General features: G+C 49.7%; 2 protein-coding genes across 3 annotated transcripts; both read right to left on the bottom strand.

The window, feature by feature from the left end:
- Positions 1 to 21,085: 21,085 nt before the first annotated feature.
- TRIOBP (TRIO and F-actin binding protein) lies at positions 21,086 to 97,621 on the bottom strand. Its single transcript, XM_078147300.1, is given in 25 exon segments — positions 21,086 to 21,778; positions 22,620 to 22,783; positions 25,258 to 25,344; positions 29,000 to 29,113; positions 29,648 to 29,807; positions 31,018 to 31,120; positions 31,847 to 31,994; positions 39,446 to 39,556; positions 39,735 to 40,260; positions 41,943 to 42,052; positions 43,796 to 43,885; positions 44,526 to 44,594; positions 51,970 to 52,026; positions 69,861 to 69,998; positions 72,964 to 73,062; positions 75,236 to 76,483; positions 80,466 to 80,583; positions 82,159 to 82,733; positions 82,735 to 84,403; positions 84,698 to 85,049; positions 85,829 to 85,967; positions 87,890 to 88,109; positions 92,554 to 92,693; positions 97,295 to 97,473; positions 97,558 to 97,621. Coding segments are annotated over 23 exon segments (6,555 nt in total). The 5' UTR covers positions 97,415 to 97,473; positions 97,558 to 97,621; the 3' UTR covers positions 21,086 to 21,778; positions 22,620 to 22,621.
- A 17,821-nt stretch (positions 97,622 to 115,442) lies between these two features.
- On the bottom strand, positions 115,443 to 119,595 carry NOL12 (nucleolar protein 12). Of its 2 annotated transcripts, none has more exons than XM_020982555.2 (6): positions 119,463 to 119,595; positions 117,998 to 118,103; positions 117,823 to 117,871; positions 117,531 to 117,673; positions 117,007 to 117,101; positions 115,443 to 116,219 (listed from the first exon to the last, which is right to left on the bottom strand). In XM_020982555.2, the coding sequence occupies exons 1-6, from the start codon at positions 119,531 to 119,533 to the stop codon at positions 116,042 to 116,044; spliced, it is 642 nt and encodes a 213-aa protein (XP_020838214.1). In that variant the 5' UTR covers positions 119,534 to 119,595; the 3' UTR covers positions 115,443 to 116,041. The 2 variants fall into 2 exon arrangements, with proteins under 2 accessions (XP_020838214.1, XP_078003424.1); XM_078147298.1 differs by lacking the exon at positions 119,463 to 119,595 and adding an exon at positions 118,795 to 118,941.
- Positions 119,596 to 120,965: the final 1,370 nt, after the last annotated feature.

Raw genomic sequence — 120,965 nt, 5'->3', positions numbered from 1 at the left:
TCTATCCACTGGGCCAAGTCCTGAGTGCCTCTGCCAGGGTCTCTTTCATGCTTAGTTCAGGGAGGTCTTGAGTAAAACCGAGAGGAAGGCTCTCTGGTTATTTTCTTTTTTTAGAACCACTCTTACCACCCCCCTTCCCACCCCCCTTTCAGTGCTTAGTCTCCTATGTTCAAAACACTAGCTTTTGTTCCAAACAGTCCTCTGGGGAATGGGGTCCCCCTGTGTCAGTGACATCCTACCAGCCAAGGCCATCAACCCCTGCTGGGTTTGGACGAGGAGATAAGAAGAGGCCTCAGGAGAGCCAGGGTGGTCAGAGGAGAGGAAAGTTACAATGACGAGGTATTCCAGGAAAGGACCCCAGAGTACACAGAGTCCTGACCCTCTTAACTTTTGGAAAACAAAACACTTTCTCCTCCCAAACAACCCCACCTCCTCCAGGAAGCCCTCCTCTGCTGACCTATGGGGCTTGAAAGATGATTTTCCTTCTTCTAACTGGTGGGAGCTCTAAGAGTACTAGATAGGGAGGATGAGCCTCTGAGCTTAGAAACCTGAGTGTCTACTGGAATGAGGCAGGGGCGAGGGGACCTTAGGAAAAAGAAAAGCAATAGAAATGTCCCAGAATGTACTAGAGGCCAAATCTAAGAAAGAAGCAAACAACAAAACCTCATGCCCCATGTGCCCATTCACAAACACACAAGGGATGGGAAACTAGCAGGATGAACTAGGGATCCTAAGCAAGGAGGCCCGTTTGACCCCACAGCTCTCACTGAGGCTCAGTGACGTCGGATCTGTGTCTAGATTAGGTCTCTCTTCTAAAGGAGCAGGACATTGTATATTCACAAACACACATATGCACACATCTATTCTTCAATCCAGCCGTCCATTTATCCATCCACCCACACATTCATCCATCCATTCATCTATCTACATATTTATCCATCCATCCAGCTATTCAACATATTCATCCACCCATCCACCCACATATTCATTCATCTATCCATCCATCCATCCATCCATCCATCCATCCATCCATCCATCCATCCATCTGTCCATCCTCATATCCATTCACTTATCCATCCATACATGTGTTATTGACATCTATTACTTTCATATTAGCTTTAGTTCTAAATATATTCCTTTTCCTTCTCCTCCTTAAAAAGCCAACCTTGCAATAAAGAATGAGAAAGAAAGAGAAAAAAAACCCACCTCAATTCAGCAAAATTAACCAACACAACATCTGAATCTGGTAGTATACAGCTGTCCGAAATGTCTTAGTGCAGTTTTAAACCATTAAAACTTAATAGATTCCATGTCCGTAGTCCTCCACCTCTGCAAAGAACTGCGGAAGGGTACATTTTCTTCTTTCTTCTTCAGGTCCAGGTTTGGTCATTCTAGTCACACAACGTTCAGTTGTGGATGTGTTTGGTTCCTTCCATCTATATGGTTGAAATCATTGTGCAAATTGTTTTCCTGGTTCTGCTGACTTTATTTCATATGAGTTCATCTTAGTTCTTCCCTCTTTCCACCATTTGTAATTTCTAATGGCGTGGTCGTATTCTATCACGTTCCTCTCCTATAATTTGTTTAGCTGTCCCTCAATTGAAGGGCACTTATTTTTATTTTTTAAATTTTTTTTAGTGAAGCAATTGAGGTTAAGTGACTTGCCCAGGGTCACACAGCTAGTAAGTGTCAAGTATCTGGTCTGAGAACGGATTTGAACTCAGGTTCTCCTTGACTCTAGGGCCTTATCCACTGTGCCACCTAGCTGTCCTGAAGGGCACTTATTTTGTTTCCACTTATTTGAACAGTATTGTATATTAAGAACTAATATGTGGGAATCTTGGGGCCCAAAGTGGGTGGTTAGTAGTAGGCAGGAAGCCTTGTGAAGATCAATAAAGGAAAAAGCAAGTGATATTGTTGGGGCAACTAAGTGGTGCAGTGGATAGAGCACTGGCCCTGGAGTCAGGAGGATGTGAATTCAAATATGGTCTCAGACCAGACACTTGACACTTAGTAGCTGTGTGACCCTGGGCAAGTCACTTAACCCCAACTGCCTCACCAAAACAAAACAAAAAGTGATATTGTCATTGCAGTATGCTATAGACCACTTGGACAGAAAGAGGAAGTAGATGAGGAATTCAGGAAAAGGATCACAAGCCTGGAACTTATATTGGGGGTGGAAAACTTCAATTACCCAAATATCTACAAGAATTCTCTCTGCTCAAAGCACAGAAACTGATTCCTTGGCTTCCTAAAATTACTTCATCCTTTAGAAAGTGGAGGAAAACTAGAAACAAGACTTATTTTGGTCCTGATTGTCACCTGCAATAAAAAGCTGATTTTGGGAGTAGAAATGGTAGGAAATAGGGGGCGCAGTGAGACCTGCATCTTAGAATTGGTGACTGAGCAGAGAAAGGCCAGGCATAATCTGATACAATTCTTGTATTGGGGAGAAATCCTGTTTCACAGAAATGATAGAGAAGTAGGAACCCCTGCACTCAGACTCTACAGGGGAAGTCAGTTCAGGAGGTATGGAAAGCTTTCAAGAGTGGAATTCTGAAGACCCAAAGACAAATGATGCAGAAAAAGAGAAGCTAAAGGAACCAACAGACGCACATCGAATGACTTCAATTTTTAAAAAGATGGAAGCAAGAGGAGGTAACAGATGATCAATCCAACAAGATGGATTTATTAAGTGCCTACTGCATGCTAATACATACACACACACACACACACACACACACACACACACACACACAGTGAATCCATACCTACCTCAAGGGGCTTACATTCTATTGAGGAGAGTCAACAGGCACATAAAAACAGTCAACACACATTTATGAAGCACCTACTATATGCCAAGCATAGTCCTTTAAGAATAATATCAGGTGATGAAACTGAAGCTATCTATAGTCATATGAAAAAATGCTCTAAATCACTATTCATTACAGAAATACACGTTAAAACAACTCTGAGGTATCACCTCACATCTATCAGATTGGCTAATGTGACAGAAAAGGAAAATGATAAATGTTGGAGAAATGTAGGAAAATTGGAACACTAATGCATTGTTGGTGGAGTTATCAACTAATCCAACCGTTCTAGAGAGTAATTTGGAACTATACTCAAAGGGCCATAAAACCCTTTGATCAAAGGAGAAAGGACCCACATATCCAAAAATATAGCAGCTCTTTTTGTGGTGGCAAAAAATTGAAAACTGAAGGGGTGCCCGTCAATTGGGGAATAGCTGAACAAGCTGTGGTATAGGAATGTGATGGAATACTATTGTTCTATAAGAGATGATGAACAGGCTGACCTCAGAAAAACCTGGAAAGACTTGTATGGACTGATGCTGGGTGAAGTGAGCAGAACCAGGAGAATGTTGTACTCAGCAACAGCCACATTTTGTGATGATCCATTTTGATAGACTTAGTTCTCAGCAATACAATGATCTAAGACAATTCCAAAAGACTCATGATGGAAAATACTATCCACATCCCGAGAGAGAACAATAGGGTCTGAATGCAGATCGAAGCACACTATTTTCTCTTTCCTTTCTTGTAGTTTTTCCCTTTTGTTCTGATTCTTCTTTCACAACATGACTAATGTGGAGACATGTTTAATAGGATTGTACTTATTAGCCTACATTGGATTACACGCTGTCTTGGGGAGGGGGAAGAAAGGGAGGGAAGGAGGAAGGGAGAAAAAAATTTGGAACTCAAAATCTTATAAAAGTGAATATCGAAAACTGTCTTTACATGTAATTGGAAAAAATAAAATACTATTGAGTTGGGGCTGGGGGGAAGAATAATATCTGGAGGGTTAAAGCACAGAATGAACTGAGCCTGAGGATACAACAAAATTGGTTTAAAACTCCCTATTTTGGGGGGAAAGAAGAGATAAGACCCCCAGCTGGGGTCAGCTCAGTGAAGATAACAGATGACAGGGAAGACAGGGGAAGACCCTTATTTGGCTTCTGTCTTCTTGGGTAGGAAGAATGTCTTTGAACTGGAAACCCAGAACAGAAATGTCTAATAAGGACTTGGTATCTAAGATGAGTAGAGAGACAGTCGGTAGGTGTCTAGCTGCCTCTGAGGAGTTTGTCTCAGTAAACCCATGGTCTTTTTACATTTGAGATTCTTGTCTTTTTCTGTGTCATGGACCCCTTAGCTAGTCTAGTCGAGTGTAGAGACTTCTTAAAATCATGCTTCTAAAGGCATCAATTAAAATCCGTAAGAGGATTGCCAAGGGAACCAATTGCTTTGATTAATACGATAATCAAACTATTAAAAAAACCTAACAAGTCCAGAGACCCTCCAGGTTAAGAACCCTTGGTCTATGTGAGCTCCACTTTCAGGAAGGAAAGAGCTGGCTAATATATACGTGCTGAGCCACAGTCAGTGATAGCCAGGAGAGATATGTCAGCCCTGGAGAGCACCTGATTGCCAAACAGGAAAGAGAGTAGAGTAGAGCAATAAGCCAGTGAACTTGACTTTGATTCTTTGCTTAGAGAAATTGGGCACCCCTTCCCGACCCGCCTCCTCCGGGGAGGTTGCTGTGCAGCCCCCTAGACTAAGTTTTCCTTGGTGCTGATTCAACTGCTTCCAATATGGGCTGCAGACAAAGAAAGACAAGGAGGGTGAGAGGTCCAGTGTCCGGCTGGAATCTTGCCTCCAAGTCCCTCAGCCCCCGTTGCTCAGTCCAGAAATTAAAATGCAAAACATTATTATATAATATTTCATAGATTTCTCACAGTTAGTGAGTATTTTCATTTCTTATTATGATTCTTATCTCCTTTACTTCCCAACCACCACACAACCCAAAAGGAAAACACCCTGGCACCATAGATGAAAAATCATTTATTGGTGACTCATTGAAATTAGAATTTAAAAGATATGGCATTATAACTTCTGAGTTATATCCTTCCACCTCTGGGGAACTCTAGTGCTCCACCTCACTTCATAATTAGGTTTTTTTCCCCCCAAGGAGCAAGGATTCCCAGAGGCCATTTTCAGAGGAGAGTTGTTATGCTTTTCCCATCCCCCTAACTCTGGTAGACACATCTGTCTCTCTTTCTGAGGCCCCTCCCAACTTTGACATTCTGTGTTTGAAAGTCCCTCCCAGCCTTGACATTCCCTGTTCGAAGGGCCCTGTCTGTTCTGAGCTTCCTTGTTCTAAAGCAGGGGTCTCCAAAGTGGGGGCTGAAGCTTGAGGCTGGGGGTGATCAATAATCAGAAGGTTAGAAGAGAGATTGCATCCCATTCTGCCATTTTGTCTCCAGGATAATCACACCTACTCTCAATTCCCAACACTCTACCACTCCCCTCCCTCCCTGTGCTGTGCAAGCTCATCCTACCTCCCCATCCCCTTTCTGAGTCCAATGATGGCCCCTGAATTAATGGTTATTTATAGCAACTGCAGGTGCCCCTGGGAAAATTTGGCTCCACCCCCTGCCAACCCAGATCACCTCTTGAGTCAGAGCCCTGTCTATGCCTTTCCACCCCCTTTGTTTGGGGTGGGACAGAGTGAGTCACTCTGGAAGAGCAGACTTGGATGGGTTGAGATGTGGATTGGGATATCATTACATCACCTTTCTTCCCAGATTCCCTGTGGCTGTTGAGGAAACCTCAGCACCACCCTTCTGGTCTCCCCAGGTTGGCAGCTTCAGTGTCACCCTTGACTGTCCTCCTCCTCCCCCATTGATCTTCAGGTCTTGTCTGTCCTCTCTCTCTGCAGTCCTCTCTCCTTCACTAGCAGCCACCACCATGGTCTAGGTGCTCATTGCCTCTCGCCTGGACTATGGCATCCTCCTCATCTACTTTGCCCTCCTCCCTCAAGGCTCTTCCCACAATAATCCATCCATCACGGGGCTGTCACAGTGACTTTCCTAAAGCACAAGCTGACCACGCCCCTCCCCAATTCCACGAACTTCAGTGGCTGCTTAGCGCCTCTGGGGCTACATATCATTCCATCTTTACCTCGTTGTCTTTTAATGTCTATGTGTCTGAGTTTTATAATATACCAAGCTATCTAAGTGCTGTTCTAAGGCCCTCCCAGCCCTGCCATTCCCTGTTCTAAGCTCCCTCCCAGCCCTGGCATTCCCTGTTCTAAGGGCAGTCCCCACAGCTCATTCTTTCTATGCAGCTTCATTCCAATCCCAAACTCTCCTTTTGGCTCATTGGCATCACAAGCCTCAGGCGAGGTCTGAAGGGAGTCTTTTTCTGGATCACGTGGGGATTTCCCTGCAACCCTGAAATTCTAGTCTATGAATTTAAATCCATCCCTGTTCCTGGTGTCCCACAGACTCCACCCACACAGGCCTGCAGTCCTCTTAATGCCAATTAGCGTGGGACCTGTGGGTGCTCAGGAAATGCCGGTTGACTAAATAAAGGGCCAGGAGGCCAGCAGGGCTGGCTGAGCAAGGGCTGGCTGGTGGTCAAACTGGTTTTTCCGAACTTTTTTGTAAGACTGGAGTTACCAAATCCTAGAACATCAGAGCCAGGAGCCACCTTTGTGATCCTCTTGTCAAAACTCAAATTTTACAGACAGGGGCCAGAGAGGGGAAAGGATTTGATTAAGTATCTATCGTGATTTAAGGGCAGGACTGGGACATGAACCCATAAGACAGGACTCTTAAGCTGGGGCTCTGGGAGGTGTGTACGTACAAAGGGATCCATGCTAATGCAGCTTGGGGGTACAGCACATACTTGGACACCAGGCGTGGTGCCTCTTTCCTTCATGACAGCTTAGAAACAACTTCTGCTGGGGCCTCTCCCTGCGCCCCTTTTCCCTCCCCGCAGCTTCTAGTGCCTTCTTTTATGAGGTCACCTTCCGTTTCCCTGTAGGCGTCTCAAACACATGCTTTTATTTACATAAGTGTAAATAAATAAACCAAAGAAGACAGCATCCTCACTAGAATGTAAGCTGCTTGAAGACAAGAATTGTTTTTGAATTAAAAAAAACTTGAACATAACAGACGAGTGAACATCTCCATATATAAAGTACAACAAAAAAGGAAATTGGGTATGAAACAGAATCTTTGTTATGCGTAGCTCACTTTTCCTTTTAAGTACGCGTCAAAGCTGTTGTATGTGTTTCTTTCTGACCTTCCTTCTGTTCTCTTCAGAGCATTAAAAATGCTCCCTCTCTCCTCTCTTCTTCTTTCTTTCTTTCTTTCTTTCTTTCTTTCTTTCTTCTTCTTCTTCTTCTTCTTCTTCTTCTTCTTCTTCTTCTTCTTCTTCTTCTTCTCCTCCTCTCTCTCTCTCTCTCTCTCTCTCTCTCTCTCTCTCTCTCTCTCTCCCCCCTTACTTTGTATTCCTCTCTCTCTGTGTCTCTCACTCCCTCTGTCTCTCTCTTCTCTTCCTCCATCTCTCTGTATGTTTCTTTCTTCTCTCTCCTCTCTCTTTCCTCTGTCTTTTCTTTCTCCCCCCCCCCAACCCTATGGCTAATCCTTCTCTCTCTCCCCCATCTACCTCCTCCCATTGAAAAAAAAAAAAGGAAAATCTCTGTAACAAATATGCATAGTTGAGCCAAACAAATTCTGATTTTGGCTGTGTCTGGAAATGCAGGTCTGATTTTAGTGCTCTAGTCCATCCTGCCTCTGTCCAGAGGTTGGGCAGCGGGCTTCATCTTTGGTCCTTTGGAGCAGAGTTGATCATTACATTGCCCAGGGTTGTTAAATCTTCCAGCCATTTGTCTTTATAATATTGTTATATAAATAGTTCTCTTGGTTCTGTTTATTTGCTTCTGCATCACTTTATACAAATCTTCCCAGTTTTCTCTGAAATTGTTTTAAAATGTTAAAAATCTTTCAATTATCAAGTATTTTTTCCCTCCCTTCCACAGCCCTCCACTGACTGGAAAAAAAAGGAAGAAGGTAAGCAAGGAAGGAAGGAAAAAACTGAGGAAGAAAGGAACTGAGGAAGAAAGGAAAGAGGTGGGGAGGAAGGGAGGAAAGAAAGAAAAAATGAAAGGACTGAAGAAGAGAGGGAAGAAAGGAAAGAGGGAGGGAGGAAGGAAAAGAGGAAGGAAAGAAAGAAGAAAGGAAAGAAAGAAAGAAGGAAGAGAGGGAGGGAGGAAGGGAAGAAGGCAGTTAGGAGGGAGGGAGGAAGAACTACAAAACCCCATAAGCACAGTGAAGCAAAACATTTCCACATTGGTCCTAACCCCAAATGCTTTTCTTACTCTGCACATTACTCCATACTTTCTCTGCCGTGAGGTGATGAGCACTTTTCTTTGTCAGTCCTTTGAAATCATGATTGATCATTTAGTTGATCAGAGTTCTTAAATCTTTCAAAATGGCTTGGTTTTTTATATTGATTTTACAGTATAAATTCTTCTGGTTCTGCTCATTTCACTTTTCATCAGTTCATACAAGTCCTCCCAGGTTTCTCAGAAACCATCCATTTTGTCATTCTTTATATCTCAGTAGAATTTAGATACCCTCACAATGTGCTCAGCCATTCCCCAATTGCCGGGTACTCTTGTGTGTTCCAGTTTTTGCTGCCACAAAAAAAGCTGCTATAGATAAGCCTGTACCTAGAGAACTTTTTCTGCTTTCTCGGATCTCTTTGGGGTACAGGTCTAGCACTGATATGCCCGGATCAAAGAGTATGCACTGTTCAGAAACTTTCTGTACATAATTTCCAATTCCTTTTCAGAATGACTGGACCTATTCACAGCTCACAAACTCTGCACCAGACAATGTATGTTTTCCTTCTTTCCTCCCTCCCTCCCTCCCTCCCTCCCTAAGCTCCTCCAAAACTTGTCATTTGGGATTTTTGTCATCTTTAGTGGATGTGAGATGGAACCTCAGAATTCCTTTAATTTGCTTTTCTCTCATTATTAGAGATTTGGAGCATTTTTTTAAATATAGCTATAGATAGCCTCTGTTCCCTCCCTTCAGAATTTCCTGTTCATATCCTTAGATTATTTATGAATCAGGAATGGCTTTTATTTTTATGCATTTGAATCAGTTCTTTATGTATCTTGGAAGTGAGATCTTTATCAGAGAAATTTGTTGCAAAGATTTTTTTTTCCCCTAAGTGAATTCTTTCCCTTTTAAGCGTAGCTGCACTGTCAATAAATATTTATGAATTGCCTAGACCTGCCAGGCATTATGCTAAGCAGTAGGGATACAAAATGAGGCAAAAGGCAGAGTCCCTCCCCTCAAGGGGCTCACTAACAGGGGAGACAAGGAGCAAAGAAGTATGTAGAAATAAGTCACATGCAGGAAAAATGGGGAATATTAGCAGAGGGAAGGCTCTAGAATTAAGAGGGCTTGGGAGAAGCTTCCTGAAGAGGATGAGGCTTGAGTTTGAACTGAAGCCACGGAAGCCAATAGATGGAGATGAGAGGGGAGAGTGAGAAGAGCAAGCTTCCAGGTGTGGGGAACAGCTAGAGAAAATGCCTTGAGCTAAGAGAGACAATATTAGATTTGTTTGTACAAAAGCTTTTAAAATTGTGTGTAATCCAAACTTTTCATTTCATGATCCTTTAATACCTGGTTGGTCTCAAACCTATTTAGAGATCAGAGAGGACTTCCTTCCTTGTTTCTCTGATTTATTTATGACATGGCCCTTTTTATTGAGGTCTGCATTGATCTGGAGCTTATCATCTAAGGTGTGAGTGGTTGGTTGAAACGTAATTCTTCCACATACTGTCCAATTCTCCTAGCAGTTTTTTAAAAAAGCAAATGGGGATTCTTTATCCCAATAGCTCTGGGTTCTTTGAGTTTACCGAACCCTGGGTTACAAGGTTTGTTTGCTTCTGCAGATTGTATATCTAATCTGTTCCACTGATTGCCAGCTCCACTTTTGAAACCAATGCCAAATTCTTTTGAGTGCTAATGCTTTGTAGTACAGTTTGAGATTCCGGTACTCAACCCAGGCCCCCTTCCATCCCATTTGTTCCTCTTACGTTCCTTGAGATTCTTGACCCTTTGTTCTTCCAGATGAATTCTGTTATTACTTTTTTTTCCCCTAATTTTTTAAAGTTATCCTTTGGTAGTTTGATGGGTATGGCACTGAATAAATACATTGATTCAGCCTGCCTGTGAGCAGTTAACATTTCTCCAATTATTTAGGTCTGTCTTTATTTCTGTAAGCAGGGGGTTGTAGTTGTACTTATATATCTTTTTCATATATTCGGTAGTTATTTTCAATGGTATTTCTCTCTCTCTCTGTCTCTTGCTGGTTTTTATTGGGATTATATAGCAATGCTGATGATTTATGTAGTTTTATTTCCAATCTTGCGACTTTGCTGAAGTTATTAATTGTTTCAGTTAAATTTTTTGTTGAGTCTCTAGGGTTCTCTACATAAACCATCGAATCATCTGCAAAAAGGGGTAATCTTGCTTCTTTTGTTGCTGGTGCTCATTCCTTCAATCTCTTTTTCTTATCTTTTTATGTACACCCAAACGTGGACATGTGAAGACACAAAAACAGGCAGACACGGGAATCACCGTGGTTAGAACACTGGACTTGAAGCCAAGACCATGGTTGAAATTCTGCCTCTCAGACACTTATGGCAACATGACTCTGGGCAAGTGACTTTACCTTTGTTTGTCTCAGTTTCTTCAAGTATAAAATGGGGGAGTTGGACCACATGGTCTCTGCCGTGTCTTCCAGCTCATCTATGATTCTGGTATCCACAAGTATCCCGTGGCCCACATACTAAAAGGTCAGTTAAAATTCAACTCCCTACTATGTGTCAGGCACTGGAGAAAGGAAGACAAGAGTAAATAGTCCCTGTACTCAGTGAGCTCACATTTTATCAGAGGAATACACACACATACACACACACACACACACACACACACACACACACACACACACACACACACAGGACCACTCTTCATAAAGCAGACAGGAAGGAAGTTTCATGAGATATATATCCTTGCTCTGTACCCATTGACTCCTGGGATTGGGTTCCTTTTGCCCACTGCTGCCATGAGTGGACTCAGCTAGGTCCTAGAAGTCTCTGAACGCTGAGGCAAGATTTGAACCCGTCTTCTTGACGTCAGGTCTAGTGTTCTAACCATCATGACTCCCTCTCATGCCTTTGTTCAGCAGATCCCTATTGCTTTTGAAACTCAAGCTGGGCATGGTAAGCCCCAAAGTAGCACCTCTGGCAGCTATGAGTCATTGAGAGGTATTTGTGAAATGCTTGGCTATCCCAGTCATTATGCCTCCCCCTCCCTCTTATTATTTTGCCTCCACCTCCCTAGTACCTGGGATAGCACACACACACACACACACAACACACACACACACACACACACCCTTCCTTCCTCCCTTTGTGTGGCCTATGGGAGGAAACTAGGACCCAGCCCCCAAGGATTGTAGGGGCTTCCCAAGGTAGTGTCTGGGTTGAAACTCCTGTAAGCCCCGGAACCATAATCAAGCTCTTTCTTTGTCTCTTCTGAGCTTCAGGATCCTTGGGGCAAATTGCCTGTCCAGCTGTCCCCCCACCCATACTAGACTGAGGGACTTGGGATTGTTGATTTAGAGCTGAAGGAAGACCTGAGAGGTCTGAGCCTTCATTTTACAGATGAGGAAACTGAGGTCTAGAGAGGAGAAAATTTGCCCGAGAAGAGGACAGATTGGAGACTTGTTGTGGAGATAATGCTGGAAAGCTGGTAGTTGATTAAATATGGAAAGAACAGGAAAAAGCAAAGGATGACTCTGAGATTGTGAGTCTGGGTGACTGGGAAGGTAGAAGAGCTTTCCAAAGAAATAGGACTTACCACGGATTGAGGCAGAGGGTGACCCCTACTCGCCTTCACTTCCCGCATACCTCCCCACCATGTGGGGTGGGTGGGTGGGTGGGTGGGATTGGGTGAGGGTGAGATTCTAGATTTGCTCATGTGGAAGTCTTCATTTTATTTTATTTAGGGTTGGGGGTGGGGGAAATCTTCATTTTACACAAGAGGAATCTGCTGGACAGAGAGAAATTAGTGTTTTGCTCCTGGTAGGCATCTGAGGTAGGATTTGAACCCAGGTCTTCCTGACTGCCAAGCTAGGGCTCTATCCATTCCACCACGATCGGTCCTTCAATCAGTCAATAAGCAATAAGCCTATTAAGCACCTACTGTGTGCCAGGTGCTAGGTGCTGGGGATATAAAGAAAGGCAAAAGACAGCCCCTGCCCTCAAGGGCTGCACGCCCACCCTGGTGTCCTGGTGTCCCGGTGGATAGTGGGAAGGTATGTAAAACGGGTCTGGGTCTGTGCAGATATAGCTGATGAGATGAGTTTACTTACCTTTTCTCACGCTAAAAGGTCACAGGAACATATACAGGATCATAGATTCAGAGCTGAAAGGGAGATTCAAAGTTGTAGAGTCCAACTCCCTCATTTTACAGATGAGGAAACTGAGGCACGGAGAAGTTGCATACTTTTTCTGGGATCACACAGCTAGGGTCACAAGTGGAATTCGAAGCCAGGTCTTCCTGACTTCAAATCAGATGCCATTTCCTCTGTATCATGAGATCTCCTTTTCTAGTCTAACCTGGAAGTCATCTTGAAAACTGCTTGTCTAACAGTCAGAATACCCTCATCAACATCGTGAAAAGCAGGCCTCCAGCCTCTGCCTGAAGACCTCCAGTGAAGGGGTGTCCACTACTTTGTAACTAGGGGGTACAATGAATGTAGCACAGGGGTCAGGTAGGTGGTGCAGTGGAAAGAGCTCCGGCCTTGGAGTAGGAGGACCTGAGTTCAAATCCAGCCTTAGACACATGACACTTACTAGCTGTGTGACCCTGGTCAAGTCACTTAACCCCATTGCTTAGCAAAAAACCAAGAAACCACTGAATGTAGCACAATGTTTGGAGGAGAGAAGGAGGAGAGAAGACTTGAGTTTGAATCTCGCCTCAGATGTTCACTAGCTTCGTTGTCCTCAGCAAATCTCTGAACTTTTCTCAGGTTCCAGTCTGTCAGTTGTACACCGAGGGGGTTAGACTTGACGGTCCTCTCGAGCTCTAGATCCATGATTCTCTGATGTGAGAAGGCTCCCTGTTCCCTTTGGGCTGAGCCTGGATTGTTAGTTAGGAAGTCTTTCCTTACAATGAACCCAAACTGTTCTCCTTGTGACTCCCATCCATTGCTCCTACTTTGGTCTTATGGGACCGAATAAAGCAAATCTAACCCTTCTTCCCAAATACTTGAAGAATCTACATTTCCCCCAAGAGTCTTCCCTTTAGCACTCCAAACACTCTGGCCCCTCACCATCCTGGTCCTGGACTTTGGGAGGCACCCCAGCTTGTTAAGATCCTTCCTAAAAGATGGTGCTCTGAACTGAACTCAGTCCTTTAGACGTGCCCTACCAAAGCAGACGACAGCTTTCTATCATATCATTTATTCCAAACGTTGACTCTAATAATTCGTTTTTAAAATCTCGCCAGCTTTTTGGCTGCCACATCACAGGATTCACAAACATTGAACTTATGGTCCACTAAGACATACAAATCTTTTTCATATGAACTGCTCCCTGGCTACCACCCACCCATTCGGTAGTGGAGGATTTAAAAAAAAAATCTATGTACATGGGGACTTTTCATTTATTATTTTTATTATTTTTATTTTATTTTATTTTATTATTTTTTATTATATTTATTATATTTATTATTAAGTTTCAACTAGTTTGATTGAATCCTTTGTTCTAGCCTGTTGGAAACATTTTGGGATGTTGACTCTATTCCCCTAAGCTTGCTGTCAGCTCCAGATCTGATAATTATGCTATCTATGCCTTCATAAACATGTCTGACGGCAGCTCCAGGCCAAGGAGAAATACCAAGAATGCTCTGCTAGACATCATCATCCTCCACTTCATCGACCCATTAATGGCTATTCTTTGGGTTCCACTATTTGATCTGTTCTGAAGACACCTAATTATGTGGAATCCAGCCGACATCATTCCAGCTGATCCACAAGGATGACAAAAGAGACTTTGTCATGTGTGTTGCTGAAATCCAGCCATACTATATTTGGCCCATTCTCCTGATGAACCAGTCTAGTAACCCTATCAAGAAAGGAAATGAGGTTAGCCTGGCACAGCTTGTCCTGGATGATGCCATGTGGATCTTAGTGATTGCCACTGCCTTCTTCTGTGGGCCCATAGGCCATCCCTTTAATAGTATGTCCTAGAATTGTTCCTGAAATCAGAGTCGCGGTCACTGGCCTATAGGTTTGAAAAGTCCATCCCCTTCCTTCATGTTTCTTGCTTTTTCAAAGATCACGGGTAGGGGCTCAGCAATTATGTCTGCTCTCCTCTAGGACTCTGAGACACTGTCTCCACTTAGCTCACTGTATCGTACTTTTATGACCGCCTTGCAAATTGTTTCCCTCCCTTGATCTATTACCTCCTTTTGACTTGTTGGCCTGTACCACACTCCAGCAGGGTGGAGATGACCTGACCATCTCTTTGGGACTTAACTCCATGTTAAAGATTTTTATATTGTCTTTCCTTGTTTGAAAATTGTTCTCAGCAGAGAAAAGAGAAACAAAGTGAGCATTGTGTGGTTCTTCCTTCTCTGTCCCTGGGATGCTGCCCTTCCTCTCCTTAGCTTTTTAGAATCCTCAGCTTCCTTCAAAGCCCAGCAAAAATGCCATCTCCTCCCTGAAACCTTTTCTGGTCCCCTTAACTGCTAATTCCTCGACACTCTTAATTTACTTTGTATTTACTTGTATGTGTATATGTTATTTGCTTCAACAGAATATATGCTCCTTGAGGGCAGGGACTTTTTTGTTTCTGGCTTTGTATCTCCAGTGCTTTGTACAGAGACCCCAGCACAAAAGGAGGTACTTAATCAATAATTGTTCATTGATCTACGGCCACATCCTCTTTGAGGGTGGGGGCTCCTGACACCATTCTTACAGGGCCTTGACACTCACATTCATCCTCGGTTACCTGCCCTTACCTATCTACCTCTGATCTTCTGTGCACATGCTTTAGAAAGAAGAGCTGGTCCAGGCGCTCCCTGAGTCTCCATATTTGTCTCTTTTGAGAGATTCTCCTCATCAGAACAATCTGAATGTGTGTCAGTGGTTTCACTTTTCCATCCCTCTTGGACCGACTCATTCTGCAGTCTTATGCCGTGGAAGCCAATCTGAACTCCTTGAAGTTTGTTCTGCCTCAGTCTAACTTTTGGTTCAGATTCTGCCTCGCTTTCCTCTCTTTATTAATCATCAGCTTCTAAGATGGACCAGCCAGGTCTTACGTGGGTTCCGATCGATTCTCCTTCAGTGCTAACTTCTTTATTGGCCACAATCAGATCTAGAATAGATTCCTCTGGTGTCATCCGATTTTGGGGGGTCCTAGATCTATAGCTAGGAAAGTCCTCAGAGGTCATCTAGGCCAAGCCCCTCATTTGACAGAGGAGGAAACTGAGGCTCAGAAAATTCATAGATTCATAGCTCTAGAGTTGAAAGGGGCCAACGAAGCCAATCTTCTCTTGTTACAGATAAAGAAACTGAGGACGTTAGAGGTTAAATGACTTGCCCAAGGTAACACTGTTGATAAGTAACAGAGGCTGGGTTTGAACCCCAGGTCCTCTGACTCCAGAGTCAAGTCTCTTTCTCCTACCATGGATGAAATGGTCATTGAGCCAAGCCAAGCTCTAATTAGCTGCCAGTGTTAATCGGAGAAGTCTCAGAAATCAGATCTGTCTGTCACCGATCAGAATTCTATCATGTCTCTGTGCCAGGTCTGTGACCTGTTTCTCTCCCTTCATCTATTTCTTCCCTCTGGGTCAGTGGTCTGTAGCACACGCCGATGACAATTTTGCTTCTTATTTTTTTCAATCAATCTTCTTTTCCGTGTTTTCCATGGGGCGTTACCCCTCCTCATATTTCCTTGTAGGAGTATATCTCCATAAGATACAATGTCATTCCACAGCCCTCTTATCTGATCTGTTGCTTTCCAATAAGGTTTGCTCCTGTTTTGTGCCAAGTCTCAATGATAGCGATGTAATGTTCACATCACTAATTTTACACTCAAAAGGCCCCTTGAAGGCCTTCGGCAAGTGATCCTGAAATCTTACAACACCCATCAGAAGTGGACTTTACTTAACTCACCCACAGGCAAGGGATGGAAAGAGTGACTCAATCCTTTTTAGCAAAGACAGAGCTGGCCTCAACCTAGGGCCACCTCGTCCCTTAGAAAACCTCACCAGAGGGTGGATCCCAGGCAGCCCCAAGCAAAAAGACCAAGTTCCCTCCAGCTTCCAGATGGGCCCCCTCATTATTGTCATTACAAAACACTAGGACCTCAATTACTCCCCTCAAGAAGGATAATCAAGGCAGGGCCCGGACGCAGGGCCTTTTATATGCTTGGCTCAAAGCTCTGGACCAACATTCATTAATCTTTGTGCCCTCCCAGGGTGGAGGGCCTGGCTTGGTGCTACAAATTTATAGGAAAGATGAGGGGGCGGAGAAGATGAGTCAGTAGCAGGGTGGGGCAGAGCCTCTGGCCCCTGAAAGCCCCATGCCTGGACGTAGCTCAGAATCAAGTCATCTCACCCTTTTGAGTCTCAGTTTCTCTGTCTATAAAATGGAGTAATAATCTCATCTGCTTCACAAGGTCATTGTGAAGATTCAGTGACTGTAACACTTCCAGGGCTCTAGACCCGGGTGCTGTTATCATTATTGCCGTTGTTGTGGTTAATTATCAAATGTGGGAGCTGAGGACTTTAGGGACCAGCTGGTCCCAGACCTTTAGGGTTACAGAGAAGCAAACAGGGTCAGAGAGGGGAACTCACTTATCAGAGAACACCAAGGTAACGCAGACTTGAACCCAGGACCCCTGAACCCCGGCCTATGCATGCGTACATATGCTGTCTCATTTGGTCCTCACAACAACCCTTGAGGTAGGTACTATTATTACTCCATTTTACAGTTGAGGAAACTGAGGCTGAGAGAGGTGAAGGGACATGCCCAAAGTCCCTCAGCTAGTGCCTTTCCTGAAATTCGGGTCTTCCTCTCACGTGCCTAGGGCACTTTGAGGCTCAAGAACAATCCCTCCCCCCAAGCAGCCTCTTTCCCCAAGCTGCCAGAGCTCCCTGACTCCTCAGACCAGCTCTCTGGCCAGGGAAAGGGAGAAATGAGCCAGTTACCTGGAGGATGCACGTTAAACAATTCGCTTTGGCCCAGATCAATTAAGGAAAACGGATGATAGAGGCAGCGGCTGCCCCACCAAGGGCATCTCCTAATTAGTTCCAGCGCAGAACAGGTGAGAGCTGAGAGGACGTCCTCTAGGGCTTCCTAGCCAGGGGCCCTGAAGGATCTCGGTAAAACCAGTCACATCTTTATTGTCACTAACCTCTGGTTTCCTTTGTCCTCCAATGTATCTCAGGGCATGCACTGAAAACATGACCCCAAGAAGGCCCCTTGGGCTTCGCCAGGCAGAAAAGGTTGAGAACTCCTGATATGGCCCAAAGATCCCATTTTAAAGATGGAGAAACTGAGGTACAGAGAGTCTAAGGGGCTTGCCTGAGCTGCTCAGGTAGTAACTGGCAGAGGCGGGACTTTGATTACAAAGTCAACATTCTTTTCCTTGCGATAATATGCCTGGCTTGATGAAGAAAGTGAGGCTTAGAAGGGGAAGAGAATAAATATTTCTGTAGCACAAATATTACCTCATTTGATCCTTATAACAACCCTGGGAGGTAGGTGCTATTACTAGCCCCATTTTACAGTTGAGGAAATCGAGGCAGAGATTAACCCAGGGTCATCGTGCCAGGAAGAGTCTGAGGCTGGATTTGAACTCGGGTCTTCCTAACTCCAGGCCCATTGATCTATCCACTCATTGCTCAACTATCTGCCTCTGGCGAGAAGTGGTTTGCCACATCTGGATAGGAAGCAGCTGAACCAGGATTTGAACCCAGGTCTTCTGACTGCACAATAGCTCAGAGATGTGGGACCCTGCAGCACCTGCAGTTGTACAAAAGGCTGTCTTTTGCCTTTCTTTGCATCCCCAGAGCTCAGCACAGTGCCTGGTATACAGTAAGTGCTCAATAAATGCTTATTGACTGGCAGCAGCTCCATGGGGGACACTGAACAAAGGCAGTTAACTCTGCTTTACAGAAGGAGGAAGGAAGGAGAGGCTGAGACCTCAAGGGACCTGCCCACAGTCACACAGCCAGGGAGCATCAGAGCTTAGACTGGAATCCAGACTTTGTGATTCTGAGCTGAGGCAAGCTCATTTCACCTCCCCAGGACTCAGTTTCCTTCTCAACAAAATGGGGAGGGGAGGGAGGAGGCTCACATGAGATTTGAACTTGATAGGTGCCCTCCCAGTTCTTACATTTTATAGTCTATGTTTCTTAGAAAGGACAGTCCATGTTCTCAGGTCCCTCTTAGCTTTGACATCCCCTGTTCTTAGCCCCCTCCCAGCCCTGACATGCCCTGTTCTCAGCCCCCTCCCAGTTCATTGCTCTTTGCCTTCTTTCGTCATCCCCTGTCTCAGCCCTGGATCTCTCCCTTTCCCCAGGTGGCTTGTGGATTGCTTGATGACTGAGCCAAAGAAATCCCAGCACAGGAGCTGAGAGCACTGGATTTGGAGTCAAAGGCCCTAGGGTCAAACCCTGGCTTGGCCATTTAATGCTCACATGGCCTTGAACAGGCTTCTAAGCCTCAGTTTCCCCTAAGGTCCCTTTGGGCTCTCAGCCTCTGCTCCTCCTGCCCCCCGCCTTCATCGAGAGCACCTGGATAACTAGGACTGCCACATTTGAGGGCGGACACTGACAAACCCGAGCAGTTCCAGAGGAGAGCTATCAGCACAAGGAAGGGACCCCCAATGAGAGGTAGATGACGGCACTGGAGGACTCCTAAGGGAATGAGACAGCTTAGAGCAGTGCAAACCAGGATCAGCCTTGCCTTGCCTGGCTCTGAGGGCAGAACTGGGGGAAGTTCCTAAGATGTTGAATATCAAGGAAAAAGCCTAGCTAACCATGCCCCAAAGGGGGCTGGGCTGCCTCAACAGGTAGTGAGTTGCCTGTTACCGATGGTCTTGGAGTGGAGGCTGGATGGCCATTTGTCACAGAGTGGATCCAAGCTCCGAGAAGGAGAGGCGTTGACCAATGCCAGGATCTCTTCCAACCCCGAGCTTCTACAGTGACGTTCCATGACCTCAGTCTTGGTAACCTGAGACATCTTAAAGTCAGCTCTCGTCCCCACCGGCCTCGAGTGATCACCAAGGCCTGTCAATGCTACCTCAGCAACAACCATCTCTTCTCTCTCGTCCCCCAGTCCCCGCCCTAAGTCACCTGGACCATCATCAGCCTTTCAATCTGCACATCACTCCTTTGGTCTTGAACCTTCCAAAGCTCCCTATTGCCTACCAACTAAGGTCCAGCCTCCTCAGCCCGGCATTCAAGGCTCTCCGTTTCTGGCTCCAGTATTCTCACTTATTGCCCCCATTCACAGGCAGCTAAGTGGCACCATGGACAGAGCACTGGACTTGGGGGTCAGGAAGACGAGTTCAAACCTGACCTCAGATACTAGCCGTGTGACCTTGAGCAAGTCACTTAATCTTAGTTTCCCTGACTGTAATATGGGAATGACAGTACCCGCCTCCCAGGGTTGTTGTGGGCATCAAATGAAATATTTGTAAAGGATTTCTCTTTTTGCGAGGCAAATGAGGTTAAGTGACTTGCCCAAGGTCACACACAGCTAGTGTCATGTGGCTGAGACTGGATTTGAACTCACATCCTCCTGACTCCAAGGCCAGAGCTCTGTCCACTGCGCCTCCTAGCTGCACCTATTTGTAAAGGATTTCGAAACATTAAAGGGCCATATTATTGAACACGATTACCGATATTTTTGGTCTATGTTGTTGCGTTTTGAGTTTCCATGACCCCATTTGGGGTTTCTTGGCAAAGATACTGGAGGGGTTTGCCATTTCCTTCTCCAGCTCATTTTACAGATGAGGAAACTGAGGCAAGCAGAGTGAAGTGACTTGCTCAGGGTCACATGGCTAGGAAAGGTCTGAGGCTAGATTTGAACTCATGAGAACGAGTCTTCCTGATTCAAAGCCCTATCTACTTTGCACCATTTAGCTACCTCTATATCAATAATAACTGATTATTATTTTCTTAGCTCCAGGTAGATTCCCCATTCTCTGAATTAATTTTGGTCCCATTGCCTAGCACACAATAGGTGCTTAATAAATATTTAATGAGTTATTATGGGGCTCATCCAATCCTTTCCCATCTCCACGGGGCAGGAGCTGGATTCCAATCCTGCCTTCCCATTTGACTCTGGTGACCCAGCTCTCTGGGCTTGTTTCTTAGGTATAAATGAAGGAGTTGGATTCCGAGGTCCCTCTGAGCTCCGTAGATATGATCTAGCCCTCATCTATCAGCCCATGACTTTGCTTATACCACCCTCAATCCCAACAGAGGTAATGGCTTCTTTGACATCTGCCCGGCCCAAATGGATCTCTCCCTCCTTTGTGTACTTTTCTGATGAACGGACAGTCCAATGTGCGTTACAGTTCTCCACGGCCCCAGCTTACGAGACTGTAAACTCCACCGTGCGTGGTGCCAGAGGGTTAGTCTGCTTTCTAACCCTCCCGATGTCGGGCCCGGAAATATTTCTTGGGTCAATCGGGGAGAACTGGACTTTTGAGGGGGAACCTGCTGGAGAGGTGGGGGAGTACGGGGCCGTGTGGGACAGCCGCTGCTGTCCGACCCAGCAGACGTCATCAGTTTTGACTGAATTGCTGCACTTACCGGGGAGGTCTGCACCTGGAACTGTGACATAAGAATAAAGCAAAACCAAAATCCCTAGACTCTCTTGACAAAAACTTAAAACATAAATTTTCTAAAACGCCAAATGATACTTTGTGTGATCCATGACCTCTCTGAGGATCAATCTGCCCATCTGAAAAACGGGAGGAGGAAATCCATCACTAAGATCCCATTTCCAATACTAACTAGCTGTGTGATTCTGGCCTCAGTTTCCTCATCTGTCAAACAGGTCAGAAGGCTTCTAAGGTCCCTTCTAGCTCCAAATCTCTGATCCTGTCACCAGAATGCATAGGGGCAGAAAGGCCACTCCCTCTCCCCTCCCAGGGATCAAGGACCCAGAGCTAACTAGGATGTTTTATTAAGTTAAGAGTTTTGCTGTGCAGAGCAGGCACCCCGACTTCACTGTTTGGCTCCCACAGTCCGGCTCAGGACTTGAGAGTGGCAGGTCCCGTGCTCCTCCCTCCCTATGTCCGTCTGTCCATCCACCCATCCACAGGCCCCAGGCAGGAAGGGCAGGCAGCCTCAGCTTGGGAAAGGGCCCAGAGCCAGCAAGCAGTGAAGGAGTGGGGGGCGGGGCAGGGGGAGGGGATGGAAAAGCTACATCCTCCTCTTCCAGACTGAGCCCCAGGACCCCGCTGAGGCTGCTGGCTTGGGGGTGTGGGGGCAGGAGAGCACCCACTCAGTCCTAGGCATTCTTAAAAAACAAAAAAAAAACCGGGCATAAAGTGTTTTTTTTCTTTGGGGGGTGGGGAGGAAAAAAATCTATATAAAAATCTTTTCACATATAAAATCCCAAAGAAGGTGCAAGTTAAGACCCAGTGTGAAGGGCGCGCTCAGATCTGCAGAGGATGTGTGTTTGTGTGCGTGTGTGTGTGTGTGTGTGTGTGTGTGTGTGTGTGTGTGTGTGTGAGAGAGAGAGAGAGCGCTGCCCATGAAGGCGTGGTGAGAAAGCTTGGCTTCTGGTCTCCTCGGGCGTGGGGAGACCACGTCTCCCTTCTGCTGGACAAATCCAACAGGGGATGGAGTGACCAAAACCTAGAAGACAAGAGGCAAGAAATTAGAAGGGACCTGACCCGAGCAGGTGCCTTGAGCGGCGGGGACACTAGTCCACCTTCATTTGGCAAAGAAGGAACCCAAAATGCAGAAAGGGTAAGCAGCTTCCCTAAAGTCACACAGCAAAGGGTAGGCTCAGACTGGGCTCTCCTGTGTTCTAGTTCTCCACTCTTTCCTCTTCTATTAAACAGGCATAATAATTACTCCCCTGCCTGCCTGGAAGGGGTGGTTTGGAGGAATGACATCTTGAAAAACCCTTACAGATCAATCATCTTACAGAAAGGGAAACCGAGGCCCAGAAAGGCAGCAACTTGCTCAGGGCCATAAAGCAGCACATCCATCAATTACTCAATAAACATTTACTAAGTGCCTACTATATGCCAGGAACCGTGCTAAGCACTGGGGATGAGGCAAGACAGTCCCTGCCCTCCAGGTGCTTACAATCTAATGAGTATATTAGAAGCCGTTTGTCATCATCAGTATTGCTATTCCTCACAGCCAGTGCTCCATCTCCACTCTCTGAGCTTTTGTCCAGGCTGTCCCCCATGCCTGGAGCACTTTCTCCCCTCAACTCTGTCTCTTTGAATCCCTAAGACTCCTTTGGAACTCAGCTCCAGTCCCACCTTCTGGAGGACTTTCCCAGCTCCCCTTCCCCACCAAGATTCCCTTCCATCTACTCTATGTCTTGTATGAGTTGTCTCCCCTGCTAGAATGTAAGCGCACTGAGGGCAGGGATTTCTCCCCTGGGAGCTCCTTGTCCGAGGCAGCCTGGAGCCTGTCCCGTGGCACCCTCCTTGTGCTCCCTGCCCAGCCCCCAGCTCACCGCTAGTTGTCCAGATTGTTTCGCATCGACTCCTTTTCCCGAAGGGCAGCCATGGCCAGACGCAGGTGCTCCTTCAGCTGCTCAATCTCCCGCTCTGACCGCGACTTGATGTGGTTTAGCTCCACATAGACATCCTGGTACTTCCCTGAGGCGAAGCGCTTATCCTGCCCAGACAGCAAAGAGAGGGAAAGCCTCCTGAGGGCTCATTTAGGTCTTCCTATAGACCAGGTGTTGAAGAACGGGGCAGAGGCCCAGCGTGGGGTCCATGGGATGGACGTGTCCTGAGGTTAAAGCCTGTGAGAGTGCTTGGCTGGGCCCACAACAGCCTCGCAAGGCAAGTTCTAACTCCTCTGTCTGGCATTCAAAGCCTTCTGCAACCTTGACACCAGTCAATCATCTTAGCCCCTCTCTGGGTAGGACATACTGTTCTTGGCTTGCTTCTCCTACTCCTACAGACAGAAATGGCCCCTCCTTCAACTTCCCTGGCTGAATTCTCAGCCATATCACCTCCTCCAGGCAGCCTCCCTGATTGCTCTAGTCAGGATGACCTTCCCCTTTGAACTTCGTGTTAACACTTTGGTTGTCACTCTCTAACCTCTGATCATTTGAGATTAAATAATGCAGGCTGTCCATGTGCCAGGACAGCAGGGACTGTGGTGTGTCATCTAAACTTGGTAGCTCCTCTAGCTCAAGGCACAGTGAGGGTAGAGTCAGTGTTTGCTGAAAGAATGAATCAGTTAGGGCTGGAAGTCGCCTCAGAACAGGGAATGTGAGAGCTGGGAGAGAGCTTAGAATAGGGAATGTGAGAGCTGGGAGGGAGCTTAGAACAGGGAATGTCAGAGCTGGGAGGGAGCTTAGAACAGGGAATGTCAGAGCTGGGAGGGGCTTTAGAGGACATCTAGTCCAGCCTCCAACTTTTATAGAATAGAAAAATATGGCCCACAGAGATTAAGTGATTTGCCTAAGGTCCCAAAGAAGGTAAGCCCCAGAGTCAAGATCTGAATCCAGGCCCTTCTCCTTCGGGTCTCTAGAAGGCTCTCTCCCCAACCCCAGGCCTCTCTTTGCTGGCCCAGACTCTGGGAGAGACAGGAAGCCTCTTCTTGGGAAGAAGGAAGTAGCTGGTCTCAAACCCTCCCACTGCTGGTGACGTGAGCCTGGATGTGGCCGCAGAAGCAAGGATGCAGGTGAGGGCCACGTCTAAGCCAGCGCCTGCTTTCAGAGGACTGTAGTGGCCTGGAAAGAGCTCTGAGGACCTGGGTTCAAATCCTGCCTAGGTGATCCTGGCCAAGTCACTTCTTGTCTCTGTGCCTTAGTTTCCTCCTCCATAAAGTTAAGGGATTTGGACCAGATGGTTTCGAGGTGTCTTCCAGGTCTAGACTTGTGATTGTTATCATCTTCAGTTGCTTAACTCTCCCCATTCTCCTCCAACACAGCAGTTCTCAAAGGGTGACCTGGGGACCTTGGGAGCCCCCAAGACCAAAACTGTATTCATCCTATAAAGCCAGATTACTTCATAATACAAAGACGTTTTCATTTTGAATACAGCAAATACTGATAGATACAAGATAGATACACCAAAGCTCTCTGGGTTGGGGCAGGGAGGTTCTCAGTAATTTTTTTAAATTTCCTTTTTAAAAAAATTTTGGAGGCAATTGGGGTTAAGTGACTTGCCCAGGGCCACATAGCTAGCTACTAAGTGTCTGAGGCTGGATTTGAACTCAGGTTCTCCTGACTCCAGGGCTGATGCTCTATCCACTGTACCACCTAGCTACCCCAGGGTTCTCAGCAATTTTTAAGAGCTTAGAGTCCTGAGAACAAAATGTTGGCGGACCTCCAGTCTACCACAGGGGATGCTGGTCTAGTGTATTGGGCATGTGGAGCCTGGCTGGCCTCAGACTCAAGGTCTGTGGCCCTGAATCCCTGCAGCCCCACCCTGACCCCTGCCCTCTGCCCCTGAGGATGTTTTGGGACAAGCAAAATGGCTGGGATTTTCCCTGCCCTAGCTGAGGGCTGCTTTCTCTCTTCCGTATAGGTTTGACCCTCCGGAGTTACTCAGGGCACCCCCCACAGCTGCCAGGCCAGGCTGGAAGCAGGCCTGAAGGCACCCAAGGCGGAGGGGAGGGTTCGGGGTACTCTCCCGGTCCCTACCAGCAGATCAAGAAACCTGATCGTCCGCGGTCATTTCCACACCAGACACCGTGAGGAGCCAGGGTGATTGGGGGCTCAGCTCTGAGTGCAGGCCAGCTCCCTGCTGCCCTCCAAGGATGTGGTTGGGGCCCACTGTGCTCTGACATTCTACTAAACACCCCAACACAACACACCCTCCCCATACCCAGTAACACACTCTGCCCGCCCACACCCATACTCACTGACCTCCCACAACACACACACGGAGCACCTCACATCCACACAGATGAAGGGGTATTCACAGGCGTCTCTGGCAGGAAAGGGTGTCTCAAGCAGATGTTCCAAGGATGTCTTTGCCAGACAGGGAGGTGTCTTGTGTACTGGGCCGGGGTGTTGGGGGTGGGACGAAGGATTCCCAGCCCTCCCTCGCCCTGCCCAGCAGTGTCCTCACCCGGGCTGGCTCTGAAGCCCCCCAACCCCAGAGCCCATGGGCTCCTGCCAGAGGCCCCACCTTCTGTATCATCTGCAGCTCGTCCCGGAGACACTGAACTTCCTTCTTCAGGTACTGTAGCTCATTCTCCTTCACCCGGAGCAGCATCTGAAGAGAGAGGGGGCAGCTCTGACCACGTGGCTCTGGGGGACGGCCAAGAGGCTTCCCAGGCTTGGGGAGCAGGGCGATGCCCCTCAGCTAACACACATCTCTGGCAGTGCCCTGCAGCATGGCATGTCTGATCTCTGCCTGGCCTTCGTGGTTCTAAGCACTCTCCCCATACTCTTGCCTCCCCTCCCCATCAGTCCTGTCGTAGGTCTATGAATGCCAAGACACTTTATCACATTTTCAGGTTTGCAAAAAAAAAAACCACACAAAAAAATCACCTAATATTCTCATATTCTCTCTGTTTCTCACTGTCTCTCTCCTCTCCTCCCTCCTCTCTCACTGTTTCTCACTATCTCTCCCCCCTCCTCTCTCTGTTTCTCACTATCTCTCCCCTCTCCTCTCTCTCTGTTTCTCACTATCTCTCTCCTCCTTCCTCTCTCTCTGTTTCTCACTATCTCTCCCCTCTCCTCTCTCTGTTTCTGTCTCTCCTCCGTCCTCTCTCTCTGCTTCTCACTGTCTCTCTGCCCCCTCCTCTCTCTGTTTCTCACTATCTCTCCCCTCTCCTCTCTCTCTGTTACTCACTATCTCTCTCCTCCTTCCTCTCTCTCTGCTTCTCACTGTCTCTCTGACCCCTCCTCTCTCTGTTTCTCACTGTCTCTCCCCCCTCCTCTCTCTGTTTCTCACTATCTCTCCCCCTCCTCTCTGTTTCTCACTATCTCTCCCCCCTCCTCTCTCTGTTTCTCACTCTCTCCCCCCTCCTCTCTCTGTTTCTCACTATCTCTCCCCTCTCCTCTCTCTCTGTTTCTCACTATCTCTCCCCCTCCTCTCTCTGTTTCTCACTATCTCTCTCCTCCTTCCTCTCTCTCTGCTTCTCACTGTCTCCCTGCCCCCTCCTCTCTCTGTTTCTCACTGTCTCTCCTCCCTCCTCTCTTCCGTTCTTCTCTCTCTCCTCCTTTCTCCTTGTCATCTGTTTTAATTTGTAGGTCTGCACGGCCAGAGTTTGAATCGTGCCTCAGATACTAACTAGTGGCGTGGCCCTGTCTATGAATGCCAAGACATTTTAATCACACTTTCAGGTTTGCAAAATGATTTTTCCTTACAACAAACCTGTGAAGTAGATGGTGAAAAGTATTATGATTCCATTTCCCCCAATTGTTTTTTGTTGTTACAAAGGTGAGTTTGACCAGGAGGAGAGAAAGGCTTATCCCCCTGCCCTTCCCTGCCCCCCTCCCCCAAAATGACTGCTGTAAGGACAAAAAATCATGAATAAAATCTATTTCTTAAAAAAAATTGTTATTCTGCCATTTTATAGATTAGAAACTGAGGCTTGAGAGTAAAGGGATTTACCTGAGATCACATAGCTTAAGCAGGATTCAAACCCAGGTCTCTCCATAGTCACTACTACCCCTGGGAGGATGCTCATTCCCATCTCAGTCCTCCTGAAAGCCCACCCAGACGTCTTCAGTGCTTGACCTGACAAAATCCTCGACGCCACCACGGGGAAGGTTGTCACCCCCACCTCCCCCTTCTCTGACTCACAGGACCCCAAGATTTAGAGCTGCAAGAGGCCTCAGAGGCCATCTGGCCCAGTCCCCATCTGATTTTACAGACCAGGAAACTGAGGCCTAGAGAAGGGAGGGATCTGCTAAATGTCACTCAGAGGACAGGGTGGGGACTCTGCCTCCCTTCTGTGCTGTATTTTCTTCTCTGTTTACATACACCCCCCTGCTTACATGCTGTCTCTCCCAGCAGACTCTGAGCCTCACGCATGCCAGTTCAGTAGCTCAAGCCCAGGTTCTCTGACCCCAAAGCCAGGGCTTGAGGCCAGGGCTACTTCCTAGGGATCCACTCAAGGGTGAGGCCCTGTTCTGGCAGACTATGCCGAGTGATTGAAGACCTAATAATATTCTCATATTCTCTCTCACTGTCTCTCTCCCCCTCCTCTCTCTGTCTCTTTCCCCCCTTCCCTCTCTCTCTTTCTCCCCCTCTCCCTCTCTTCTGTCTCTCTCCTCCCTCCTCTCTCTCTGTTTCTCACTGTCTCTCTGTCTCTGCCCTCTCTTCTTTCCTGTCCTTTCTCTCTCTCTCTCTCTCTCTCTCTCTCTCTCTCCTCTCTCTGTCTCTGTCTCTCTCCCCCCTCCCCCCCTCTCTCTTTCTCTCCTCTGTTCTCTCCCTTCTTCCTTGTTATCTGTTTTAATTAATTTGTAGGTCAGCATGGCCAGAGTTTGAATCCTGCCTCAGACACTAACTAGTGGCATGATCCTGGACCAATGTTTTTGCCGCTGCCTCAGTTTCCTACTGTGTAAAATGGAGATAACGAGAGTACCTCTCTTCCAGGGTTGTCGTGAAGATCAAGTGAGATAGTATTTGCAAACCTGAAATCAATCTGTAAATGCTAGCTATCACCATCAGTAATGATGATGGACTAGAGGCACCCCCCACCCCATCCCTTCCAGATCTAGGATCCTGTGACCTCCTCAAGCCTCAGTTTCCTCCTCTGTAAAATGAGGGGCCTCTGTGGGCCCCTCCAGCTCTGGTATGTAATGCAGGTGCTAGAGCAATGTCAGCTGCTCTGAGCATGATGACATCCCGTTTCCCCAAGGTGTTCCTGTAAGCCCTTTGCAGGCCCAGGAACAATTCCCCAGCTGGGGATTCCAGGTGATTTACGAGAGTAGGGACTGTGTTGTTCTGTGGGTCTCCAGCATCTAGCTCAGTGCCTGGCACACAGTAGGTGCCTAATAAATGCTTGTTGATTAATCTTGAAGGCCCCTGGAACTCCAGATCCATGATTTGCTGCTTCTTTTTCCCTTCCTGTGCCTAGCACAAGCCTGGGAACATGGCAGACCTTGACTCCCCCTTTCTTGATTATGTGCGAGCCTGGGCAAGTCACCTCTGTTAAAAATAGGGGTGATAAGGGCAGCTAGGTGGCACAGTGGATAGAGCACCAGCCCTGATGTCAGGAAAACCTGAGTTCAAATCGGCCTCAGACCAAACACTTAACACTTACTAGCTGTGGGCAAGTCACTTAACTCTAATTGCCTTACCAAAAAAAAAAAATAGGGATGATAATAGAACTTAATGCATATAAAGTCCCCAGTGTTCACAGGGCCATCTAAGTTCAAGGAAACTGGGGCCCTGAAAGGAAAAGGTGCCCAAGGCCACAAAGGTAAATTGAGGCAGGAATTCAATCCCATTTAAAGTGCTGGACAAATGCTGGTGGTGATTATTATTTTAACATTCACTACTAATAATTATGATAAGCACATATTGATTGGATTTCTCAATCAATTTCAGGCAACGCTAATAGGACGCTGTCCAGATCCACAAAGGAAGGGCATGAACACATCTGGGAGGTTCCAGGGTCACCCGAGTAGAGAAGTATGTGATTCCCAGGATCCTTGGGTTTAAAGATGGAAGAGCACTCTGCAGTCTTCTAATCCAACCCCCTCTTTTACAGATGAACAAACTGAGGCCAAAGAGGTGAAATTACTTGCCCAAGGTCATCTCGGTATACAGTAGGTGTTTAATAAATGCACATTGAACAAAAGTGCTATTGATTGCCTTTTCTCCAAAACCAGCCTGGGCCCCAGGGCTCTTTCCCCTCACTGTAGCAGCTGGGGGGTGGGGTGAGGGTCGGGGGTAGGGGAACATGTCTCACCTCCAGTTCACAGGAGCTCCTCTCATTGGTGCGTGCTAGGCCTTCACTCGAGGCCTGGGAGGCGATGAAGTTTCTCAGTCGGCCGATCTCTTCTGACAGGCGTGAGTGAAGCTCCTGGCAAGCACAGGATCAGAGCGTTGGAGCCAGAAGGGGCCTCCAGGGTCCTCTAGTCCAACCCCTTCATTTAATAGCAGGGGAAACTGAGGCACAGGGAGGGTGAGTGACTTGCTCAGGGCCACACAGGTAGTAAGGGACAGAGGCAGGTCTGCTCTTTCCCCTGGACCGTGGGGACACAGAGTCTGCAGCGGCTGAGGACGTGGAAAGGATGCCCAGGGAGACACTGGGCAGGGATCTCCTAGGGCTGAGCTCCATCTCCCCCTTGCCTGGGGGATTTTCTCACAAGAGGCCAGGACTTCTGGAGACCTGGTGTGGGGATGGGCTCGATGCTGGGATGCCCCTCTGTGTGCCCGCCCCCTCCTCCGCGCTGGGATGCCCCTCCGTGTGCCCGCCCTCTCCTCTGCGCTGGGACGCCCCACTGTGTGCCCGCCCCCTCCTCCGCGCTGGGACGCCCCTCTGTGTGCCTGCCCCCTCCTCTGTGCTGGGACGCCCCTCCAAGCGTGCATCTACCCCCTGCCCTGGGACTCCTACCTGGTTCTGCCTCAGGAGCCCCTTGCCTTCCTGCTGGCAGTGCCGCAAAATGCGTTCCCGTTCCTCGGCCTGGCGGGTCAGATCTCCGATCTCTAAGCACTTTTGGGAGTACTGCTCGGAGAGGACCTGTAATTCTCGCTTCAGAGAATCCACGTCAGACCTTGTGTCCGGGGAGAAAGGGCAAGGAGGAGACAGAGAGAGACAGAGAGAGAGTGTGCCTGAGTCACATCCCACCTCTGACCAGCCCAGCCCTCTGCCCCAAAGCTCCCGCCTCTCGCAGGTGGTCAGGGCTCAGAGGCCTAGGAGGAAGAGAAGTGTTTCATGAGACTGGGGAGGTGGTCAGGCAGGACACCCGAGGGGCACTTCCTTCCCCAGGCCCAGCTTCCATGAAGTCCAAGGCATTCACAGAACCACAAGCCAGGGGCAGGCGTCAAGAAAGAGAGATAACATAGAAATAACTGGGAAACTGAGGCTCTAACCACATCTAAAAGCAAATCATTGCCCTGCTGAACCCGTTTCCTCCCATGAACCCATTCTTAAAAATATTTTGTTAATTATAGTTCAATAGGATTGGTTTCCTTTGTAAACTCTGTACTTTATTTTATGCTTTTAAAAACATTAATCAGAGAAGAGGTGGATGGATTTCACCAGAGAGAGACGGGGCCAGGATGCACACAAAGGGTTAAGGACCTTTGGATTAGTTCATGTTCTTAGATCCCTCCCAGCTCTGACATCCCCTGTTCTAAGGCCCCTCCCAGCTCTGACATACCCTTTTCTAAGGCCCCTCCCAGCTCTGACATCCCCTGTTCTAAGGCCCCTCCCAGCTCTGACATTCTATGAATCTATGCATCCATGTTGGGTACAGGCATCTACTGGTGAAGTGTGATATTGCAGCTATTTGCCACTGTAAATACCCATATGTAGCAAATTTGGGGAATGTTAAGGTCGGGAGGTTAAAACACACTCAGGGCTGGGCGAAATCCCCAGGGTAAGGGAGAGAAAGGCTGGGATGACGATTCTATGAAGATGGGGAAGGGGATGGCTAGTACTGACTTAGTGCAAGGTTTTGCGTTGGCTCAAAACAGCCAATGGTTAAATTTTCAGGGTACGTGTCTGCACCTCAGAAATCAGCAAATCCTACAAATCAGGGCTGAATTTATCGGTTGATTGCCTACAGCCAAGACTTAAAAAAAGGATGGGGGAAAATTTGAATCATCCAGATTGAACTCAGAAGTGTGTCTTCTGCCTAATTCTCCCTCTCAGAGAGCCGATGTTAAATGTTCACCAGCCCACCCCTGCTTAGCTGACTCAGAAAGGGCAGCCAGTTGGGCCGCCCAATGGACCCCACTTGGGTACGGGCATCCTCTTACTGGTGCTGTTTCCGGAGGCTCTCTGGACCTTGCTGAAGACTCCGTGTTTTTCCCAGTTCCTTGTTTAGCTCTTCCTTAAAGGCTTTCTTCATGGCTTCTATGGCTGTTGGAGAAGAGTGGGGAGGGCAAGCGCAGCTCTTAGGACCACATAGGCCCCAAGCCCACCTTCCTTTGAAAATGTGTCAAACGAATGCTAGAAATTGTTATTATGTGTAATTGGAGGAAAACAAAATACTAAATAATTTTAAAAAAGAATTATATTAAGAAAAAAAATGTGTCAAGCCATTCAGAGGAAGGCTTTTTGGTCACAAGCTTCTTGGGCTTCAGTTTCCTCAAATGGAAAAATAAGAAGGTTGGACTCTACCCTCTGTGGTCCCTTCCAACTCTAACTCTATGATCCTGTAAGTAACTGACCTTCTGCAAGCCTCAGTTTCCTCTGCTGTGATATGAGGGGACTGGACGAGGTAGCCCTAAGGTCCTTTTCCCTATAGATGTATGAACCTGTGATTTCTCCCTCTGGAGAATGAGGGAGCTGGTCTCCATGATAGCTTCATATTCCTTCTAGTTCAATGAGCAGAGAGGGGCAAGATGGGGAACATGAAGTACCCTTGGTTCTGCCCCTCACTGCCTCATCTTAGGCAAAGTCACTTAACTTCTCCGCCTCAGTTTCCCCACCTGTCTAATTAGGGTCTTAGACCAGATGATGTCTCTGAGGTCCCCTCCCCACTCTGATAGTCTATAGATAAGAACTCCCTTCAGTCCCCAAGCTTTCACTAGGTTTCCCATCCAGGGCTGGGAAGGGTAGGAAAGGCTGAGGAGGGGGGCTCACCAGAGGCTGTGGCTGCCGTCTCCTCTGCCAAAAGCCACTCCTTTTCCTGTTGCAGCCGCTCCAATTCCCGCTGGTGATGCCGCTGCAGCTCCTCCATCACCTGCTGGTGGGATGACTCCATCTCTGCTAGGCTTCGCTCACATGCTTCCTGCAGGAACCGGAGCAGAATGGTCATTGAGGGGCAGGGAAGAGACAGCTCTCCTTAGCTGAGGCTGGTAAATGACCCTCTGGGTTTTTTAGAAACAGGTAGATTAGGATTCTGAGAGGGAGAGGTAAGGAGGGTCTGCATTTGTTGTGTAATACATACCTGCAACAAATGCTCAATTTATACAGTTTACTAGTTATATACAGCTTACAATTTACATCAACTGTTATTTTATAAATAGCTCCTCACTGTTTACAATTTAGAAATAGATACAAATTATTCTTAATAAAAACAGTATGAAATCTTGATTTTTACAACATCTTTCTACATAGTTCACATTTTATAAAATATTTTTTATATCTGTCATGTCCCCTTAGAAGCTTATAGAACAGTCTGTGCAAATGGACCAGGATACGGGATGGAATGTTGTACTCAAGGTACAACTGGAGGATGGATTGGCAAGGTGGGTGAAAATGGAAGCTGGAAGCACAAACTAGGAGTCTGTTGCAAGAGTGTGGGCAAGAGATGGTGAAGGAAGAAAAAGGTCATTGGTTCTGATGACAGCGGAGAAGGGATGGATACTACAGATGCTATGAAGGCAGAATGAATAAGATATGGGAATGGATAGGATGGAGTGAGTAAGGGAGAAGAAATGTCTTTCATAGGATGACTCCTGGGTGACTAGAAAGATGGTGCTCTCACAAGGAACAAGGAAGTATGGAGAAATACCAGGTTGGAGTGGTAAGGGGGAAGGAGCTCTATCTTGGACACATTGAATTAGAGATGTCTATATTGTAACAATGATCAACTGTGAAAGACTTAGCTCCTCTAATCAATACAATGATCCAAGACAATTCCAAATCACTCAGGATGGAAAATGCTATTGAAATGCAGAGACAGAACTGATGAACTCTGAGTACAGACTGAAGCATATTTTTTCACTTTCCCCATTTTTTTTAGCAACATGGCTCATACGGAAATACATTCTGCATGACTTCACATGCATAATTGATATCATATTGCTTGCCTTCTCAGTGGGTGGGGCTGGAGAGAGGGAGAGAATCTGGAACCAAAAAATTTTTTAAAATGAATGTTACAAACAAATAATAGTCCTTCCCCCCCAAAAAAAGAATTAGAGATATCCAAATTTTGATTACATGAAATTGAAGGGCTCCCCGCCCCAAGCATAAAGTCCATGCAGCTAGAACAAGATGAGAAACAGTTAACTTGGAAAAATTTTTGTATCAAATATCACTGATAAAGATTTATTATCCAAGATACATAAGAAAATGATACAAGTATAAAAGAAGAAAAATTCTCTAATAGGTAAGCGATCAAAGGATATGAGCCAATACTTCCCAAGAAGCCTCAATAACCATATGAAAGAATGTTCCAAATTACGAATCCTGAGAGATGTTAAAGAACATGTTAAAGAACTCTGAGGTTCAACTCATATCCAGGAAACTGAGCAATTCTGACAACAAAAGAAAATAGCAAATGTTGAAGGGACTTTGAAAAAACAGGAACATTGATGGAATTGTGAAAGGGATCCTACCCTCTAGGAAAGCAATTTTGAATTACACTAAGAAAGTAACTTAAAAATCATGCTCTTTGAGCCACAGAGTTCATTGTTAGACACGTATCACAACGAGAGAAGAGACAGAAACAGAGGTCCCATTTACATCAATATATTCATGGCGGCACTTTTTGTGATGGTGGAGAATTAGTAATAGAATAATTGGTGCATGTCAATTGTGGCTCAGCTAAACGTGATACATGAACATCATGGAATATTACTGTACCACAAGAAATAGCGAAGAGAAAGATTTCAGAAAGGCATGGGGAAATTTCTATGAACTGATACAGAATAAATCAGGAAAGTAATGACTACAGTAATGTACAATTTCTATTACAATAATGTAAACGGAAGGAATGCAAAGCCAAACTGAAGATTGTCTAGTCATAATGACCAAATTTGGATCTGGAAAAGAATTGGGAAAACAACAGTGAATAGAGCATTGTGCTGGGAATCAGAAAGACTCATTCTGCTGAGTTCAAATCTGGCCTCAGACACTGCCTAGCTGTGTCGCCCTGGACAAGTCACTTCACCCTGTTTGCCTCAGTTTCCTCATCTATCAAATGAGCTGGAGAAGGAAATGGCCAACCACTCCAGTATCTCTGCCAAGAAAACCCAAATGGGGTCACGAAGAGTGGGACACAACTGAATAACACCAACAGCAGTCTCCTCCCCTCTTTGTGGCAGTGCAGGGCACATCCACTCATGCCAATACATCGATGTTGGTCTTAATTGAACTTTTTTTGTCTTCCTTTAAAAAAAAATTTGTTCCAAGAGATGGGTCACTGGGTGCAGAAGAGTAGGGGAATATATTCAGAAATGAGGTTGATGTAAAGCAGAAGATATCAATTTTGAAAATGATTATAAGCAAGCAATGGTAGCAGAGGCTCTGTAACCAAGAATGAATATGAAAGAGGGCCAGAGTCTTATCAGGATGGCGCCAGAAGCCCAGGCTGACCCACAGCTTCCACAGATGCCAAAGGGCCTTATTTAAGCTATGTTGGAGGCAAGAGACCAACTGAAGGGTCAAGACCATGGCTCGAGGTACATGGGATGACCAGTAGTGGAAAACAGAGCAAATGACACCCCTCCACTTCCAACTTCTCTCACTGAGGTGAGTGATCCTCAGACCAGAAAGGACTGAATGAAAAGGGGTTAATGAGGGAATTCAACCCAAGATAAGCAGGAGATGGTAAGAGGACACCTGGCCGCCCTCCACCAGGGTGAGTCACCTGGTCCCACTGAACTACATCCCAGGGCATGGAAAGAACAGGCGGATGTGATCGCCAAGTTGCTGTCCAGAATGTCTGAGAACCCAAGAAAGACTTCGGGGTTGGAGGAGGGCAGACGTCACTGGGTAAGGGGAAGAAGGTGGATGCTAAAAAAATATGTGCTGGAGAGCTTGATGTCTCTTTTTGGCAACATACCATGGGAAGGATTAATACTATTAGATATGGTTAAGAGTAAGAAGCAGCACGATGTAGTCAATGGCGCTGGTCTCTAAGATTGGGGATCTGGGTTCAACTCCTGGCTGTATATCCTGGCCAACTAAGATTGTGAGTTCCAGAGACGTGCCAACCCATACTGGTAGAGGGAGCTTCCCCATACCAGTCATATCACAGGTCTAGCCCTCATCCCTTAGTACTATTATTAATTAGACAGATGGCTTGGAATGAAAGGAATATGTAAGCCAGAATGGGTTGATTAAGAATGAGTGATGCTAGACAAACAATTTCCATCTTTGTTGGGATCACCAAGGGAGTATACACCCAGCTATGCCAGAGCCTGCAGCATTTCCCTGATTTTCAGTGAAGCTGCTGATAAAATCCCTCTCTTGTGTACAAGATGGAAGGACGGGGTTTGGAGGATAGTGAGGTTTGATATTGATTGACTCACTGAGCTCAGGGTGGTGACTAATGAGTTGAGGTCAACCCAGAGCAGGAGTTCTTTACCTGGGAACTTATTTTAAAAAATATTCTGGGGGCAGGGGCAGCTAGGTGGCATAGTGGATACAGCTCTGGCCTTGGAGTCAGGAGGACCTGAGTTCAAATCCAGCCTCAGACACTTGACACCACCTATGTGACCCTGAGCAAGTCACTTAACCCCAACTGCCTTGCAAACAGAAAGAAAAGGAAAAAATAATAAATGTACTTAAGCTGATAAAAAATAAATAAAAATATTCTGACAACTGTATTTCAATATAATTGCTTTTAAATTCTATGTATTTTATTTTCTGCATTTAAAAAAAACACAACACTGTTCTGAGAAGGAACCCATAGGTCTTACCAGACTGCAAAAAAGAGAGAGGTCTTTAATCTTGTGTACCAGTGAACAGCATTCAATATTTTTACTGAAGATTAAATGGACGTTAATTAAGCACTTACTATGTGCTAACATTGGGGATACAGAACTAACATGAAGACAAGTCTGATGACCTGGAGGAAGTCACAGGGAGGAATACCTGATAATCTGATAATTATCAAATCTTCGGAAGAGACAGAGATGAAGGGGATAAGTAAAACTGGATAATGGGAGCAGAATTCAAAAAGATCATGCTGGCCATACTCTTGAGTTGAGTCTAATAAGATGATGATAGCTAACACTGAAATAGCCCTTTAAGGGTTGCAAAGCACGTCCCATGGATCATCTCTTCTCCTCCTCACGTCAACCCTGTGAGGGGGATGCTATTATTATCTCCATTTCACAAATGCAGAAACTGAGGCTGAGAGAGAAAAGATGAGATGTCATGCTTAAATGAAAAGTCCTACATTTGGGTTAAAAAAATGAACTACGCAAGTAGTGGGAGGGGGTTATGTGTGCTTAATAAAATGCTTGTTAATTGATGGATTGGAATATAGCTAGAAATTAGTGCCTGAGAAAAAGACCCATGGATCCTCAATGAGTCAACAGTGGGGAATGGAAGAGGAAATAAGCATTTATTAAGTGCCTACTATATTACAGGTCTACTATGTTAAGGGTCTTTTATAGATTATTATCTCATTTGCCCAGTGGGACAACTGCCAAAAAGCCCAAGGCCATCTTGTGCTAACATGCAAGGGGTCCATGACTTTGTCAGTGTGAGGGCCTTCTCCACTGACTCTAATTGTAATCTGCTACCAAGGAGACAGAGAGGTCCTGGGACTTGTCAGAGATACATGGAATACTTGGCTGCAGAGTCTACAAAAGCAAGCGATAGTCTGGCCCAGACCCAGGAGAGTCCGCTACCCTGGCCAGTCCACACCGGGGACAAGAGAGAAACTGCCTGAGCAGGCAGCAGAGCTAGTGAGGGGATGGGAGACGAGGTCGTACAAGGAACAGCTGCAGGAGCCGGGCATACTTAGCCTGGGAAGAGAAATGATCTATATGTAATAGATTCAGAGTTTCACATACAAGCCTCCTCTTCTGTTCTTTGTGTAAGGAAATACTCCCATTTGTTCAATAAAGAAAATCTGGGGGTGGAGGAAGAAGAGAAAATGGGGTGGGGGGGCACGATAACTGTCATAGGAGAAAGATTAGCTTTGGCATTCTTGGCCCCAGAGGTTGGAACAAGGAGCCCCAGGTAGAAGGTACAAGGAGACAGACTTAGGTTCTATGAAAGAAAAAACTTTCCAGCAATGAGAGGTGTCTGAGTGGAGCCGGCTGCGTCAGAAGAGCAGTGAACGTCTTCCATCTGTAGTCAGATAAGCTCTCGCCATTGTAGTACAGTGTAGCAGGGAGGCTTGTTCATTGTGCACTGGGCTGGCCGGCCGGCTGGCTACTGAATCCCCTTCCAAAGCTGACACTCCGTGGCTCCAGCCCACCACCTCCCCTGAGCACCGGCCTCACCATGGCGAGGTAGCTCCCAGCTGAGAGCCACCGGCTCAAAAGGTAAATTCTTGAGCTTTCCCCCAGTCCTGCTCCTGGTTCAGATGTCCTTCTTCCTGCTAATGGTCTCCCCTCCCTATCCCGCAGCCTCCAAACCCCAGTGGTCTCTGGTCCCTTCCTCTCTCTGTTACCAAACCCTGGCCCTCACGCTATCTCACCCAGTCAGGCTTTTTGGCCCATCCCTGCTGGCACCACTCCAGCACAGCGTCTGGTCACCCCACACCTACGCTGTGGCCGCAGCCTCCTCACTGACCTTCCTGACTTCCAGTCTTGTCCCCCCACTTACTCCAATTCAATTCAATTTAATTCAACAAGCATTTATTATAAGGGCCTGCTCCATGCTAGGCACCGTGCTAGCCCTGGCGATACAGACGCAGAAACAAACAGCCCTTGCCCTCAAAGGGCTCCCATTCTACTGGGGGAAGTCAAACACACACATAAATAGGTCGATACAATGTATTAAGGGAATACAAAGTAACTTTCAGTGGGAGAGAGCTCTGATAACTGGGGGTAGAGGGATCGAGCCACTGGCTGAGTTGAACTTTGAAGGAAGCTACTGATTTTGGGAGGCAGTCCTGTGGGAAACCATTTGTACAAAGGCAATGAGGTGGGAAATGGGAATTGCAAGAAGGCCAGGTGGATGGAAGCAGAGAGACATGAGAGAAGGCTGGAAAGGTAGTAGAAATCACACGCTAGCAGGCGAAGGTTTCTGAGTCACAGTGCCATGTCAGATCTGCATTTTAGGTAAATCAATTTTGGGATGCAAAGACAGCTATTTTGTTACTACCCTTGTGAAACTTAATGAACATTTTACAAGGAAGCTGCATGTAACAGAAATTCACCATTCCATATTTTAAAAATAGAAAATCAATCGGACAGTGAGGTGGAGAACGATGTAGAGGAGGGAGACCCTGGATTCAGGGGACACCAATTAGGAAGGAAGCGATGGTGACAACGGGCCAGGGGAAAGGGAATAAGTAGGGTGAAGCAAGGAGTGGGAAGAAGGGGATGGACTGGAAGGATTGCCAAGACCTGATAGCTGTTTGGAGGTGGGGAGGGGAAGGGTGATCGACTGGGAAGGGTCAAGGATGATGACTTGGTTGGAAAGGTGGGTGACGAGGAAGATGGTGGTGACCTCCCAGGAAGAAGAAAATTAGAGGAGGGCTGCCCAAGTAATCTCCCTGCTCTGATAACACCACTCTCCTGTGCTAGGGACCCTTCAACGTCACCCCCTTCACCGGCTCAGATTTAGAGCAGAAGGAACTCTGAAGTTAGCTAGGAAGGCAGTATGGGATAATGGAAAGGGTAATGGATGTGGGAGTCAGGAAGATCTGAATTCAAATGATACAAGCTGGGTGACCCTGGTGAGCTCAGCCTCAGTTTTTTTTTCCATCTGTAAAATGGGGCAATAGGATTCAATCCAGCTCTAAATCTGTGGTTCTATCACTCTAGTTCAACCTCCAAACCTCATTTTACAGATGAGGAAACTGAGGCTCAAGGACATTAAATGAAGGTAGGACTGTGGGTTAGTGTTTGTATTCCCAGTGTGGCAGAGGGCTGGGAGTAGAGTCAGGAGACTAGAGTTCAAATCCCAGCGCTTTACTAGCTATGGGGACTTGGGTGAATCACTTCACCTCAGTTTTATTTATCTGGAAGATGGGGATGATAAGGCCTGAATGACAGGCTATTGTGAGGATCAAATGGGGTGGCATTTGAAAAGTGCTTTTAAAACCCTGAAATGTAATGTTATTGTTATTTCAGAATCTTGTACCAAATGTTGCTTTTTAAATATCTGGTGACTGATCTGTTGTGACTTGGGATGCGATTCAGGGGTAAATGACTGCCCACCTCCCTAGCCCAAATGCTAGGAGGCCCCCACTCCAGCTGGTCCCCCTGGCTCGGCTCCTGTCACTACAGGGATGGGGAAACACCTACGCTCCCTTCTGGGGGCCAGAAAGAGAGGAGCTTGGGCGAGAGGCCATCCACGCCCTGCTCAAGTCCCACTGCCCTTTACCTGGGAGATATAGCCCCGGGGGACATGGCCATCCTCTTGAGGTTTGGGTGTGTCCTGGGAACTGTCCCCTCGGAGACGACAGGACTCCAGCTGAGCCCGCAAGGACTGGACCTGTGTGAAGAGCGGGGTGGTCAGTGCTGGGGGGCCCTTGAGCAGGACAGAAGCAAGCTCCCACTGGCTGACGGGATTCACCATCAAGCACGGTCCATACTCTCCAGCCGCTCTCGGAAGGCCAGGAGACTCAAGCCTCCCTTGGTCCCAAAGAACCAGGCGCCAGAGAGCACCGTACCTCCTTCTCCAGGGCCTCGGTGGGGTCTCCCGAAGGCCCCTTCTGCTCCCCTTTGCTCTGGGTGAGCAGAGCCGCCAGGGGCACCCGCTTGTTCTCCCTCAAAGGCAGCTTCTCCAGCTCCAACCACTTCTTCTCGATCTCGTCACTCAGCCGGCTCTGCTGGTCATCGGTGAGGGGGCCCCCGAGGACCTTGCGGGGCCCCTCGCCCACCATGGGCTCACCAGCCCGGCTGTCGGTGGCCTCGAACCACTTGCGGCGCTCCTCAGAGCGCTGGGCCAGGTCTTTCTCTAGCTCATCCTGCTTTGCCCCGCGGTCAGAGCCGCGGATGCTCGCCACACGGCGCTGTGGGGAGCCCTGGGTCAGCGGGGAGAGCTCCACATAGTCAAAGGACTGGCGCTGCCCATCTGCCTTCCGGTTGGTTCCCTGGCCGAAGAGGTCCACAGCCGGCCGTGGCTCGTCGGACTTCAAGGAGCCCTTCTGGGAAGTGTAACCACGGATGGTGTTCTCCTTGTTGCTGTCCGAGAGTCTGGGGAACAAACAAGGAGCAGAGGGTGTGGTCAGGGGACCCAGCCCGGCGAGGGAAGATTATGACTAAAGAACTCGACTATTTTCTGTTCCCTGAACCTGATGGTCCATCTCCTGCTCCGGGCCTTTGCTCAGGCTGTGTCCCCCGTGCCTGGAATGCGCTCTTCCCCATCTCTACCTCTTAGCATCCTCAACTTCATTCACGGCTCAGCTCAGGGGCCACCTCTTCCAGGAAGCCTTCCCTGATTTCCCCCAGTGTCAGTGCTCTCTCCTTCCTCAGGTTCTATTCTATTTATTTGTATAAACTCTCCCCTAGGAGAATAGCAACTTCTTGAGGGCAGGGGCTGCTTTCTTGTTTTGTCTTTGCATGCTCAGCCTTCCTGATAGCAAGAGCTTAAAAAATGCTCCCGGATCGAATTCTTTCTTATATTTGTGCTATTCTCCACAGATAGAAACATAGAGTCTGAAAGGAGGCAAAGAACGGGAGAGCGGTCAGAGCGCTGGGGTTTGACAGTCTGAATGGCCAGGATTCGAATCCCACTCTGCAAGCTGCAGCCTGTGTGACCCTGGGCAAATCCCTTTCCCTCTCTGAGCCTCAGTTGCCCCATCTTTAAAATGAGGGGGAACATAATATATGATCTCTAAGCTTTCTTCTAGCTTTGGAACCCAGAGAAATGTTGAGATAAGCCACAAGGTAGACGTCATAGGTGGAATGCCTTGGGGTCAGCAAGTCGGGTTCAAATCCTGCTGTGTGACTCTGAGCAAATCATTTTTCTGACACTCAGTTTTCTTGTATGCAAAATGGGGCCATTAGGAACTTAAAACTCTAAAAAACGGTTTTTAAAAATTGTTTCAACATGTAATTGGGGAAAATAATTACATATTTTTAAAAATGGGGCTAATAATTAAACCAGCCTCCTGGGGTTACTGTGAGACTCAGAGGAGGAAGGGTGTTTAGAATGCTTTGCAAACTTTAAGGTGTTTCGTGCTGTTCAGTTTTTTCAATCATGTTTAACCCTTTGTGACCCCATTTGGGGTTTTCTCAGTAGAGATACTGGAGTAGTTTACCATTTCCTTCTCCAGCTCATTTTACAGATGGGGAAACTGAGGCAAACAGGGTGAAGTGACCTGCCCAGGGTCGCACAGCTAGTAAGTGTCTAAGGCTGAATTTGAACTCAGGTCTTCCTCCAGACCTGGAGCTCTGTGCACTATGGCGCCACCTAGCTGCCCTTAGGTGTTATATAGATGTCAGTTATTAATATGGCGGTGATCACTGAAACAGGCAGAGAGCAGCGTGATGTGATGGAGCCAGTTCTGCCTGTGACACAGCCTGGCTGGGTGACCCTGGCTAGCTCATCTCCCCTGCTGCAGGTGATAACTCTCTAAAAGATAAATCCCCCAGAGGCACCAGCAGGCATCAGGTCGAGGGAGCTTCCTCTGGGGTTCCCTACATCAATAACATCACAAGGTCAATCCTTGTCCCTATGAAATGGGGACAATGAATCCTCCCCGCTCCAGCTTGCAGGGTGGTTGTAAGGCAAGATCGCCATGGCCACTGGAGCCTCCCAGCACCAATGGCGTCCCTTTGCTTGGGTGGGCTCAGACTGCGAGGCTGGACTGGAGCCTGCTTTGGGAAGGCGGCCTCCCCGCTCCTCCCACCTGCCCACCTGCCCATGTACATACTTGGTGACATCTGGGGCGTTAGCTGGCCGCACGGTCTTCCTCAGAGCCTCAATCCAGTTCCTCCGGATGCCAGAAGTCATGGCCGACAACGTAAAGACGGCATCCTTCGTCTGCAAGGAGATCCCAGTGAACCGGTTAGCCAAGCCCGGCCCCAGCCCCCTGCCCTGCAACATCTCCTCTGGGCTGCTGCGTGAGCTGTGGGCTGGGGGGATAGCCTACACCAGGCTCCACATCTCCCCTTCTACTTTGGGGGTTCAATACTAGGCAAGCAATGAGCGGGCAGCCGGGCAATGAACATTTGTCAAGTGCCCACTATGGCAAGTAGGTGGCACAATGGACCTGGAGTCAGGAAGACCCAAGTTCAAATCCAGCCTCAGACACTTACTAGCTGGGTGACCCTGGGTGAGTCACTTCACCTCTGTCTGCCTCAGTTTCCTCATATGTAAAATGAGCTGACAAATGAACAACTCCGCTAACTCTGCTGAGAAAACCCCAAATGGGGTCACAAAGAGTCGGACACGGCTGGAATGACTGAACAAAACAAAACTGCATGCCAGGCACTGTGCTGAGCCCTGGGAAGACAAAGCTTAATCCCAGGCAGGGCAGAAAAGCTCCAAGGCACTGATGTCACTTTATTTTACAGATGAGAAAACGAGGGCCAGAGAAGGGATTTACCCAAGGTCACACAGCTGGGAAGTGGAAGTGTGGGATTTGAACCTGGGTCCTCTGCCTCCAAATCCAGCCCTCATGTTCCAAATCCCCATCCATGCCCACCTCTTCTCCCTTGCTACTTCCAACGATCTGCCTCTGGTCTAACAGTCCAGAATGTGTGCGTGTGCTTTCTCCTTGCAAATAACCCTTAGAAACCCTCCTGAGGTCTGAAGCTTGAGGAGACAGGGAAGAGGAAGCAGACACTGGAGTCAGGCATCTGGTTACACGAGGCAACAGCCGAAGGGGAAAAGGGGGAGACAGAGGAGGGGAGGGCTGGGATCTCTTACAGACCCGTTAGTGTCCGTGTAGGAGTCAAGGCTCATGAAAGAGCAGGGAGCCTTGTAACCAGTGAGGTTTCAAAAGGAATCACGGAGAAAGCCTGGGGTCTCAAGGCAAGGTCCCTTGGCTTTCCTAAGACCATGAGGACTAAGGCTGGTCTTCTCACATCTACACCTTCAAGTAGTGAGCTCTCTGTCACCAGAGGTATTCGAGCAGAGGCTAGCTGTCCCTTCCCCCCACTCTTCCAACATGTTGTAGAGGACATGCCAGTCCTAGGTGGGAGGTCACCCTTGATGACTAATGAACTGGAGGTTCATCAGGCTATAGATTTAGAGCTGGGACCTCAGGGGTGGGGAACCTTTGGCCTCGTAGGCACATGTGGCCCTCTAGGTTCTTGACTGTGGCCCTTTGACTGAATCCAAACTTCACAGAACAAATCTCCTTCATAAAAGGATTTGTTCTGCAAAACTTGGACTCAGTAAAGACTGCACCTGAGGACCTAGAAGGCCACATGTGGCCTTCAGGCTATTCCCCACCCCTGATCTAACCCCTTCACTTTACAGGAGAGGAAACTAAAGCCCAGGGGGTCTAAGGTCCTTGTCCAAGGATCAAATAATCACAGATTTAGAGCTAGAAAGGACTTTATAGGTCATATGATCTAGCCTCCTTATTTTACAGAAGGGGAAACTGAGGCCCTGAAAGGTTAAGGGACTTGCCCAAAGGTCACACAAGTAGCAAACACCAGAGGTGAGATTTGAACCCAGGCCCGGGGCCTCCAAAGGCAGTTTCCCTGGATCATAGGGTGTCTCTTCCTGGTTCAAGGTTCCAGGATTCCCTGTGTCTGGTTCCCCTCCAGCACTCACGTGGATCTGGAAGCCATAGTTACGTTGGACAGCGAATTCTGTCACATCCGTACAGGAGCGTAAGTCGATCTCTCCGTCCAGTTCATCGGCCTGAGACAGAACGCAACACGTCAGGGGGTCAGGAGGCTCCCAGCCCACCTTGGCCCTGCCACGCCCCTCCTGTCTTCTCCTTCTTTCTGCTCACTCCCATAAACACATGACTCAGGTCCTGTTTGGCCCAGAGCCCTGGGCGGGGGCACAGATAATCCATCAGCCTCCTTCCTAATAAATACCCACTTTCCCAATTCAGCTCCAATCTGGGCAAGAGGCGTCTAGGCAAGACTTACCCTGGGGGGACAGCCAAACCTGCCAGGCTGCTCTTTTATTATTTTAATCTTTTTTCTCATCATTTAAATGTTTTCATACCTTTTGTTCAAATATATTCAATCTTATGCTAATATTTTAAATATTAAATATATTTAAATATTCATTTCCCTAACATATCCCTCCTCCCTCCCTTCTAGAGTGCCATACTTTATAACAAAGAATGAACAAGATGGGGAAACTGAGTAAATTTAAGGGTCATCAATCTGGCATTACATGCAGTGTCCCACTCCCCCCTCAGCAAAAAGGGGAGGGGGCTGACTGCATTCTTCCTGTTTTCTCAGTGAAAGTTCCAAGAAGACCCCAACCCAAGTGGGGAGGACCGACCAGGGGTTGCTCCCAGCCCAACCTCACCCTGCAACATTACCTCTTCCGCATTGGAGTCCCGGTAATATTTGAGGCTGGAGTCAGTCAGCACAAACCAATGTTTCTTCCACTGTAGAGAGGGAGGGAGAGGCTAGGGGTCAGCAATGGAACCACTTGGGAATGATTGGATCTGCCTAATGGCTGAGTGGGGGATGTGGCCGCCAGGAAGGCTCCATGTGGCTGGGACTGGAGAGTGTGGGGAGGGGGGAAAGAGGAGGAGCTGATCTCCCACGTCTCCACCATCAGGAGAGGCTGGAGGGAATCTGCAGTAAATGAAGGGCCACTACAAATGAATGAATGAAAAAGCATTTTGTTAGTACTTCCTAAGTGCCTACCATTGTGCTGGGTGCTAAGCAGACAGTGTCTAATGCCTGGAGTCCCATTTCTCAGCCCTCAGATTGATGCTTTCAAAGAACCTCAGCCAAGGAGGAAGAGCATAGGTTTTGGAGTCAGGAGAGCTGGTCTACAGGAATCAGAGAATAGGGTCACAGGACAAAAGACCAAGGAGTCATCTAGTTCAGCTTCCTCAATTTACAGCAGAGGAAACTGAGGCACAGAGAGGCCACAGAATCATATATGTAGAATGCAGATGCCCTTAGAGCCCACCTAGGCCTTTCCCGTATCAGATCCCACCTCTGGCAGGCAGTCCAGCGAAACCTAGGGGCCCCATCTCAGAATAATGTTTTAAAATGTATAAAATAAAAATACATAAGATTACAAAAGAAATCAATTTTTAAAAATATAGTTATCAAAGCGTATTAAAAAAAAACAACACAGGTTCACAGACCTCAGGTTAAGAAGCTCTGATTGGGTACGATCCTTCATTTTATAGATGAGGAAACTGAGGCCTGGGCTGGCTGACTTGCCCAAAGATCACAGCAACCTGATTGAGAGTATCAGGGGGAATCTTATAGGGTGGTTGGGGAGAGTTGGTAAGGGGGCAATGGGCAGGGGATGGCTGGATGTTGGGGGCGGCCTTCCGAGGGGCTGAGTGGAGGACCCCAGATGATGGGGGAAACACTGATGTAGAAATTATGGTTAAACCTTCCATGTAGGATTGGAAGATCTCCACTCCTAAGGAGAAGAAATTCTCTTGTTGGGTGGTTTGAGAAGCATCTGCCCAGGATTGCAAGACCCCAGATTCCATGGCTAGTGCTGTGTTTTTAATTGGAGTTAGGTGACTTGCCCAGAGTCACACAGCTAGTAAGTGTCAAGAGTCTGAGGCTGGATTTGAACTCAGGTCCTCCCGATTCCAGGGCCGACGCGTAGTGCTGTCTTTACTGGACCCCTTTCACACAAGACAAACAGCTCCTTCTTACTAAGAGGATGAACATCCCTGGATTTGGACCTCAATTAGCAAACCCTTGTCACTTAGCAGCTGTGTGACCCTGGACAAGTCCTCTGATCTTGCTGTGCCTCAGTTTTCTTTTCAGTAAAAGGAGGGGTTGAATTAGATCAGGGGATCACTCTGAATGCAGCTTTGGATCCTAGACTCTCTAGGCAGTCATGCTGAAGCCCATTTTTTTGAATCCATGTTTTTTGAATGAATATAAAATACCTAGAATTACAGAGGAAACCAATCATAATAAAGTCATCAAAGGATTTTTTAAAATGCCAAGTTCACAGACCTTCCAAGTACTTTCCAGCTTTAAATGTATAATCCTATGATCCTGAGGATTTCCAAGTCTTCTGCAGGGGAATTGGTACGGAAGAAAGTTGGATCAGGGCTCAGAAGGTCTGGGTTCAAATCCTGACTGCTACTTGCTAGCTGCATGACTGTACAAGCCACTTCCTTCTTCTGGGTCTCAGTTTTCTCACCTTGGACAAGTCCCTCATCCTCATGGAGCCTCAGTTGTCTCCTCTGTGAAATGACGGGGCCAGGTGGGATAGCTTCTGGGGTCTCTCCCTTCCAGCTCTGGCTCTATGACTCTCCTGGCCTCAGTTTCTCCATTAGAAAGTGGAACCTGGGGTCTCTTCCTTCCAGATCTCTCACTCTAGAAGCTTCGGTCTAGTCAGCATCGAGCACAAAGACCACCAGGAGCCTCTAGGGGGCGATAGAGGGACGCGGAAGTGGGTCTCCCGCCCAGGGGAGGAAACCGGGGCATGGAGCCTGGCTGAAGATTAAAGCAGCCCCAGCCAGCTTTTGGCACTGCCACCCGCCGCCTCTCCAGGGGCTGAGAAGAGGGGAAGCCAAGAATGTCAGAGCTGACGGCAAAGGCGCCTCTGTGCAGGGCTGGGCCACTCACTCCTTGGCCCTGGCTGGGACCACGTGGATGAAGTCCTAGACTAGTGCTGTGGAGCTAAGGAGTCCTTCAGGACTGGCCTAGAAGAGCCTTATCCAGTCCCCTCTCTCCAGGGAGGAACTGGCCCAAGATACGGAATGGAGTGTGGCATAGGGAAAGGAGCCTTAGACCTTGAATCAGGAAGGAGACCAGAGTTCCGATCCTTCCTGGACTCTTTCTACCTGAGTGACCCCGGGCAAGTCATTTCATTTCTGAGCCTCAGTTTCCCAATATGTCAAACACAGAGGATAAAGATACCGGTACAACAATAATAACAGCTAGCGCTTTAAGTTTGTAAAGCACTTTATAAATATCATCTCATTTGATTTTCACAATAACCCTGGGAGGCTGGTGCTATTATTATCCTATTTTACAGATGGGGAAACTGAGGCAGCCAGGTTAAGCACAGGGTCACACAGTAAGTGGCTGAGGCTGGATCTGAACTCACGAAATTAAACCACATTAGCCAGTGTACCATTTAACTACTAATGTCAAAAGAGGTATTATGTGGAAAACTGGCCCAATTCTCCCGACCCTAAGCTTTGCCTTTTCTGAAGTCCCACACAAGGAAGGGCCTCAATCCCCGACCTTAGCACGTAATTACATGCCTCTGGCTAATTGTTCCAGGTGCAAGGTCTTATCTGGATCCTTCCAGGACAAAGACCCAGGCTCTCACAAAATTCCTTCCCCTTCCCCATATCTCCACATGAAAACACGCAGCTTCCCTGGGCAGTGGCTGTGTAAGGAGAGAAGGGGAGGTGTCCAGGGGACGAAGTTGAGGTAGAAACAAGATTTGACAGTAAGTGGATAGGAGGGGTGAGTGCCAGCGAGGAGTCGAGGGGACACCCAGGTGGAGAGCTTGGCCCACTGGGAGGAAGGGGGTGTCCTCTTCAGTACCAAGGACAGTAGGAAGACAGGATATCTTGCTGTATGTGTCCAAAGGCAGTGTGGGCAACTTGAACCTGGAGCTCAGCTCAGGATGGATCTAGGCTAGATCCATTGATCTGGGAATCACTGAACCTTGGGTGCCCTAAGTTAGAGAGCACAGATGGAAAAGAAGGCTTGGGATAGACCCTCAGGGGACACTTACTGCATGTGGGGTGAAGATCCAGCAAAGGAGACAGAGGCATGGTTATGAGGAGAAAGAGGAGAGAGGAGGGTATCCAAGAGGGAGGGTGATGAACGAGGTCAAAGGCCACAGAAAGGTCCAGAAGGACAAGGACTGAGAAAAAGCCATCACGTTAAATCATCAATACCTAGAGAGAAGGTTTCAGTTGAATGATGACGTCAGAAGCAAGATTTTACAGAGGTTTTAAAAACAAATGAGACAGGGGCAGCTAGGTCATACACTGGATAGAGCACCAGCCCTGGAGTCAGCAGGTGCCAAGTTCAAATCCAGCCTCAGACACTAACCAGTTATGTGACCCTGGGCAAGTCACTTAACTCTGACTCAAAAAGAAAAAAAATGAGAGGACAGGAAATGGAGGAAGCAATTGTAGATGGATTTTTTTGTTCTTAATCACTGTTTAATTTAGTATTTCATTTGTCCCCAATTATATGTAAAAACAATTTTCAGCATTCACTTTAAAACTTAAGTTGTAGATGGAATTATTGGATAAGAAAAGGAGAGAAATGTGGGCCACTGGCTAGCAACGTTGGTCAGGTCAAGTGAGGGTTTTTTAAGGCTGGGGGAGACATGGTTTTTTAGGCAGCAGGGAGGGAGCCAGTGGCCAGGGGGATGATGGCGGGAGGGGAGGGGACCAAGGGCACATGTATGTGGAGGGGTCGGCCTCAGGAGGAGAGGGGCCACATCTTCATGGGAGACTGGGGTGGAAGAGGAGCTCATGAGAGCTGTAGGATGAGGAGACTAGCCTCCGGGTTTTGAATGAGGTAAGAGGCAAGGTCCTCCATTTTGGATCCCAAGGCCCCTCCCAGCTGTACCACGTCGTCTTCTCTGGCCCTCCCTGCTTTGAAGTTCCCCGCTCCTGAGTGATCAAACAGCTATTCCTGCAAAATAAACAGCTGGCCCTGAGGTGTGTCATGGACGTGTACTTGTTTATAGGCACACCCGTGTTTGGTCCCACGAGTGCCAGTAGGAAGAAAGGACACTGGGGTGCAGGTCTGATGGACTGGGGTCAGGTTGGCCTAACTCCACTTTGACATGCTGACAATCCTGACCAAGCTTTGGGGACGCGGTTGCTCAAGACTGAATGCAGCAGCTTCTGGAAGAAGAAGGCCACAGGGGCTGGCAATTACGCCGATTTCATCTAGTCCTAGACCTTGGGGATCATGGGGTCTAAATCCTCCCCCCCTTTTTTTTTGGAGGCAGTTGGCATTAAGTGACTTGCCCAGGGTCACACAGCTAGTAAGTGTCAAGTGTTTGGTCTGAGGCCGGATTTGAACTCAGGTCCTTCTGACTTCAGGGCCGGTGCTCCATCCACTGCACCACCTAGCTGCCCCCCTAACTCCCCTCTATTTACAGATGAGAGAACCAAGACCCAGAGAGTGAAAGGGACGGGACCAAGATCACAGACCTAAGCAGTAAATAGCTGGGTCACATTTGAACCCAGTTCCTCCAGCTAACAATCCAGGCTTATTTTCACTTTGGCTCCCTCCTCCCCAGGCAATTGCTTGAAGTCCTGGAGGCCTTAGGCCAGGGCCACACCTGGTGGTACTGAAAGCCTTCAGGGCTCTGGGCCAAGCCCAGCATGCCAGCAAGGGGAAATAGGGTCAGGACAGAACTATGGGGGAATGTTTCCGTTGGCATGGGGGGGGATAAATAAACTGGGGAACAGCTGGGAAGGAGTCACCGTGCAGGCATCCTTCTGTCCCTGGCCCAGGAGCAAGCAACATGTCAGGAAGACAGCGCCCAGCACAACCCTCTCTAACCTGGTGGACGGCAGAGCTCCCAAGGAAGCCTAGGGTCAGGGTCCTAGAGCTGGCAGGGGCAAGAGGTCACCCCTTCATTTCACACTGGGGAAATTGAGGCCTGGGGAAGCAGAACTAGAGCTGGGACGGGCCTCCGATGTCCCCTAGTTGAACCTTCTCATTTTGTGGATGGGGAAACTGAGACCCGAAGGAAATGACTCGCCCAAGGCCAAAGGAGCCTCGATCTTGAGTTGGAAGGCTCCTGGGAAGCCACATATTCTCCTAAGACCCAGTTTAGGTGACTCAGCCAAGGTCACACAGCCAGGAGGTATCAGAGGTAAGATGTGAATTCAGGTCTCCTGACAGTGGAGAAGAGAACCTAAGATAATGCTGAGTGTCAATTGCACTTCCTGCCCTAGAGAGCTCAGGGCTCCATCTCCCCCAGCTGAGATGGTTTGCTTTTTCTGAAGGGAAAAACCCAGGACATAGTACAGAAGGGGAAGTGGCTCGTTCAGCGGGTATAACCCAGTCTTCTAAGTGGACAGAAAGAGCTGGAGGGAGGGAGACTTGGGGTTCCTGTCTCCCCTCTGCCATTAACTGGCTGTGTGTGCCTTGGGCATTTAGGAACCTCCCCTCATTTCCCCATCAGTAAAAATGAGGTGATTAGAGGTGATGTGGCCCTGTGAGCTCTCTCAGCCTAGGATTTTATGTTAACTGGTCAGTGGGAGAGGGTGGTCAGTCATGTGCTCTCTTCAGGAATGGAGAATGTTACTGAGGCTAGCGGAGATAAGCCTGAGATGGGAGAGGGAGGGACGGGAGGCAAAGAGGAAATGCAACTCAGGCAGTGTTTACTGGCCAGGCAAAGGTCTGGAGGGTTCATCTCCAATGGTCACGGAGGACAAGACAGCCCACCAGGCCCTTGCCTGTCTCTGAAACCCACTATCTTCTCTCTCTGTCTGTCAATCCCCGGCCCCCCCCCAGCATGCTCAGCCCATCCCTCAGGCCCCAAACCCTAGCACGCCCCCCTCCCCCACATTCAAAGGTGGGCTTTGCTTGGGCACCAGGAGCAGGGAACTGCACCCACCCAGAGAGGTAGCCAAGACTACTTCTTGAAGCCTTGTGCTGGGTCTGGCTGGCTGCCAATGCCTTTGAAATGTGATAATGGATCCCTTCAACCCGACCCCCCGCCATCCGGGGCTCGTGAGCCTCCTGCTCCTGCCTTTCAGTGGGGGGAGCCAAGGCCAGGAGAGGAAATGGCTCCCCGATGGGGAGAGCGTCTAGTCCAGGAGCTCTTTACCAGGGCGCTGCAAGCTTGTTGGGGCAGCATTTGTAAAACTGGATTTCCATACAAGTGGCTTTCTTTGTAATCTTGTGTGTTCTCGTGATTCCAAGCAGGGGTCCCCTATGCATGCCAGACCTCCAGGGGGCTCCAGGACCCCCCCCATTTAAGAACCCACGATCCAGTCCAACCTTCTTATTTTACCGTGGAGGAAACTGAGGCCCAGGGAAAGGAAGGACATTGCCCAAGAGCCTCACGCTGGCAAACAGAGAGCCAGGATGTCATCCTGGGTCTCCTGGCCCAAATGCCATTAAACCAAATGGCAGGAAACTAAGCAGATGCCCCCTCCAAGAAGCCAGGGGGGACCAGAATCCTGGCTGAGAGTGATCTGGTGAGCATTTCAGTCATTCCACCCCCACCTTGCCCCAAGCATTGGGAAGGCTGCGGGTCCAGTCCAGAAAGCATTCTAGGCTTCAGCTGCCTAGAATGTTCTCCTCCTACCTGGAATGTTTCTTTAAAGAGTTTATATGAGGAATAATCCTGCTAAAGCACTTTACACGCATGATTTTATCTAGAATCCTGGATCCAGAGCTGGAAGGGACCTCAGAGACCGTCTAGTCCAATGCTCTCATTTTACAGATGGGGAAACTGAGGCAGAGAGCTGGAAAGAAGCTGAGGTTATCTAGTCTGACCCCTCATTTTACAACTGAGGCCCAAGAAGTCAAATGATTAGGTCACAAAATCCTAGATTTCAAACAGCAAGCGACCCAAGAGTCCAACTCCAATATTTTATGCAAGAAGAAACTGGGAACCAGGTGAAGTGACTTATCCAAGGTCACATAAAGGCAGGTACTCTGACCCTAGAATCAATGCTCTTTCCCCTGATATAAGAAAAGGGAAAATGGTGATTGTTTGCCTTTGAGACGGGAGGCCATGGTGAGTGCACAGGAGACTCCAGCCCTGAATCTTGGAGCCATATAAAAGCTACCCCCTCCCCAGCACGATGCTTCTCTTACCTCGCCTAGTTCATCCAGAATGGACATCCATCCCTTCTTAAAGTTGAGGAGATCAGGCTGGGGAGAACAAAATAGGAGAGGTGTCAATAAGGGCAGAATCTCCGGACAGAGAGTGGGTGAAGGACACAAGGTGCAGAAAGACACACACATTTTTTGGCAGGATCAATGTGGAAATCTGTTCTGCTTGTCTGTATGTCATTTTGTTGATTTTTCTTTTTTTGGGGGGGGTAGGTAGGAAAGAGAGAAAATAAATGCTTGTTAATTTAAAATAAAATGAAAACAAAATTGACTGGGCCTGGGAAGGAGAGGGGAGCCAGGGGGCCGTGCCAGCTATCACAGCTCCTTTTCACCCGCAACCCCAGCCCTGGCCCCCGAGGGCTCCCCCAGCCCATCATAAAGAGACCTAGGGGAAACAATAAAGTCACAGCTGTTTTTTGTTCCAGGCTGATGTGGGCACAGCCTTGTGTGAGACCCAGAGACTGAGGCTATCCCATGCTAGGAATGGAGGCCATGATTGATCACTGAGGTGAGAAGCCCCATGATGCTACCCTGTATTTTTCAGGGCTGCAGGTGCCCTCCTCAGCCTCCGTCTTTATTCCCATCCCCTTGGTCAAACAGAAAGGAAGATTGGAATTCCCTTGACAGGGCTAGAAGGGAACTAGCTTAGGGATCATCCAGTGTAACCCATTTTACAGACCAAGAGACTGACACCTCAGAATTTAAATCATTTGCCCCAGATCCACACAAGTAATGAGTAGGCAAGTCAGAATTCAAACTCAGGTCCTCTGAATACATCATTCTTTCTCCCACATGAGTTCTCTGAACCCTGCCCCCAACCCCTCCTGTCGATGGGCTCACCTGGTACAGTACAGCCCCCAATGGGGATGCTCACCTGCCTCTCTCCGTCCAGACCTCCCCCTACTGGTCCCTCACCCCAGAGAGATCTGCCTCTCCTGAGTCTCTGAAGTGTCCTGGGGGAAGGTGCCAGGCACCCAAGTGGAAAGAAGCCAATTCTCTGAGACAGAAGCCCAGAGGAGAGCCGGAGGAGTGGAAGGGGGCCAGGGGAAGAGCGTGAGTGAACTCGATCCCTCAGACAGCCCCAGAGCTGGGGCCAGGGAGAAGACAAAGGCAGCTCGTGTTTGAGAACCATACCTGGCTGTTGCTGCTGGGGGTCAGACCTGCTCGATGGCTGGGGGATCCTGCCTGCCACATCTTCTGACAGGGTGGGACGGCTGGTGGGAGGAGAGGGCTCAGCAGCCCCATGGGGGCTCTGTGCTCCCCAGAGAAGGGGATGCTGGGCTTAGCATCCTGCCCAACATGACCCTGGTACCTTCTCCCTCAGCCCAAGGAAACTCTGCAGGTGAGTCCCAGCCGATAAGTGCTACCCACAGAGCCTGGGGCAGGGTGGCCAGCGGGGCCCTCCCTGTCAGATATGCTGGCGGCCCATTGGCTGTTCCAGGAGAAGAGCCCCAGGATGCAGGGAGGCGGGTGCCAGGTCTGGGGAAGGGCGGGCCACCTGTTGCCATGGCCCTGAGCCTAGCCTATCAGGGCTTGGCATCGCTGGCCTGGGCCAAGGTGTCCAATTGCACACAGGCTGGCTGGCCAGACCTCCGAGGCAGCTGGAAACCTGAGCTGCCTGACCTGGTCTCCCACTCATGCCTCTTTCCCAGAGGCCACCGCTCTGCCTCAGGCAGAGGAAGTCACCCACAAGAGGCATCTGGTCACATCCCAGTGCCCCTAGCTCCTTCATCCAGAGCTTCCTCCCAACATAGCCTGGGAAGGTCAGGAGGCTCTACCTTCTTAAAGCCTGGAAGACAGAACCCCTATTCATGGGATCATCACCACAGAGACAGAATAGACCTCCCAGGCAAACTGAGCCAACCCTCTCCTTTTACAGAGGGGGAAACTGAGGCACAGAAAGTTATACATCCATAGTCAAACCCAGACCCCAAAACCAATGCTCTTCCCCTACATCATGCCAGTGTTCTGGGGAAGCCAAGGAATCCTTTCATCGAGAGCCTTCCCTGCATTTCTCCTAAGTCTCCCCAAAGGAAGCCACAGGATCAGGGCCCCTGCATTCTCACCGAGAGAACCACAGCCCCCAGACCCATCCCACCTGAGAATGAGCCTCTCTTGCTAGAAAGGTTTTGTTTTTTTCAATGCTGGGGAGAGGAAGTGAGAGAGATGGAGAAGAGATTTTTATGAATTTTTAAAAATTAGCTAGCTAGCCTCTTGGTACAGAAGTCTTATTTTGTTTTCAATAGAGAGGAAGTAGGAGAAATAGAGAACAGATTTTTTTTATGAATTGAAAAAAATAAATTAGGGAGCTAGCCTCATCTCATTCTTTTAGAGCTGCAAAGGAACTCGGGAATCATCTGGTACAACCCTTTCATTTTACAGTTGAGAAAACTGAGGTGCAGAGAGGTGTCCAATGCCACTCAGGTGGTCAGTGTCAGAGGAGAGATTTGAATCTTTGAATCTGACGCCCAATCAAACGTGCCCAAAATGGGCACACAGAGGTATTTGAGTTGGTAGGATGAGTGGGCTCATTCCGTCCCCATGGGCCATGAGACATACCTACTACCTACTGCCCCTTCCATAGCCAGGACATAACAATGATGTGCCCCAGGCAAGCTCTCTCTCTGCTTTGACTTTTCCTGTAAACAGAACATCACGTTTGTTACAAAGGCTTTGTTTTTCTTTTTCCCAATGGGGCGGGGAACCAAGGAAGACAAAATAGATTTTTTTATTGATTGAAAAAATTTTATCTTAATTTTTTAAAAATGTCAGAGCCAGTGCCAGCTATGTGGCACAGTGGATAGAGCACTGGCCCTGGATTCAGGAGGACCTGAGTTCAAATCTGGCCTCAGACACATAACACTTACTAGCTGTGTGACCCCTGACAAGTCACTTAACCCCACAGCCTAGGCAAAACAAAACAAAACAAAAAAGTGTCAGAACCAGAGGGGATCACAAGGGCCATCTAGTCCCTTCCCCAAAGCATGGATCCTGTCTATAACAGCTCATTCATTCATTTACACAAGCATGTGTTAATGCCAGGCACCAGGGATGTAAAGACAGAAGACAGACCTGTCACTGCCTTCAAGAGGCTGATATACCCCCTACCACTGCTCAATCACTGTTAGGATATCTACACCCTAGGGAATTGGGCTCTTCTAGCATCCAAACAATATATCAGTCATACACTGTATCCTTGTGGATACCTGGTCCTGGAATGAAGATGAAAATGCTTCTGTGCCTTGGGGGTCAGTTTAAGTTGCTCTGCAAATTAGTTCCCAGAGGCCAGATTCAAATGGCCCCCAGCCCTAGACCAGAAGCCTTTGGGTTGATAAGGCCTTCCGGAGCACACAGCTACCAATGAGGCATGGCTGGTGGTGGTCGGAGGGAAATAAATGGGGATATAAATAAATGTATGGGAATCGATCACAATGTCACAGGATCCCATTCTGCACCCCCTGAGAAGTCAGAACCTGGACAAAAGTCTATCACGTCCACCCTGGATCATCGGCTCAGCCCTTCTGCCCTCTCCCTGGGCCCCTGAGTGGATTAGATACCTCAGCTCTTCCTTCCCCCAGGAGGCCCGATCAGTGCTGGACTGAAAGCTCAGATTCAGATATTCGCCCTTCTCTGCCTCCACCCATCCTTCCTCACCCCAGCCATCCCACTCTAGACTAGCAGATTTTGTATGAATCAATCCCTTGTCTTCATTCACTTATTTATTTATTTCTGGCTGGTGCCGACCCTGGGGGCCTGCCCCTCCCTGCTCTCAACAGGAGAGAGGGCCCAAAGCTAGTCACCACTCAGCAGAAGTGGGAAAACCATGAAATCTGCTGACTGATGCTGACACCCGAGAATGCTTGCCCAGCCTGGTCCCTCCCATCTAATGAGAAAGACCTCAGCTACCTCCTTGGGCAGTCCTGTCATGCCAGGGTGCCGAGCTCCACTGTCTGTCCTCCCCCCTCCCAGGTATTTTGAGAGGGCAGGGCTCCCTTTAAAGATCAGACCAGGCAACTGAGGCCCAGAGGCGACAGTGTGAGTGACTTGCCCAGTCACATGGCCATTAAGTGACAAACCTGGCAATTTTGCTCTTTCCTGATACCGACCTATGTGCCAGGCTGCTTGTGAGAGTCTTAATAAAAAGGAGAAATGGGACCCACCACACCAGGGCCAGAAGATACCACAAGTCACTCCTGCTTTCTCAGCTGTGGTGGACTGTGGGAGTCTGGCATTCCAGGGTGAAAAAGGGCCCTGAAAGTTCATCTCATCCATCCCCTGCCTTCTGTGACCTGTTAGCTCTCAGAAGATCACAGACAGTGCCCAAAGATAGTTGGGGAGACATGGAGTCTTACAAACCAGAGAGGTAACCCAACTTGCTTGAGGTCGAACAGACAGTAAATGTCAGAGGCAGGATTTGAACCCAAGTCTCTTCTGACTCCAAATCTGCCAAACCCTTTGAGAACCCACACTGTCTCTCCGGTCCTTCATGGTGCAGGCTCCAGAATCTCATCCTGTTCCGCCTCCCAGAAAAAATGTGGAAAACAGCTACCTTCTTCCCTCTTGGGCTTCTCTCCCTCCTTGACTGGTTTCAAACCCCTCAGTTTTTCCGAGTCACTGAATCTTCACAGTTTTCCCCCTTCCTTTCCCTTCCTACCAGGGAGAAGACGCCCAAGGCGGACCTGACATCAGACCCAGGACAGGTGGGGGAAGGGAGGCCCTCCAGCTCCGGCCTCCCTCCCAAAGCCAAATCCAGCCTCACTGGCCTCCTTCGGACCGTGGGTCCCTCAGCAAATATTCATCTTATGGCACCTTCCCCTTGGCTGGCCACATGGTCAGAGCAGATTGAGCAGCTGGGGGAGAGGGGGCTGGCAGGATAAAGGGGCCCTTAGAAGGTCACCTAGCCCATTTCCCTCATTTCTCAGATGCAGAGGCAATGGGATTTGACCAGGGTCACACAAGGAATGAAAGAATAAGAATCTGAACTCAGAACTCTCTCACTACCCATGTGGCCACAAGCTTAGGGAGGAGAGAAAATCTTGTCAGAAGTTGGGATGCCAGGCATGGGAGGGGCCCTTCCTAGAAGACGGAAGAAGTCAATCAGAGGATAATTGGATTTAGCCCAGGAAAGATGCTTAGCCGTCATCCAGGCCCCCCTCCCTTCACTTTACAGATGAAGAAACTGAGGCACAGAGAAGGGGAATGCCAAGGTCACTGAGGTTCAGATCCAGGGCCTATGCCCCTGATGCAGTGCTCTGCCCCCTCAATCATGCCCCAAGACATCCGGCCTCAAGCTTTCACTTTAGCAGAGGAGCAGAGATTTGGGGGTAGCAGGGATCTTGGAGGTCATCTTCACCTTGCAGCTAAGAGACTTGCTCAAGATCACGCTCCCCAGGTCCTCCGATTCTCAGCCCTATGCGATGACCACTGACTGGCTTAAGCTGGCCGCTGAGCTGGTGAGGGCTACACCAGGTGAGTATGGGGCAGACATAATGATATAGACCAGGTGGGGAACCTTGGGCCTCGAGGCCAATGTGGCCCCCTAGGTCCTCAAGTTCGGCCCTTTGACTGAATCCAAACTTCACAGAACAAATCCCCTGCATAGAAGGATTTGTTCTGTAAAACTTGGACTCAGTCGAAAGGCTGCACCCGGGACCTTGAGGACCAGACGTGGCCTCGAGGCAGCAGGCTCCTCACCCCGGTATAAGATATCTAATATTTGTATAGCTGTACCTCTAAAACGAGATCTCACAGCCTCCTAAATAATAATAGATAACATTTAAGAGCTTACTATGTGCTGTGGCTTTACAAATATCTCACTTCAGCCTCACATCTACTCTGAGAGGTAGATGGTATTAGGATTCCTATTTTACAAATAAGGAAACCAAGGCAGACAGGTTAAGGGACTTGTCCAGGGTCACACAGCTAGTAAGCATATGAAGCCAGTTTTGAACTTAGGCTTTCCTGGCACCCCTAAGAAATCAGGGATGGCTAGTGAAGCTCTGTGCTGGAAACGACCAGCTGGAGCTAACAGCAACGGAGGAAAGGAGAGGGGGCATTCCCTGCCTAACCTTCGGACTCTGACTCACTGGGCTCCCCATCATCCCTCCACAGCCCCACTCAGTTAGATGGCCAGGGAAGGGGCGTCTCCAAGCCAACAGGAAGGCCCTAGAGGCTGCAGGATGTGAGAAGGCCAGGAGGAAACAGAGGCCCACGGCCCAGGGTCATCCCCACCCCGCCCGGTGTGCCTCTCAGTCTGGCTACGGTTTTCAGTAGGGCCTGCCTCGGCTCCAGCAAGCCGCCCGTCAGCCCGCCTGACAAAAGAGAGGGCTCTAGTCCCTTCTCAGGGTGCAGAAGGTGTGTGTATGTGTAGGGGGGAAGTCGGGAGAAAAGGAACTCGGCCCCTCACACCCCCTCCAACTCCCTCCATCCTCTCCCTTCCCCGGGTCACCCTCCCCGGTGCCCCAGAGGAAGGAAGCCGGGGTGGGGATGGCGGCTGCGGTTTTCCCCCCATCACCTAGAAGGGAACGCTGGTCATTTTGGGGCAGCAGTCTCAGGCAGCTTCCAACAACACGACTGGCCCGGGGCTTGCCGCCTCCTCCCCTCTCCCAGGCCGGCCTCCCCCTTCCCGCAGGAGCCGTATTCAGAAGACAAGCAATGAACTCACCCCTCTTCTCTGCCCAAGACTCGGGATACCCCCCTATTTCCCCGCTGACCACCGGGCAGCTCGTAGCTCCAGGTGTTCAGCTCACTTGCCCTCTCTCATACAAACACAGGCTTCGGTTTGGAGTCAGAGGACCTGGGTTCAAGTCCCGAGACGGCTCACTTCCCCTCCCTGGTCTCAATTTCCCAGTTTGTAAAGTGAGGAGGGGACACTAGCCAGCCTTGTGAAGTACTTTCTAGCTCCAAGTCCTCACCCCGCCGCAGTCGGGGGGACGTCCCGAGGCTCTGCTGGGGGAGAGATCCTGGGGAGAGGCTGGTTTGGGGGGGACCACGCCCATCACACCCGGAGCAAGTTCCAGCGCAGGCTGGGCCCGTTTTCCTGGCCAGGGGTCAGTACAGCCTGACAGCCCGCAGGAGTGAGCACGCCAGCACAGGACTGCGCCGAGCTTCACACCCAAGCTCGGGGGCGGACGGGGAGCCAGGGGGCCTCCAGCAGAGCCCCGGCTCCCCTTCGCGGGTTGCCCCTGCCCCCCTTCTTGCCCAAACTAGATGGCGCACACTCGGCCCCAGTCCTGGGCCACCCCCTTCTCGTCCGGGGCCCTGCGGGGCGGCCACTCCAACCCGCTCCCGCGGATGGAGATCGCCAGGAAGTGGGGGGCTCAGAGGGGCTGCATGGGGCCGGGGAGAGGGGGAAGGGGCGCTCACCGTCATCATGCAGCCGGGCGGCCCCCGGGGCCCCAGGAGGGGCAGCCCGGCCTGGCCCGAAGAAGAGCCGGAGGTCGCAGGGGCCGACCGCAGACTCGCTCGCTCCGGAGCCCCGGTCAGTTGCCCGGGGCCAGCATCCCCGCCCTTCCGCGTCCCTTTGGCTCTCCCTTTTCCAAGGCTCGGCCGCAGCCTCTGCCAGCCGCCCAGAAAACTTTTTTTTTCTTTTCTTTACTCCCTTTTTTTTTTTTTTCAAACTTCCTGGGAGGATCCCGCCGGACCAATGGGCCGGGGGCGGTCCGAGCAGGCAGCGGCCAGGGCGGGCGAAGCGGCCAATGGGAGCCCGGGGGTAGGGGGAGCCCGCGAGGGGGGAGGGGGAGGGGGCCCGGCGCGGGGTGGGCGGAGGGGAGGGGCTGCCGGCCAATGGGAAAGCGGAGGGGCGTGGCGTTGGGGGCGGGACCGAAGACCAGCTGGGGCGGGGGCGGGGCCACGAGCTGAGAAAGGCCGGAAGGCGGCCACAGGTGACTCCCATCCCCGGGGCTGCCAGGGCCCCGAAAGGAGAGGCAGGGACCGAGCGTGCGCGCGCGCTCCCCAGGGTGGTGGTGGGAGAGTAGGGGTGAAGGTGGGTGGGGGTGAGCTGATCCCAAACACACCCCTCGCCCCTCCCTCCACCCGCCCTCTACCTGCTTGACTTTGGGCGACCTTCTTAACGTCCCGGGCCTCAGTTTCCTCTTCTGTAGAATGGCCTCGAGGGACGCTCCCAGCTCTAAACTCTAAGATTTTAAGTGTTTTCCTCCTGGGATCCAGGGTAAGCATCCCTCCCCACGTCCCTGAGGAGACTGAGAATTAGTTTAAAGAATTTGCCTCAGGGCTCAGTGGGAGTAAAGAAATAACTGGGCGTGCGTTTGCATCGGGGTACTGGGGATTATTAAGAGCCCTCTCCTAAAAGGAGACGGAAAAGGAGAAATAAGGGCTTAGACCCAGGAAGAGTTGAGTTCGAATTCAGCCTCCGATAAGCGCTGGCGGTGTGACCCCGGCCAAGTCAAGTAACCAATTTAGACAACGCTACGGGGCAGCTAGGTGGTGAAGCGGATAAAATTCTGATCCTGGAGTCAGGAAGATTTGCGTTCAAATCCAGCCTCAGACACTTACTTAGCAACATGACCCTGGGCAAGTCACTTAACCTCAATTTGCCTCAGTTCTTCATATGTAAAATGGGGACACGTTGGAGAAAGAAATGGCAAACCACTCCAGTATCTTTGCCAAGAAAACCCAAGTACAGTAGGGCTCGACTGAACAGCCGGGTAACTCTGAGACTATAGTTTCAGAGAGGGGCTGACTGCTTTAGTACAAGGAGCTTCCTCATTCCTCTAACAATGAAATCCAGGTCTAGCACCATCATCCCATATGAACACAGCTTGGGACTGGATTTTTATTATTACTATTTTTCCCCTTCCGTCCCAATGTTCCCACCCAGAGTCTTCCTTGCACTCTGTAAATAATCAATAAATGTGTTTTTCTTTAATTTGAATTTATCTAAAGCTCAGTTTCTCCCCTCTCAGTCTCTTGGCTTGGGGTAAGGAGACACCCCCCACCACACACACACACACACACACACACACACACACACACACACACTATAAAGAAGTCAAGTTAGTGAAGAGACTCTAAAATCATCCAGTCACCAACTTGAAAGTGACTTCATGTCTCTGGTCTAACCCCTCCCTAAAGAAGGAATCCTCTTCATGGAAACCCTGGCTGATTGTCACCCAACCTTGTTTTGAATATATTGGGATATGGGGACCTCACTACCTAATAAGCCTTTCATTTAAGGCTGCATCTCACTGTCAAAAGTTCTCCCCAAATACCAAGAAAATCTGCCTTGGAAGCTTGCAACCATTGAGCCTATCCAGCTCTCTATAACAAAATGAATGCTGCTTCCACCACATAGTTTTCAATATTTGAAACAATATTCTGCAAATCCACTAAATGTGTGACTCTGGGTAGGCTGATTAACCTCTCTGGGCCTCAGTTTCTTCAAGTGTAAAATAAGGGTACTGGATTAGATGGCCTTTAAGGGTCCTTCCACTTCAAAACATCTGTGGTCTTTATTACTCTCCCATTCTGAATATGATGTCTCTTTTAATAGATTCTAAATTCTTAGTTCTGATCCATGGCCTTAAATAGCAATACACAAATGTAAGAGGAACTAGAGATTCTAATGCAAAGAGGCAGATTTGAGTACATGACTAGACTACAGAAAGGATGGAGTAATTAAAGATAGAAAAATGTAGCACTTGGTAAATTAAGGGACTATACTCAGAGGAGGAAATCAGGGAATTGGAGAGAGTAGACGATAGAATACATCCGGATAAAGTGAAAGTGACATTGTCATGAGGATATACTACAGACCGCCTGGGCTGAAGGAAGAAATTGATGAAGAGTTCAGAAAAACAAAAAAGATTACAAGCCAAGCAAAGAGGAGTGATATAGACTTAACTGGGGACTTCAAGTATTCAAGCATAGGTCTGTCCCTGGTAAAAATCAGACTAGCTAATAAATTCTTGCCTTGCCTTAATTATAATTTTATCCTTCAAAAGGTGTGGGAAGTAATGAGGGGAAATTGGAATTCGGGCTTGACTCTGAGCCACAAGGAAGGACTGGATGATGAAGTAAAAACAATGGGAACCCTAGGGAGGAGTGACCACTCCCATCATGGAATCTGTAATGAAGGAAAGGGAGCTGGGTATAGTCTGGCAGACACCCCAGATTTTGGATGGCCAGATTCAAAGAAAGGGCATATAGATGAATAGGCCAAGCTAATATAATAAAAATGACAGTTCTACTTAAATTGCTTATTCAGTGCCATACCAATTAAACTACCAAAAAAACCTATTTTATAGAGCTAGAAAAAAACAATAACAAAATTCATCGGGAAGAACAAAAGGTCAAGAATATCAAGGAAATTAGTGAAAAGAAATGCAAGGGGAGGTGGCCTAGCTGTACCAGATCTAAAACTGTTATTGTAAAGCAGCAATCATCAAAACTATTTGGTACTAGCTAAGAAATAGAGTGCTGGATGAGTGGAATAGGTTAGGTACATAAGACATAGTAGTCAAAGACTGTAATAATCTACTTTTTGATAAACGCAAAGACTCCAGCTTCTGGAATAAGAACTCACTGACAAAAACTGGTGGGAAAACTGGAAAATAGTATGGTAGAAAGTAGGCATAGACTAACATCTTACACCGTAAAACCAACATAAGGTCAAAACGGGTACCTGATTTAGACATAAAGGGTGATACCATAAGCAAATTAGGAGAGCAAGGACTATTTTACCTGTCAGGTTTATGGAGAAAGGAAGAATTTATGACCAAACAGGGAACATGATGAAATGCAAAATGGATAATTTTGATTACATCAAATTAAAAAGTTTTTGCACAAAGCCATTACAAGCAAGAATAGAAGGAAATCATAACTCTGGGAAACAATTTTTATAGCCAGTATCTCTGATAAAGGCCTCATTTCTAAAATATATAGAGAACTGAGTCAAATTTATAAGAATACAAGTCATTTCCCAATTGATAAATGGTCAAATGATATGAACAGGCAGTTTTCAGATGAAGAAATTAAAGCCATCTATAGTCATAAAAAATGCTCTAAATCACTATTCATTAGAGAAATGTAAATTAAAACAAGGTACCACCTCACACTTATCAGATTGGCTAATATGACAAAAAAGGCACATTATAAATGTTGGAGAAGATTGGGAAAATTGGAACACTGATTCATTGTTGGTAGAGTTGTGAAATGATCCAACCATTTTGGAGAGCAATTTGGAACTATGCCTAAAGGGCTATGAAAATGTGCCTACCCTATTACCCAACAATAGCACTTCTGGGGCTGTAGCCCAAAGAGATCATACAAATGGGAAAGGGACCCACAAGTACAAAAATATTTATAGCAGCTCTTTTTGTGGTGGCAAAGAATTGGAAATTGAGGAGATGCCCATCCATTGGGGAATGGCTGAACAAGCTGTGGTATATGAATGTGTTGTTCTATAAGAAATGATGAGCAGGCAGATTTCAGAAAGACCTGAAAGGACGTACATAAACTGATGCTGAGTGAAGTGAGCAGAACCGGAACATTGTGCAATGACTAACTTTGACAGACTTAGCTCTTCTCAGCAGTACAATGATCTAAGACAATTCCAAAAGACTCATGATGGAAAATGCTATCCATATCCAGAGAAAGAACTATGGAATCTGAATGCAGATCAAAGCAGACTGTTTTCTCTCATTTTTTTTCTTTCTTGTGGTTTTTCCCTTTTGTTCTGAATCTTTTTTCACAATGTGACAAATGTGGAAATGCTTAATATGATCGTACTGATACAGCCTATATCAGATTGCTTGCTATCTTGGGGAGGGAGTGGGGAGGGAGGGAGAAAAAAATTGGGGACTCAAAATCATATAAAAGTGAATGTTGAAAACTGTCTTTACATGTAATAGGAAAAAGTAAAATACTATTAAGTGGGGAAAAAATAAAAATTTTTGAAAAAGAAAGGGCATGTAGAATTTCAAACTTCTACAAAAGTTATCCCAAGAAGGATGGAAAGCTCTCAAGAATGAGATTCTGAATACACAAAGAAACTATTCTGATAAGGAAGAAGAGGTGGACCTGTTCAAAGAGGAAGATGTGAATGCACAGAGAACTCTCTGGTTAGCTTATGTTTAAAGAAATGCATCCAGAAAATGTAAGCAAGGGAGAGTAATGGAGAGTGGATAGTAAGATGTGACCTAGACCTTTAAGAATAACAGCAGTAGGGGGCGGCTAGGTGGCACAGTGGATAGAGCACCGGTCCTGAAGTCAGGAGGAGCTGAGTTCAAATCCAGCCTCAGACCAAACACTTGACACTTACTAGCTGTGTGACCCTGGGCAAGTCACTTAACCCCAATTGGCTAAAAAAATTAAAAGTAACAGCAGCAAAGTTCAGAAGGACCTGAACTTGGCCAGAGAGCCTCATGGTAAACATACCATTATTAGAGGGGAAGGAAGGATCAAAGAAGTACTTGCACTGGTATTCGAGGTAGATGGATGAGGAAGAGAAGATACAACTCCTAGTTTGCTCCTGGTTTAGGAGCGTAGATTTGGAAGGTACTTCAGGGGTCATCTAGTCCAACACCTTCATTTCATATATGAGAAACTGAGGCCCAGGAAAGTGACGTGATTTGCCCAAGATCACACAAGTCATAGCTACAGAACCAGAATTCGAACTCAAGAACCATGACTCAAAAGCCAGTGCCACTTTTCCATTGCATCCTGATGTCTCTCTAGAAAGGACAGATGAAAAATGGCCAAGTGGGAGATGAAACCTTGAGCTGCCCTGGATGCACTGGGGTTTTTTGGTCCAGGTGAACTCCATCCCAGGCCAAATGGGTTTATCAGTGAGTCTGGAGAAGCCGGGAAGGCCTCTCTCCTCATGACCAGCAGAGAACAGAAGGGACCTTTTCATGTCCAATCATTTTCAGTTCCTAGTATGTGCTACTTTGCCCAACTGTTTTGAGGGATCTTAAGTCTTGTTTTCTTTAAGCAAAATTTGTTAATTTTTTTTATTAAAGAAAAAAGCTCATGAATAAGAGCAGAGGGACCACAGGACTAGGGCAGGACAAATGTTCTGATTTTTAAGAAGAGGGAAAAATGAAGGGTAATGAACTTGACCTTGATTTCACCAGCATTCTGGGACATGTTATTAAAGGGATGGCTTTAAACCAGAGACCATATTATTAAGGTCTATGAACACCGAGAAAAGGTGATTGCTATGGATCAGGGTCAGCGTGGCTCCATCAACAGCAGGATATGCCCAATCAACCTCATTTACTTTTAATTACAGAGATACTGGCCTGGTGGGCCAGAGGAATGGGGCACGCACCCTGGTACCATTTGTTAGAATCTCTCCTGCCATCCTTGTTGGCAAGATAGTGGGTAAGGAGAGAGGACAATTAGGCACATTCAGAGCTGGTTCAATGGCCAGACCCAAAGCGTGGTCATTAGTGTTGGTTGACTTGAAGAAGTCTCCAGTGGAGCATCCGAGGGATCTATCCCCATCACCGTGGTTTTGTTCAGTCATGTGAGTCTCTTGGTGACCCTATTGGGGATTTTCTTGGCAAAGATCCTGGAGTGGTTTACCATTTCCTTCTCCAGCTCATTTTTACAAATGAGGAAACCGAGGCAAATAGGGTAAAGTGACTTGCCCAGAGTCACACAGCTACTAAGTGTCTGAGGGTGGATTTGAACTCAGGAAGATGAGTTTTTCTGAGTCCATGCCCAGGCTCTAGTCACCGAGCTACCTCAAAGCCTTCTTCAACCCAGTACTATTTAGCATTTTTATCTATGATCTGGCATGTTTATCAGATCTACAGGTGACAGAGAGCTGGGAGAGAGAGGCAGAAAGAAATGGAAGGGCCAAGATGTTGAAATGAGGCTAACAAAATGAGATGTAAGAGAAACGTCAAGGTCTTCAAGTGAGTTCAAGAAAATCAGTTATATGATAACTAGGTGTAGCTACACATGGATTGTATCTGTGAAGAAGATCTGGGAGTCTGAGTGGACTGCCAGCTCCATATGAGAATGCTAGGAAAGGCAAAAGAGAAAGTGCATTTTAGCTTGCACTGAGAGGCAAGGCATCCGTGGATAAGGAGGTGGTGATCTGACTCCACACTGCCCTGGGCTGAGGACATCTGGCTCACTAGTGGGCGCCACATTTTAAGGATAACAATACACTCTAGAGCAGCTAGGTGATGCCCTGGATGGAGTACTGGACCTGGAGTCAGGAAGACCTGAGTTCGAATCCTGCCACAGACACTTACTAGCTCTGTGACCCAGGGCAAGTCTTTAAGCTCTGTCTGAGGAGCAAAGTGGCTTTTGGTATCTCTTACCATTCTGAGATTTGGGGACTAATTTCCTTCTTGCCTGGCCTGGAGCTAAGCCAGCCAGTGAGAGAGGGAGATGGGGGAGGGAGAGGCTAAAGCCAGATCCTGGGGCTCCTCATGAATTACGCTGCTGGAAACTTTTCGATTTGCTTGGGAGAACTTGGTGAGAGGCAGGGGAGAACCATGTAGAACTGGGGGGTCACAGGATCATAAGCGAACTCCAAGGCCCCTTAGAGGCCATCCAGTCTAACTCCCTCATTTTACAGAAAAGGAAACTGAGGCCCAGGAAGGGGAAGTGGCCTGTCTATGCCCACATGGGCATATGCATGTGAGTCTGCATGCTTGACACTGGGTGAGGTTTGGGGCCCGTCTGAGCCTGTAGTTACATGCTCTTATCTGGGGCATCTCCTGGGGACACCAGGCCTTTCAGTCTTATCTCGGGCAGATGTTTATAGGAGAATGAGATTTACAAGGTGTTTGGAAGAAGCGGATGGGAGAAGGATGGTGAGGGAGGGGGGGCTCTGAGTCCTGTGTGTCCTGACCACAAGCCCTCCCATGGGGTGGCGAGAGAAGTGGATGTGGACCTGTATGCATGTGTGCAACATGGATAGGACTGACTATAAGATCAGAGATTTAGAGGTGAAAGGAGCTTTGGGAAATGTCGGAGCTGGGAGAGGCCTTAGTATAGCAAATGTCTCTAGAACAGAGAATGTCAGGGCTGGGAGGGAGCTTAGAACAGGAGATGTCAGGGTTAAGAGGGACCTTAGAACAGAGAATGTCTTTAGAATAGGGAATGTCAGGCCTGGGAGGCGCCTTAGAACGTGGAATGTCAGGGCTGGAGGGAGCTTAGAACATGGAATGTCAGAGCAGGGAGGGCCCTTAGAATATGGAATGTCAGCAGGGAGGGACATTAGAACATGGAGTGTCAGAGCAAGGAGGGCCCTTAGAACATGGAATGTCAGAGCAGGGAGGGCCCTTAGAACATGGAATGTCAGCAGGGAGGGACATTAGGTACCATAGTCCAGCTTCCTCATTTGACAGGTGAGAAAGCTGAGGCCCACTGAGGGGAATGATTGCCTTGCCTTCCCAGGTACATCATGGGCTGGGCAGCTCTCTGCCTCAGAAAGTTATGGGGGTGGCTGGGTGGTGCAGTGGATAGAGCACCAGCCCTGGAGTCAGGAGGACCTGAGTTCAAATCCGGCCTCAGACACATAACACTTACTAGCTGTGTGACCCTGGACAAGTCACTTAACCCCATTGCCTAGCCAAAAAAAACCAGTTATGAGACAAACAGGGAAGGGGGCATACCTCACTCTCTTTCACACCTGACCGTGTAAGGGATGTGGAGGTACAATGAAAACACTAGGGCCTTAGAGTAAATGGATCTGGGTTTGAATCCTGCCCATATGGTGGCCTTCGAGGCTCCTTTCAGTTCCTGGAGTGGGAAGGTTCTTGGACCTCCAAGGGGCTGATCCAGTCAGCTGCTGAGCTAAGATCCTCTAGTTGGGGGAGCAAACTCTCGGCACCCCCCAGGACCCTGGCGCCCACCACGACTGGACATGTGTCTGCCTGGGCACCAGGAGGTTCTAGAAGCTAGAACTCAGGGTTCTGGCCCAGCTGCACAGGAGAGGGAGACTGGGAAAGTTCCTTCTCCCTTGGGAAGTTCCCCATCAGCTTGTCTGGGAACTCCCTGAGGTGTGCGGCCATTAGCAGATGGATTCTTGTCCTGCCAGGCTATGCAATGGGCTTCTCGGAAGTCCAACCCAGACCCCTCTGTGAGGCTCCTCTGTGACCTTGGTTAAGTCTCTTCCCTCCCTGGGCCTCAGTTTCCTCCTCTGTAAAATGAGGGGGTCAGACTAAAGGACCTCCAAAGTGCCTTCTAGCACTAAGTCTGGGATCCTATCATCTCCCATTTCACAGATGAGGATATAAAGGCCCATGAAGGAGGAGGTGAGATGGCCTAAGTCTGTGCAGCTAATGAGTGCTTGAGCTGAGACTGGAAAGTAGGCCTGTTCAATCATAGCTCAGGGTTATTTCCTGTTAGGTTAAGAAATAGACTCAACATTCTGGCCTGGAGATCGGAACCCCATGTGGGCCTCAGTTTCCCCATATGTCAATGGGGGAGGAGGTGAAGGCCATGACCTCTCCATTTCCTTCCAGCTCTGGCATCCTTTGACTCTAAGAAGGAGCCTGCTTTGTTTATCCAGTTAGCCAACTTGATCAGCCACCCTCCCAGAGGGAGTTGTAAAGAGAGCTGTTGCCTCTGAAACCCGAAGGTCTGGATTCGGACGGTTACACCCATTCTACGAAGACCTTGGCTTTCCTTTTCCATTCGGATTCAGCCAAAGGGCCACACTTGAGGACCTAGGGGGCCACATGTGGCCTGGAGACCCAGGTTCCTCACCCCTGTCAAGGTGATTAGAAACTCCTCCCTCCTAAGGTTTTTGTCTGATTCTTCCCAGTAACATACTTGCTTATTAAAGGCCTTTAATGCCTTTTCCAAAAAGACTGGGGAGGGGTGGGGGGGCTTTAAATCCAGGCCAATGAAGAAGGGTCTAGGGACACAGAGTTCTGTCATCAACCAATACATAACCGCCCAGGCCTGGCCCAACCAGGGCCAAACATCTGCTCCAAGGCTAGCCTGCCCACGGAAATGGGCTGATTTCATTTTCCCCCCCTCCTTTTTTAATGAGAAAAAGAAAAAAAAACTCCACAAAGCTGACGGGTCCCTCTCCTCCCTCAAGGACACTGGGAACCGTCCATCTTGAGTGTTTACAGCCTTCCCTGAGCAGGAACGGTTACATAAGGCCAGATGTTTATGCAATTGGCCCTGGTCCAGGTTGGAGTCCGCCCCCTCCCCACCCCCATCCCATCAGCTGGCTTTCTTCTGTGTCTTCTCTGCCCTCCCCCCATCTAGACCCTCTCAGCTTGGCCTTCCTTAGCTCGAAGACAGGGGTGGAGAGGTCAGCATGTTTGGTGGGTCACACGCCACACCTCCTTTCCTTCCTTCTCCTCTCTCTGTACCCCTACCTGGGAGGAGAAGAAACCAGACTTTTTTCTGGCCCTAGGGAAAGGCTTGGAACTGGCCATGGCAGAATCTCAGAATTGGAAATATAATATAGGTTCACAGATGCTGATCCGGCCCACCCTCTTCATGTTACAGAGTAGAAAAATGAGGCCCAGAGAGGGAGGTTAAGTCACACGCAGGGAGTAAACACAGCAGGATTTGAACCTAGGTCTTCTGACCCAACAACCTTTCCCCTGTGCACTGCTTTACTACAGCAGAAGCATTAGATTTGGGGCTGAAAGGGGCCTTGGAAATCACCTCCCCAACCCTCTCATTTTATGGATGAGGAAATGGCAGCTCACAGAACTTCAGTGACTCCTTGCCAGGTCACACAGGTAGGTAGTAAATAAGCTGATTTGGGATTGGAGCCCAAGGCCTCTGACTCCAGTTCTGGGTACCTGGCATCTAGTCTGGCGTAGAAGGGGCCCAGGTACCCCCTACTTGTCCTCCTACCTGTTAAAGCTCTGATATCTCCAACCCCTCCCTGTTCCATCCCCCATCCTTCCCAAGCCTACCCTTTGCCACTTGAGAACCCCCAGGGAAATCAGGAACGGGTTGAAGAGCGTCGGCTGGTCTCCGGGCATGCGCCATGAAGTCACCAGTCGGCCCTTGGTGGGGCTCACGGCCTTTTCCTTCCTTTGGACGTTGTCTGCCTGTCAAACAGGATCAAGCTGGTCCAAAGGTGTCTCCGCTGTGGGGCAGGGGCAGGGTAGGCCCTCAGCCCAAACTGGGGATTAAGGGAAATTTCCTTTTCTCAGTCCTTTCCCTGGCCCCTAGCCACTCCCACAAATGCTCAGGACCCTCAGGGGCTTCCTCTCAGTCCACTCAAGCAAATGGAAACTTGCTCTGAGAGGTGCTGGTGAAGCAGAGCACAGTGGATAGAGAATTGGCCTCGAAGTCAGGAAGACCTGACTTCAGGTTCTGACTCTGCCCCATATGGGCTGTGTTACCCTGGCCTAATCCCTCGGTGCTCACTTCTCCGGGGTGTAAGCCTCTGAATTGAAGTAAGAGTGGCAATTTGCAATGGTAGAGTTCCCTTTCCTGGGAGTTTCCTTTAATCCATGAAATCCCAAATCTAGCCCCTATCTCTGTGAATGGTGGAGACCATAGAAGGGCTAAGGCTTAATTAAGCCAAATGACTAAATCTGAATCTCTGGCAGTGGAATTTCAGGCATCAGCAAATGGGTAGGACATATTGGGGAGGGGGGGCAGGGAAGTGATCGCATGGAGTCACAGATCTATAGGACAGTCAGGCTGGATTCTGGGAGAGGAATGGAGGGGCCTCTTGGTGTGGTAGCCAGGGGGTATCTGGAAATGACTGCTGTGGCTCAGTGGTTAGAGGCAGCTCTGGGCTTGCAATCAGGAAGTCCTGAGGTCAATCAATAAACATTTATTAAGCACCTACTATGTGCCAGGCATTGTGGTAATTGCCCTTGGAGGTCCTAGAACTATCTTGTACTAATAGTCTTAGGTGGGCTAGATGTAGGAGTTCCCAAGTTGGTAAAATCACAGATCTCTCTCTCTGTCTCTCTCTCTCTGTCTCTCTCTCTCTCTGTCTCTCTCTCCCTCCCTCCCTCTCTCTCTCTCTGTTCTTGTCTGTCCGTCTCTCTGTCTCTCCTAAAGGCTGGGGCTCCCCATCTCACCCCAGCTGGAGTTGCAGAGGCTCCTCTCCGCCCTGGTCCTCTCATCGGCACAGACGCCTTGGCAGCTTCACTCCTCCAAGGGCAAGCTGGCCCCCTCCCGCCACCCTCAACACATCGGTGCCAGATGTGGGGTGGACCTCCTGCCACCTGGGTCTGCTGAGGTTGAGAACTCTCCAGCTTGGGAGAGCCAGCCTCAGTCTCCCTGAGTGGCAGCGGGGGCTTCAGGTGTGCCATCATAACCGCTATTCCCTTAATCTGCACACCTTCCAGGATGTTAGGAGCAGAGGGGGCCCTTTGTGAACACTAAGGTGCTGTTGCTTTATAAATATTCTCTCATTTGAGCCTTATAAGAGCCCTAGGAGGGAAGAGCTGCTGTTATTCCCATTTCACAGACCAGGAAACTGAGGCAAAAGGCGATCTTATGAGTGACTTGCCCAGGGTCACACAGCTAGTGGATTTGAACTTAGGTCTTCCCGACTGTAAGCCTGGAGCTCTACCCACTCTAAGACGCAGTGGAGGGAAGGGTGATGTTGTTTCCCTTCCATCCACCACATGCTAGAGTGGATAGAGTGGTGACATTGTTTCCCTTTGAGAGGAGTCCTTTGTAGCGAGGACCAGCAGGGCTCTCTTTTGGCAAAGGGTGGGAAGGAAGGAGAGGACTCCCTCTGTCCCTCTGATGCTGTTTTTCCTCTGTTTCAGCCTCTCCCCAGCCCATCTCTGACCCCACAGAGCCTGATTCTGCTGCATAGTGTGCTCAGCCCTTACTGGGCTCTTGCACTGGGGCCTAGGCCCCAGAAAGTGTGAAGCAATAATCATCAAGGACAAAAGAGGATGTTGGGCAGTCCAGGGTAGCAGGATGGAGTGAGAAGCAAAGAAAGTGAGAGCTGGGGGGAAGAATGTTAGGATGAAGAACATCACCACTGGGGCTGGGGAGAGTGGTGGGAGGGAGGCCTTAGAACAGGGGACGTCAGAGCTGAGAGGGCCCTTAGAACAGGGGATGTCGGTCCTAGAAGGGAGCTTAGAACAGGGGATGTCAGAGCTGGGAGGGCCCTTAGAACAGGGAATGTCAATCCTAGAAGGGAGCTTACAGCAAGAAATGTCAGACCTGGGAGGGCCCTCAGGGACCAACTCACTCAAGACACTCACTTTACAGGATGGGGAGATGAAAGGTTGTCCCCAAGGTCCCGCCCAGCTAGTTCTGGAGCCAAGCTGGGGTTGTCCCCTTCCCAGTCCAGTCCTGCTCAGTCCTCGCAATGCAGGTGGTCCCAGCAGGAAGGTTGGGGAGCACTTGTGCATCTCCAACCCTCAGTGAGCTCAAGAAACCTAACAGACCCTCTGAGACTGTAAGCTCCATGAGGGCAGAGAATGGGGTCTTGCCTCAGCTTTGAAGCCCTTCTCTCCCCCGGTGCTGTGTTCTGCACACGTGTAAACAAGTGGTTCACAAGAACTGAAGGGGCCCAGATCTCCAGGTAGAGGGAACCTTAGAGAGTTGTCTGATCCAGGCCTCTCATTTGACAGAGGAGGAAACTGAGGCTCCTAGCAGGGGAGTGAGCTGTCCAATGTCACACCAGGAGTATGTAGCTGAGCTGGGCTTGGAAAACAGGTCCATTGTTTGATCTCAAACCTGGTGTCCTGTACACAATAGTCCCCTACCTCTCTGTAGGATCTGGTGACGTCATGGCCTAGGTGGGGCTGACCTCCTCACCCCATCCATCCAGACCAGGAGTCCTTAACCTTTTGGGCAACAAGGATCCCTTGGGTAGTGTCTGCTGAAGCCTATGGACCCCTTCTCAGAATTGTGGTTTTACCTGTACAAAATACTCAGGAATTCAAAGGAAATAATTATATTGAGAATTATTAAAATATTTTTTTAAGTCGTGGGGCCCTGAGTAAGGACCTCATTCGGAAGGACCTGGTCCTAGCTCCAGCCTATGCCTCTTTTCTGCGGCCCTCCCCCAGCCAGGGCCCCAACTACCGTGGAGGCCTTCTCCTGCTCAGTCATTAAGGACGTCTCTTGGCCCATGACGACTCCTGGATGTCCAGGCTCAGGGAGGGTGCCGCCATCTGGTTCGGGCTACGTGAGGAGAGAAAACCAGTCTCAGGCCAGGGATTTCATACCATTCCCCCCAGCCCTGCTGGGCAGGGGCAAAAACCATCATGGCTGATCCATCCATTGGTAACTCTTACTTACTTCCCTCGAGTTTTTAGTCTATGCCTTCAAAACTCAGTTTCCCTCTCTGTTGAATGACAAGGTTGCATTAGATGACCTTTCTGTTCTAACTCAGTGAACCTGTGATCCTCGCTTTTCTCATCAGTAAAATGGGCCTAAGACCTACTCTCTCTCTCTCTCTCTCTCTGTCTCTCTTTCTCTCTGTCTCTCTCTTTCCCTCCTCTTCTCCTCATATCTCTCTGTCTGTCTGTCTCTGTCTGTCTCTGTCTCTCTCTGTCTGTCTGTCTCTCTCTCTCTCTCTCTCTGTCTCTGTCTCTCTCTCTCTCTCTCTCTCTCTCTCTCACACACACACACACACACACACACACACACACACATTTGCTCATCCCTTCTGAGACTAATCCATCTTGGGCCCCAGTAGGTTCGAGGTAAGAAAACTCTTCCTAACCATGGCAGCTGTGGAATGGCCTGCCTTGGGCTCACCGTAGCTGGAGGATTATGAGCAGAGCCCTAAAAGTTGTTTGCTAGCAATGTCTTAGAGAACATTCCTTTATTTCCCTAGGCGCTCTTGCCTGACGTGCTAACAAAATCTGAAGGCAGCCATATTTCAAAGGATCATAGACTCGATGCTGGAGGGGGTCCTGGTGGTCATTGAATCCTGTGTAACAGGCAAAAGACCACCACTACATCTCTGATAAGTGGTCTATCCAGCCTTCACTTGAAAACCTCCAGTGATGGGCAGCTCACTACCTCGTGAGGAAACCCATTCCTTTCGGGGATGGCTCTGATTGTTGTTTTTTCTAAAATCCAGTCACAATCCTAGTTTCTACAATTCTGCCCTCCCTCTTGCCCTCTGGAGGACAAACAGAACCAAACTACACCCTGGCCCACAGAACAGTCCTTCAAATACTTTAACACTGTGCTGATGTCTCCGCCTTTCTCCAGGTTACACATTCCCTTTATCCTCTTGTGGGTTGACCTTCCCTATCAGGGTATCTACTCATAGCTCCCTTTGAAGCAGCATCCACTTACTGCCTGGGCTCCTCCTGACCACTCCCTCCCCTCCCACTCCCAGTAATGATCGCCCTCTCCAAATTACTCATAATAAACTTCACCTTTCCTCACTCACACATGTTGTATGTCCCTAGCAGAACATAGCTCCTCAAAGGGGGTGGAAGGACGGCTTCCTTTGGGTCTATGTCCCCAGTATCTAGCACACAGTAAGCACGTAATAAATGTTTCTTGGGAAAATGAACCCTGTGTAATTATGATGAAGGGGCTGAGAAAATGCAGCCTTCTTTGTCAAGGTGGGAGCCTATGGGTGTGGAACACTGGGCACATTCAGACTGGGCTGGGCTGGGCTGTTAGTTTTGCTGAATTGTGTTTTGCAGTCTTTATTCCAAGAGATGGCTCCAGGGAGGGGGAGGGGGAGGGATCAATTGGAAAAGAAAGGGAAAGGAGCAAACATTTATTAGCACATGCTCTGTGCGCCAGGTGCTGTGCTAAGCACTTCACAAATATTATCTCATCGGATCCTCACAACAACCCTGGGAGGTAGGTGCCCCTCATCGGATCCTCACAACAACCCTGGGAGGTAGGTGCCCTTCTTATCCCTATTTTGTAGTTGAGGAAACTGAGGCAGATGAGTTAAGTGACTTGCCCAGGGTCAAACAACTAATAGGCTAGTAGTCTGAGGCTGGTCCACTGCGCCACCTAGTGGCCAGCAAATTAAGGGGATGTAAAAAACAAAAGCTATCCGTTATAAATTTTACACATTTAAAAACACATTTTTTGTTGAGTTTAAGGAAACCAAAGTGTCATAGGTATGTTAATTGGGCCCCGGGGAGGGAAGGAGGATGGTGTGTTGAGATCATAAGCTTATAGTGTCCAGAGAGGGAAACTGAGGAAAGGGATGGGATAGTGACTTACTCTAGGCCACCCATTAAATTATTACTCTTGTAGGCATGACCTACGAGTTCTAGAGCTAGAATTCCTAGTTTTAAGAACCACTGGGTGGGAGATGGGTTCAGATGCAGGGGCTGGCACATAGCTCCTACCCTGATGTTCTCAGGCTTACCTCCTCAGATGGGTGGGGGCCAAGTGGTAGGTTGTTGGCCATCTTGTCCTCTTCCTCCTGCGGACCAGCTGCCTCCATGGCCCTGTGACAGCTCTCCAGTTTTGTCTTTGGCCACGGGGCTGAGCTGATTGGCTGTCCCAGGTCAGCCCCATTTTCCTCCACTGAAGGAATCAGGCTCAGTAGGCGCTCCCCAAGACTGTACCCATTCATTTCTGCCTGTCTGTCATGGATGACCAGCCCTGCGGGCTCTGAGGCGCTCTGCCATTCACGCTCTGGGGCCTCCTCGGTGCCCTTGGGGGGTCTGGCCTCCCCATTCTCCAGCCAGGATCCCTCGGTAAACATGGGCTCCCCCCTGGCTCCCCAGTCAATTTCTCCGCATGAGTCCGGGCTCCTAGGTCGGAGCAGCTCCCCTAGGCTCCTCCAGTCAGTCCCCGCAGGCTCGGGGCCATGACGATGAGGAAGCTCTCCCAGGTCCCTCCAGTCCATGTCCAAGGGTCTCTCGGGCCTCCGAGGGAGGGCCGACTCCCCCAGGCCTCCCCAGTCCATCTCATCTGCTCTTTCCAGCTTCCTAGAATGGGGGAGCTCTCCTAGGCTTCCCCAGGACACCTTGGCAGGCCTCTCTGGAACAGGGGGCAGGCTGAGCTCCCCCAGGCCATTACAATCCCACTCAGACCTCCCGGGCTGGGACAGTCCACCCCAGTCTAGCAGCTGTCCACTCTGGCGGAGCCTCTCCAGTCGCCTACAGCACACTTGCTCGGCTAGAGCCCGCCAGCAGCCCACAATCTCTTTGGTGGGCCCTCTCCATTCACTGTCCGGATATATGTCCAGAGCCCTGGTGCAGGAATGCCCTTCCCGACCTCTGAAGTCCCTCTCCATCCCGTCCTCTGAATAGGCCTGGCCCGGGCCACCCCAGTCCCTCTCCAGGTGTCTCTTGGGAGACCTGGGGTTGGAGGATTCCTCTGGCAGCCCCCACTCCTCATCCATTGACTTCCCTAAGTGTCTAAGGCCCAGAGGCTGCCTCTGCCTTTGTCGGTCATTCTCAGGGGGCATGTCTAGGCTCTTGGAGTGCAGGAGCTGCCCCCGGGCTCTGCATTCCCTCTCTGGGAGTTTGACCAGATTCTTGGGGGGTACAGAGCCCCCCTTGCTCTGCCGGTCTCCCGCAGGGTGTCTCTCTGGGTTCTTGGTGTGAGCTGGCTCCACTCGGCCCCTGCAGGCCTGTTCTGAAGGCTGGGGGGGCTTCTTGGTCACCTGAGGATGGGGCGAAAGGGCAGGTGAGACGTGGGTAGCACAGGCAAAGACAAATGGCCCTTCTCCAGGCTGAGGACTCAGAGACTGGCATCTTGGCAAGGCAAGGGATACAAGGAAGCTACCACTCAGCCGGGTTACCCATACTGGCCCAAATCCTTCCTGGGAGTGGCTGGCTGAGTCTAGAGAGCGGTTCTTAACTTGAGCTCTGTAACCTCGTTTAAAAAAATTTTTTTTATAACTGCATTTCAGTATAACTGGTTTCCTTTGCGATCTTATATATTTTATGCATTTAAAGATATGATTCTTTTTTTTTGTAGGCAATTGGGGTCAAGTGACTTGCCTAGGGTCACACAGATAGTAAGTGTCAAGTGTTTGGTCTGAGGCCAGATTTGAACTCAGGTCCTCCTGACTTCAGGGCCGGTGCTCTATCCCTGCACCATCTATCTAGCTGCCCCTAAAGACATGATTCTAAGAAAGGGTCTGTAGGCTTCACCAGACTGCCCAAGGGGTCCATCTCAGGGGGCAAAAAAAGATTAAGAACCCCTGGTCTAAAGAGAAGCCTTGGCTGTAGCCCTATAAGGTGCAGGACACAGGCTGTCAGAGGACCTGGGTTCAAATTCTGATTTCACTCTTTAAAAGCCATGTGACCTCAGGCAGAGGGATGGGATCAGCCCTTGAGGTCGGAGAGACCCAGGTTCAAATTCTACCTCACCTACTTACTAGTCAGGTGATCCTAGACAAGTGACTTTATCCATTTGATCCTCAGTGTCCTCATCTATAAAATGGGTATAATAACACCTGTAATGAAAGGCACACGGTATGATGGACAGAGCCAGGAAGATCTGGGAATACAGGCTCCTTTCAAGCAAGGATTATTTCATTCATTCTATTGCCAACACCTGGGACAGTGTCTGGGACTTCTCAGGGGCTTAATAAATGTTTGTTGATGGATTGATTGATTTGATTAGTTCCAGTGGAGCCTCTGGCTCATTCTGGCTGTGTGACTCTGGGCAAGTCACTTAATATCTCTGAGCCCCAGACAACTCTAAGACTATAAACCACAGAAAAAAGTGCTGATCTGCACTGGAGGAGGGAATTTCCTCACTGAGGAGTTCCCTATGAAGTTTGATGAACAAACTGGCTACAGCACTTGACTCCTGGGCTTGTTTTGGGGCTCAAGCGAGAGAGGGCCCCAAAGGCTTTGCAGATTTCAACTGTATAAAGTTGGTTATCATCATCATCATCACCATCATCATCATCATCATCATCATCATCATCATCACCATCATCATTGTCACCATTGTTGTCATCATCATCATCATCATCATCATCATCATCATTGTCATCATCATCATCATCACCATCATCATCATCATCATCATTGTCATCATCATCGTCATCATCATCATTGTCATCATCACCATCATCATCATCATCATTGTCATCATCATCGTCGTCATCATCATTGTCATCATCATCATCATCATCATCATCATCATTGTCGTCATCATCGTCATCATCATCATCATCACCATCATCATCGTCGTCATCATCATCACCATCATCATCATCGTCATCATCATCATTGTCATCATCACCATCATCATCATCATCATTGTCATCATCATCGTCGTCATCATCATTGTCATCATCATCACCATCATCATCATCATCATTGTCATCATCATCGTCATCATCATCATTGTCATCATCACCATCATCATCATCATCATTGTCATCATCATCGTCGTCATCATCATTGTCATCATCATCATCATCATCATCATTGTCGTCATCATCGTCATCATCACCATCATCACCATCATCATCGTCGTCATCATCATCACCATCATCATCATCACCATCATCACCATCATCATCACCATCATCATCATCGTCATCACCATCATCATCATCTTATTTTTCAATTAAATTCAGATAGCGCGCTGGTCCTGGGATAAGTCATTCTCTTGCTACTATTCTGTGATGTTTAATGTGAGTATTAGACTTAGGGATTGGACTTGTGATTGTCAATGTTATAGGGAACTCCCAAGGGAGGAAAGCCCTTCTCCCAATACAGATAGGCATCCCTTTTTGCAACTTAGAGTCTTAGGGAACTCCTTGGGAGCACTGAGGGGTCGAGTGAATTGTCTAGGGTGACATCATCGAGGTGTGCCAGAAGCCAGGTTGCTCAGGCTTGGAAGCTGGCTCTCCCATCCATCTTGCTGTGTGAATTTTCATTAGTGTCTCATTCTTTTTCAATGAGTTTCACATAGAAGTTATGCTGGGACAAGTTGCTGCCCAGCTAGTATTTTTTAATGCCTAATATTACATGGACGAATGCCCCGGGGATAAAATGGCTGTAATTTGTAACTGCATGAAAGTATTAGAATGTCAGCTTATCCCCTGCAGGCTCACAGGAAGCACATTCAGGATCACTCCTGCTGCAGAGAGGATGACGAGGAAGACATGCACCGCCTCCTGCTCCAGTACAGCTCTGCTTTCTTCTGCTAGGTCTCTGTGTTTTGAAAACTTTTCATTCCATGGAATTTGGAGATTGAGTCTTTGGCAGGGTGACGTCTATTAAAACCACTGTCCTCATATTTTTGTAGATCAATGGTAGATCTGGGCAACTGTCAGCAACCATAGTGTTGGTAGGTCCTGAACTGTTTCTTTGCTGACTTCTGGTGGTAGTTCAAAGCTTGTATTTGTAGCACGGTGATTTGTAGCTTTGCAAGCTTCTGGTGTATCATTCTAGCCTCTAGGTCATTTTCTCAGATATTTGGTGGGAGCTTTCATTTAATTTTTATTTTAATTTAGGATAATGGGAGGGACTGGGTCTGTGATTTTATTAGTATAGGAAACTACCCAGTGAGGAAACTCCATCTCTCCATACAGAGCAACTCTACCTTTCAATAGTAATACAGAGAAGATAGGCCCCCTCTCTGGAACTTTGGTTCTAGAGCAATGGTTCTCAAACTTTTAGGTCTCAGGACCCTTTTCCACTCTTAAAATTAGTGAGGACCTCCCCCCTGAAGAGCTTTCCTTTATATGGGCTATCGATATTTATGCTATTAGAAATTGAAAATTTATGGTTATTATGACAATCATTTTGTCCTTGAGGATCCCCTGAGAGGGTCTCATGGACTCCCAAGGGTCCCCAAACCACACTTTTGAGAACCAGTGCTAAGAGATTAAGTGACCCTACCACAGTCAGGAAACTGGCATGTAGCAGAGGTGAGATTTAAATTCTTGTCTTCCTTACTCCAAGGCTAGCTTTTATATCCACTATCCAATCCTGACTCTAAATCACATTTGATCAAGGCTGGCAGTCTGTAGGGGTTCAATCTGAGGGCTGCTGGGCTGCCCCCACTGAATACTTAAAGTAGCATCATTGGTGATTAGAGCTCATGGCTCTATTTGGGAGCAAACAAGTGATTGTGCCACACATCCCCATCTCTTGATGATTTTTCTTTCTTTCATTATGTTCACCTCATTGTGAGGGACCCCCTGGCCAATGAGAGGGTCTAGACCAGGTAAGAATCTATGGTAGGCAAGTATCACTGGCCAAAGGAGGCTGGGAGAGAGAGGTCATTAGTATAGCCATAGAAGGCTCTCCTCACCTAAAGAGACTTGGTGGTCAAAACCCAGCTAGCTCTGGTTACTCATGGGGAGTGAGGAGGCTCACCAGGGGCCCTATCCCTACCCCAGCTGCCCCAGGGTCTCAAGCTCTGGCCACACTACAAATCATGCCCCACGTGAAGGAAGAGGCCATATGTAGGTATCCCAGCGTGAGAGAGAGAATAGTGACTCCCCTTACCCCCAATACAATCACTAGAAATGTCTCTAGGTCACCCCTTTCCCCTGTATCCCTCATCCCCCAGCCTCAGGAGAGTAGTGAGGAACCTGATTGCCTTGGTGACACTGTGGCTCAAATGAGGGGCAGATGTGGAGAGGAAAGGAGAATCGGCCAAGAGCTCACCTCTCTGCCCAGGGCTGGGCTGGACTGTCTGCGCTGTAGCTGTCCAGATGCTCGCCCACTACCTCTCTGTGACCTCCCAGCTTCCCGGGCCTGGTATGTCTCCAAGGCTTCCGACTTCCTGTAAACCAAGGGGTACCAGAGTCTCTGAGGTCCCCCCAGGGCCCCTTTCCAACACCATCCCTCCCTCCCTCGCCTCCTCTCTACCCCACCGTTCTTAGCTCCCTACTTCTCAGGTACCTCAATCTAGCTTACGTGAGTGGGCAGTCATGGGCTCTCTAGGTTCTAATCCCAGGGCTGTGTGATCAGAACCAAACTGAACCCCTCTCTGGGCTTCTTCTTTCTTCAGTGGAAAATGAAGGCACAGGGCTGGATGAGGTCCCATTCAGCTCTAGCGTAGGATCCTGGGATCTCCTTAATCTCTGTTTTCTCACCTTTAATGGGGAGCTCTAGAGCTGGGATCATAGGCTATCTCTGGGCCTTAGTTTCCTCCTCGGTAAAATGAGGTCCCTTCCAGCTCTAAATCTAGGGTCCTCTAATCCTATGATCTTCCGTTGTTAGGAGGCTTTTCTTCACATCAAGCCAGAATCCCCTTGTCCGTAACTCCCTCCCCCAGTCCGGAGCTCTGCCCTCCAGCAGGCTGCTTGCCTGAAAGCTCTTCAAAAACTTGAAGACAGTGTCTGTCCCTCCCTCAGTGTCTATCTATCCCTCCTTCTTCTGACCAGTCCTCTTATAGTACGTGGTCCTGAGGCCCTTCTCCATGCTGTCCACTTGTCACTGAGCTCCGAGTTACTGAGGTCCCCTTTAAAATGTGGTGCTCTGAGCAGGAGCGTTGGGTCTGCTCTCTAGAGGTGGTATACAGCCTTCAGGGCTGCCTTGTCATAATAGTGACCCATAGGCATCTGGGCCCAGGCTCAAGAAGACCTGAGTTCAAACCCGACCTCACACATTTACAAGCTGGGTGACCCTGGGCAAGTCAATTGACCTCTGCCTGCCTCTGTTTCCTCATCTGTAAAATGAGGATAATAATAGCACCTCCCTCCCAGGGTCGTTGTGAGGATCAAATGAGATAATATTTGTTAAGTGCAGTTAAATGGCACGTAGTAGGTGAAATATAAATGTTAGCTATTACTATCATCATATTGACCATAATTGCCATCCAGTAAAACACCATGATCTCTCTCAACTTGTCTCTATCCCCTCTCTCCTTCCCTCTTCCTCATTCTCCCCCCAGTCTGCCTCACTCTCTTGGTGATTTTTTTTAGAGGCAATCAGGGTTACATGGCTTGCCCAGGATCACGTAGCTAGTAAGTATCCGAGGCTGGATTTGAACACAGGTCCTCCTGATTCCAGGACTGGTGCTCTATCCACTGCACCACCTAGCTGCCCTTCTCTTGCTGATTTTTTGAACCTAAGAGGAGGATTTTGTATTTATATCTATGAAATTTCATCTCCACAGCTTCAGAAGGATGAAGTTTCTGGTACCCTGAGCCTGGGTGCAGGTCCCCCCACTGGCTCCATTCTCTGCACTGAGAATGCAGGCTGCAGCTGTTGTCTTCTGCCCTATGGAGAGAGCTCCCTCCCATAGCATCAACCCTCAAAGGTCAGGTTAGTCCTGGGGCTGTTTGCTTCTATTATGTGGAGGCAGAGAGAGGGCAGACAGATGGCTGCAGACCCTGCCCTCCTGAGGCCTCACCTGCGCTCGTGCCTGAAGATTCGCTCCACCTCGGTGAGGCCGGGGCTGCGGGTGCGGTCACTGGCACTGCCGTTCTGCTTGCCCATGGCCTCTTTCTGGTTCAGCCTCTTGGGTGGGGGAAGATCAGCCAACACTGTGTATTCCTCCCGTTCCAGGTTACGTCTGCCCTCCCCATTGCCAGACCCCTTGGAAGCAGAGGGCCCTGGTGGGGGGGAAGAATACCTAGCAACCCCAGGGGAGTCCCAATGGCGGGGCGGGGAGGAGTTACGTGGGGCATCTCGGTGCCCAATGCACACATGGAGGGTTGGTTGGAGGGGATCGTGCAGGGAGTCCATGGAAGGAGTAAGGCTCTTGGAGCTGGCACCTGGAGGGTTCTGAGTGAGGAGGGAAGGGTCATTGTGGGCCTGGCATGGGGGGGAAGTAAAAAGTGGGGCATCGCGGTGCCCAATGCACACAGGAGATGGCATCTGGGGAGGGTGATGCTGAGAATCTACAGAGAGAGCCAGGCTCTCAGAGCTGGCCCCAGGGGGATCCTGGTAAAGGAGGGAAGGGTCATGCTGAACATGGCGTGGGGGGAGAAGAGAAGGGAGGGGCATCCCGGTGCCCAATGCATACAGGAGGTGGCACATGGGGGGCATCATGCACAGAGCTTGTGGAGGGAGCCAGGCTCTCAGAGCTAGCTCCAGGGGGATCTTGATAGAGGAAGGAAGGCTCTTGCTGGGACTGGCGTGGAGGGGATGAGGCCCGGGGAGCATCCCGGTGCCCAATGCACACAGGAGGTGGCATCTGGGGAGGGTCATGTTGAGGAGATTGGCTCTCTGCAGTGTCTGAGGTATTTGGGAGGAAAGGAAAGGGATCATGTTGGGAGTAGCGAGGAGGCGAAGAGGCCCGAGGGGCATCTCGGTGCCCAATACAGACAGCTGGAGGGATATAGGGGGGTTCATGATGGGCGGATTGGCTCTCATCATCATGGGGTTCAGGAAAGAATGAGAATGGGTCATGCTGAGAAAATCGGGGGGGTGAGGATGCCCGGGGTGCATCTCGGTGTCCAATGCACACAACTGAGGGGGAGTTAGGAGAATCAAGGGAGGTAGAACGTGAGAGAGAAGAGGCCTGGGAGGCAGTATGTGTGGAAGAGAGAGGTGAAGTGGAACTCCAAGGGCCACTGTGGCAACTGGAACCCCGAATTGGGGTATCACGTTGGCTGGTTTTAGAGGAAAGTTGAGATGAGCGTGTGGGAGAAGAGGTCCAGGAATTGTCCCCTTGGACTGGCCGGAGAGGAAAGGAGGCCCAGGGGACCTCACTTCGTTTAGAGCGGGTTGGAGAGGAAGCCCGAGGTCCATCGCTTTGGATTGGGCGGAGGGGGAAGGAGGCCCAAGGAATGTCACGGTTAGTGCGATGGGGAGAGGAGGTCCGCGGGTTGCTCCATTGGCTGGATCGTGTGGGAGAGGAGGACCCAGGATTGTCTCGTTGAATAGAAGAAGATCGAGGATTATCCTGCTGGGTGGAAGAAGCCCGAGGATTATCCTTTGGTGTAGTCCGGGCAGGAGAGGAGGCCTGGGGATTGTCTCGTTGGGCAGAACAGGTTCTAGGGTTGTCCTGTTGTCTGGGAGGAGCCTGAAGATTGCCCCGTTGAATGTATCGAGCAGAATAGGAGGAACCAGGGTTGTCTCGTTGGGTAGAAGAAGCTCGAAGACTATCTCGTTGGCTGGGAGAAGCCTGAGGATTGTCCTTTGGGGTGGGCCGGGCAGGAGAAGAAGCCCAGGGGTTGTCTTGTTGGGTAGAAGAGGTTCTAAGGTTGTCCTGTTGAGTAGAAGAGCGTTGGATGGTGTTCCTGTGGGTAGATGATCGATGTGGAGAAGATGCCTGGGCAGTGTCCCGTTGGGTGGATAGATGGGGAGAAGATGCCCTGGTGGTGTCCCTCTGGGTGGATTGGTGAGGAGATGAGGACCTGGTGGTGTCCCTCTGGGTGGATCGATGAGGAGATGAAGACCTGGTAGTGTCCCATTGGGTGGATCGATGGGGAGAAGAGGATCTGGTGGTGTCCCTCTGGGTGGATCGATGGGGAGAGGAGGATCTGGTGGTGTCCCTCTGGGTGGATCGATGGGGAGATGAAGACCTGGTGGTGTCCCATTGGGTGGATCGATAGGGAGAAGAGGACCTGGTGGTGTCCCTCTGGGTGGATTGGTGAGGAGATGAGGACCTGGTGGTGTCCCTCTGGGTGGATCGATGAGGAGATGAAGACCTGGTAGTGTCTCGTTGGGTGGATCGCTGGGGATATGAAGACCTGGTAGTGTCCCATTGGATGGATCGATGGGGAGAAGAGGACCTAGTGGCATCCCTTTGGGTGGATTGATGGGGAGAGGAGGATCTGGTGGTGTCCCTTTGGGTAGATCGATGGGGAGAGGAAGACCTGGTGGTGTCCCTTTGGGTAGATTGATGGGGAGAGGAAGACCTGGTGGTGTCCCGTTGGGTGGATCGCTGGGGAGATGAGGCCCTGGTATTGTCCCGTTGGGTGGCTCGATGGGGAGAAGAGAACCTGGTGGCATCCCTTTGGGTAGATCGATGGGGAGAAGAGGACCTGGTGGTGTCCCTTTGGGTAGATCGATAGGGAGAGGAAGACCTGGTGGTGTCCCGTTGGGTGGATCGCTGGGGAGATGAGGCCCTGGTAGTGTCCTGTTGGGTGGATCGCTGGGGAGATGAGGCTTGGGGTGTGTCATGGTATGTGGTTTTTGCAGGACCAGGGTTTCGTGATGTACTTCTAAGTCCACTTTGTAGACTTTTGGAGGCCTGGGCTGAATCCAACTTATTCCTTTCCAAGGAGAAGTAACCACTCTCCCCACGACACTTAGACTGGCTCTCCCTAGAATTCTGGTTCCCATGACTAGGATCTGGAAAGAGAAGATGGGGGACTCTGGAACACCAAAGGTACAACAAGGTGAGGCACTGGGCCGTATCATTGATTGGCTAACACCTTTCACCCTGGTGCATTATCAGTGAAGAGCCCCACTAGTTCATTTTGGAGCCACTGGAGACTTTGAGATGATATCTGGGGAGGTTGGAGATTGGAACATGGTTCTTCCATGTTAGCAGGTGAGGGTGACCTGAGCTCACTACCTTCATGTATTATGAACATCTATAAAGAGGTCCCTATGTCAGGATCATACGGTTTAGAGGAGAAAAGGACCTTAGAACAGAAAATGTCAGAGCTGAGAGGACCTTTGGACAGTGACTTTACTGACATTCTCTATTCCAAGGGCCCTCCTACATCTGACATTCCCTGTTCTAAGGCCCCTCCCAGCTCTGACATTCCATGTTCTAGGGCCCCTCCCAGCTCTGACATTTTCTGTCTCTGGTTCTATATGAACTAGTGATTCCTCCTCAAACCCTGTAGAACCCAAAGACGTAGTGATCACTTGTCATGGATGATGTCATGAGATTCCTGCTCAGTCCGGCCTTGTCAGCTTCTGATGTCCTTCCCAGATCCAAGATTCTGTGCCATTGAACCCCCAGATTTCCATTCTTGACCCAGAACCACCCACCCCAGCTGAAATCCTGTAACTTTCCCCTTTCCAGAAAGGCACTTCAGCATCTCCTCCTCCCCAGAAGGATGCACTGAGCCTGATGCAGAAGGAGAATTTACCTTCCTTCCTGAGTCCCAGAGTTTCACCTGTGGCTGACGCCCTGGAAACCGAGGATGGAGCCCTCCGGGGACTGTCGGCCGGTGTGCGTTCCTGACGCTTGGCAAACATCATGATGAGCCCGTCAGAGCCCCAAGGCTTATCGGGCCAGTCCACAGCATCCGAGTCCTGCACAGGCACAAGGGGTAAGGGATTGGGAGGGGAAGCTTGGCTCAAGGGGCCCTGTTTCCAGGTTCTTATGGGGTCAGGGAGCAGTGCCTAAGCTGGAGTGTTAAGAAGGGATCTCAGAACAGTGTAGCACAGTGGATAGAGCACTGGACTTGGAATCGGGAAGACCGAGGTTCAAATCCCATCCCTGTTGTTTAGCTGCGTGACCTTGGACAATTGGCTTAACCTCTCTGTGCCTCAGTTTCCTCATCTGTAAAATGAAGGGTTTGTACTTACAGGCTTTTAAGGTTTCTTCCAGATCTAGACCCTAGGATCCTTCACAGAGGTGGGGGACTTGGGTGGAGATTCAAGTGATATTCTGGTTAGTTTTACTGAAGTGCTTTGAATTTTTTTTTGTTTGTTTTGTTTTTGCTAGGCAATGGGGTTAAATGACTTGCCCAGGGTCACACAGTTATGTGTCTGAGGCTGGATTTGAACTCAGATCCTCCTGACTCCAGGGTCAGTGCTCTATCTACTGTGCCAACTAGCTGCCCCTGAAATTTTTTTTTAACAAGGGATGGTTTGGTGGGTAGTAGATGCAGAAGGGGGTATATTTATAAATAAAGATGATATAAAAACAAGAAATACCAATATAAATTAAAAATCTAAAAAATTAAATTAAAAAATAAAACTGCTTACAAAAAAAGGATGACATTAACAAGTAATGATAAGCTGGAAAGAAATAAATTCCTAGTCTTTTTTTTCTGGGTAATCATTTTATTAATTATGACTAGTGAAGAATTAATAAGAAGGATGGCCATTTGCCTTTCTCTCATAAATCAAATATGAATCATGGAGGCCTCTCACCGCTTATATGCCCTTGGAAGGAAAAAAAAAAGGGACCACCAGGAGGTCAACGCTAGGTGCCCTTTGAAGATTGCATCATGTTGTGTGAAGGAGCTCAGACCCAAGTCAGAGGACCTGGGTTCAAATCCAATCCAACTTCTGACATTTACTAAGTTTGTGACCTTGGGCCTCAGTTTTCCCATCTCTAAAGTGAAGAGGTTGTTCTAGATGGCCTCTGAGGTCCCTTCCCGGCTCCAGATGGATGAGCCCAAGATTCTCTAAGTACCTTCTGTGATTCCCCAGAAGCCCACAGGGCAAAGTTCTGCTAGGGGTTTCAGATCCCTACTGCTCCTGCCCCCAACTCCATCCCTCTCTGTGGAAAAAAGTGTGAGCAGAAAGTCTTGCCTGTGCACTGGAGAGAGCCCCTAATTTGAAGAGCAGGGTTCACAGCCAAAGGGAACCAGACAGCCTAGCCCCGGGAATGAACTTGGCTGGAGGCAGGGGGAACCTGTCAGGCTAGCCCCATTAGCTCTGGGATTCAGCCAAGAGCTCATGTTTCTGGAGCATCTTTCAAAGCAGGTCCACATTTCTCATCTCCTTGTACCTTCACCAGACCCCATAATGTGGTGGTACAAATCCCTTATGCCCAGGTCCTGTGATTCCACCAGGCTAGGGGACTCTCAGTGAGAAAATTCCCTCTTGCAGTGCACATCAGCCCTGCCTTGGGAACTTGAGAAAGTTACCTTTGGGCACTGAGAAGTTACTGCTCATGGTCCCACAGCCGGTGGGCTGTGAAGGGACTTGAGCCTGGGTCTTCCTAACTCCAAGCCCCCATCCTCCCCTCCCCTTTGTCCACTTTCTAAGATGCTTCTTGGTCATCCCCATTTTATAGGTGAGGAAAGAGACTCAGATAGGGTAAGTGATTTGTCTGTGGTCACACAGCTGACAGAGCTCTGATTTCACTCCCCCCCCCCCAGAGTCCCCTGGCTCTAAGCCCAGGGTTCTGTCCACCAGGTCAGGCTGGGCCCGGGTGATCTGATGGGATAAACACAGGAGCAAGCTACTTGCACCCCCAGCTCCTCCCTGCCCCTTCTCACCGCAGCGTCTGGGGTGCTGGTATCATCAGGACAGTGGGTGCCTGTGCTGCGGTCAGGGCTGATGCTGGCAGCGGCTTTGCTGGCCTGGCTGTCCTCTGAGGAGTTTCTCAACTGTGGGCTGATCAGGCTTTCTAGGTAGGGCACCCCACCCCCGATCTCTTGGCCCCCAGGCTGGGCCACGGAACTCTCTGCTGAGTGCCGCTGCACTGGAACCTTGAGACTAAAAAGACAGATACAACAGCTACTGCCAGGACATGAAAGGCACTGTGGCAATGGACTTGGTGTTAGAAAGACCTGAGTTCAGATCCCACCATAGACATTTAATAGCTGTGTGACTCTGAGCAAATCACTTAATTTCTCTGAGTTTCAGTTTTCTCATCTGTAAAATCACTCAGTGGTTCACTACCAGTTCTAAATCAGATCCTGTGGCTCCTCCCCTTCCAAAAAGAAATAGTGAGTTGGGAGAAACGGACAGAAATATGTGTGTTACACAGATATTTATATATAGAACAACTCCTGTCTCTGAACCTCAGTTTTCTCATCTGTAAAATGGGGATGATAATATATCCTCCTTACTAGCCCCATCTGGCAGATGAGTAAATGGAGGCTCCAGGGCTGTGCCATGGCCAAGGAACTAGTAAAGGTCACAGCTGGTATTTGAATGGGGTTTCTAGGCTTGAAGTCCAGTATTCTGTTGCTTCTGGGGGTGAGGGGCAGGTGGCACTATTTAAAAATATAACAATGAAACTTGAAAGGGGTCAGGTAGGTTTGCTGAATCTTTTTTTCCCCCTCTTCCTTCTTAAAAAAAATTCTTCATTCTGGGGGATGGCTGTCTGGGAGAGGGGAGGAAGGAATCAGGGTGTTGTAAGTGCAAAAGATAACAAACTTTTTAAAAAATTCATTACCAGCTAATTTTCTCCCCCAAACAGTTGGGGTTTTTTTTTGAGGCAATCAGGGTTAAATGAGTTGTTCAAGGTCACACAGAGTGAATGTCTGAGGCTGGATTTGAATTCAGCTCCTCCTGACTCCAGGGCCAGTGCTCTATCTTCTGCACCACCTAGCTGCCCCAGTTGAAAATAAATAAAGTTAGTGGGGACTCCCCAGGGCCAGAGAGCTTTGCCTTTAGCACTCCCTCACTTAATAGCCAATCTTTCTGTAAAACTTTAGACTTCCAAAGCACTTTATCTCATCTGCTGGGAGGTAAGTGGTATGAGTACCCTCATTTTACAGATGAGGAAACTGAGGCTAAGGAAGGTGAAAGGACTTGCCCAGGTCCCCAAACTTGTGTCTGAGGCAGGATTTGAACTCAAGTCTTCCTGATTCCAAGTCCCAACCCTCTATCCACTCTGCCACTTTGCTCCTACAAATGTTTATATTTATCCTCCTATATCAATTGTTTTTGACCCATGGTGGACTTTGCCATCCTTCTCCCTCCTGCCTTCTCACTGCTCCTCCTCCATGCCATTCCCCTTCTCCCATTAGTGATTCCCCTAGGGACCTCCATTTTGAGGGACAGGGCCAAGCCAACCCTGCTCCATTCTCTTCCCAGTCAATCTCCTAGCTCTAATACCACCATGCCCTAGTATGGGCACCTTCCCTCTCCCTCCTCCCCTCTTTTCAGTTCCCTTTTCTGTATTGTTGTCCCTTATTAATTATAAGCTCCTTATTAATTATAATTGTAATAATTTCTTATTAATTGTAAGCCCTTAGGGGTAGAGACTTTCTTTTACTTGTATTGGTATTTTCATGCTTGGCATGGTGCCTGGCACAGAGCAGGCATTGGACAAATTTTATTCCCAGGCCTGTCTGCCGGTTTCCTCTGTATAATGGGGAGATTGGACTGGGTGACCTCTGAGGTCCTCCCAGGTCTAAGTCTACGATTTTATAACTTCATCCATATATCTACAGAATTCACAAAATGCCCAAGATTAAGCAAAAGTTTCCAACGGATAAGTGGCCAGAGGATAGCAACAATTTTCCAAAGAAGAATTGCAAGCCATTAATAACCATATGAAAAGATGGACCCGGGAAAAGCTAGTCCTGGGAAATGCAACCTCACTCCTGACAAATCCCCCAAGATGATAAAAGATCGAAACAGTCAACCACAGAGAGACTCCAGGAAGTCAGGCCCCTGATGCGCTGGTGGTGGAGATGCCTATCAGCCCAACGCTTTGCACAACTGGGAATTGTGTGAGAAAAGTCACCGAAGTGTTAATAGGCTCCAACCGAGGGATCTCCCTGCTGGACGCCTACCCTCGAGGGGTCAGAGTTTGAAAGTAAGGTCCCTTACTGAGCCTCCCCCAAGAAGCTGGAAACACCCCCCACCCCAAACTGGAAACCTAGTGGATGCCCATCAGTTGGGAATTGCTGAACAAATTGTGTGAATCACAACGGAATGGAATTCAATGACCTCATAAGAAATAAGGATTGTAAGGAATTCAGAGAGAGAGGAAAACTCAGCAGAATGAAGAGAAGGCTATTGTGGGACCACAATGGGGATGGAAAGCAGTGTTTAACAGCAGCGGATCCCAGATTAAATGCAATAAATGACTTTGTTTCAGATAAAGGCTAATGAGCACACCTCTTGTCTTGGGGGGCAGGGGTGGGGAATGTTGCCTAGACAGGTTGGGGGGCAGGACCCACTTTCTCTGGGAAGGGTCAATAGAAATAAGTGTGGTGTTCAAACAGTCTATCATGAAAACTTTATTTTTTTTAGGAATAACTTACAAAGTCTAGAAAGTGGAATAAAATACGGGAGGGGTCGACTGAGTTGATGAGGGACGGGAGAGGAGACAAAACCCTCCAGTTTTGAGGAAAGGTCAACAGTGGTGTTCCTGGAATCCAAAATGGAAGCAGAGGGTGCCTCCAGAGACTGGACAAGTGGACAGGTCAGTCCGGGGGGCTGCTGAGCAGCAGCAGAGCCCAAAGGAGGGGCCTGCAAGGGCGGGTGGCAAAGGGACCTGGGAGAGACTGTCTGATGCTGTGAACTTGGTAAGGAGAAGTGGAAACGTGATATGGGCTGTGAGACACCTCAGCTGTCTAGAGTTTGCACCTGGAAAAGCCCTCACTCTGGGGGAAGGTCTGGCCATGCCGTGGACTGGCATAATAACCAGAATAAGGGAGACAGGGAGGTATGAGAGAAAGAATTGGACTCTGGACTCAAAGATTTCTGCTTTGACCATTTGCTACATAACCTGTGTGACCCTGAGCAGGTTCCTTCCCCTTCCTGGGCCTCACTTTCTTCTTTTGTTAAATGAGGCAGTTGGATAAGATGGCTTCCGAGGTCCCTGCCAGCTCTGAGATCCTATGACTTCTCTGGGCCTCAGTTTCCCTGTCTATAAGATGAGAGGGTTGGATTGGATGGCCTCTGAGATCCCTTCCAGATCTAAGATCCTATGACTTCTCTGGGCCTCAGTTTCCCCATCTGTAAGATGAGAGGGTTGGACTAGATGGCCTCTGAGATCCCTTCCAGCTCTAAGATCCTATGATTTCTCTGGGCCTCAGTTTCCCCATCTGTAAGATGAGAGGCTCTGAGGTCCCTTCCAGCTCCAGGTCTACAAGCCTCAGCCAAGGCTCATTGTCAGGAGAGGTGACCTTGGACTTTAAATGCCCAAGAGAATACCAGGTTGGAAAGGTCCCACCCAGATGAAAAAACCCAGCATCATCTTGAGACAAACTTATTGTAGGACCATGTCTCTTGAGCCAGAATGGACTGGAGGCCACTGAATCTAATCCCTCTTCCCTCATTTTTCAGTTAAGGAACCTAAGGATAAAAGACTTGGCCTAGGTCACATATCTAGTGTTTGATGCAGGATTTGAACCCAGATTCTTTGGGCTCCAAGTCCAGGGCACTCTCCACTCTATCATGCTGCCTAGATACCTCTAGAGTTTGTCACCAGAGAATGAGTTTTTAAAAAAAATTTTAAAAAATTTTTTATTTTTAGGAAATTGAGGTTAAGTGACTTGCCCAGGGTCACACAGCTAGTAAGTGTTAAGTGCTTGGTCTGAGGTCGGTTTTGAACTCAGGTCCTCCTGACTTCAGGGCCCATGCTTTATCCACTGCACCACCTAGCTGCCCCCAGAGAATGATTTCTTTTGGCCAAAACAACTCCTGAAGAACATCAGTGGAGACAGGGAGGGGTACTGACCTGAATCAGGGAAGGTCCACTCTAAGGAAATCACAGATCTCTAGGTCTGTGAAGCATTACAGAGTCTGCAAAATGTGTGTCCTCATCATGTCTGTGAGTCTGGGCAGACCAAGAGTATTGTCCCCATTCTACAGATAAGGCTGAGGGTTATTAAAGAAATACCAGGATTTGAACCCAGGTCTCTGAACCCCAAGTCTGGGCCTGTGTCCAGTATATCACTGCCTTTCCCAAAGGAGTGGACAAGGAAGAAGAAGTGGGGGAGTGGGGGTGGCAAAGGTGGGGGAGAAGCATGGCATCTTTGATGACAGGAATCTGATCATGGGCTACCTGGTGTCTTTTGGGTGAGGGCATGGGGAAGTGCATCACACGAAGATGAGCACCTCACCAGAGGGCGTGGCTAGAGCAGCCAGCCAGGAGAAGGGTTCAGGTGAAGACTTCTTGGCACCAGCAGCATTCCGTCCCCCCATCCCCTACACACAGACAAGGTGACATACAGGTCTCTGGACCAGGACCTACCTCTCAGGTTTTTGCTCAGGGCCAGTGGCCACCACCAACTCACACCTGGAGGTCAAGATGCAGAGGGTATCCTTGGGGTGGTGGGCACCTTGGTGCAGATCACGGTAAGGAGCCTCAGCCCCCACAGACCTCCCTGTCTCCTGGAAGGGGAGAGGAGAGGAGTAGCCCCTGAGAAATAGAGGGGCAGGTACCCAAATGCGGGGTTTAGCAACTTCTATGGGGCAAACAGTGAGTGAGAGAGAGAGAGAGAGAGAGAGAGAGAGAGAGAGAGAGAGAGAGAGAGAGAGAGAGAGAGAGAGAGAGAGAGAGTGTGTGTGTGTGGTGTGTGAGATACTGGCTGTGTGACATTTGGAAAGTTGCTTTCCCTCTCTGTGAAATGAGAAGGTTGGCCTGGATGGTCTCTATGGTACCTTCTGGCTCTGACTCCTGTTCCTCCAAAGTCAGGGCGCTGTGCTGAGCCAGTGACATACCTGTAATATGCCCGGTAACCTGTACTGTGCTGTATGCATTATGGGTGGAGAGATGTGCTTCTGGGGGGGGGCAAGAGAAGTCAGAAGGTAGACAGGGAATAAGGACAGAAGGAGGGATTAGGGAAAAGAAGGCTCATGGGACTTCAGAATGTCAGAAGAACCTTAGAACAGGGAAGGTTAGTGCTGGGAGAGCCCTTAGAACAGGGAATGTCAGAGCTGGGAGGAACCTTAGAACAGGGGATGTCAGGGCTGGGAGGGGCCTTAGAACAGGGAGTGTCAGAGCTGAGAGGAGACATAGAAAAAGCCATGTCAGAGCTGGGAGGAAGCTTAGAATAGGGAATATCAGGCCTGGGAGGGGCCTTAGAACAGGATGGCAGAGTTGAGAGGACTCCAAAACAAAATTTTAGTACCGTAGAACATCAAAGCTGAAAGAGACCTCAGAATATAGGATGTTAGAATATAGGATGTCAGAACCAGGAAGGCTCTTAGGACTTGGAGTATCAGAATTCAGGCTGGGGAGAGAGAAACCTTAAAATGTTAGAATACAAGATATCAAGACTAAGCAGGACCTTAGAACATAGATGTTAGGGCTGGGAGGGACCTTAGAACATAATAGTACATAGAACATGTGCTAACAAATACTAAAATAATAATTAATACATAGAATATGTAAATAAATCAGAACTGGCAGGGTATCTTAGAACATAAAATATCAGAGCTATGAGGGACTTTAGACACAGAGTGTCAGAGCTGGGGGGGAACGCCAAAACGTAGAGTGTGAGCACTGGAAGAGATTCAAGAACCTAGAATGGGAGGGCTGACAGGGATGTTAAGTCATAGAATGTTAGAACGTAAATTGTGAAAACTGGGAAGGACCTTAAAATAGAGAACAAGGAATCATAGAACATAGACTGAGTGCCTGTAAATCCCTCTGTTCAAACTGGGAGGGATCTTAGCGGGCAGAATGTCAAATCACATTCAGAGCCGAAAGGGGTCTGAGGGACACAGAACGATAGAACCCAGACGAGTTAAGAGCTAGAAAGAATATAGTCCGGGGGTTCTTAACCCTTTCTAGGTCCTAGCCCTTCACAGAACCATGTTTTAAGAGCATTAATTCCGTGGGATGACAAGGAAAATCAGAGACACTGAAATACAGCTCCGAGGAGAGCGTTTGAAAACAAATTCAGAGGGCCCGGGCTCCGAATCCGCGCTCCAGTCTAGCGCAGAGATGCATACCAGGACCCAGTGGTGACCCATGGCCGGCCAAAGGGAACCCCGCGTAGTTGGTAGTAGAGGCAACATTAAAGAACCGGAACTAAGCCAAAAGAGAAAAATGGAAGATGAGAGAAAAGGAGAACTCTGGGATGGGGGGAGGGGGACTGGGCGGTTCGGGGCACCTTATGGAAGCGTAAGGATTAGGGCTGACAGGGCTGGAAGGGCCTGGCCAGAGGGCCTCCTCCGCTCTCCTGTTCAGTCTTCTCCTATCCTCAGGTCCTGGGCAGGGGCATGGCTGAAGTGTGGCCGCTCTGGGCTCAGCCGGGGAGACTCATCGCTCTTCACCTCTAGTTAGTGTGTCCCCCTTCCCCTCCCCAGCTCCCCCATCTCGTCCCAAGCCCTTGAGGAGTGGGGGAAGAGCCGGCCTCCCAGTGCCGCCCAACCCCTGCCCCGCCCCTTCTCTGGTTACCTTGGTGGGGAAGATGGCCTGAGGTCTTCGGGCAGGGCGGCTGTCAGCACCCTTGTGCCCCCGGGGGGCGCGATGCTCAGGCCCCCACACCGAGGCCCGGACTCCCAACCCCAACAGAGGCAGCAGTAACCCTAGAGGGGCTGGCCAGGAGGGAGTGAGGGGCCCTCATTACTCTTTCATAAGCCGGAGCGGGGCCAAGAACAATGCCGCAAATGAAACCGCCGGAACTTGACACCTGCCGAGCTCACCTGAGGGCCCCAGGGAGCAGGGAGAGGGGCCCAGAGACACACACACTGCAGCTCCCCATGGGGACAAAGCCCGGGGCTCAAAGGGCTCCGATCCAACCCTCCCCTCCCCCCGCCCCGGGTGGGAGGAGGGGGCAGTGAGCAGGGCCTGACCCGAACAAGAGGACAGGGCCAAATTGTCCCCTCGGCTCTATCCTTCTGGAGGAGCCTCAGACCCTTCCGCCCCCGCGAACGCCATTCACCAGGGCCCAGGGCAGAGCCAGCTCTCTGGGACCACTATGGGCTCCCCCATCTTGAGCAGAGAGCACTACCATGCAGGCCTTCCCTGTGTGGGAAGGAGGGGACAAGGGCCCAGGCCTGGGGATAGTCTGTCCTGACTACAGCCAGATCAGAATCAGGGGAGGTCACTGGGTGGAGGCTGTCCCCAGAGGCCAGAGGGGAGGTGAGTCAGATGCACAGCTCACCCAGTGCTGGCCGGCCACTTGGCCTTTGTTTCACCACATGGCACTTGCTGCCTCTCCTTTCTTCTCCCTCTGCCCTCCCCTTGGGCATGCCCAACCTGACCTTCAGTTCTCTTTCACTGATTTGGCATGTCAGCCTTCTTGTCTCCTCATTTCCCCTCCCTCCCCTCATATGAACAACCCAAATCCCTTCTTCTAGGGCCATGACCTAGTTTCCCTGAGAGAAGCTGGTTTCTTAGACACCTTCACACATCTCCATCCATCCTCCTACCCAGGGAACCTAAGAATTGCCAGTAACCACCGCCACTGCTACCTGGGCAGCCCCATGATCCAGGTAGACTCAGTTTCCCCTCTGTGCTCTGTCCCCAAATCTCCTTTGTGGTCTAGTGAGTGGCAGCTTAGCCCAGAGGTTAGAGTGGGATTTCTCAAGCTGGTCTTAGGTCCTATAGTTCCGTGGAAGCTTGTTCTCCTTCAGGCCTCACCTCTACCCTCAGCTGCCATGTCCTTCCTTCAAGCATGTGCCCAGGTCATCCCCCTTGGCTGGAGTGAGCCCTCCTCCACAGCTGAGGCTCTCAGAATGCTTATCAGATGTCACCTCCTCTGAGCAGATTTCCTGATCACCACCTCTCCCTTCTGCTGAAATTTCCCTAGAGCCCAGTGGTGGAATCCTTCCATACCCCAAATTTCTCTACCTTCTATCATGTTCATGTATGTCTATGCTGGTAGGGCTGAGTCATTTTTGAATCTCAGCTTCCCTGGTTTGGAGTACAGTGCCTCACACCTCTATAGAGGATGCTTAATAGGTCTGTTGGGTTTAAAGGGCTGAGTGGCTAGAGTCCTACAGACCTGGCCAGGATTCCATGGGAGCTGACTGGGATCCTTGTTCTAAAGCCCCTCCCAGCCCTGACGTTTCCTGTTCTAAGCTCCCTCCCAGCCCTGACATTCCCTGTTCTAAGATCCCTCCCAGCTCTGACATTCTCTGTTCTAAGCTCCTACCCAGCTCACTGGGATCTCCCCCCAGAACCATCTGAGCATTCTCTGGATGCTTTGCTAGGCTTTAAAGAAACTCCCCATGCAGAATGGTGTCCTTATAAAAAGCACCAATTTCTTTCAGTTCAAAATTTCTCTGACACTATTTTGCCTTGAATCAGATGAATTTCTCTTCCTCACGGACTATTTGCCTAAACCTGTGCATCTGTTCCCAAGCGCGACCACAAACACCAGCAGAGAGCCTCGGGCATTCTGTCCACTTGGTGCCCTGTTCCAGGTTCTTTCAATGTATTTAAAAACAAAAACCATGACTGTTCCATGACTTTTACAAGTTTGACACTTACTGGGTTGGAACCCAGGAAGTTATGGGGCCAGAGTTCCAGGTTCCTGCCCCAGGCAGTGGTCAGCTGGCTTTGGCAGGCTCCGTGGGCATGGGCCACACCCCTGTCACAGACAGCCCATGGTACCAATGGAATGGAGGCAGGGACATCTTAGAAGCGGTTTGGGGGCAATCCCTGGCTCAATCGGTCACGTGTTTTTAAAGCACCTACCTTGTATAGGCACATTGGACAGGGCCTGGCCCTACAAAGACAAAGTCCCAAACAAGATTCTGCCCTCAAGGACCTTACATTTGGGAGGGGGGTGGACTACATGACCCCCAGGGTGCCTCCTAATTGTTTTTCAAGCTTCTGTGATCACTTAATTTAACCTCCCCAATTCCCACCCCCTTCTCAGATAAGAAAATTTAAATGGGAGAATTGACTTGGCCGAGGTCACATTGTGCATAGATGATAGGTCTAGGCTAGAATCCAGGTCTTCTGACTTAGTCGTCTGCCCCCATTCCCTGTCCTCAATCCTTCTCACCCGGTTGGCTTGATATGACTGGCTTACTAGGTGCACGCTGGTGTCATAGGGAGTCTTGTGGGCCTCAGAACAACTTTGGCAGTGACTCTTTGCAAACACACCGGCCTCAGAGTGCTCACACAGGACATTGTCTGTCACCTTCTCCATAATGGAAAAGGTCAGGCAAGTACTGTCACCCAGAATGGGACCCCATCATTGGCAGTCACCTAGAATGCAATAGGAAAGAAGACAGATGTCAGATGCCTGCTCCCAAGTACCCTCCTCCCACTGACCCATGTACCCACACATACCCACACAGACACACATCAGGTCTTCACCAATGCCAGTCATAGCCTCTCCATGATTTAGAAGGTGGCTTCATGAATGACTATGTGCAAAAAAGAAAAATAAAATCACCATTTGGGAGCCAGCTATCTGTGGGGTGGGGCTTCTCATACTTAGCTATGGGGTCCTTAGACAAGTCAGGCCACTTGCACCTGGATAATGGGCTCACCTCTGGGCTGTCATGAGGAATTGAGGGAGGAAGAAACAGGCCCTAGAGTCACACTGTGTGGTCACACAGATCAGTCCACCCAAAAAAAGGAAGACTTTCCTCCCATCCCTGCACATGGACAGATTTGTAGGGGCTGTTTGGATCTGGAGTGTCTTTGAAAGTGTGGAGAGGAACTGCCCTCTATAGAATCATAGCATGTTAGAGCCTGAAGAAACTTTGGAACAGAGATCAGTGCTAGAGAGACCTTAGAACATGCTAGGTCAGAGCTGAGAGGGGCCTGAGAAGAGGGAATGTTAGGGCTGGGAGGGACCTTAGAACATGGAATGTCAGAGTTGGGAGAGGCCTCAGAACTGGGAATTTCAGAGCTGGGAGGGGCCTGAGAACATGGAATATTAGAGTTGGGAGGGACCTTGGAACATGAAATGTCAGGGCTGAATGGGAGCTTAGAATAGGGAAGGTCAGGGCTGGGAGGGGCCTTAGAACAGATAGTATTAGAGCTGGGAGGGGCCTTAGGTATTATTTAATAGTCTCCCCCCTCAATCCCTTCATTTTACACGGGAAGAAACTGAGACCCAACAGCCTGATTCCACAGGGGGCTGGCAGCTCCAGAGCTGAATTTCCCAAGCAGCAGCCCTCTCCCCATCCTCCTCCCCATCAGCTCTGCACTGTTATCCCAGATCTCTACCAGAGGCAGGCTCATTGATCAACAGTCCCAAGAGCACACCCAGGAATTCTTCAGAGTCTGGCTGAGATTCTTTCTCTAACATTGCACACCAAGGGAAAGAAATGACTTTCACCTTTACAAACACTTTTCCCTTCCAGGCACAAGCTGAGCCAGGCCGGGGGACTCACCGTTGGTTGGGAAGAGCTCTGGCCCTCGGCTGGCCACGGAGAAGATCCAGAGCAACCTAGGGTCCTGCCAAACCCCAGTCAACCCTCACTCGGCAGAACATAGCAAGAGTAGCTCCTTTGCCTACAAGGAAGCTTCGGGGCACCAGGGCCCGAAGGCTACCCTACCTCTCTGCTAGGCATTTATGGTCAATAATAACAATAATAATTTCTATTTCCACAGCCCTACAAGAGTGTTAAAGCTCTGACCTCACCTCAAGCCTATGAAGTGAACAGAGCAAGGATTATTGTCACCATTTTAAAGCCGTAGTGGAAGGGCGTGGTCTTTGGCGTCAGAAGACTTGGGTTCTAATCCCGGCTCTATTACCTTACCTGGGTGGCCTCCGGAAGTCACTTAGTTTTTCCTAGCCTCAGTTTCCTCCTCTGCCAAATAAAGGAATTAGACTGGATTCCCTCTTCATTCCCTCCAACTCTCCAAGTGCAATTCTGTGACTTGCCCAGGACGGCTCTGCCAGTAGATGACTGGGGCAGGATTACAGCCCGGGCCTCTCCTGACTCCCCTGACCAATTTCAGGGCAAGCTCTTGGGCCTGGGGACCAAGGACTGGCCCTCCTTCCCCAGGATCCCTGGGGTAGCATCTGGTCAGTGATTGGGAGGGGTCAGGGCTTGTTCTGGGGAGAGCCGGGGGCTTTTCCCGCCCCCAGGATCTGCCTTGCTATCTCTCCCCCTCCCCGCTACTGGGCGATCTCCGAGGTTGGAAGGCCATTTCCTCCCCCCTCCCCTGCCTTCCACATGGCCCCCACCCTCTCCTCTCCAGAGAGAATAAAGAGCCGGGCTGCCCGAGTCACCCAAGAACCGGCCGCTCACCACGTACCCCTTCTCAGATTAAAAAATTTTTTTAAAGGGCTTTGCACACACACAAGCCTGGCTGCTAAGCGACCTTTGCAAAGGACTTGGGATTTGCAATGAATTATTAAAAAGCCACCCGGGAGAAATCCGTTCCAGACACTCGTGGAGGGGGGGGAGGAGTGAGCATTATTCTAGGCGGTGCACTCACTGTTCCCTGTCCCGGCTCCTTCTGCTCATCATGTATGCGCTCACTTTATGCCTGCATCCCACCATCCCTCTATCCTTGCATCCCTGCATCCCCGCCTCAGGCCCCCCGTACCTTGCACTTGTCTGGGTGCGCGCGCCCCGGCTAAGCCGATGGTTTTCTCTCTCTCTCTCTCTCTCTCTCTCTCTCTCTCTCTCTCTCTCTCTCTCTCTCTCTCTGTCTCTCTCTCTCTGTCTCTCTGTCTCTCTGTCTCTGTCTCTCTCTCTCTCTCTCCTTTTTCTTTCTTTGTTTTTCTTTTTTTCCCTTTTTTCTTTTTTTTTCTTTTTTTTACGCAATGAATCCAAAGGTTCCCCGGGAGGGGAAGGAGATAGGCCACTACCCCTACCGGTTCTCCATTGGTGCCATCTAGGAGACTCATTTGTATATAGCCCTCCCTATTGGCTTTCTTGGAGGCGGGGCGGAACGTAGGCGAGGCCTCTGAAAGCCGCCTCTGGGGCGCCGGGCAGGCATCTAATTTGGCCCCGGGGCACTGGGAAAGGCTGGCGGTTTGGGCAGGCTGCCCAGACTGCTTGTCCAGTGGCTGCGATTTGCCCCGTGGGGTCCTCCAGCGGAAGGGGTGGGTGGGGTGAAGAGAGGGCCCCCCCAGAGGGCGGCCTGATGTTCCCTTTGATCTTCTCACCTGTCCAGGTAATTGTTCTCTTTCACCTGCCTTCCCCCGGCCCTGGCTCTCTGCCACTGCTTTTCCTGACCGAATTGGGGAAGGGGTGAAGTTTGATTCTTGGGTGTAGCTCCGTGGAAAGAGCACCCGAGCAGGTTAGGGGAGCACGGCTGAAATTCTGTCTCTGACACACCATCTGTATGGCTCTGGACAACTCCCCGTCTCTGAGCCTCGATTTCCCCTTCTGTAAAACAGAAGAAGTAGGGCCAAGTTATATCCGAAGTTCAGTGTACCACTGGCAAACAGAACATCCAAACCGAGGGTCCTGTAGAGGAAAGAGTGTGGAGATCCCAGCTCTGGTCCCTGGTGTAACAGAAAGGAAGGAGTCGGGCTGGACCATCTCCCAGGTACCTTTCAGGCCTCCCAGTTACCATTCTAGGCTTCCTCCCAGTTCAGACATTTTATGCTCTAACATTCTCTGTTCTAAGGTCTCTCCCAGATCTGACATTCTAGGATTTCCCCCTTTCTAATTCCTGCCCTTCCTTCAAAGCCTAGCTTGGTACTCACCTCCTCCAGGAAGCCTTTCCAGCCCCTGTATGCAGCTGATTCAACAATCCTGAATTAAGTCTAGGCTCAGTCCCTTAGTACCTGTGTGACCTCAGATAAAAACCTTTCCCTGTCTGGGCCTCTGTTTCCTCATCAGTAAAACAAAGGGCCTCTGCGGTCCTTGGGGCTCCAAATCTATGATCTTATGCTGGTGTGATGGTCATCTTCTGCAGGCACAGGGGTGGGAATTTGCTTTGGTGGAGGGAGGAATTGGCAAAATCAGGGATGCAGGGATGCTCTTTACCAGATAAAGCAGAGCAGGGGGAGAAAAAGTCCACTTCAGTCACAGTCCTGTAGATCTCACATTCTAGTGGGGATGGGAGCATTGGAAAAGAGACCGTGCTATGGGAGGCTGAAAGACGGGAGAGTTTTTTCACCATCTGTAAGATTAGGACAAATTTCCTGGAGGAAGAGGAGGTAAGTGCCTTCTTCTTTGCCTGGCATGGTAATAATCCTGGATACGCACACTCCTGCCTCTGGATCTTACTGAGTTGGAGGGGCCATGAGGAGGAGCCCAGCCAAGGATTGTATATGTATTGTATTAGGACCAGCCTCCACATCACACTAGCCTTTGGGGAGGGGGGAGGAGACATTTTCAGACACACCAGCTCCTAGAGACCGTGTCCTTAGAGAGAGATTCGGATCTATCTTCCTACATTTGTGGACTGAAGAATTCAAACGCTGGATAGGCAAGATGGACATAGGAGAACAGGTGAATGGTGGGTACTATACACAGGAACTATGAAGTCAGGTGAAAGAGCAGGAGTATTGAGGCTAAGTTTTGGAGGTGTCGAATTTGAGGGTGGGGCATTCAGGTGTGGCAGTCTGGAGCTCAGAATAGAGGTTAGAATATGGTGCCCTACTTGGCTATATACCTATTTGTTATAAGAGAGAGCTACAGAGTTAGTGGGCAGTGACAAATGGATGGGGGGGAGGGAGAGAGGAAGGAAAGAAGAGAAAAAGAAAGAAAAGAGGGAGGAAAAAAAGAGTAACAATAAAACATTAAAAAAGATACATAGAAGAAAAAATGTTCAGAGGAGGATCACAAATAGCAATTTTGTTACTACCTTGATAAATTTAATATATACAGTTTCAAGAGACAAACAGAATGATAACAGATGTTTTCAGGTTCTTTATGATTGTTTGTAATAAAAAAAAAAGAAAGTTTAAACTTTAAAAAGGATAGAGAGGTCTGGACTGGAGAGATTTGGAAGGCATGTGCATGAAGGTGGTAGTTGAAACCCTGGGAATGAAAATGATTGTTGAGAGGATGGAGAGGTGAGTTGAGACAGAAGAGGACTGAGGAAAGGGCTTTGGGGAGCATCCAATTTATGGAGTCAGAAAAAGGAAGTGAAAGCAGAGGAAAAGACTGAGAAATTCACTGAGAGAGGTAGAAGGTAAGCAGGCGACAATGGTGTTTCTGAAGCTAAGGCAGAGGAGGGTATCCAGGAGAGGAGGAGTGTGATCAGTAGGCTGCAGAGGGGGTGAGGAGATGGAGGATTCCAAAAAGCACTGGATATCAGTCAATAAACGTTTCTTAAGTGTCTACTATGTGCTAGGCACTGTGCTAAATAAGCATTGGTGAAACAAATAAGAAAGCCAGTCCCTGCCCTCAAGAAGTTTACAATCTAATGGAGAAAGACAACACTACAAAAGGAATCTGAAAATGTGGAGAGAAGGGAAAGTTCCCAGCATGGGTGGGGTGAGGGGTAGAGAAAGGGATGAAGAAGCCCAGAGGAGTGTAGACAAGCAGGTAAGAAGAAGGCAATTGGGAAGTGGCCATTGGGAAGTCATTAGAAACCTTGAAGAAAGAAGGTTCAGTCCAATGGTGGGCAGAAGACACATTGCAAGGAGGTGAGAAGCAATGGAGTGGTGAGGAAGCGCCTATGACTTTTTAATTTTATTTTTTAAAGGAAATCAGGCTGTCAAGGGGAGGCGGAAGGTAGAGTAGGAGGAAGAGCTTGTAGAGAAGGGCTAAGTTTGCACATGTTTGAATGTATGAAAGTAAGACTTTTTTTTTGAGGAGACATGGCTGTGTTTGCAGGCAGATGGCTATGAATCAGGGAAATGGGAGAGTTTGAAAGTAAATGAGAAATATGACTTTAGAAGACTAACAGGGAAGCACGTGTTTAGCCTCAGGTCAGAAAGGTGCCAGCTCTGGATTCAGAATGGGCATACCTCCTTTCCCTGTGCATCCTGCTTTGTTTGGCTGCTAAACTCGATTCCTTGGTTACAGGGGAGGACTCTGGGTTTTGTTTTTTGTTTTTTGAGAGGGGAGTCACTGACAAGTAACAACGATCTTTTAAAAAGAGGATTAATAGGACTAAAGAGAATGCTTGGGAGGAAGATGATGGTTGGAGCAAAGACCTGAAGAAAGAAGGATGAAAAGTGCTCCTTGGGCACAGGACTCTTCCTGAGGCTGTAGAGCAGAAGGAGAGATCAGACCGGGAAACCAATTTGGAGGAGGGAGAACTGAGGAAGCCAGACCTATGGATACAGGAAGCAAGTGTGTGGGAGCCCCTGTTGCTTAGAATTGCCTCAACTTCCAGTGTGGGCATTTGCACTTGGGGCTACAGGTGCAAAGCTGGCCTTGCTTTATTGTTTTGTTAATTGTCTAGACTTAAGAAAGAGCTGGAGAAAATGATAATTATGTAGATTGAGCTTAAAATGTTGTTTGGGTGCAACTTTCTCTTTCTTTCTTAAAGAACCCATTGTTAAATACCAGCACACCCAGAAACCAGACCCTGTATTTAGTTGATTTTGCTTCCCCCCTCCCCACTATTTGCTATTTTTTTCCAACTAGGGAGGGTTCTATTCAGGAGGGTGAGTGACAGGGATTTTTTTTTTTTAAGCAACAGAGCTTGGGACACTAATGCACTGTTGGTGGAGTTGTGAACTGATCCAACCATTCTGGAAAGCAATTTGGGACTATGCCCAAAGGGCTATAAAACCGTGTGTACCCTTTGACGTAGCAATATCCCTACTAGGTCTGTATCCTAAAAAGAGCCCCCTCCCCCCCAAAATGGACCTCTATGTAAATAATATTTACAGTAGCTCTTTTTGTGGTGGCCAAGAATTGGAAATCGAGGGAATGCCTATCAATTGGGGAATGACTGAACCAGTTGTGGTATATGCTTGTAATGGAATACTATTATGCTATAAGAAATGATGAGCAAGATGGTTTCAGAAAAACCTGGGAAGACTTATATGAACTGATGCAAAGTGAAGTGAGCAGAATCAGGAGAATATTGTAACAGTAACAACAATATTGCACAATGATCAGCTGTGAATGACAGAGCTATTCTCAGCAATACAATGATCCAAGGCAATTCCAAAGGGTTTATAATGAAAAAATGCTGTTATCCACCTCCAGGGAAAGTCTGAATGCAGATCAAAGCATACTTCTTTTTACTTTCTTTTCTTTTTTTATATGTTGTCTTTCCCATGAGATTGTAAGCTCTTTAAGGACAGGGGCCTTGTTTTTGCCTTTCTTTGTATCCCCATCACTTAGGTACCTGCCTGACACAGAGTAAGCACTACATTAATGTTTGATAATGGATTTTAAACATTTTTTTTAAATTTTTAAAAATATTGAACACAAAAAATTAAAATAAAATGAACATTAAAAAATAAGACTTGCGATTTCATTGGTACCTGAATCTCCGGGTAAAGAAAATTCCTCAGCCAATGAAGACCTGAACCCACAAACCTTGTCTTAGAGACTCATCAGGGGCTTAGAGAGGTAAATGACTTGCTCTGGGTCACACAGTCTTGAATGAGGCAGAGACAGGACTCTGAGGTGGACTCTCCTTCTGCCTCTCTAGGGCAGTAAATACACACATTGTGGGGGGACCCCTTTCTTATACTGAAAAGGGTATGAAAAGCAGCCTTTCAAAGGAAAATACAAGGGGCTGCTAGATGGTAAAGTGGATAGAGCACTGGCCCTGGAGTCAGGAGGATCTGAGTTCAAATTCAGCCTCAGATACTTACTAACTGTGTGACCCTGGGCAGGTCACTTAACCTGATTGCCTCAAAAAAAAAAAACCAAACAAAACCCAACCCAAATCAAAGGAAAATATGGAAAGGGCCTAACAGAAATGCACTCTCCAATGCCTGGGCAGAAGCACCTACACATTAACCATATTCTAACCCTAAATAAATAAAAATGTCCAAATGACAGAAAAAATGCATATATGTATATACACACATATATGTATCTATGGAGAGTTTATATATAATGCATATTATACATATAATTAGTATATTCAACATCATTGATAAGATATATAAATATTATAATCTATAGTGTATACAATGTTTGCATGGCTATATGCTCAGCCCTGTGGTTGGTTGGGGTGCCCTCTCAAGGGCAGGGTCTTTGCCTTAGCTCTTACTGTGTCCCCAGCACCCACCCCTCCACATAGGAGAGACTCGGTGAACACAGAAATGATCTCCTGGATTGTAAGCTCCATGAGGGCAGGGCCAGTGGCTTACCTAAGATATAACACAATGATACAGGGGAAAGAGCTTCTGGAATTGGATTCTGAGGCCTTAGTTCTGAATCTCAACTCTACGACTTAACATCTATGGGATCTTGGGCAGGCACATCAACTTGTCTGGGCCTCAGTTTCCTCATTGGTAAAATAAAGGGGATTGGATTCAGTGGCCTCCGGACTAGGATTCCTTGATCTAAACTTTGTACTTCCCCCAGCATTGATCTCAGGGCCCTGCACTCAAGGGAGGGCCATGAACAGATCTGTCCCTAAGAAAGCCATAAGAAGGATGGTTTGGACTGAGGAGAGAGTAACTCCATTCCCAAGCCAGGGGACCTTACCTAAGCCAGTCATCAGTGGCTGGTCCAGCTTCCTAAGCTAAGCTCCCTTCTCAGGCTGTCTCAGGAGAGGACCCTGCCTGACTCCTCTCTCTGACCTCAGCTAAGCCTGTTCTTCTCTTTATCCCCTCACCCCTGTCAGCCTCAGAACCTTCAGGGGTCACCCATTCTTCACATTACAATCCCAGCTCTAGGGGTGGAAGGCACTTTTGGCCTTATCTAGTCCAACAGCTTCATTTACACATGGGGAAACTGAGGCTCGAGTAGGTGACTTGCTTTGGCCAAGGCCACAGGAGTAGTTATCACTGAAGGCATACCTATATAAGGTCCTGATGGAGCCACGGGGCTCAGCTTCACACACTTGGCCCATGTAGGAATTTGTTTCTTTTGACTGTACATGGTTATAAGAGGTATTTTTCTTGCTTTCTCAATGGTGGTACAGGTTGGGGGGAGGGGGAAGAAAACAGATTTTGATCTGAAAAAAAACTGTATGATCACCTTGAGTAAGTCTCTCTCCCTCTCTGAGCCTCAATTGCCCCCTCTGTAAAATGAGAGGACTGGCCAAAATGCTCTCCAAGGTCCTTTACAGCTCTAAGTCCTGTGATACCACAAGGGAGCTTGTGTCTAGATTGTTTCCCCAGTGTTAAGGACACCCCCCCTCCCAAAACACCAGAGCGAAGGGGAGGCAAGTAGGATGACCATCCAAGATGCAGGGAGGGAGCAGGCAAGCCAGGGTACATCCTAGAGATCTGTGGGCAGCGGCAGGGCAAGAGAGAATAATGACCATGAGGAGAAAAATAATCATCCCTTTGACCCACACAGCACCTTCTCACAAGGAGGCCCAGGCACCCCTAGGATATTTTCACATTGTAGCTCCTTGAACCTCACACCTTCCCTGTGATATATGTAGGAGAGAGGTATTATTACCTCCATTTTACAGATGGGGAAATTGAGGCCCCAGAAGCTGCTGAGTGGAATGGGTTTCCTGCTTGTCTGGGTCCATGCCCTCCCCACCCCTTTGTCCTAAGGAGGAAACTCACAGCCATCAATTGGTCCATCTGAGTCTGGAGCGGAGGAAGCACTGTAAAGTAGCAAAAGAAAACATTTAAAATAATAACAAAAATAAAACATTAGAAATGGAATTTGAAGACAGACCTTGATTTGGCTCCTAGATCAACCATTGTCTGCAGGAGCCTCATTTCCTTCCCTGCCTGTAAGGGGTCTTCCATGACTCCACTTCTTGCAAATCCAGCCAAACTGACCTGTTGTTCTCCAGACAGGACAATCCATGTCCACAATTCTATCCCACCTCTGCACCTTTGCATAGGCTGTGTTCCCCTGTGCTTGGAATGCACTCCTCCCTCACCTCCCATCTCTTAGAATCCCTATTTTCCTTCAAAGCTCAGTTTAAGGGCCACCTCCTATGTGAAGCCCTCTCTGATCCCTCCAGCCTTCCCCACAAATTACCTTATATTTATTTGGCACACATCTATATATGTGCACATTGTTTCACTGAAAGAATGTGAGAATTTTTGTTGTTGTTCAGTTGTTTTCAGTTCTGTCTGACTCTCTGTGACCCCATTTGGGGTTTTCTTGGTTTGCAGAGATACTGGACTGGTTTGCCATTGCCTTCTCCAGTTCATTTGACAGATGAGGAAACTGAGGCAAACAGGGTGAAGTGACTTGTCCAGGGTCACGCAGCTAGTAAGTGTCTAAGGCTAGATTTGAACTCAGGTCTTCCTGATTCCAGGCCTGCTGTTCTATCCACTGCCCCCCTTTGCTGCCCAAGGTTTTTAGAGAACCTTAAATCTTGCCAGGTCTACAGCCACACCATGTCTCAAGCACAATTCCTTCTTTCTGTACCCTGGCCCTCACCCTTGGTTGAGGCCTTCCCTCCTTGCCTCTCCCCCCCAGATGATTACAGCAGCCTCCTCTTCCTCACCGCCTCCCTGCCCCAATCCCTCCTCAGATGCCAAAGTCATCTTCTTCATCAAAGATCTGGCTGAATCACTCCGCTTCACTACAGCGACTCCTCCGAGATCAAACATGAGCTCTCCCTTTTAAAGGCCCTCACACCCGGTGCCGATATATTTCCTCTGACTCTTTGGACATCACTCACCTTCCTGAACGTTTTGATTCAGCCTAACTGGCTTTCTCTTTGTGCCTCCACGCTCATCTCCTACCTTCACACCTTTGCACTGGCAGTGACCCCTGCCTGAATTGAGTTCTCTCTTTACCTCCACCTTATGAAATGATGCACCACCTTCTCCATGAGGTGTTCCCTTATTCCTCCAACTGCTACTGCCTTCCCTTCTGGAGAACGTGACATTTAAAAAAAGTATTCATTCTGTATATACTTATGATATATTACATATATATTCAATTCAATTTAATAAACATTTATAAAGCACATACTATGTGCCAGGCACTGTGCTAAACACTAGGGATACAAAAAGAGGCAAAAAGACAGTCCCTGCCCTCAAGAAGGGACAGCTAGGTGGCTCAGTGGATAGAGTACCAGGCCTGGAGGGAGGGGGACCTGAGTTCAAATGTGACCTCAGGCACTTCCTAGCTGTGTGACCCTGGGCAAGTCACTTCACCCTGATTTGCCTCAGTTTCTTCATCTGTCAAATGAGCTGGAGAAGGTAATGGCATACCATTCCATTATTTTTGCCAAGAAACCCCCAAATGGGATCACAGAGAGTTGGACAAGCCGAATCAATAACTGCCCTCAGGGTGCTTACAGTCTAATGCTAATCAGAATAATGCACTTCGAGTTTCCCCTTTTCGAATTTAGACACTCTGGGAAGAGCTTGTTTGCGTCACTGTAATTCTGGCTGATTGACTGTGCCTTCCTCCCCTTGAGGAACCGGGCAGGCTTGTTTCTGGAGAGCAAAGGCCGTTCAGACCACACGGCCTTTAGACCGGAGGGGTCCGTGAGGGCCTGTGAGAGGAGTCACTGCTTGAGGTCACACAGCCAGCAGCTGGGAGACCTCTGAGTCGGAGTCAGACCCAAGGGACCTGTGTCTGCCCCCCACCCTGAAGCCTCAGGGGGTAGGTCCTGAAATCCAAAGTGAGGAGGTAGTGAGGGGGGAGGGGTTAGAGGGAAAGCTCCTTGCAATGAAGCATGACGGTTATCACTGTACAGAGGAGGTTACAGAGCTAGAGCCCTCACTTTACAGATCAGGAAACTGAGGCACAGAGAGGCTAAATGACTTGGGATCGCAGTAGGATCCCGAATCTAGAGCTGGGAGGCACCTCAGAGGCCATTAAGTCCACTGCCTTCCATTTTACAGATGAGGAAACCGAGGCCCAAGGGTAAATAACTTTCACAATTGTCCATTGGTGGGGGAGACAGAGGATGGAGGAGAGTTCGAATTAGGATGATCACAGGATCTAGAAAGCTACAAGGGCCCTTGAGGTCCTTAATTCCAACACTGACTAACCCAAAGTGAAATCCTTCTCATCAATCAATTAACAGGTTTTCATTAACTCCCCGGGCTCGGGGATCAGAAGACGAAAGGAGACAAATCCTCTCGTGGCCTCATCTGAGTAGTTGTCTGCCCCCCCCCCACCTTGGGTGTCCCCCAGGGTTTGGCCGGGCCCTCCTCTCTTTTCTCTCTTGGTAACCTCTTCACCAGGGGTGCAATAGTCTCTATGCTTGGACTGAGAGTTGAGGCTGGGAACAAATCCGGGGTTTCGATCTGGAGGACCCATCTTCACTGTTGACAGAAAAGCAAATCAGGTGGTTAATTGGTCAGAGGTGCCAGGCCTGGAGCCAGGAACACCTGAATTCAAACCCTACCCAAGACACCTGCTGGCTGGGTGGCTCTGGGCAAGTTACTCAGCCTCAGTTTCCTCATCTGTAAAATGAGAGTAACATCCACCTTACAGGGCTGTTATGTGAATCACGTGACATTAAATTAGTCAGGTCTTTTGTATGGCCCACTGTAGTTTTAATATTTAAATGGGAGGGGTCAAGGGCAGAGAGGTCAAATTGCCACCTCAATGGGGAGGCCTCCCCTTGGCTTCCCTTCAGCACTCCTCTGCACCAGGAGGCCCCCCCCACTCACTCCAGGTGTCCCCTCCACTTGAGCTCTGACCCCAGTGGAGCCCCAATAATTACCCTGGCCTAGGCTTTCCTTTCATGGGAGAGTTCTTACCAACCCCTCCATCCTGACCAGGAGACAAAGTGTGGCTGTCATCAGCTCAAGGACATAGCAAGAGGCTTTAAGTGAAAGACCAAGCCATGAGCCAGCATCGACTCCCCCCCAACTCTTCCTTTCCAGTCTAAATAGAAGCCCCCTCCCCCCAACAGGATCACAGATTTAGACCTGAAAGGGACCTTCGACATCATCAAATCCACACACCCATTTCATAGATGAGGAAACTGAAGCCCAGAGAGTCTACTGGACTTCACCTGTGTTTGAGGTGGTAGTCAGATCCAGGTCTTTTGAACCACCCTGCACACCATGCTTTTTCCTTTGGAGGTCAGTGTTTGCATGTCCTTCTGAACAAGGAGGGGTGCGCGTGCACACACACACACACACACACACACACACACACGGCTGATAGCAGCCCCAGAGCTTCCTAGGTCATCGGGGTGCTGAGAGGTAGCTATGGTCAGGCCTTCCCTATGGTCCTTGGCCATTTATCTCCACCCTCCCAAATCATGACTTTGCCCATAGGGCACTGGCCATCGCCCCTGGATCCCAGCCTGATTGTATCTCAGAGGCCACAGATTCTCTCTAGTTGGCTGGGCAGCCTTGGGCCCCAAAGAGGGGGGAGGGACCCGAGTCTGGCTAGATCATAGAAAGAGCCTGAGCTGGCCAGGGGGGAGAAGGCTGGGACCTCTGGTGGCAATACGATCCTCACCAGTTTGGCTGTGGCTTTTTCCATTCACTAGCGATGGAAGCCTCCAGAGGCCGGCTACAGTACAGAGGATCCCAGTGTCTCTCACCCCAGCCAGGGTGGATGTGGGTGCCCGAGGGACTCACATGGGTTACTTGCTGGGAGAAAAATATAGAGGGAAAGGAGGGCTGAAGATCATGGCTACGGAGAACAGCACTGGGCACCCCAATGTGGATCCCCAGGGGTTCCATGATTGAGAGCTGCAGGGGCCTTAGAAACCCCTTCATCTTACAGAAAAGGTGAGAGGACTTGAGTAAGGTCACACAGCAGGTGACAGATGGTACTACTGAGTCAAGTACCCAGATTGCCTAGATCTGGATTACCCATCTGACTCTATCCACCACTCTAGGGGAGCAGCTCAGAGACCCCAGCTGGGAAGGTCGATTGGCCCAGCCTTAGAAATGAGGAAAGAGCCGGGCCCCCACTATGGAACCTTCCGAGTGACCTCACTTGTAGCTCCTTAGAGTCCTAACCCCTCCCCCCCCAATTCTCTGTTCAGGTTTTCCTGTGTTGAGCCACCTTTGACAAGCATGGACCCATCGACTGGGGAAGGACTAAACAAAGTGTGTCGTGAATGTAATGAGATGCTACTGAGTCAAAAAAAGAAAATGAGCTGTGGAAAACACAGCAAAACTTGGGGGTCAGACTCCGAGGAGATGATGTAGGGAGAAGACAGAGCCTGGGGAGCTAGGTACTCAATGGCTCTAATGATGGAAATATGAACCTCCCCCCCATAAAAGAGACCCTGGGCAGGTCACATCATGTGTCTGTGCCTCAGTCTCTTCATCTCTAAAATGGGGCTAATTTGACTTGTGACACCTATGCATTACCCAATGGGTCAGGGGGTGGATTAGAACCCAGGTCTTTTGACTTCAGGGAAAGAGCTCTTTCTTCTGCCGTGTTCACTACCAAGTTTAGTCTCAAGAAATAACAAAATATACCTCCCTGCCTTCCTCTTAGAGGTGGGTAACATTATATAACGTCAGACTCTGCCAACATGGAGCAGCTGGATGGCACCATGGATAGAGAGCTGGGTCTGGAGTCAGGAAGACGTGAACTTTAAATCCTAGCGCTAGGATCCCAGGCAGGTCACTTAACAGCTGACTGCCTCAGTTTCCCCATCTGTAAAATGGGGCGAATAACAACACTAACCTCTTAGGGTTGCTTTAAATTTGTAAAGCGCTTAGCCCAGTGCCCAGCACGTAGTAGGTGCTAGAGAAATGTTAGCTATGCTTTTCACCATAGCTGTAGTTCGGTTTAGCCGAGCTGCTTCCCCCCAGCCTCTTATTTCTGCTTTCTGTAACAAGGGATGGCTCCCCTAAATGTAGGGATACATTTAGAAGCGAGGAAGACGTCAGGTGAAAATACCAAAGCGTTTTGAAGCCTGAGCCCACGTTAGTCCGTAGCCCAGGCAGGGCAGCCGGAGCAGCCGGTCTGACTAGTTAAGGATCCCCGAAGTTGCAGACAATGAGTGGGTTAATTCCATCCACACCCTCCGCCCGCGGCTCTGTGCGCCAGGCCCGGGGCAGCCCCGCTCCGGACTGCAGAGACCCGCAGCAGCCAGAGACCGCGCATGTCGGGAGGCCGAGGTCCTGCCATCACCCCAGGGCCAGCCGTACTGCGCGCCGGCCCCCCTCTAGTGGCTGCTATGGCTGCCGCCTGCCTCGGCCTCCGCCTTCGAGCGCTAGGAACATACTGGGAGGGAGCCCCGACCGGGTAGCCGGAAGAAGAGGTGATTGGAGGCCACCCGACCTCCCACGCCCACGTGGACTCTCCTTCCTCCTTGAACTTGACATTCCGGCCCTCCTGACAAGCTACTGGCGGCTCCCCAAGTTCACTTGTCCTGGGGGACCTCTGAGCATTCGCGCCAGCTGCACCAGCACCTGGGACTCAGGGAGCGTCCCGTCTCCCCTCGGCCTTGTTTAAGGTTCAGGTCACCCCCTGGGCCCCGAATCAAAGGACAAGGGTTCAAATCCCACCTCCCAGGTTTCCTAACTGTGCGACCGCAAGTCTTCCTCATTAGAAAAATGAAGGGGTTGGACCAGATCGAGGGTGTAAAGTAGTGATGTCCGAGGCCCCGTTCAACTCTGCAGAGAGAAAGCAATCATTGAGCGCCTCCTGTGTGCAGGGCTCCGGTGTCTAAACCCCATGAGACCTGACTTTGCTGAGCCCAGCCGGCTTCTAGTGAGCTGTCCTTCAGCTTCCCAGGAGACCTGGGGACCCTCTTCGGTCCCTGTAACACACTTCAGTATGTATATATGTGTATATATATGTATGTATACGTATAGGTGAATGCTTACATGTACATTATGTTGCATAAATGTATACGTATGCATACACGTTTACCTATGTGTTCACGTGCATATGTACGTGGGCATCATGTATACATAAGTACGTGTGCATTGTATCTTGTGTAAATTCGTGTTCTTGCAGATATATGTCAGTATTTGTGTACATAAGTGTATTGTACACATGCATACATGCATGTGCTGTGTTCGTGTGTGCTCTGTGCTACCAGACCACAATTTCAAGGTTCTGGATGGGACCAGGTCATTTTTGGCAATCACATCCCCAGAGCCCCGGGGAGGTTTCAGGGACAGCCAGCCCCCCACGCAGGAAGTCCTGGGCTCGGCCTGCCCCAGACACCTGCTGGCTCTGTGACTGGGGAGGTTCCTTAAGCCCTCAGGACTATCGGCTATGGACAGGCTTCCGTGCAGGGACAGAGCCGCACCTCCCCCACTCCCAACACTGAAGCCAAAGAAGGCCCTTTCCTCCCTGGGAGCCTGGGCATTTTCTCAAAGTCGGCCACACAGCTTCAAACATGCCCAGACTCCTGCCCGGCTCATTCCTTGCTGCCTCCTCAGAGATGGCGGCAAGCCTCCGTCCTTGTAGGGCAGGTTAGTTTTGGAAGCAATGGCAAGGATCCTGGGGTGCTGTGCCTGTCAGAAGCGTGTGTGCGTGTGGTGGGCCAGACAAGCACTGTGCGTGGCGATACCACTTTGGGTCAAACATAGCCCGAGACTGGCAAGTCTCCAGGGTGCTGGGTGGAGGGCTCCGAAGGCCTGCCTTCAGTGCGTGGCCTCCCCCCAGGCCTGCCAAGGCTATGTCCTGAATGCAGAGACTAGCAATTGCCTACCCTTCCAAGGCCTCGAGCCTGCACCCCCTCTATCTCCTTGAGTCTGGTTGAACGTGTCTCCACATCCCTGAAGTCCATTCTCTGCTCCCCACCTGAGGCTAGCCCCACGGTCCACTACAATAGCCCCTCGTGGGCAGCTGCGTGGCGCATGGGTGGCATGCTGGCCTTGGTGTTGGTTCAAATCTAGCTCCACACTGTGTGACCCCGAGCAAGTCACTTAAGCTCCATTTGCTCATGTCCCCACCTGCAAAATGGGGATAACAGCACCTACCCCTAAGGGTTGCGAGATCATTACAAAAGGCTTCGCACAAGGTGCTTCAACATCACTGAATTCGATGATTCCACAATGTGACTAACATGGGAATGTTCTGCAGGACTTCACATCTGTAATATACAGCCCGTTTCTCACCTTCTCCAGGAATGCGGAACAAACAGGAGAGAGAATTTGGAACTCAAAATGTGAAAAAATAAATGTTAGAAATTTTTTAAAAATGTAATTGAGAAATATTTAATAAAATTAAAATACATTTAAAAATCTAATTCCACAAAGCAACAATTGCAAAGCTGTTACCACTTTTCCTTTTTCCAAGTTCACAGAGCCCAGGTGGAGAACTTCAGGCCACTCCCTATTTCCCAAGCCCTAGACATTCCAGTGAAGCTGCCTTTCCTGCTCTTCTCACTACCCAACATCCCATCTACCACCTCCATGCCTTCGCTCGGGGCACGCTCTCACTCCTCACTCCACTCCTGGTACCCCAGCTCCCTCTAAGCTCGGCTCAGGGGGCGCCTTCTCCAGAGGCCTCTCCTGATCTCCCCAAGCGTTCGTGCTTCCTTCCCACCCCCAAATTCCGGTGGCGACATTGTCGTCTCCTCTCTGCACTAGGATGTAAGCGCCACGAGGGCACAAAGTCTCATTTTGGTCTCTGTATCCCACAAGGTCTGGCAATGTGCTAGGCACACAGTAGGTGCTCACAATTCTCCTTGAATTCAAACGGAATTTTTTTTTTTTGTTCTGCGCAGGACCTGCTGCCTCCACGTCTTCTCCGTCTCCTGGCCACGGGGGCGCCAAGGAGACCCTGAGCTGCCGCCACCGCCGCCAAACACAGACCCGGGAGAAAGCTTCAGGAACCATCCCGACTTTACAGACTGGATCCTGAGGGGCCACTGAATCCCACCTGCACCTGCAGGAGCAGCTCACGGGCAGTGCCCGGAGTGGCCACCCAGCCTTTCCTTGAAAGTGGACGCACTCCTGCCCGAAGCAGCCTGTTCCACTCTGGGAGTCCCAGCTGCTGGGAATTCCTCTTGCCATCAAACACAAGCTCCTTTCACATAAGGTTTAATTCTTCAAGCTCACATCTCTAGCGGCAAGGATCGTGCTGGGCACCTAGGAGGTGACCCTCCACTGCTCCTAGATTGGCCAACAGGACTTATTTAATGCTGTTTCTTATTCTCCAGAAAGACCCTCCAAATACTCGGGAGCCCGAGGTCCTGGCCCACCGTTCCCTCCTGAAGGTTAATCCCCGAGGGGCCTCAGATCAGTCCCCAGGAGGCAAGAACCAGGGCCTTAGAGGCCAATGTCCCTTCTGGTCAAACCCGCCCACCGTCTGTGGGGCATACAGGAAGTGATTAATAACATGTTCACTGGCCAGACTTTATTGACACCTCTCTGGTCACAGCCTCTCAAAATCACCAAGGGCTAGAGGGGGGCAGGGACCGAAGCAGCTTTTCCTGCAGCTGGGCAGGCTCGAGGTGACCAATCGCAGAGGAGGGAAGGAGGGGCACACCCGCCCCAGATCACCCAGCAGCAAGTGGGGATATCCCCATCTAACAGTCCCAAGGCCAGGCCCAACCCTGCCTGGAAGGGGCTGTCAGCCAACACTCTCTGGGGTCCATCGTTTCACTCAAAGGAGAAACAGGAAGTCGGTGTGAGGATTCTCAGAGGCTGGGGCACCCTCAGCGAGCTCTGCCCTGCCCTGCCCACAGGCGCTTTCTTTTGGGTCGAGTCCCCCAGACTAACCAGAGAAGCCTCGGGAACAATACTGAGGTTGCAAGGGTCCAATTCAAGGCCCCCAAAGCCCGGCCCTGGGGTGGGGACACTCGAACCCGGGCCTCCTTAGCTGTGAGGGTACAAGGTCTGGGTAGCAAAGGCAGGTGGGGGGGCTCTGTGGCAGCTTCCAGAAGATTCCAGCCTCGAGGAGGGGGCAACAAGGAGAGGGCATGGGGGAAAGGCGCCCCCCTACCCTGGGCCACCGTCTCGCCTGTTCCCGCCGGTCATCCTGCGGCGGTGAGCCTTGCTGGTCCGCGTGGCGCTGGGTGGCTTCTTAGCGGAATCAAGGCCACGGCGTGGATGTGGGCGTTTCCTCTCGGCCCGCCTCTGGCTCCGTGCGTGGAGGGAGGCTGTGAGGGAGGAGATCCTGCCCAGGACAGACCAGAGGATGTGGCCACAGGTCCGCAAGGCTCCCCCCAGGCCCCGATGACTGACCCCTCCCCCCAGGACAAGGACCAAAAACCATGGAGGCTGAAGGCGGGGCAGGGGCTGTTTAAATGGCTTCCCCCGCCTTGCAGGAGGCCGGCTGGGGGCATGGGAGAGGCGATCGGCAGCAGGCAGGGGTCAGAGGGCCGGGGCTCAGAGAGGGGCTGTGACGAAGGGGCACAGATGATGTCCCGGCCATGGGGTCAGACAGGCGCCACCCAGTGCCCCACACGGCCTCCCAACCGGGCACGCCCCAAGGGACTGACGGAAATCCCAAAGGAGGGAAAGAATGAGCACCGACGGAAAGGAAGGTGAAAAGTGTCGGGGGGGCTGCACCCCAAGGAGCGGGCAAGTCGTGGGCACACGGCAATGACGTTTACAAGCATCAACACACAGAGAATGAGAGTGAGTGTGTGTGTGTGTCAGTGTGTGTGCGCGTGTTCACCAGTCTGCCAAGCCCCAAGGCAGTCTGAGCACGACCAGAACCTGCCCTGTCCAGGCCCCCACAGGACCGAGCTGCTCTGCCCTCCCGGTGTGGAGCTGCCCAGCACCCGGGCACCACATGGACTCCCTCTTTCCCAAACGTGGCTCTTGGTGGGGGGGGAGCAGGGGCACCCAGAATCCTGGGTGCCCTGCCGCAGCCTAAGATGAGCATGCCTCCGGCGCCCTGGGCTGGCACCAACAGGTCAGGGTGCCTACACAGCTGCCTCCAAGGGACTGGGGCTCACCTCTGAGACAGGAAGGGGTTCCGAGACTTCTTGGGCAAAGCCCCGGGACCACGTGCGGGGGTCTCTGCTCCCTCTGCCGCAGGGTCTGCTTCTCCCTGGGGGGCAGCCAAGGCAGCTTCTTACCTCCTACAGAAGGGGGAGGGGTCCCCAGGAAGGGCCAAGGATTCCCGCCCCCGTGGAAGTCTCCCCACTGTTTTCAGCAAAACATCCCGCCCTTTACCCGACTCTGGGTTCCCCCTTTCGCTTGACCCTCCCACTTCAACAAGGTGGCAGATGAGCCCCGCCTCTGACACTCCCACTCTAAGCTCCCTCCTGGCCCTGCCGAGCCTGCCGCGAGGCTCCTTTATCCAAGTCCAGCCCGGTGCCCAACGAATCAAGGAGCGAAGGTCGGCCCCTGCTGACCACACCTCCGCCAGGCCCGACAGAGAGTCCTGGCTCCTGCTGCCCTCCATCCCCTCCTCTCCAGACCAACGCCCCAGGGTGCCGCAGACCGTCCGGGGCCCCCCACCCCTCCGTGCGCCTACCCCAGGCGGGGGCAGCCCCAGGCGCCGGGCCCCTGAGAGGTCCAGGTCGCTGATGGTGGTCACGGTCACCGTGTGGTTGGGGTGGTCGTACCGCACACACGCGGTCTGGGAGGTCACCAGCCGGTCCAGCTCGTCTGCCTCTTCTGCAACGGGCCTGGGTCAGGTGGAGGAGGCCTCTCCACCCCCCCAGGCTCCCAGGGACCCCTACCCCAGCGCCCCATGGGGGGCAGGACAAGGCCCATTTCCCCGGCTGGGGGGGGGGGTCTCTGCTCCCTCCCACTCCAGGACTCACCCAGAGCCTCTTCCCGATCTTTCAGCATCTTCAGGTACTCCTTGTGCCGCTGCAACGGGAGGGGACAGAGCTGAGCGAAGACCCTTGGGGACGGAGCAGCCACCAGCCATGATGGGGCTCCGACGCCAGCCCCAGCGCGGGCAGCCCCCCCCCACCCCCCGCGGCCTCCGGGCACCTCGTCCCGGAGCTTCCGCTGCTCCTCCTTCAGCTTCCTGCGGATCTCCTCCAGGGCCACCTTCCTGCGCTCCACCTTCCGCTTGTGGAAGCCCGTCAGGTAGTCCCTGCGGAGAGGAGGAGGGGCCGGGATGGGGGGGGCGGCGGGGAGCGACCCCCCCCCCCCCAGCAGCAGAACAGGGCGGGGCGGGCCTGCCTCACTCCCAGGCACCCCGTCCACGTGCGAGGCACTTTTACCGGAGGCCGGCCCGGACAACAGCTTTCCTTCTTTGCGGAATATATCACGTGTGTAAACACACGCTAACATGCTCACGTTCCAATCCTATCACACATTGCGCTTTACAAACGTCCTCATTTCTGCACAACGACCCCGGCAGGCAGCTGCTGGTATCCACTTGTTTTAGATGAGGATACTGAGGCAGGTTAAAGTGACTTGCTCAGACACACTTACTGAAGCACATTTGAACTCGGGTCTTCCTGATTCTAGCTCGGGCCCGAGCTGCACCAGTGGGTGACGGGCTCTAAGTGGCATGGCTTTTCCCTGGGGCAGGGGAAGTCTGGCCGTCCCCTCCAGCCCACCCCAGGCTCCCCAACCCCAGCAAGGTGAGGTGGCTATCAGGGCAGTGGACGGACTGCTTGGCGTGGGCTCAGGAAACCCTGCAGTCAAGGTCTGCCTCAGACACTACTGACCTCTCTGCCTCAGTTTCGTCATCTGTAAAATAGGGGGAGGTTTGGACTCAATGGTCTCTAAAGCCCCTCATGGGTCATCCAACCTTTTAGAGATGGGTAACTCACTACCTTCCCAGGCAGCGTATCCCACTCGGGGGCAAGACCGTTGGAATTGCTGCCAAGGGACGTGGGTTCAAACTCCAGGGTCCCTTCTTCCCCTGGAAGCCTGGGGCAGCCTCGGTTTTCTGCTCCATAAAATGGAGAGAATGACATGGTCCCGACCTCGAGGAGGGCCCGGTGGCCCCTGTTTTTTTCTTAGCGGGGAGGAGGAAAGCAGGACGTCTACACCACCATTTACAACGTCTCTACTCGGGGCCCATCCAAGGCAGGGGCAGAGGGCGCCTGCCCGTTCCTGGGGGGCTCCAGCCTGGGAGGGAGAAGAGTCATCTTCAAGACCCCCTCCCCAACGCCTGGACATTGCTTTGTTTTTAAATTTATTTTTAATTTCTGAAAATCCCCCCCCCCCCGAAGCAAAACAAAAACAAGGCCCTATGATCGCTATGAGACAGTATGGGAAACTGGCAGAACTAGAACCCGGCTCCCGGGGCAGCTCCGCCCCCCAACCACGCACAAAGACCATGATCTGGGGGGCGGGGGGGGAACCACGTGGCTCCTGGGGCAGACCATGATCTGCAGAGTAGGGGGAGGTTCCGAGGGAGGAAACCACGTGGTTCTCGGGATACACCATGAGCTGGGGGACGGGGGGGGGGACATCTGGGTGAAGTTAGGAGGCTCACCGCCGCTTCTCCTCGTCGAAGGTGAGCACCAGGCGGCCTTGGCTCCCGCCGCCCTTCTTCTTGCGGGCCATGGCGAAGGCCCCGAGCGGTGCGCGGCTTCCGGGCAGCAGCGCGACGGCGGCGTCGGGCGTGAACCCACGCAGGAGCTTCCGCTTCCGCCTCTCCCAGCCCCGCCCCCAATGGTCTCCCCCCCCACTCCAGCATCCTTCCTCCCTGAAAGCCGCTTCCTCCGCTTGACAAATGGGGAAACGGAGGCCCAGGTCTGGCTTCTTTGCACCACACGCAGCCCTTCAGACGGGATTAAGCTTTATTAAGTGCGTGCCCTGCCTTCGAGGAGCTAACATTCCAACGGGAAGCGGAAAGGAGGGACAAACCCTAGCAACAAGTCAGTCTCTGTCGCGATCGTCTCGGTCCTGGGGCTCGGGCGCCCGCCTGTCCCCTCCCTCAACTCCCCAGCCCCCCAGCCCGCTTACAGAAGCGTTCACACTCCCAGCAGCTTACTGTCCCCGCAACTAACCAAGAGTCATCTGCAATGTTTCAGCTGGCGCCCCCTTCCTTTCCAGCAGCCCCCGGAGAGTGATCCCCAAAACACTGTCTACAATCTCAGGTCCGTCCGGGCCAGCCTCCCTCTGCGTTCCACCGGCGCTTCCTGGAGCCCAGTCGGGGTAGCAGGGCGCCTCCAGTCCGGCCCGCGCACGGGTTCCCTGGCTCCAGCCACGGTCGAGTCCATTCCAACAGCGCTCCTTGAAACGACCTGGCTTCCATGGGAGCCCCGGGGCGAGGGCGCCGGGCCAGGCCGCTTCCCGCTCGCTCAGGAGCAATGTGGATTTGGGCCACATGGAGAAGGCCCTCGGCCTGCAGCTCAGCTCCTAGCAGAATCCAGCGGAGGCCGAGGCTCCAGTCTGCTCCCAGTTAGGGATCAATGTATTCCTCGCAATTTGTCTCATGCCTCCAAGTAACCTCTGCGAAGGGCTTCACTATCGCTCCAACTCACAGCAGAGCCCGACGCGGAGGGACCCCCTCCCAGTTCTCAGGCGAGGATGGAGCTGCCCGGAACTCATATTGGCAGCAGAGTAACCTGGGTGCGAGCTCCGAAAGCCTTTGGAGGGGTCCGCTCCATCACCAAGCAGAGAACTCCGGTACCAGTCCAGCTCATAGTGGAGTCAAACAGCATAAGTCTTGTCCCACTGGGTTCGCTCTAGTCTAGCGGCCTGCCTTCCTTCTCTTGATACGGGAGAGTGAACAAGCCCGATGGGCAAATGCCCCCAGCGGGCAAGCCTGATGGGCAAACGCCCCCAGCAGCAGAGAAATGGGATGTTTTGAGCACACAGAAAGCCGTTCAACCCAAAGGCGTCCTGCAATTCAGGAAAAAGCCTCGGGGCACGAACCCACTAGGCCCACGTTGCCCCCTCTCGCTAAGAACTTATTAGCATTGTCCTGGTTTTCTATTTTTCTGCCGAGCTCTTCTCCCGAGGGTGGTCTTCGGGTCTGACCTGCTCCCTT

The sequence above is a fragment of the Phascolarctos cinereus genome, unplaced genomic scaffold (assembly GCF_003287225.1).
Source record: "Phascolarctos cinereus isolate Bilbo 61053 unplaced genomic scaffold, phaCin_HiC Scaffold_1;HRSCAF=81, whole genome shotgun sequence".
NCBI classification, from domain to species: Eukaryota; Metazoa; Chordata; class Mammalia; order Diprotodontia; family Phascolarctidae; genus Phascolarctos; species Phascolarctos cinereus.
This window is presented reverse-complemented; position numbering and strand designations above follow the sequence as displayed.

What these genes read in the sequence shown, in the direction of transcription:
- NOL12 (XM_078147298.1), bottom strand. Translation starts at nt 118,919, where the DNA reads ATGGAGCAGAAAACCGAGGCTGCCCCAGGCTTCCAGGGGAAGAAGGGA. An exon ending in AGCGGAAGCTCCGGGACGAG is followed by an intron (nt 117,872 to 117,997) that starts GTGCCCGGAGGC and finishes CTCCCGTTGCAG; the next exon opens with CGGCACAAGGAGTACCTGAA. An exon ending in AACCCCTTCCTGTCTCAGAG is followed by an intron (nt 116,220 to 117,006) that starts GTGAGCCCCAGT and finishes TGTCCTGGGCAG; the next exon opens with GATCTCCTCCCTCACAGCCT.